The sequence below is a fragment of the Chaetodon trifascialis genome, chromosome 1 (assembly GCF_039877785.1).
Source record: "Chaetodon trifascialis isolate fChaTrf1 chromosome 1, fChaTrf1.hap1, whole genome shotgun sequence".
Taxonomy (NCBI): Eukaryota; Metazoa; Chordata; class Actinopteri; order Chaetodontiformes; family Chaetodontidae; genus Chaetodon; species Chaetodon trifascialis.
In genome coordinates, this window is record NC_092056.1 from 16,435,642 (window position 1) to 16,576,873 (window position 141,232).

The 141,232-nt window shown below is 41.6% G+C and overlaps 11 protein-coding genes across 18 annotated transcripts in view; 10 read left to right on the forward strand and 1 right to left on the reverse strand.

Moving 5' to 3' along the window:
* The first annotated feature begins 458 nt into the window (after positions 1–458).
* On the forward strand, positions 459–36,274 carry LOC139334198 (heterogeneous nuclear ribonucleoprotein C). Of its 2 annotated transcripts, XM_070966960.1 has the most exons (7): positions 459–652; positions 6,193–6,268; positions 27,567–27,617; positions 31,476–31,648; positions 32,988–33,101; positions 34,263–34,420; positions 34,895–36,274. In XM_070966960.1, exons 1-7 carry the CDS (start codon positions 631–633, stop codon positions 34,931–34,933), a joined length of 633 nt encoding a protein of 210 aa, XP_070823061.1. In that variant the 5' UTR covers positions 459–630; the 3' UTR covers positions 34,934–36,274. The 2 variants fall into 2 exon arrangements, with proteins under 2 accessions (XP_070823061.1, XP_070823069.1); XM_070966968.1 differs by lacking the exon at positions 27,567–27,617 and having other exon boundaries at positions 462–652.
* Positions 36,275–39,149: 2,875 nt separating this feature from the next.
* uraha (urate (5-hydroxyiso-) hydrolase a) lies at positions 39,150–41,164 on the forward strand. Of its 3 annotated transcripts, none has more exons than XM_070966978.1 (4): positions 39,150–39,385; positions 39,548–39,690; positions 40,729–40,864; positions 41,020–41,164. In XM_070966978.1, exons 1-4 carry the CDS (start codon positions 39,332–39,334, stop codon positions 41,107–41,109), a joined length of 423 nt encoding a protein of 140 aa, XP_070823079.1. In that variant the 5' UTR covers positions 39,150–39,331; the 3' UTR covers positions 41,110–41,164. The 3 variants fall into 3 exon arrangements, with proteins under 3 accessions (XP_070823079.1, XP_070823088.1, XP_070823096.1); XM_070966987.1 differs by having other exon boundaries at positions 39,551–39,690; XM_070966995.1 differs by having other exon boundaries at positions 39,308–39,385; positions 39,530–39,690.
* A 404-nt stretch (positions 41,165–41,568) lies between these two features.
* pdcd5 (programmed cell death 5) lies at positions 41,569–44,861 on the forward strand. 2 transcript variants are annotated; one of them, XM_070962717.1, is made up of 6 exons: positions 41,569–41,744; positions 42,773–42,813; positions 43,333–43,394; positions 43,678–43,769; positions 43,863–43,934; positions 44,014–44,861. In XM_070962717.1, the coding sequence occupies exons 1-6, from the start codon at positions 41,691–41,693 to the stop codon at positions 44,053–44,055; spliced, it is 363 nt and encodes a 120-aa protein (XP_070818818.1). In that variant the 5' UTR covers positions 41,569–41,690; the 3' UTR covers positions 44,056–44,861. The 2 variants fall into 2 exon arrangements, with proteins under 2 accessions (XP_070818818.1, XP_070818812.1); XM_070962711.1 differs by having other exon boundaries at positions 41,586–41,756.
* A 1,062-nt stretch (positions 44,862–45,923) lies between these two features.
* On the forward strand, positions 45,924–51,035 carry mvda (mevalonate (diphospho) decarboxylase a). Of its 2 annotated transcripts, XM_070962691.1 has the most exons (10): positions 45,924–46,138; positions 46,391–46,461; positions 47,165–47,279; positions 47,389–47,535; positions 47,776–47,975; positions 48,222–48,296; positions 48,419–48,637; positions 49,455–49,570; positions 49,805–49,913; positions 50,385–51,035. In XM_070962691.1, exons 1-10 carry the CDS (start codon positions 46,078–46,080, stop codon positions 50,457–50,459), a joined length of 1,188 nt encoding a protein of 395 aa, XP_070818792.1. In that variant the 5' UTR covers positions 45,924–46,077; the 3' UTR covers positions 50,460–51,035. The 2 variants fall into 2 exon arrangements, with proteins under 2 accessions (XP_070818792.1, XP_070818800.1); XM_070962699.1 differs by lacking the exon at positions 47,389–47,535 and having other exon boundaries at positions 45,964–46,138.
* A 677-nt stretch (positions 51,036–51,712) lies between these two features.
* cyba (cytochrome b-245, alpha polypeptide) lies at positions 51,713–54,259 on the forward strand. The gene is made up of 6 exons (XM_070962914.1): positions 51,713–51,841; positions 52,153–52,222; positions 52,619–52,693; positions 52,819–52,902; positions 53,031–53,112; positions 53,362–54,259. The coding sequence occupies exons 1-6, from the start codon at positions 51,784–51,786 to the stop codon at positions 53,545–53,547; spliced, it is 555 nt and encodes a 184-aa protein (XP_070819015.1). The 5' UTR covers positions 51,713–51,783; the 3' UTR covers positions 53,548–54,259.
* Positions 54,260–55,677: 1,418 nt separating this feature from the next.
* Positions 55,678–78,359, forward strand: tcf25 (TCF25 ribosome quality control complex subunit). The gene is made up of 18 exons (XM_070960582.1): positions 55,678–56,022; positions 57,240–57,386; positions 57,498–57,572; positions 57,847–57,959; positions 59,116–59,181; positions 59,299–59,381; positions 63,217–63,347; positions 63,643–63,742; positions 65,420–65,513; positions 65,636–65,728; positions 67,078–67,183; positions 67,284–67,443; positions 67,930–68,017; positions 68,403–68,561; positions 68,648–68,738; positions 69,563–69,642; positions 69,764–69,839; positions 76,780–78,359. The coding sequence occupies exons 1-18, from the start codon at positions 55,810–55,812 to the stop codon at positions 76,945–76,947; spliced, it is 2,043 nt and encodes a 680-aa protein (XP_070816683.1). The 5' UTR covers positions 55,678–55,809; the 3' UTR covers positions 76,948–78,359.
* Positions 78,360–82,252: 3,893 nt separating this feature from the next.
* Positions 82,253–84,028, forward strand: mc1r (melanocortin 1 receptor). The gene has a single exon (XM_070960593.1). It carries the CDS (start codon positions 82,253–82,255, stop codon positions 83,228–83,230), a length of 978 nt encoding a protein of 325 aa, XP_070816694.1. The 3' UTR covers positions 83,231–84,028.
* Positions 84,029–104,037: 20,009 nt separating this feature from the next.
* Positions 104,038–141,232, forward strand: part of def8 (differentially expressed in FDCP 8 homolog) — a 276,782-nt gene continuing 239,587 nt past the window's right edge. Inside the window, exons 1-12 of one of the 2 annotated variants that reach the window (XR_011602120.1) lie at positions 104,038–104,224; positions 106,578–106,700; positions 108,766–108,860; positions 108,991–109,140; positions 111,135–111,276; positions 111,677–111,841; positions 112,063–112,190; positions 113,103–113,216; positions 113,459–113,539; positions 113,797–113,937; positions 114,167–114,276; positions 114,668–114,939. Coding sequence is in view for 1 of the 2 variants with exons in the window: in XM_070960855.1 (XP_070816956.1) it covers positions 106,592–106,700; positions 108,766–108,860; positions 108,991–109,140; positions 111,135–111,276; positions 111,677–111,841; positions 112,063–112,190; positions 113,103–113,216; positions 113,459–113,539; positions 113,797–113,937; positions 114,167–114,276; positions 114,668–114,755 (1,323 nt within the window). In the remaining variant the exon portion in view is untranslated. Of the gene's footprint in view, positions 104,225–106,577; positions 106,701–108,765; positions 108,861–108,990; positions 109,141–111,134; positions 111,277–111,676; positions 111,842–112,062; positions 112,191–113,102; positions 113,217–113,458; positions 113,540–113,796; positions 113,938–114,166; positions 114,277–114,667; positions 115,627–141,232 lie in introns of those variants that run through there. The other variant, XM_070960855.1, reaches the window with a different exon arrangement.
* On the forward strand, positions 117,968–119,467 carry LOC139329449 (metallothionein B). The gene is made up of 3 exons (XM_070959789.1): positions 117,968–118,118; positions 118,217–118,282; positions 118,685–119,467. Exons 1-3 carry the CDS (start codon positions 118,094–118,096, stop codon positions 118,774–118,776), a joined length of 183 nt encoding a protein of 60 aa, XP_070815890.1. The 5' UTR covers positions 117,968–118,093; the 3' UTR covers positions 118,777–119,467.
* LOC139334336 (mitochondrial inner membrane m-AAA protease component AFG3L1-like) lies at positions 121,850–131,321 on the forward strand. 2 transcript variants are annotated; one of them, XM_070967158.1, is made up of 17 exons: positions 121,850–122,061; positions 123,871–123,961; positions 124,073–124,132; positions 124,209–124,336; positions 124,625–124,774; positions 124,891–124,965; positions 125,264–125,388; positions 125,492–125,765; positions 125,899–126,036; positions 126,221–126,374; positions 126,470–126,577; positions 127,602–127,727; positions 127,862–127,972; positions 128,342–128,457; positions 128,596–128,796; positions 128,917–129,111; positions 129,481–131,321. In XM_070967158.1, the coding sequence occupies exons 1-17, from the start codon at positions 121,942–121,944 to the stop codon at positions 129,706–129,708; spliced, it is 2,400 nt and encodes a 799-aa protein (XP_070823259.1). In that variant the 5' UTR covers positions 121,850–121,941; the 3' UTR covers positions 129,709–131,321. The 2 variants fall into 2 exon arrangements, with proteins under 2 accessions (XP_070823259.1, XP_070823267.1); XM_070967166.1 differs by having other exon boundaries at positions 121,917–122,061; positions 123,874–123,961.
* The window catches only part of dbndd1 (dysbindin domain containing 1), a 17,051-nt gene continuing 7,726 nt past the window's right edge, over positions 131,908–141,232 (reverse strand). Inside the window, exons 3-4 of the mRNA XM_070961736.1 lie at positions 140,197–140,331; positions 131,908–133,432 (exon numbers count right to left, since the gene is read on the reverse strand). Of these exons, the coding sequence (XP_070817837.1) occupies positions 133,278–133,432; positions 140,197–140,331 (290 nt within the window). The 3' untranslated portion in view covers positions 131,908–133,277. The remainder of the gene's footprint in view (positions 133,433–140,196; positions 140,332–141,232) is intronic.

Consider the following 141,232-nt stretch of genomic DNA (forward strand, 5'->3'; position numbering starts at 1 on the left):
TTTTTCCTAGAATGCCTCTCTGTTAGATAATCATTAATTAATATAAATATGATTGTCATGAAACATGTCTGGTCTCTTTTCTCCTCTGAATAAGTAATTGTGCATGTATCATTTAGTTTGTTTGTTTCAGTGCACACAGTCTCTGATATAGTCCTTGTACATTGTCAGTGTGAAGTGGAGCATGTGTACCGCTGCTTCTTCAGGTTCCTGCATGTACATTAAGATCCTCACACACACTTGCACACACTCCAGCAGCTTCCTCTTCGCCTGGCTGGAATTTGTAAGCTCTGAGCTTCAGCCAGGCTCCTGTTGCTGAGGGGAAAGCAGCTGCACACATCCAATCCTCCTGCCAGTTCTCCTGCTAATGGAACAGCCCACTGCACCCCTGTTCACCCCTGCCAAAGGAAAACATTTGGTACATCCCATTGGTGCTTCTCTAGCTGGTTTGTTACTGACTCAGTAGTATCACAGCAGTCAGCCAAACGGCAGCCTGAAAACACACATACACACACATCTACACAGGCACACACAGCAAGAGTGAGGACCAAAAAAGAGTGAGTTGCAAGACAGAAGCAAAGAATCCTTGGCAAGCCTTTCTTCTCTGTCTCTTGGTCATTTGGCATCCCTGATATGACCCTGTTCAGCCCAAGATGTGAGTATACAAGGGTGTATCCCTGTGTATGTGTGTGTGTGCGTGTGTGTGTGTTCATGCATGTGTTAGTGGATGTTTGCATGCAGCACTGGGTTTCTGAAAGACAATATTTTCCACTGTGCCTCTCATTTCTTGCTCCCCCTCCCATTCTCTGCCCTCTACAATCCGTTCTGTTATAGATTCAGCTTATGTTTGCTAGTCTGTACGCTTCATCCTGAATGCCAGCTTCCTTCTCAGGTTTGCCTCATAGCTATTTTTTTCCTGTCTTTCTCCGTACCTACACACTGATCCAAATGCTGGTTTGATAAAAGATCTATGGGACGTTTGAGACTGTGATATAAACATTATGATGCATTAAGAGGTGTTCCTGACAACTTCATGTACAGTTTCATATGATCAAAGCTCAACTCGTCTCCCACACTGACAAGGTCAGCACTGTCCGAAGACTTACTTGTGCTTACACAGTCCCGCTCTCTGGTGATGGACTGAAGCATACATTTTGTTTTCTTTTTCTTAATCTGTAGAATGATTCTCTCGTGCTAACAGTTCCCAATCAGTTTACTGTTACAGGCATGCTGGCAGAGTGGCTACACCTCCTCTCAACTTCCACACTAGTTCAGAAACAGCACCCTACTCATAAAGCTACATGTCTGTTGGTAAAGTGGTAGAGTAGAGTAGAGTAGAGTAGAGTAGAGTAGAGTAGAGTAGAGTAGAGTAGAGTAGAGTAGTAGAATTCAATACCGGCTGAAACACTGTGGTACTGCTGTATTTCCGCTCATTGCAATGCCAGAGCTTTCACTCACCTCCCTTTTTACTGATGTAGCGCTTAAATCCAGTCTTTTTTTATGGCACACACCAGCATCTTTCTGAACATACCATCTAGTCATATTAACCTTCCCTATCCTTTCTATCAGCTTCACTTTTTTATCTGTTAGTATTGTAATCAGTATTCAGTGTTGACAGTGATGAATGTGATTACACTGCATTTAGCCCTGAGAGCGGAAACTAAAGCTGCATGAATGCTGTTTGGCTCCAAGTCTGACCTGAGGTCAGTTGCATTGAGGGAAATGGAGACGACATGCATGACAGATTACAGAGCCTGTCAGCAAGAGTCATGCATGCTGTGCTTCTATATGCACATTTGACAAACTACCTCCTTTTCATATGTAGAGTGCCAGACGGTGGTTTGACTAATTAACTTTGTGGCTAGTGAGGGCTAAAAGGCTGTGCACATCCTACAGTGAAAACAAGCAGAGCAAGGCCGCTTTAAAATGTTTTAAACATCAGCAAAATGCACAACAGGATGTAAACAAAGTGCCACAACAGAGCATACAGATGATCAAATTGATTTGAAGTTTAAGGCAAAACACAAGGGAAATAACCATATTTGAAGAGTGGAACAAACTAGGTGAAGAAATTGTATTTAGTGCAATCAACTAAAAAATATGTCACTTTCCACTTGTCTCTTTCTTCTGCTTTATCTCAAACAGCTTTTTATCTTGACAGCAACTTTGTTCTGAGCTAAGATGATCAAAAAAGTTGTAGCTTTCAGCAAAGTCATTACCAATTAGATTGAAACAAGTAGCGGTGAGGGAAATGTACAATACAGAAAAAGAAAAAAAGCAGAAAAATCACCAAGATATGAAACAGTTTCTGAAATCTGCCAAAGCCAGTTAAAGTGAAATCAATTTTTCAGTCCCGGTTGTCCTACTTAAAACGATTGTTCCAGTGGCGTTCAGTCATAATTGCTTTATATTTTTGTCTTTTTGGGTGGAAGGTTTGAGAAAAGGAAGATGTGTGAGAGGATTACAAAACATTGTTTTCTTTGACACCACTGAAAATATGTGTGTGCATCGTCAGCTCACCCAGCGTTTGTGTTCAGGTATGAAATTAGCTGTTTGATTGAAACATTAATTGAAAATTTCAAAAAATGTATAGATGCACTTCAGCCCATTGAACAATTTAACAATAAGGAAGAAAGAAAATGATGATAGAAGACAGAAGATTTTGGGATGTTTTTATCTGCTCTGATCATGTTATGATCCCATCTCCCACACATCAGCGACTTCAAAGGGCACAGATTAACACATTAACATACAGTGGCAAATTATATTTTCCTATGCACGTTACTGTGTGAGCTGTTTTTAAGGCAAATTATGTTGGCCTTTTTCCAAACAGCAAAAATGAAATTTGGGGGAAAAAAGTCTGCTTGCCAACTGTGAACTTAAAATGCATGCTGTGCACGAACCCCTCTGCAGAGGCCATGACGGTCTTAATGTTTCATTCTTGAGTTTTTATGGTTGCATACGTGAATCATCAGAAGCCTAGTAGTAATATAAAAAAGAATTAATGGAATAGTTAATTGACCCTGGCAGAGCAGTTGTCATTTCATTATAGGCAGGGAGGTGAAAGTGCAGGTTCTGACAGAGCAGCTTTCCTTGAGCTGCTGGAGATTTCAAGGACACTTCAGCAGGCTGGATGCTGCCTGGCTGAGGTCTTCACAGGCTGTCCAGGCAGGTGAAGCATCCGCCCCTCTCCCGCCTCCTGTGGAGAATAATTTAGAATAAGAAAGGCTTTTCCACGTTGTTACTGTGTTGTTTTCTAGGTAGTGTGATTAAGTCAGCTCTCACTTTGGCTCAGTATGAAGTGACAGTCTGGCACTCAGCCTGACATCCGTGGATACAAAGCACAGCGATAGACTGTAGACCGTGGCAGAGGACGAGGCTTTAGACTTCATCATGGCTGATTGGCTTTGACCTTGGTGTGTCCTTTGGTGCCCTTAGCTCCTCTTTTACAAACACTGTTTTTTAGCTGCAGTCTGTCGGACTTTTCTTGATTCAGCTTGTCTGTAATGAAAATCATGACTCACCATTCAATGACACACCACCCATGATAATGATGCTATCACCATACAGGCAATTTTATGGTTCGCAATATAATGTAATATTGTCTTTGATGCATCCAAACATCTGTGTGTGTGTGTTTACTGCAGTAGTGCTGTTGTTTTGTACAGTTCTGTGGACAACGAAGATGAAGCAAGCCTGAGCTGTTTCTTCATACGTTATTATGTAGACATACTATCAATCTGTTAATGATGCATTTCAGTTGGAGTCAAATGTTTTTCTTGCCCTTCTTTCAAATTTTCCCCTCCACAATAGATGCAATCTTTAAAAGAAGGCACAAATGAGAACCAAAAGATCACATGTTGGCATAAGTACCGCTTTACTTTAACATGCCCATGTGTATTTAACATTTTAGAATAAACATTTAACCTTTTTTTAGTTTCTAGCATATTTTAATTTTTATTTTAGCAGTGAGCAAATGTGTTTTTTAATGTATTTGTCAGCAACTAAATCCTCCTGTGGACGCCCGCAAGTGGATGTTGGTGTATAAACAGATAATGGATGACAATGAAATACAGTTGTAATAATATAAAATATTACTTCATAGGAAAAGATGCTTTTTTTAAACAAATGCTGCATTTTAGTAAACACTTAAAAATGCTATTTTATTTGCAGACAAATAGTGCATCATAAACCATTTATTCATTGTTTATATTGTGCTAGAAATGATAGAGGGTTAAAGTAAAGTCTTACTGATATGGATGGCAGTAAGGGAAACATGCTAAATTGCATCCCAAAAACCATCAGTCACCATTATCACTGCACTCATCATCTCCACAGTCAACACAATTACTGGGCATAATGTGGGTTATCACTGAAGACTTGTGTGTGCCTTAACTGGTGATTATACAGACCTTTGTGTTTGAGTAGCCAAGCGGGGGGGGTGAAAAAGCACTCCTGAAATACATTCCTGAATAGCAGTAAAGGAGGGAATTTCAGCACAAACAGCAAATTATCACAAAATGTAAAAGCTGCATCCATACATTTAACTAAAACACTGTGTGTGTGTGTGTGTGTGTGTGTGTGTGTGTGTGTGTGTGTGTGTGTGTGTGTGTGTGTGTGTGTGTGTGTGTGTGTGTGTGTGTGTAGTCTGCACCGGAGAGGTTAATTGTAGTGTATAGGATTTTGTTTACCAAATAGCAGCCTGATTACCTCCTGACGTTTTGCTCCTGTGGAGCGACACAACTGTGCTCAGCAGCGTCCTCCACTCTCTTCCTGTGTAATGGCTCCTTCATGCAGTCAATCATACAGTCATCACACTGCTCACCAAACACATCATAAAACTCTGTTTTACTTCCTTCTGCCATAAAATCACTTCAGTCGCATTTTGCGTTGATGAAGAACTGTCCAGTATGTTTTCAGAGTGGTCCACACATCATTTCTCTCATGAGGTGTCAGTCTTCTGTCATCTTAGTGGAGGAAGATGTAGTTACTGTCACATGAAAATGCCACACAGGCATGTGAAAAGTATGACCTATCCAGTAGAGGTGTTCTCATATGAATTATTTATCAGAGTTTTACACTAATAATTATTATAATAAGATATCCTTTACAATAAGTTAATACATTTTCTGCTCTTAGAGGCTGCAGTACAACTTTCTGGAATAGTTTCAGACTTTTTACCCAAATGAAATTGACAATTAATGCCTCTACTTGTTTTAACATTATATTCAAAACCCATACTTACTACATTTTTATAAAATGTGTTCACTTATTTTTTTTGTCTGTATTCTTGTGTGCATGCACATGTGGCTTCAGGAAAGCAATAGTTAAGGCGTCAGCAGCAGGGGCCAGTGCATCACCAGCAGAAACACCGTTGGCTGCAGAGAAGCCTTCCAGCAGGTCACTGTTTGACTATAAACTGTCAGAAATTATCTCTGCTGTGGGAGGTAAAGGCGCGCACACATGTCTAAATTTCTTTCCACACATTCAAACCCATACTTAATTAATTGTAGCTTCCAGCCATTTGACAGTCACGCTGTGTGAGTGTATGTGCAGCTGGCCCAGTCACACTCCATTCACCACCCATCTGTCCATGTCAGACCAGCCTCCTCTCCTCTCCTCCTCTTTTTACTCCTTCACTTTTTTCCTCTCTTTTATACTCACCTTTGGTAAAACACTGCTGAGCCACGACCAACACGAGCAGCGAGCTGTCGACATATCCTGTAATCAAGATGGCTTGTGGTTAATTGGCCCATTGGACCATGTTTGCAGGAGAGATATACAAGGACACAGAGAGAAGGGGTTTGGCTTTTGAGACAAGTCTAAAGCCTCACCAGGCTTCTAATGTTCGCCTGCAGACAGGAGACAAAAATGGAGGTGAACAGCTGGCTCGGTGTGACAGAAGCAATCAACAGAGAGTGATAGATGCGTGTGAAAAGCAGCCACTGTCAGTCTTACCAAGCCCTTTAGTCATTATCATGTCAAATGATGACAACAGCTCCAGCAGTTGAGGCTAATTTTGCGCAAATTAAGAGCAAACTTGGGTCTGAGACAAACACGAGCAGACATTGAACAAAGTATGCAGGTTAGTTAATCATCTCAACACCCTCCTTTGTGCTTTGTACCCCTGCTGTGTTGTGTTATGATGCTATTTGGTGTATCAGTACAAAATTAATTGGTTGCTCTTCTGTGCAGACATGAGCATGAGTGGAGAGTTGAAGTCCAGCCGCTCCAGGGCAGCCAGTAAGAGGGCCAGCAACACCACTTACGGGTGAGTCTCCCCCCGGCACTCTCACGCACACACACACACACACACACACACACACACACACACACACTCCTGCCCCATGCACACTCAAAGATAATTATGTGATCTGTTCTTTGCTGCAGCCCTTTATCTGCAGCTCAATAGCTACACCTCAGCACTGCAATCAATGCACCATTATTTGTTATTAGCTTCATACCAGCCGTGTATGTAAGCTGCTATTGATTTTGGCCAGAGGTGCTGTCTCCATCAGTCAATGTTTTAATCTGTCTGTTGATGTAGTGCACATATGTGATTGGAGCTGATTACTGTTTATTGCTGGTGGTTCAATATAGCACTGTGGAGCTACATTAACATTAAATGTCTGCATAGATAGCAGGTGAAGGAAATGGAGGGCACTGGGAGGGACGACAGTGTGTGGGCTTGTACAAATTCATTCATGGCTTCATTATTCTTACCTTCAACTCCCTCCTTGAACAGCATCTCTTGCTCTGGCTGCAGCTCTGTAGGTTTGAGCTCTTTTAATGAGAATAAACCACAGAGAGTGATGTGTGAAATTTGAATAGACTCTCGTTTCTTAGCTGTTACCCTACTGACTGTAAAGTCCGTATATGGTCCATACAGCAATGGATGAAAAACAATAAACAAGGTACTTAGAAAATTAATCAGAAAAGAGAAAGGGGATGTCATTATTATAAGAATGTCACTAGTCATTGGATTCTGAAAATGTGTGTTTAGTTCCACTTCCACACATGTAAAAAGAATAATAATGATAATTCTAATAAACAAATAAATAAATAAACAAATGTATAAATAGCTGTGCCAGTGCAGCAATGCAAGGCTTTTTGCTGACAGTGGAGAGAGAGAGGAAAGATACTCACATTAAAGCACCTGGAGTAAACGTAATAAATAATGATGAAATATTTGGCTCCTCCATAGTGCAAAATGTAAAATAGGTAAGGAATACAATCAAGAATAGAAAAATAAAAGCAGATGTAGTAATATTAATGCCAACTTGTTTGTCCTGCGCCTGATCAGCAAATCTCATTATCATTCTTTCTTCTGCATAATTGGGACTCCACATATGCTTCCAGCTCCACAATAAATGCTGATATTTTTCCATTCCTGGCAGGTCCGTTTCCTGTCCCTCTGTCGGTGTCATCATATCAGTAGTATGTGGAGCTATACAGTAAATTTTGCAGTATGGGACATTATATATTATGTCCCCTGCATGTCCTTCAAAACAGTTAATCTGACTTTCTGCCTGTGCTGCCTCCACCACTGCCTCTGACCATCTCTGCCTAAACCTTAAACCCCCAGACATTATTTGCCCATTCCACCATGTAGTTATTCAACAGCGTGCGGCCATGCATTAATGAGGTTAGTCACGTAGCACACACACACACACACACACGCACGCACGCACACACGCACACACACACACACACACACACACACACACACGCACGCAATGACTAACCGCACAAAACACACCTGAGGTATGAATCCTGATATAGCCCGGGCCCGCCTGATTTTTCACAGAGATGACATGAACTTAAAGCACACCAAGTTTTCTGTGGCTGTTTATGGAATAAACTAAGCTGAGAACAAGACCTGCAGCAGTGCTAGCAGCTCTGTGAGACAGTGAACACACGCTAAATGCTAACATCAGCATGCTAACATGCTTACAATGACAACACTAACATGCTGATTTTAGGTATCTGTAATGTTGACCATGATTGCCATCTTAGTTTAGCATGCAAATGCTTGCTATTTATCACAAAACACCAAGTACAGCAGAGGCTGATGGGAAATTATGGCAATCCATCAATAGTTCTTGAGACATTTCAATTAAAACCAAGTTGGACAAGTTGGATATTGTGAATGTTTGTACCAAATTTTGTGCAAATCCATCAAGTATATGTTGTGATGTTTCATAGGATAAGTGAACAGTTCAGTCAGGGGATCACCTGAGTCACCAGGATTCATTCTCTGGACACCATTAATGTCTGTGCAGTGTTTCATGGCAATCCATCCAATAATTTACATTGCTACATAATTTCTCAAGTGCTACTCTGCTTGACTTGACCACCAAAGTGGGCTGACACACCAACAGAGCCACGCATGGCTATAAACATTGATGTGCACATGATGTGAAGCTGCAAACAGAAAATGTTTTTGCTTTCATGTTGTTGGAAGGCAGCATCTAAATATGTTTTTCCTTTATCTGCATAGCACTACATAGATTTTGAGTTTTAGGAAAATTGAGAGAAATTAATTATGAGATAGGCCAAGCCACATGATCATTTTCCAGAAACAAAACTATAACACTCCTAAAGTCACAAATGCAAATTCTAGCCAGACAGCCACCAAATCTCTCTGTCCATACTCCAACAGTCGTGCTCTGTGCTGCTGGCAGCAGTGTGCCCTGTCTCCTCCCTCCTCCCACTGTTCTCACAGAACTGGCCAACAAACACCACTGCCTGTGGCCTAGATTACAAACTTTTCAACTCATGTCTAAGACGCTAAAGCAATGTAATCTGCTCATGCAACAGCATGCGGGTTGCCAGCATTTGTGAATTATTGTTGCTAGAAAGTTGGATTATCAAGCTCTAAAAATTTAATTTTCACCATCTATCTACAGTTAAACCCAAGAGAGGCTTTTTTTCTTAATCTAGCCGAAGTCATTTCATGTCTCATGATAGCTGGTGCATTTTTTTCTCCTCCCACTGCTACTCTCTCATATGTCTCCCCCCAGGCCATTTGCTCTAGAACGACCCTGGCAACATAAGGGTTTTGTCATCATTTATCGTTCATGGCTTCTGACTGTCACAGGTCCCCTCTAGCTCAGCGAGTCCCAGCTGTGGCTGCAGGGATGGGGTAGAGGGAAGGCAAATGTTTCACAGCCCAGACGCTGCCGCTGCAGCTGCAGCCGTGACCTCTGTGTGCTCCAGTGCACTACTACAAAAGCTCGCTGTACTGTGTGGCCTCTATAAGGAGGCTCAGGTGCCAGAGGAAGAGCCCCAGAGGTGCATGTGTGTGAGTCTGTGCTGTGTATATGTATGTATGTAATTGTTTCAGACACTGGACTTCTGAGGGATTCTCATCAATCCTCGAGCACTGATCCTTAGCTCGTGGCGGTGTGGTCGTAGCTTCCTCTGTATACATGCCCAGTCTGTGTTCAGTCATTACAGTGCTCACTTTATTATCTGCTCCATTTTACATGTCAGTGAAGAGATGACTGGCCTGAGCGCAGAGTAATTGAGCATCTGGTCTTTGGTATTTTCATCAGCTTTCTCCATGCGCTTCATTCTTTTAATATTCTCTCATCTGTTTTAATTATCAGAAGGGCTGGTCATAGGGGAATTTGAGTTTGGATGGAAACGATGCAGTGGGCCCATCTGTCACATGAGCTCAAGCAGGACAGGTGGAGGCATCAGGGTATGAACTCTGCAGTTGCCAGTTGAGCAGTGGGTGACGATGTCCTATCTGTATCTGCTGCAACTTTAGGGATAATCTGATGGCAGATAGTGCAAAGATGGATAAGAGAGTGACAAGAAATGGGTCACATAAGTAGGCTACAGCAGCGATAAAGATCATTCCGGTTTATTGTAACTTCAGTCATTTTTTAATCCATTTGTATCGTAATGGTAACACTGCTGAGACCTGGGAATGTTTTAATATCATTTGAAAGGTGTGTGACTGGACAAGAACAAGAAACAGAAGATCATACACTTTAAAAAAACAAGTAAGTCAAACTTATTGGAAGAGAATACAACCTACCATCTTCTCCTTAGCTGTGTATGGCTTACATCTGGCCAAATGACCCTTTGATGGCTGGGTTCTTACCCCTATGACAAAAACTCTAAAAATAAAGACAGAAGTTTCAAGAAACCAGAATTATTCTTTACATTTCTTAAGAGCCATTGTGGCTGTATTGGGAAGAGATCTGTAAAGTGACAGTATGCAGCTTTTCTTCTTCTTTTCTTTTTTACTGAGTGTATTTTTAGTTACATTTTTCCTTCATCTCATTTGTTCCCAAGCAACATTTGTCACAATTTTTTTTAAGATTGTATATGTGTATCTTGCCTGAGGCTCAGCTGGCTGACATCTGTAAAACCACCACAAGCAGAGAAGAAGCAAAGGGCAAATGGAGGCAATCAACAGTCAAGAGAGCAGTGTTGGAGTTCACCCATTTTCATGAAGGACCTCCGTCTGATGACATGTTTCTGTGACATCACTCTCATTGTCACAACACAGCTGTCTGCCAACTGTTATGACACCCACCCAGAGCTAAATCTGTACACATGACATCCTGATCATCTCTCTAAAAAATGTCACTTTTAAACATTATTTAGACAGAGGGTTAAACTGGGGTTGCATAGTGCACAGGGGCCACAGACTGCCAGGTAATTAATCATATTTTTAGTTGGAAAAAGAGCATGCTGTTGTTTGTAAAAACACATGCAATGGTGCTTGATCTGCCCCCCACCCTGCCCCTTGCTAGTGTGGATGTTGGGTTATGTTTACGAACAGTGCAGTGCAGGTTGGTCCATGTAGGAGTGTAGTGTGAGCTCATGACTGGGGCTGTGTGACTCTGTGAAGGCTGCGATAACCATTCTGCAGGCCACCACACTCATTTCCTCAAAGGGTATATGAAGTAGTTGTCCCGTGCTTTGCTGACTTGGCTAGAAGTCATTGCAGCAAGTATTTGATAATTTTTGATATATATTCAGAAAATCAATTATTATAGGAAAACAAGGCAAAATACTAATAGAAAAAATGCAGCGTGACTTTGGTTCGGGTTGTTCATTTATTGTATATTGAAGAGCACTTCAGAGAATACTCCACCTCACAGTAATGAATTTCTCAGCCTTCAGTTTCTCTTCTCTTTCTTCGTTCTGCTTATGTCTGCACCTCAGTAAAATGAAGTTAAATGAAGTGTGGAGAGAGTTCTAGGCCTGCATGGCAGCGTTTTCCTTTAGAGTATCAATGTTGTTCTGGCCATGTTAGTCACCATGTGGCCAATCAGGTCCTCTGATTGACAGGCATGAAAGCTGTTCATCTTCATGTGTAAGACCCGGCTCACTCCCAGCTCAGTGCAGCAAGATTTTGTGTGAGGTGTGAAATAAATCTAATAATCTTTGTCTTATTGTGAATGACAATCAGGCAACGCTGATATATGCAACAGCAGTCAAGAACTGCGGACAATCAATGTCAACCCCAGCAAAACCTTAGAAATCCTGAAACATGAGGGTCTGTGCCACAGTTACCTTTTGCTTTGCAGATCATATTAAACATGCAAACTCATGTTTAAATGTATGTAATTTGGTCTATTGTTGGCCAGCAGTTTTCATTAAGATAACACACAACTGTTTCTTTTGTGTTTTGCTACATATACGCTTGGCTGATGATCTTAATTGTAAAGTCAGCAGCACAAATATACCACTCTTTTTTTTTGTGCTAACACTAGAAACACTGGTGAGAACTCCCCTAAAGGAGGTTCAACAAAGTGAGGCAGCCTGAAGAGTTAAGGCATCAGTATGCTTCGAACAAAGATCTATGAAATCGCCAAACAGCACCTGAACACATCTTTTCACACATCAGACTTGGAGATGCTGCTTACGACGTTTCTGAAACAGATCCAATCAGCAAGTACACTTTACACAGCGACGGATCAGATGTGCGGCTGTGGGAAAGTAGGCAGGTCTTTTTTTATTCTTCACACAACCTTTTCTGCCTCGTTTTGAGTGCCTTTGAGGAGAGACTGCTAGTCAGTGTTCACTCTTATCTCCATTTGTATGATTCATCACATTCTCCCCCCCTCCCCATGATGGCAGGCTTTTCACTCTGCCTTTGACTGTGGAACAGCTATGAACACTTGCCTCTAATCGTGTTTGGACAACACTTCATGTGCACTAGTTAGTCCTCACACACCTTCCCTGAGTGACCCAGAGAGAGCCCACCATTGGCAAGACAGCATATAGCCAAGGTGTCACTTTTTCAACCCACTAACTCTTTATCGACGCTGACTGCACCCCCCTCCCACTCCAGCATCAATTTTTACAATGTAACTGCCATTTTAATTTTTCCATCCCACTTTCCTCCTCTGTCCTTTGTCGGCTTTCTGTCTGCATGGATGCACAGACGATGCGCTGTCTGCAGTCCATACCTGGGAGAGATGACGGGGGCTGTGCTGTAGCTAAAGGTCAGTGCAGTCAGAGGTGGATGTACTGCTGGGGAAAAGGTCACTCTGTGCAGAGGAGGGATGTGAGTGTATCTGCTGGTTTCAGAGCTACTGCTATTGCCTTTGAGACAGCAGAGGCCAACTGAAGATGGAAGACTGGGTGGATTGAGAGAGAGGGCCGGTGACAAAGGTGGGAGAGAGTGATATGGTTCCTGTAGACATGATGTTATGTGGAGAAAGGTCATGAGTCAGTGCTATCATGCCCAATAGCTCAGGGCATGATAGCAAGAATGACCACAATCACATAACTGAGAGAGTAGTAGCATTTCCTTAGAAATGTGTGTATTGTAGTTGTGTGTGTGCATGTGTGTGTGTGTGTGTGTGTGTGTGGGGGGGGGGGGGGTGTTATATCCATATATTCTGTGTGCATTACCAAGCCAGATGAGCTATCTTTCCTGTCCTGCAGGCTTAGCACTCTGCAGGGGTTGGTCCCTCTGCAAATGAAGTCATCTCTATATTTACTGCCTACTCGACGCTGGGAGGAGAAAAGTAAGGCAAGCAGGTGGGAGAGGGAGAAAAGGAGGCATGAGTAAGGATTGATGTAAAAAGATGAAAGCCACGCAGGGTGTGATACAGAGGAACAGCAGCACAGAGGACAAGTGTGAAACAATTGAAAGAGAGAGGATAAAATAGAGAGAAAAATGCAGAGAGAGAAAGAAATAACAACAGTCAGGGAGAGTGAGGGGTGAAGAAAGCAAAGGAGAGAAAGCAAGTGAGCACTGCACTGCGTGTCATTGGCCCCCTGGCGTGAACAATCCATCTCAAATTGATCTTCCAGCTCGGCCCAGCAGGGCATTCTGAATCAATCTCAAATTGATCTCTGTGCCAGAGGTCGGGAAAACTAGCAGTGGAGCTTATCAGAAATATAGTGGTGCTGGGAGGATCTGACAGGGAAACTTATCACACTGCACAACAGGAAATGGGCTCAGAGCCCCCGGGGCAGCAAGAGGACGAGCCTGCTCCCTGTACACACACACACACACACACACACACAACACACACTCACAAGCACACACAGATTCAATGTCTCTGCGTCTACCCAACACAGCCATTCACTGACACATGCTCCCCAGTGTTCAGCACAGTACCCAGAAGGAACACTGTGCATAGACACATTAACAAACACACTCACACAAGCTCACACACAAACACACTGTGCAGGCATCACTACACACCCAGAGGCTTCGTCAAAAAATGAAAAAGTTTGTCAGAGCACAATATGTCAATATATTTTAAGTTAGACAGGTGAGATTTGAGGCCTGGAGCTCTTAATGACTTATAACACATTTAATGTGTCCTCAGCAAGGCTGTGAAAAGCCAGAAGAAGGACGATCAATACCGGCTTGCATTTAGTCGCTCAGTCAGCTTAGGGGAGCAGCCTGCCTCTCTGGGTCCAGTAAAAAATACAACCATATAAACAATTGCTCAAAAGTGACTTTCACCACGCAGTGTCTCTGGAAACACTTAGAAAATGCGATCCAGGAGTGGAGGAACTCTTCACACACATGGCACAGCTTCTGAAGCACAGTGAACGTCTGTACTCAAAGTTATGAGCCAATGAAACATCAACTGGCTGCTGATACTTGATAACTCTTGCAGACTTGAGTGTGATGTTATAACTGTCTAGTGGCCAGTGTTCCCATTTATGTGTCTAAGGGACTGTGGCCTTCGCAGTGCTTTTTCTCACTTTTCATCTCTACTCGGGTCACCAGATTGAAGCTGACAGCAACTTTACAGAGCACCACCAGAGACCGAACACACAGAAAACTAACTCAAAGTTCACATTGATGACAGAGAGAGCTGCACAATTACACAGAGATAGGGTGAGGGGAGCAATATGGGCAATGAGAGACTGAGGGAGTGCAGTGAAAAAAGAGTGAGGAGGGGAGGGGTGTCTTTGAGCATGTCAGCACTTGGGAGGCAGCAGGAGAGCCTTTTCTGTGGCCTGGACTGGAAAAGCTCTCTGTCAGCACAGAGGGGTAATGGGGGTTAGCAGGGTGAATAGGGGGGTGAAGATGAGAGTATGAGTATATAAAAAAATTGAGTGTGTAGGTACAAGTGGCTGCATGCCCCAAGGAGTATTACAATATATCAGTGACCCTGGTGACCCTCAGAACTACAGTGAAATAACCAAGCGTACATACATTTATGTATTTATTTATTTAAAAAATGGAAGTCACTCTCCAGAAACTTACATGTAAGCATTTAGTGAATTTGATCGAAAAGGTTTCTTCCCTTGTGCCTTGTAGGAGGAGGAGGCCAGCAACTCCCCAGACTGAGCTGCCACAATACATTGCTGATTTAAAGACAGATCATTAAGTGGACACCATGTTGTGGCTTGGTCTTCCTGCACCAGAGTGCCAAGTGCATGAGCACCAACTTATGCTAATTAACGCCTCAGCAAAAACAAGCCAGACCTCTTTTTGACCTCTGGCCTCCATGAGGGACACACACATGCGCACACACACACCTCAGAGCACCTCCCTGCAGCTTTACACTCCATTAATTCTTTCAGTCTAACTTGTGATACCGACTAATGAATGCCCTTCAAATACAACACACACACACACGCACACACACCTAACCCACACTGTGGTGTTATTTACGTTACGTAGACCTTCCTCTGTTGACTCAATTCATAGACCTTTTTCACAGCAGACATTTTGACTTCTCATAGCAGGAAAAGCGCAGGTGAAACAAATTCAATATTTTAAAAAAGCTTGGTCTGATAAATGTCCTCAGCTGGGTCTCAAGAATGCAAGTCTGAAAATGCAAACAATCTAGAGGTGTGAATTTAGAAAGGAGTCAGTTTTCCCAGACATCTGTGACCTCTGCTGGAGGCTACATTAGCCACGGCTAGCATAAACACACCTGAATCTCAGAATGAACTGTCAAGTTGTATTGTAGGTCATGTAGTGTGCATCAGGCTTTGAGAAGGAAGAATGCATGGAATAAAAAAGATGATATCTCTGGTTCTGCGGCATGGATTATATACTTAAAAAAAAAACTATTTACAGTGAGGAATATATGTTGTTGATTGGTCCAGCAAATTAAACACCTACAAATAAAAGTCCACTATCACATTGACCCAAAAATCCAATATTGACATCAATCAGTCCAGCTAATTAATTGCCCATAATGACCTCATACAACCAGAGAGGGAGAGACAGCAGGATAAAAATGGAATGAAAAATGACCTGAAATTTGTGATGACACACTGTAAATACCACCATATCACACTGTGCTGGTTCAGACCACCCTGATTTGTTGAATTGTGTTAGTTCTCTGAAAGTCTAAAAATCAAATTGGTCCTCACAAAAATATGAGAAAATAACCACCGTGTGCACATCATCACTACCTGCAAAGGTATGTGATGATCACCACTTTCTATCACATTCTCCAATGTAGGCATTTAGTTCTGCTGCATTACTCTTGGACCTTCTGAAACTTAATAATAATGGCTCATTTGCTGCAGTAGCAGCAGCCCACTTAGCGTTTGCCTGAGTTGAACAAACACAATGTCTTGAAGTCGAACACTTCACGTCATCCTTCCTTGAGCACATCTCTGTCTCCACTTTGGATTTCTTTCAGTCTCTGTCCTAACAGCAGTGAGGCAGATACAGGGAGGCTGATGACTTAGCATAGCTAATGTTAGCTGAGGTTAAAGTTTTGTCCAGTGAGGATCGCAGACTGCAGTCGGAGGTTGACTCGGTAAATGTCACTCCTGTCGATCACAGTTAAAACCACAGACAGCTCTCGTGAGGGTCTTTCTGAATGGCAGCTTGTTATTCCCCCTATATATCCCCCAAATCTTCCGATCCTCGCTCACTGTCCGAGGAGAGAACTGGATTTGTTTGCTCTGTGGCTGGATGACATAGTCTAACTAGACACAGCCACACACACACACACACACACACACACACACACACACACACACACACACACACACACACACACACACACTCAGAGCTTTGCTATCTTTGGGACAGCGTCTTGTCTTTTTTACTTTCCTTTTGGTCGCCAGCAAAGAAGTTAATTTTAGCTCGGTGTATCCATGCTGCTTTGCCCTTCATGCAGTTGAGCTGAAATGACTTTTAGCTTTTAATTCTTCAATAATTTCAGGACAACAGCATAGTTCAGGACACAGAAACGATGCAGGGGCTTGACAGAGTTGAAAAGGCTGGAAGGATTAATTACTGTTGGCAGCCCCGGGTAACCTTTTAACTTTGTGCTTTAAGTCGGTTTTGACAGGGATAGTCACCCCTGTTAGAGGAAGTGTCTTGATATTTTCTCCTCATGCTCTTTATGGGTAATGGGTACAGGGGAGGGGTCTCTGTGAGTGCCCTGGATGTCACTTGTCACCTTACTGCTGTGTAATGCTGCTAATTAGCACTAAATAGCCTGAACTCTGAAATTTCCAATTACTGCTCCCAGCGAGACCCTGAGCTTTTGATGAATGGCACCGAGCTAAAGTAGCCGGCCCTCCTGGAGAGAAGCCACACATATACGAAGAAGGACTTGCACTGCATCACTAACAGACAGATGAAATGCTAAGCAGCCATCATTTCTAGCTACTTTCACTTTTTCATGAGGCAACTTTAACTGAAAAGACCTTTTTGAAGCCAGTTTAAAAAAAAAGAAAAAAAGTGGAGTAGCATTGTTTGCTCATTTTGTTTTGTGTTGTGTGCAGATGGTCTCAAGTCATGCAGAAGAATTGGACTCATCCCACTCCACAAACACTCTGCCTCCAGGAGGATTAGGCCACATTGTCGACTGTTGTTTCTACAGCACATGCACACCGAGCTAAACCCACATCTATCTACATATACACATATTTATGCTCTGCAGACATACCTACACCCATAACCTGTGTGTGTACACTCACATGGTCACAGCAGCACACACACACACACACACACACACACACACACACACACACACACACACACACACACACACACACACACACACAGATATAGATTACATTCTTTATTTTCTGGTGATTTAAATTCATAAGTTGGAGTTTTTAATTCTGTGATCCTTTTTTATGCCTCTGCTCTGTGGATGGAAGTATTATGTTCTCAGGTTGTCCATCAGTCCCATTCCCATGACCAGAATATTTCACTAACACCTGGAATTTCTCTACATCTGGCATAAATGTCCACTTGGACTCAAGGATGAGCCGACTAGAATCTTGGGGCCAAAAATTACTGTGATCTCACTAAACATGTTTTCACATTTGGTCAGATCCTAAATTGGCGACTCTAATCTTGGGTGTCCACCTTCAAACTGTGCTGGTTGTTTAGATCTTCTGTGCTGCTGGGTTGAAGATGTGTGTGAAGAATCTACGTTATACTGTTTTTGCAGCATGATAGCATTGTAGTCCACAACAAGCTCATTGGTTCTGCTGATATTGAGCTTCAGGTGATTGTTGTTGCTCCATGTGATGAAGCTCTCTATGAGTCCTTTTTACTAAAATAGTCTCTAAGTGAAGACAGCATGTTTCTCACTGGAACCATACATGTCAAGATAACTTCCTCTTCACCAAAGAACACACTCAATGCCTTTTATTAGATTCCTTCAATGTCTTCACTGCATATATTATAAGAGTCCAGACAGACATGGATGTAAACTGCAACTTGACTGATTGGTGGAGGCATACAAGGTGGTAAATCTAGTTATTTTTAGCCTTGCTTTGTATTTCTGTGTCAGAGGCCAGCCAAAAATCTGATCAGACTGGATTACATAAAATGTTTCTACTGAGGCAACAAAATGCGTACAGTATTATTCATTTATTCACATCCTGTCCTGCTGAATGAGCAATTTATTTAAAAGCTCTTTGGGCTTTTAATCACAGTAAACACCTGTAACACCGTCTGATTTGAAAGGCAGATTATGTTAATCTTTTATTTAGACAGTCTGGAGCCATTTGTCCTCCTCCATACAATATGCTCACTGTGTTTCCTTGCACTCTCGTCCTCTTCCTTTATGTTTTTAGTGTTGTGGAGAATCTGTCCACACATTTGAACCCCTTCAGCTGCTGTGATAAGGTGTAATGGTAACAGAGTGTAATGACACCTTCTTCTGTCCCTTGTGGGAAAACATTTAAAAACGCGGTCTCTAATGACTTAGCTGTGTCAAACAGCTGTGAGTAACAGTGAAACTGTCAGTTTCTCACCAATGTTTCCTTGTAATGATGCTAAAAGCACAGGCTGATCCATGAGACCTGCTCATTATTTCCAACTGTGTCATTCTTTGGCTGATCGGCTGGTCGAACCATAACCATACCATACGCCGCGCCTCGTCCCTGCCATGGCTGATCCTACTGTATCAGTCAGGAATGTCCCCACCCTGACAGCTGTAGGGGAATCTGACTCATTCCTCTCTCTGTCCCTGTCCTTCTTGTCTCTTTAACAAAAACTCCACCCATCCTTCCTCACTCTACTCCTCTCCACTTTATCTACTCTCTGGCAAGGTGGCACTGCCTCCTCCTGTCAGTCCAGTGTTAGTTTACCTCTGATGAGTACACCTAGAAGGGGACAAGAGTAATGCCTTCTGTTGGACAAAAGAAGGAAAAAAAATCTGTCTCCTGTAGGACACTCTTTCCTGAGTCTGCTGTTCCCTGATCGGTGTCTGTTGTCTGATATGTTCTGTTTGTTGTGCCCCAGCTCCAGTCCTGGCTCTTGTTCAATGCCTTCCTGATGCAGCAGCGCTCCCCAGCTCCTCTCTATCAATGCACTGCTCTTAAACTCCTCTTTAAGCTCCACGGTGTGGCTGCCATCAACCCCAAAGGGCTGTCAGCCAGTCAGGGCTACTTAAACTAAAGTAAGGAAAGATGAGTGCAATCTGATCCATAACCCTTATCTAGCTGTATTGCCCAGACTGAATAAATTGCTCTCACACTATAATTTAACCTTGATGCAAGTAGGATATAGATTTAGGAGCTACTTGAGTTACCATTTCTCTAGTACCTCTCATGTTCTGGGCCTGTAGCTGTATGTCACCATCCTGCAGCACATACTGTACATCCAAATGACGCAGACCAGCCAGCCATGCAGTAATGGATGTCAAGGAGGAGATTACACGGCGATGTTATTGATTGGCTACTATCCTGCACACATCATTGATTAAATCAGGAGAGTGTGTGGTTGCGCCCTGCGATCGGCTGGCGACCGGTCCAGGGTGTACCCCGCCTCCCGCCCGTTGACAGCCGAGATAGGCTCCGGCCCCCCCACGACCCCGAAAGGGATAAGCGGCATAGAAAATGGATGGATGGAGTGTGTGGTTGCTGCATGTATAGGTAGGTTCTGGGGAAATGAGAGAAATGTGGTTCTCCCTCAGGACAAGTTGTAAAAGCTGCCGTGTGTGAGCGTTTCTATGGTTAAGGGATGGAAATACAAATGCAATTATTTCACAATATGATCGATACATATCATGATAATTCATTAGAAAAATTTTTATAGATAAAATAGCTGGAAGGGAAAATGTCAGATCAATCAAGGAGAATCAATGAACTTCATTACAAAAATCCAGTAAATCCCACATTGACATGAAGCAGTCTTGCTAATTGATTTACAATGTTGCCTTCAATGCATGCAGGAATATTCGAGGTACAGTGTAGTCACCACAGTGCAGAAAAGTCTCTGACAGCATTTGATTGACAGCATGTGCATGTGTAAAACTCTGACCAGAGACCTGGTGTAGCTAATATGAGATAATTGGAGATGGTTGTCATCTCTTCTGTTGCATACAAACACTCAATTGATAAGAGCCCATCTAGATAAACAAACAGTTTGACTGTTATTATTATCTGTGTCCATGCACGCATGTATGCATGTGTGTACTGAATGCAGGTACCTGAGGCATCACTCAATATACAGAAAATGACTTGGAGAAAGGAATTGTGAATGTGTGTAAAATGGAGAGAATAGCAGTAACAGTGATTAAATGAAAAGGAAAGAGGGAGTAGATAAGCTTAGTCAGTCCTTAGAGAGCGTCTGAGGGAGAGAACGAGCTGCCAGCTCTCCCTTCATCTCCCCCTCCTCCCCCATCAAAGCTTCTCTGCTCTCATCTTGATCATACCCACCCTTAACATCCCCTGGTCTCTCTTTCTTCTCCTCCTCTCTCTGTCTCTCTGTAATTGTCAGCCCATGAGCACAAATGTAGTTTTCTCATGTTTTTGGCATGGCAAGAAGAATAAGAACTGCAGTTTGTACACACAGTAATCTCATTTCTTCTTGACTGAATGCTGCTGTCAGTCTCTCTGTGTAGGTGTGGGTTGTATTCCAATGTGTTCTCTCTTGATTACCCTGCTTTGTTATGTGTTTTCGTCGTATTTTATGATGACTCAGGACAGGGAGCCATGCCGGCCGGTAAATGCACTCTTTGTCTGTAGCTGAATTTTCAGGTTCTAGTCAGTTTTTCAAATTGCATGACAAGAATCTGTATTTTTTTTTTTTTCATTCTGAAGCCATGTGCTTCAGAATGACACATATAAGTGTTTTCTTATACCGCTGTCAACAAGATGATTTTGTCGTTGTTGAGTTTGTCTCTCTTTGTCATTTTGTTATTTATTAATTTAACTGTATAAATAGTCTGAAATTGTGCAATGGACTCCAAAGTAAACAACTGCCTGGAAGGCGATGAAGGACACATTGCAATTAAGTATTAAGAAAAACAGGATGCCATCATGTGTCGGCATATAAAGCACTTACAGAACACAGTTTCGAAAAGAAAAACGTTTCATTCATCTGGTCAAGCTTTGGTCAGGTTTAGGCACTAAAACATAGAGACAGTGTTTTGAACTGATTATTTTGTGAAGGTTAGAGGACTGCCATTGCCATATTTGTAATAATAACCACTGGCTTACGTTAGGGAACATTCCTAATCATGCTTTAAACCATTTGTTGACCCACTCATCCTCCCCCACCTCCTCTGTCTGCTTACCTCGTGGCTCAATCACCTCTCCTCCTTTGCCCTCAAACTAACAAGAGTCATCATTTCTACAGCCAGTAGAGGACTTTGTCAGCTCAGTTTAATGTAGATTTTTGACACTTGCTGATTTGCTGTTGTCTTTTTGCTTTTCTCCTCTGATTGACTAGCAGGTGTGTGTTAAAGCTGTACCATATATAAATACACACTGTGGTTTAATTAAGAGTAACTGTTAGCTGCCCTCTACACCTTGCGCTCTCCTTTTTTTTTGTAATGTCTGGTTATTTAGTGTGAACTGGTCTTGTCTGGTCCATTTCCTGCTCTCCAGTCTAGCAGTCAGTCTGTCTGTAGGTTTCATCAGATGGATTTTTGTCACGTGTCATTGCACTCCACTGAAGTACCCAGTGCAACAGCTCCGTCTGACCTCTGGGAGTCACTGCTGGGACTTTAAGGGGCAACAACAGCATCTTGGCCTGTTATTAAAATTCTCCTAAATTTTTCTACCTTCCAACCCATGAGCGTCTCTCTCACTTATTCTGCTGTCAGTTTATCTGTTTATGGTATAAAAATACACCACACATTAGGACAAGAGAGACATGTGCAATGAAAAGGGGTCAGACCTTCTTCTTATCTTGGATTACAAATGCCAGTTTGTTGTCTCATCTTTTCTATGTTTGTCAAATGTATAGTTTCAGCGCCAGTATTATTTTTTTTACTTTTGCATCCAGGATTCTGGTATTGTAGGTAAGCAAGAAAGAGAGACTTATTTAAATACTACTTTTCAAAACAAGTGCAGAGCTTCCCTATCAAAACCATGAAGCACAAAGTGAGGGAGGCTGAGTTGCAACAGATACAAAAGACTATAGCACATGCGACAGAAAATGCATCAGTCTGAAAAAGTGAAACAATAAAAATGTGTCATGACATGTTTTTTCTTTTAAATGTCAATTAAATTGGATGAACTCATACCAGAGATAAAATAACTCCAGTACACATGCTACACATTTAATGAGATTTTCTGCCAATTGCACAAATATCTCTTTAGGTTGACAATTGCTACACAGCGTTTTCTGCTTCCCTCTTATGGACAGAGACTCATTATCTGACTTATTCACAGTTAGCAAAACAAAATACCACAAATGCACAAAAATCACCTCTCAAACTCTTTCCAGGTTAATGTTTCATCCATGTTTGTACAAATTCTCTTTGCTAAGCATAACAGCTTACTTCATATAAAATGCTAAAATGAGCGAATTTCTGACGACAATGAACACTTTCTTCCCAGAAACACATAGGAAACATACAAAGAACTGTCTTCACTTCCATTACATCCAAGAATATATTCTGTGTAATAACTTTCATGTGACATATTGTGTCATACGGTCCTATTTGGTAAGATAATTACCAGAGTTTTATATTTCATTTTAAACTCCACTGCTATGTAATGGAGACAGGCCAACACTGGAGTAATGTTCTCCATGTGCCCTCTCTTTGTTAGTAGATGAGCTGCAGTGTTTTGCTGCAGCTCCTTGGCTGAGGCAAGCATATGGAGAATTACAGTAATCTAAGCGTGAAGACACAAAAGCATGGATTAATTTCTCAGCACTTTATAGCAGGGAATATGTCTCATCCTAGAATTATTTCTTAATAGGAGAAAGCATGACTGAACAAGTTCGTTAATATGTGTGAAAGAAATTCTGACAGGAATTAAGGGATGTAAAAGCAAAGGAAAGGGGACAACCCACAAGGTCTGATGTTGATTCATGCTCTTTTTTTCACTGCATGCATTATTTCTGCAGCTGCTCTGTCTTGATGCTCTGTTTATATTGGGAAAAACAGGAAAATACCATTTATTTAGTTTAGACAATAATCTGGCAGGAAACCTCAAAAATGCAGGCATTCACATAACAGAAGACTCACATCTACAAATTACTGCAGTGCATGCTGGGAGGCTTCCCTGCACAAAGATGCCGTCTGGAACGCTGCAGTAAGAAACACTGCGCCTCTCACTTTACTTACTCAGTCAGTGTATGAGGAAGACAGACTGGTTTTCCTGATGTTTGCTCAAGGTGTGCTGCAAGAAGTCATTCTGAGGCTTGTGCTGTTTCATTTATATCCATTATTTTGTCTCTTTTGTGCACAATTTTACAAATGCATCTGTTCGCTGAGGATACCATTTTGTCTTGTGTTGCCAATTCTATTCAATTAACACTCAAGTTTTTCTTGTCAAATTAATGAAATAATCATTTTTTCATGGTGGGTGGTTTAGACTGTGTAACGCTGCAGCAAGTTTTGTGACCATGTGCTTTTTGATTTTACTATAGGCTGCTTATATTCAGATATCGGCTCTTTTATCATTTTATTTCAAGTGATGAATGTGAATGAATGTGATAAGGAACCCTGCAGAACTTGTTTAGGAAAGATGTGTTAGCACAGTGAAATAATGTGAAAAGTCACGTTAAAATGACTCTCCTGTTATTCATTCTCAATAATCTTCCAGTATGTGCTTCTATCATTTTTAACTAAACCTGCATTATGACTTGTCTTAAACTTGTCTGTGTTGTCAAAGGAGCAGAAGACAGTGAGGAAACAGTCTGTCCTTCACCTAAATCTGAATGCAAATGTGAATCAATGGCCATCACAATTTTTGAAGGAGACAGAGTGGATAATAGGTGTTGAAATGAAGTAACTGGAACTAATTCCCTCTTTTCCTGCAATGAGCATGCATTACAAATCTTCCTACTATGCATGACAAATGATAGGAAATTGTTATTCCATTTCATTAATTCCAGGAAATTTTAGCTTATTTCACACATTACTTCCTGGATTGTGTGACTACACTGTGTCTGAGTGAGTGTACATCTAATTTCATACAGTCATGATGTGTTGGAACATAACAGACAACGTACAGATTCATTTGTCATTGGATACTGCAGAGGTGACAAATCATTGCCGTTCAAGAACGTTTAGAGAAGATGAAAAGGTGCTTAAGATTAATGCAGGTGCGACTCTTCATTTGAACCACATTTGAGCTGTTTTTAGCTGCAGTCTATTCAGTAACTTGTTCAGGTTGGGCCTAAACTTAGCTGCTGTTTTAAAGAGCTATATGTTATGCTGTAAGCAGTCATTGTCAACACAACACAACATGATTACTTCAGCTAAATATTTCTAAAACATGTTTATGGCATGTTTACAGATCTTCACATTGCTAGACAGAAGATGTGCTGACTTTCAGGAAACAGCTGAAGTTCTGCCATTATTTGTACTATAATATCTATATATTGTATTAACTTCAATATATGTTAACCGCCCAGACAAAGAACTGTTGACAATATTGTGAACTGGTTGTAAAGAAGTGGAGCACAAAAGACGCCTGCAGTGATTATTTATTACCGAAGACGTGGCCACAATCAACGAAACAGGAATCTCAGATAAAACGTCACTTTGATTCATTGTCAGTGAGATTTAAATTGCATCTGTCAAGGCTCTAAGCCAATTGAACTACATCTCTAATAATTCATCACACACACACACACACACACACACACACACACACACACACACACACACACACACACACACACCTTTGAGGTTCTTCCATAGATTCAGCTGCCATGAAAACTGATGGTTTTCTGCTTTCGGTGGATGTTGAGTGTGCATGTTGGAGGAAATCTTTGGGACGCCTTGTCCACAAATAGTAACTCCTCTTTGCCTAATGCAAAGAGGAGTTACCTGTGTGTGTGTACACACAAACACAGGGGCACACACGGGCACACAAACACACACTCACACACACACACACACACACACACACACACGGGCACGCTGAGGCTGAGATGATTTATAGCCAGCCATGTCTAATGGATTGCTTTGGCACTTGAGAAATTATGAAAAGAAATTAATTAGCCTTTAGTGACCCTGCTGTCCATCTGCCTCTCTCTCCCTCCCTCTCTTTCTCTCTCTCTCTCTCACACACACACACACACACACACAGTGACCCAGGCACTTGGTTGCTCACATTAGATCTAATTACGGCCTCATCGAGTTGTGCTTACCTGTCACATATTTATCGTCGCTAAATCAAATTTGTGTCGTATCATTACTCCACCATGGTGACATTTCTAATGACCAGCTTTACAAAATGAGTAACCAAATATTTATTATTAACGGGCTGAATAATAACTAATTGACTAAACAAAATGACCTATACTGTTTAATATCAACAGTTTTATAATGAATTCTTTATCATGATCAAATGTAGTGTACCATTTTGCATTTATTAGTGCATGACGAAGGACATATACAAAGATGTACTGATTCTAGTTTTAAATGAAATGCAAGAATTAGTCACATATAACAATAGAAGGAATTGTTATATATCAAAGTAAGAATGTTCTTCCCATTACAATGAACAAAAGAGGAAAGCAGATTTTAAATATTAAAAAGTATTAAAAAGATATGCAGCAAAAAAAAACGACTGACAAGCCGACAGTCATAACAATAATTTAAAAAAGCTGAAGATTACACAAAGTCTGTACAAAAACAAGTGATTTAACATATGATAATCACTCTGACAGCCACAGAGCCTTATAAACACTACAGTGACGAAGGTAAACTTCAGTGAACACCAAAGAGAAAGAAACAAACGGAGAGAGAGCAGCAGCTTAGTTCCCCCTCAGCGAGGATTCCAGTGAATAGCTGTTATTTTCTGTCTCTCCTCTGGCTGAATTCACTTGGAGGACAGAAAGCTCAGCTCGGCTGAGGAGTTATTGTTTCTCTTGTCTTCTGTCCTTGTGTCTCTCATGACTGTGTCCTTAACCTCTACGTAAAAGGAGGATTCTCCGTCCTTGCGATTCTGTCCAAGATGTTCCAACTTGTTTGACAGACTGAGCTCGAGCAACATGCAGGCCTCCTCCTTTTCAAACAGGGAGGCAGAAGGCAGTCTTTAAATTGGGTTGAAATTACGCTTTCCGTTCTTGGCAAGTGTCCAGCTCAGACATGAGCACTTGTTATGAATTATTTTGTGCTTTCCTGTCTCCTGAGCTCTGAAAACCAGCTGGTATGAGACAGAGAAGAGTAACGCTGGAGGAGACATGATTACAGTCCACTGCAAAATAAGTCTACTTCTGATCCAGAGACGCACTCACAGGCACAAACAGAGGTTTAGAGCCCTGCGATGGTTGTCTATGTATATTTATTCATGTGTGTAATTCTGACAGAGAAGTGTTCGGTTTAGTCCTCTGCTGTTTGTCCTGACATAGAAAAAAAAAAATCTCTTCTTTGAGATGAGCTGAATGACTACAACCAGGAGAATCACCACCTCCCGGAGTGGCACATAAACAGATGGCAAGGACTGTGGGTGTGTTAGTTTCCCAATATATGTCCTGAAAAATCACTTTTTCAACCAATATTTTGCGTTCACATGGGTTGCTTGTATATAAGTATATGGTTAAATGAGAAAGGAGAAAGCCTGACAGATAAACGAAAGAATGACAAAGACAGATCGAGGGAGTGAGTCAGTGTGAGAGACAAAGAGAGACAGAGGGAGGGTGAGCAACATGGAGGGATTATTAGCGACTCTGTGTGGAGGATTAGAGAGGAATGCTGAGGTCTGACACACCAGAGTGTGATCTCGCTCGGGCTTAGTGTCACATCCCTCTCCTCCACCTCCTCTGGTCTGTTCTGCAGGTACACAGCAGCTACCAGCCCATATAAGTTCACTCCTGTCACATCACTCACCTGCCTCACACATACACACACACACACACACACACACACACACACACACACACACACACACGCCTCAGCGAGCTCACACATGGGGGCGTTCAGTGAGTGGTACAGCTGGAACACGAGACATTTCTATGGATTTTCCACCTTGGATGCTGCAGCAGAACAAATCCTGTGTCTTTTTCTGGCTGGCTGGAGATCATGAACACGACATTCTTTCCAGATGAAGTGATTGTACCATGCAACTCTGTTGAGACTCACATTTCCACACCGAGTCACCAACCACGCTCACTGTTTAAGTGAAATATGTGGTAGCGCCAGCACAAGTGCATCATGTAGTCTTGACAAATCCTTTACTAACCACCTCCTCCATCTCCGTCTCCACCCCTCCTGCAGATCTGAGTTCGACCTGGACTATGACAGCTACCACGAGGACTACTATGACAGGTACTGTCAGAAAGCTACGCATGGCAGCTCACACACCTTATTGCTTGTCTGTGTGTCTCAGGAGGCTAAAGCAAAAGAGGCCAAAGCGGATTCTTCATCCTTGCTGTCCCTGGTAGTCTCCACTCCCTGTCGCTGTCTGCCACACAGCTGCCAGTCATCAGAGAAAGGAGCTCACCCATCACGCTCACACACAGACTCAAACTAAATCTCATATGAGTATGAGATGTATCTCTGATATATCTCGACTTAGCTCAGACTTTGTTATATCATTGTCTTAAGCTGCAGCCACAGAAAAGGTAGTACATTAAGCATTTGTAGCAAGATATACCATAGTATTGTAATATGACATGGGTGTATTAATACAAATGTTCCAGTGATCACTTTCCGTAAACCCTGTTAATTTCACATTAGTGTTCCTCATTAGCATGAAAGCTAATGATGACATATTGGTACATACAGATATTACATTAGTATGTTTGTACCGTGTGGGTCTGTGTCAGTGTTGACAGTGACGGAAAACCTGAGTTGCTGTGCACCCCGTCAACCAAAACTAACAGAAAAGTGGCTCTTCGCAAAACTGATCTTTCTCAGTCTCTGTGAAACAACTGGTCCTGGACCAAAAATAAAAAACGAAATCTTCACTGAAAGACTAACAAAGCTAAAACTTTTTATTTTTCAAGACAGACATTAAAAATGACATGCCGAACTTGACTGTCTCTGTTGTGAGAGCGTCACAGGTTACAGGCCATTGTTGTCACTTCCTGCCAGCCGCCAGATCAGGCTGACAACAACCATACATTAGGCTTACGCAACACCCCTTGAACACACTGAAATAGAGCACATCGTTTGAGACTCACACTGAACTCTTAGCTTGTAGAGGGTGTTTACCTCTTCCGTGTTACTGCAGCATACACTCTTGTGCAGTGTACACTTAAGTGCAGCGGTTAGGTAGAGGAGGCAGTTTGTTAGACGGAGCTCCACTCAGAGTGGCTGTGTGTTATTAGACCTTCACTGAAATTGCGCAGGGACCCTCCTACATCCCCCAGGCCTCACTCATAAACACTCCACTCAGCACATCTGAATAGAAGAAGGCAGTCACATTGTACACACACACGCAGAATATACACCTCATTCCATTGCTTTTCTAGCACATGTCGATGCTCTGTTGCTCTGAGTATTAACTGTCATCTTTTTTTTTTATTCATTTGGTTTTCCTTGCTCTGCATTTTTCTGTCTTTGCTCAGGGGGAAACACTCACCACTGATTTTCAATTTGTTTTTAACACAGTGCATGATTATTCCCCATACTGCTGGGTAGCACTACTGACAGCTGTGTGTGTGTGTGCATGTGTGTGAATGGAAGTGCATGTGTGCATATTTCTATGTGAACACCTCACATGCCTCTGGGTGTGAGTGCGTGGGTGACTGTGTGTTTGTGTATGTGTGTGTGTTTGTTGTTGTGTACATCAGTATGTGGGAAAGAGAGAAATGACTGTTTTGGTGTGCTGTCCTCTTGTGCGAACACGAAAGAAAAGTGTCTTTCAGCACACAGATAACAGCTCAAGCTGACAAAGCTGCTTTCCATGTGGGGTCTAATCCATAGAGACAAACACTCCCTCTCACACACACTCACACACTTTTCTGTAATCCTCACTCGTCTGCAGTCATTCATTGTCTGAGCTTCCATTTTCAGAGATGACACTTCAAAGCTGGTGTAACAACACATTGTCTATATGCCCCTGCAAACTGCTCTAAAGGACTTTAAACTCCCATAAGTCTTCGGTCTCTGTGTCTCCACACATGGACAGTGCTCAAAGCCTCTAATCTCACACACTTATGGTGGCCTAATACACTTCATATGTGGCATAGTGATATGTGTGTGTGTGTGGGGGGGGGGGGCACATCACAGTCTTTGCAGAAATATCAAGCACAGAGGCGTCACACAATATAACAGAATGGAAAACAATGGAGAAAACTTTTCAGGAAGCCGGGCTGCATCTGACCGACTGGCTAACAGCTCAATCAGTTAATCTACATCGCCGTCTGACTCCAAGTCCTTGCAGCTGACAGCTTGCTTCCCCGTTGTTGGCTTGTGATATACAGCAGAGGAGCTTTTCAAAGCTTTTGGCTTTGCAGAAACCTTTTACGCTGTGCCTAGACTGTCCTCGATCCAGATCCAGGTACATCCAGATTGTGACTGCATCCAGCTGAGATGAAGTGCCGTTATCACAGAACATAATGAGTCTAAAATTATTCTGGTTGATCAGAATAATTAAGAATTGAATCTGCAGGTCTTAAAATGAGGAATTCATTCTTCAAAAAGCCCAAAAATGTGTTAAACAGTCTGAAATTGAATTTGCACAGATATTACAGATACAGATATTTTCTCCTCCCTGTTGTAGACATTCACAGTAGTTATATCTTTTTTGTGTGTATGGATGCACACTCTCAGGAGGCGTTGTATCTATAAACTACCAGTGAGACTGGTGCAGCTGGAGGCCATTCATTCCTTTTTTGTGGCATTTTAGTCAGCACGATCAGCCCTAAAGCAGTCACTCTCACTACTGCTAGGTGCATTAGCTAGGAAGTTCATCATCTCATCAGGGGCAAGAGTTGATTTTAGCAAAAACTTACTTTAACTTTTTCTTGAATTGGTTAATTCATCCAACAATTGCCTTATTAAACTTATGTAGATCCAGGCCATGTTAATTGCTTTAATTATACCCAGAATTATTGTTATATACAGCAAGCATAATTGTCCCTACTGTTTTTCCATCCTTCTTTGATGAAAAGGGCCTTTCATTTCATTCTGTGTGCTCTTAAAAGATCCTTAAATGTGAATCTGCACTTACAGCTGCTACAGTTAAATAGAAACAGCAGCTGTGCTCATTGGCCATTGCTTGGTTTTGATCTTATGGCTGTGTTTCACCTGGTCATTGGATCAGTGACTGTTGAGGTCAGATGTGAAGCTAAATCACTTTCTGCCTCTATCACATCACCTCTATTTCTATTGAAACCCACACAAACACACAGTGTCATTTCCGTAAGCACCATAGAGTTTGACTGTTATACACCCCCTGTCACCAGCACTGCTGGCCTGGCGGGGAGCTATTGATTGGCCCTGACAGAACCAATTACATTCAGTGACAGATAGAGACATGCAGCTGTCCAGAGGGAGGAGGCAATACCAGTGCAGGAGCGAGAGAAGCAGAGAGAGAAAGTTTAAGACAAAACAACATTGAACATAAATTTCCATGTTTTTCTATGAGATGCTTGAACAGATGGTTTTTCTTCACTGTCACGTCTTTCCTTCAAGTATCTCTGTTTTCCAGCTTGTCTCACCCCCTTGTCCTCTATGATACCCTTTCAATTAACTTAAGCCAAAAATCTCAAGTGTTAAGTGCTGCTTAAAAACAAGCAACCATACCTGAACAAAATACAGTCTAAAACTGGCAAAATTTCGATTGAAATTCTAGCAAAGAACAAGACTGCGAGAGACTTTTTAATTGCTTAACAGTTGTTTACCAGTGTCTCAATCGCATTTTTGTTGGTACAAAAAAAATGTATTGAGGTTTGATACCAATCCTAGTTTCAGTGTTGTATTATACCTTATATCATCAGATAACAGAGGCTTTGGACAACTCAAACCATCTGCTGTGCATCTATACGCTCGCCTAAGTCATTTTCACCAATATATGGCAAATTCCGTTGTTTCTATCTCCATCCTGATGCGAGTAGGCTCGCTTTCATCATGATTTCAAACACTAACAATAAAATCACACCGCACCCACCCTCACATTCAACAAACTAGCTGCATGAGCTTAAGATGTTTTAAAATTTGTATTTACTGTTTTTGCAGGGTGTATGACTACCAGCGTGTGCCAGCATCCCTGTCTCCCCTGCCTTCCCTGGGACCCAGTCTGGCCAAACGCTCCCGTTCCTCCTCTTACTCCACTGGGCACAGACGCAGCCGAGACAGAACCCACTCCAAAAGCTCCAGAGCCCACTCCACTAGTTCATCCACAGCCAAGTGTGAGTAATATGAATGCACTAAGTCATAAAAAAAGGGTTGATTTATACCCTTTTGCGTCACTGGAAGAAAAATCAAATGCTAAATATAAAGCTGGGATCATCATATCTTTTGCCTCTCATCCTTCTCATATAAGGCAGTCAAAGACAAATTGTCCTCTTTGTAATTTACTGAATCACAGCACGCACTTTTCAGGTATTGAACTTCAACAGTCAACAGTTTTAACCTCTTTTTCTCTGTTGCTCCTGCTCTGATGAGACAAGCAATGCAGTGGAAATATTTGGTGTATTCAAACAGCTGCAGGACCATGCACATGCTGCCCAGTTTCTTCATAACATTAAAGATAACGGCAACATGCACTGTTTTAATATAAAATACTGGAACAAGTTGAATCTGTATGCCTTTTTTCTTTTTTTATTCAAAGTAGTAGGTAGTCATGTTGAGAAACACTCTGGTTTGCTCGACACCACTCTCATATCTGCACTGAATCGTAAAGAAGACACTAAAGCCAACGGCCAGCTAGCTTAGCTTAGCATAAAGACTGGAAGCAGAGGGAAACATGTAGCCTGCCTTTGTCAAAAAGTAAAACCAAATCTCTTCTAAAACACCAGAACAAACGCATTATATCTCATTTGTTTAATCTATTTAAAAGTTTCAGTTTTGTACTAATTAAACAAAATTAAAGTTAACATTTTAATTAGTGACCTTTAGAGGGGGCTGCACGGTGGCGCAGCAGGTAGTGCGGGTGCCTCACAGCAAGAAGGTTGTCGGTTCGATCCCCGGGTCAGGCGGGGCCTTTCTCTGTGAAGTTTGCATGTTCTTCCCGTGCATGCGTGGGCTCTCTCCGGGTACTCCGGCTTCCTCCCACAGACCAGAAACATGCTCATTAGGATAATTGATGACTCTAAATTGTTCGTAGGTGTGAGTGTGAATGTTTGTCTGTCTTTGCATGTGGTCCTGCAATCGGCTGGCGACCGGCTCAGGGTGTACCCCGCCTCTCGCCCATTGTAGCTGGGATAGGCTCCAGCCCCCCGCAACCCCGAAAGGGATAGGCGGTATAGATAATGGATGGATGGACCTTTAGAGGTGCTTGTAGGTGGATTTTGTTCTGTTTAGACAGAGTCAGGCTGCTTCCCCTTGTTTCCAAGTCGGGGGTGTCTCACCAAACTCTCTGCAAGAAAGAATTTCCCTGCATGTCTAACTACTTCTTTAAAGCTCTCGCTTAAGAAGTATTAAAGTTGTGTAATTTCTCAATGTCCATTACGTTCAGCATCTCTCTCTCTCTCTCTCTCTCTCTCTCTCTCTCTCTCTCCCTCTCTCTCTCTGTCTCTCTCTCTGCAGTGGGCATGGAGGAGTTGCAGGTGATTAAAAAGGAGCTGACTCAGATTAAGACACAGATCGATGGGCTGCTTGACAGTCTTGACAGGATGGACACACAGAGGAACGACCACAAAGGTGAGACACTCATTCACAAAGACAGTGGAGGCAGGTAGGTGTGAGATGGAATGATAGATAATCTATTCACACATCAAGAGCATTTTAAGGCGGACTCCAGCGATATGCTACTTTCTGATTTCTGCTTGATTAGCTCCACCAGTCACAACCCCAATCAAAATGATTCAGGATCTGTGCTGTAGGGAAACTGGGGATGGGAAAGCACTGCACCACCAGAGCCTCTCCCATCTTACCTGACAATTACGTCCCTCCAATCAGGATGTTTTTAAAAAGTTGAATCAGGGCTGATCACAACTGGAGAGCGGGTGTCTTGATTTATGGCTGTGAGCCAATTATTGAACATGCTGAACAAACAGTGTGGCTGAAGTAACTGACTGATGAAGCTTCAGAAAACAGACAAATATGAGGCACTGAGACGAACATGTCAGTGCATGTGGAAGGAAGAGCTGCTGCTGCCCTCATGTGGACATTCAAACACAACACAGTGTCTGCGCATGGCAACAAGAGCAGCCCAGTCACTGAACAGGACAAAGCTTTATTTATTAGCCTTCCTAAGGAAATTGGTTTTACTGCAGTCTTCATTAAACTGATCGTAAACTGAAACACTTTAGCCACTCATTTGAACACTATGCTCTCAGTCGCTGCTACACGAGAATGTCCTCGTAAAAAAAGGCTGAGGCTGAACATACAAATAGATGGTGTGCTAAAAGGAGAATGTGTCCTGTGGCTACTGTAGTTTAGCTGTGCAGGTGCACTATCATGAATGTGTGTGTGTGTGTGTGTGTGTGTGTGTGTGTGTGTGTGTGTGTGTGTGTGTGTGTGTGTGTGTGTGTGTGTTTGATCTATTTTGAATGACCTTGGGCGATTGATAGCTCTCATCTTCATTTTAATTTGTCTCCACTTGATTCCCCTGTCCCTCACTATTCAGCTCTGCTGTCTCTCACCTTCCTCTCGCTATCTCCTCATCTGTCCTTCATCCTGTTGCTCCCACTCTGGTTTTCTGCCTGTCATTCTGAACAAAATGTGTTTTTTGTCTTTGACCCACAGTAAACATGTTTTTCTCTTCACATTTCTGTCCGAAACAAAACTTGACCTGAGCTCTGCACCAAACAGTTTGCCCTGAACTCCGTGTGTGTGCATGTGTTCACTCCTGTGTTGTAGGGTCTCCCCTGAGAGAGGACAGTCCAGCTGGCTCACCATACGCTCTGTCTGCCAGCAGCCCCGAGCACTCCCTCTCCTCCCTCTCTCCACCCAGCTCCCGCCATCGAATCCACAGGGAGAGCCCTGACCTGAGGGAGCCCGAGGATGACCACCACACGGTAAATGCACCTGAAGTCTGTGTGCACTTCAGGAGTGACTAAAATGAGCATCACTTGCATTTTCAATACAGCATGATGCTAGTTTCTGGAGAAATTGTTGAGACTTTTGACACTGAATGATGCATTTTTTGTTTATTTGTCTTAAAGCGGTGGTTTTTCGTCTGTTAGGGATCAAAACACATTAATTTGTCTAATGTTAAAACAATGCTACACAGGAGAATGATGACAATTTCTAATTGTATTTACTAAGACTTTAAGAAAAATGTTTTGGCTTTAAAACGAAACAGGCAAGATAACCAGATGTTTCGGTTTTGTTAGACGAGCAGACATAAAACTACTCCTGGGACTCTTCTACTGTGAAATCAGTTTTCAGTTGCACGATAAAATTTCACTTAGTCATTTTGAGCTTGCGGTTTAATGAAATGTCTCTTTGTTTCGTCTGTCGCTGTCTGTTTGTCTGTCTGTTTGTCACAGATGAGCAACCACAGCTCTGACCCTGAGGAGGAAATATGATAAGATGAGACGACGTGAATCAAGTGCCAAACATGGAGGAAGAGAACAACAACCACCAAGCCAACACTCATATCAGAGGTTCAACTGCCCTCCAGCAGGATGTACATATCAGATAACACAATGCATTTAATTGTATCACAGCAGATCGGTTTCTGTAACCATTCTTTCAAGTAAAACAGAAACATGGACACAGGTGACATGCACACACCAAGTGTGTGCACGTGTGATTGAGAAGAATTTTATTATGTTGGACTGAGGGAGGGAGAGGGATTTTATCCACACAGTAATTACAGAGGACACCCAGAAGCAGAGTGGTAAATTAAACTTTCTATAATCCTGCCTTCACCGTGGGTTTGCATGAACGCCAATGTTCCACTATTAATCCAAATGAGACAATAGAGCTCTCTGATTAAAACATGATGGAAACAGCTTGCAGTTTATCATTTTCAAATTAAAAGCCTTCTACTGAAACAGGCAGCATATGTCAGTGTCAGACTGTACAAACAGTAATAATTTATGTGTAGCTGGAGGTGCTACAACGTTTCCACTGCTTCACCAGTTTCTCCAAACAGCGAAGGGACACGACAATTAAAGGACTTTCTGTTTATGAAGGACATTTAATTAGATGATGAACCAACAGTATAGAACCAAGAACATTAATAAAGCCATAAACCCTGTAAACAGACAGCCTACATATTGTTAATGTTTTCAGAATGAGGATATAAGTAGAATATTGTGCATGCACTGTAACATGAAAATCTCCTCTGCAGATCTCAAAGCATTTTAATCTGAAGAAATCTGCACATTCTGTAATTTGATCCCTTTTGCTGACACTCAGCTCACGTTTTCTCTTTATTGTATACTTCTAAGATATCAGAAATTAGCTATTCAAAGTAAATCACGGTAAACCTTGAGAGACCAAATAGTCACAATGATCCAGTAGAGAAATTGCTCCAAAGTATCAGTGCGCTGCTTCCCTGAATGTGACTCTCTCAAAGAAATGTCATACAGATGACCTTGTTATGTTCCATAGTGTTATCTCTACTTCAGATGTATGAGAGGAATGTTACAACTCTCTTCCGCCATGTATTTGGCACTGTGAGACGTGCAAAGGCCCAGGTCAGTGTGTAATATTGTGTATGACTGTAAACTTTACTGTACTTGTTGAACTGTCTGATTTTAATCTTGCTTTAGGACTTCTCATATGTTTTTTAAAGAAAGCAACACTGTTGTTATAATTCCTATGGTGTTACATGTTTTTGTTTGCATTCTTAAGATAAACCAAGTGGAAATGCTCATTGTCACAGTAGTAAAAGTATTTTCATATTGAGTATAAATACAGTACACGGGAGTGTGTTTTTTTCTGGAAGAGCAGGATAGACATGGAGGAAAGGAATGAAAGAGAAACAAACATTTGGGGGAAATAATGTGAAGTGTCATCATTGATAGTTTTAAACACTTTGAGTATGCAACTAATGTGAAGTGTATGAATTATACAATAATGCCATACATACCATAGTCCACACAGAACAGAGGAAACCTGATGAAAATATCTGGAAGTCAGAGTGTGCTGCTACATCATATGATCACTTTGTCTTTGAATCCATAGCATCTCTTTTCCTCTGTGCATTGGACCAAAGGTCAGTCTGACCCTCAGGCACATTTATTATCCACACTGTGTGCTTGTTCAGGAGGAAACCGCTGACACAGACCAGACTGTAGCAGCTTCCACCCAACATGGCAGCCAGATGAAAAAACAAGATCAAGGGAGGCATTTTCTGCAGACAGGTTTTTAAAGACAAAGATTTTAGAACAATCCTCCTAATCTGTTACTCCTGTCAACAGCACACAGCATCCTGCTGGACTCACAACACTGAAACCTGTGTCAGATCACATGCAAATGTCTCGGATTCACATGGAAATGTAGTTTGGAATAATTAATGTTCATTGTTGAGACCAATGTATTTTTCGATGAAAAGCTGCTCTAAGCTGAGCAAGTTTCCTATTTACCACAGAAATGTCCTATTGCGCATATTACAGACTTCTTCAACTGTATCTGAACAGAAAAACGTGAAAATGAAATTTAGTATAAACCAGAGGAGGGGAACCTTCCTCTTATCAAGGGCCATTTCAATTTCTATAACGACCTTCAAGGGTCATACTGCTTCTCTTTGGTAAGGCATCTGATGTCAGACGGTAGTAATGATGATGATGACGATGATGATGCTACTCGCAGCTGGTTTTCCAGGTTGGGGTCAGTCAGTCTTGAGCAGAACTGAGTCTTTGCAAGCATCAGCATCAGAAATAACAGGTCGCTTCTTTGCAGCTCAATGATTTCATGTTGAAGGTTGTCAGTTACATCAGCTGGTTCCACATTAAACCGTGTAGCAAATATGTTCAGTTGATTTTGTTTACTTTTCATGTCCTGAAAGCTCTCACCAAACACCTGAAGGAGTTTTCACACAGCAGCATATTCAGATGTCATAGCGGGCTTTTGTTCTTGGCGAGTAGGAAAATGCTCAGTGTTTCCTCTTTCCAGCTGCACTTGCCACAGCTTTAAATTCACTTCAAATGGTTTCACACTAGAAGCAGTTTTCTGCTTCTAGTGTGAAACCATTTGAAGTGAAGAGAAGCTGTCTGGAGCTTGAAGTTCAACTCAGGGCTGCTTGATAATGTCCACCATGAAGGCCAAATCACAGACACTTGCTATCTCTGAGTTTCTACATCAGGTTTTTCTTCATCTCTATGAATTATTCCAGACAAACTGACACTTTGGAACAGTTTGACTTCGTCTGGTGTGAGCAGCTCCACAGCAACACGGCACTCCTTCACAAATTCTCTTGAATGAGGTTTCAGCTTCTTAGCATTTAGCTTGAACACCACAAAACCTACCTGCACAACACTGCCTTTGTCAGAATGTGGTCTTATGAAAGCTCCACATCTACTTCTATTTTGTCGACAGTGGCCATATTGCACTGCTGTAATATTAACCACTTTGTGCATGCTTCATTCAGGGATCACATAGAACACTGTCAGTCTATTTTCTGTTATTTTTTTTTATCACTGAAAAAGTTCTTGCTTTTTTTTTTTTTTTTTTTTACATGAATTGCAGACCTGAGGTTCACCACCCCTGGAATGAAGTACGGTGTAAAATTAAACACTACTACATTCTCATTTTACCATGAGGTAATGCACCATAGCCTAAATGTACTCTCATCAATTACAACACGGCATATTAATACACCAGGAGAACAACAATCTAACCTGAAGTTGCTTGATTAGGCCATTCTCAGTCAATAGAGCATGATCAAAAGCAGATCATTCTCTGTTACAGTCAAAGACTTTATCATTTTTCATGATATAACAGGTGGTGCACATTAAACTACTTTAGATCAAAAGCCAGCCTGTGCTTTATAGAAGTGGTTCTTAACTGGTCTGGTCTGGAAAAAACAACTGCACTCCACTGCATAAAATATCCCCTTCAAAATAAAGGCACAGGATTTTATTGTCCCTTTTTTGTGCCCAGGCAAAGGCCTGTGACCCACTGAAAACGGGTCCCACCAGTTGAGAATCACTGCTCTATAGCAGTGATTCTCAACTGGTCTGTCTTCGGGACCCACCGCCACCACTTAATGACACGGCCAGACAAGAGTAGACGGCAATCCGCTGCATTTAAAAATCCCCTTCAAAATAAAAGCACAGATTTTATTTTTTTTATTTTTTTTTTATTATGTCTATTTATTTGTTTTGTTTTGTTTTCTGCCCAGGCAAAGGCCCGCGATCCACTGGAAACGGGTCCGCGACCCACGAGTTGAGGAAAAACTGCTTTATATCACAGTTTGGTACATTAGAATTACAAAAAACTCCAGCAGTGAATTGCAGGAAGACATGGAGTCTGTTGTCACGGTCAGTCACCCTGTTTGTCAGCTGAGCTGTGCTTGTCGTCAACATTTCGTTCCAAAACATCCATCAAATATTAGACTGAACGCTCGGGTTTGAATTTCTTTAAAATGAGGGAGGAGGCATCACAGTGTGTCAGTGGATTCATTTATGGAATTCAAACAGGAAGTTGTGGGTTGTGTGTTTCGGGTTGATGAACTAATGTCAGAAAATAAGCAAAACTTCATTTTAACTCCACTAATTGTGCTCCTCTGCCTCCACTTCGATCATCCTTTTCCGCTAAGTTCAAAGTGTGACAAAAAGGGCTCTTGCACAACCAGTTTTCTGTTGACAAAGAGATAAGCGCGCGTGTGTCTCCTGACTGTCATACCGAACAGGACAGCGTGCAGAATTGCTCAAAGACAATGTGACAAAATCCTGATGCCTTTAAATGAACCATAAAATTGCATTTTTGGGTTAAAACTGCTCACCCAGTTTGGATTTTATTCATCAGTACACATGAGTGCGTACAGGCTGCAGCAACTCACGGGTCATATTTTGCCTGAAAATAAGGTAAGCACAAAACTTTAACGCATGTATGCTAAAATAGGTCTTTGAATAAACAGGCTAAATGTGATGTACCATTACGTATTCAGTATGTTGTATTGTTCCGTATATGTCTCGAGTGATTGCTTCAGTAACATTATCAGTTTGAAGTTTTCCTTCCTTGTTTAGCAGATCACGGAAATGGCAGGTACACCGAGTCCTCTGACCACACATGTGCTGAACACTGCAGCGGGCGTCCCTGGCTCGAACATGGCCCTCGGTCTCTTTCGCCAAGACCCCTCCAACAATACCTGGAGTCTGATAACCACTGGGTAAAAAGCTGAAGACTGAGCGCAGTCTGCACGCACATCACTATCAAAGAATTCAGTCGGCACGGTGGCGCAGCAGGTAGTGCGCGTGCCTCGCAGCAAGAAGGTCGCCGGTTCGATCCCCTTGTTGGGAAGGGCCTTTCTGTATGAAGTTTGCATGTTCTTCCCGTGCATGCGTGGGTTCTCCCCGGGCACTTCGACTTCCTCCCACATGCTCATTAGGTTAATTGGTGAATTGAATGGTACTTGTATGTTGCCCGCGATCGGCTGGCGACCCCGCCTCTCGCCCGTTGACAGCTGGGATAGGCTCCAGCCCCCCCGCAACCCCGAAAAGCGATAGTCGGGTATAGACCATAGGCAAATATTCAGTAACTTCTCTCAGACATGGAGTAGTGCTGTCAAGTTCAGTTCAACCACCAGGGGTCTCCTGTTGATTATACTAAGTTTAGAAAAAGATGTCTGAAATATGTCTGAATTTTGATTTGTTTTATAACCAATAAGTGAAGAACTATAGTATCACTTTTAATAGGTGTTGCTCTATTTCCTAAAAAACATTAAAGACCATTAAAAAAGCAAGCGTTGTAGTAAAAAACAACAGGAGATCATTGACGCGTGAAGTGATTGTGACATTGTGTTGTAATAGAGTTATTTAATATTTTTCTCAATAAAAATGCCCAAAATGATGCAAAAGCCTTATCCCAAAGACGTCCTATCGTGTTTCAACATGTCGCTCAAGAGTTAAGGTGGAATCTGTGAATATCTTTTCAACATTACCGAAGTAACCGAAGAGGGCAGGGCTGAGGCGAAAACGTGCAAATCAAGACATAACTAGTAAAGAAATGAACGGGTCGCACACTGCAGGCCTCCAATGGCCACTCATTTATGATATCAAGGTGTTGCTCATCAGACAAAAATACCTGAGGACGACTGCCATATGTAAAATACCATATACAAAATATGATCACAGGAAAATCTCTAATACTAGCTCAACAATGTCTGTGTCTTTGGTTGGTTGTGTTTAATCCTGTTTTGTCTCACCAGGACGACTAATGATGATGGACGTTGTCCAGGACTCATCACAAAACAAATGTTTACATCTGGTGTGTATAAACTTCGTTTTGAGACGGCTCAGTACTGGGAGAGTATGGGAGAGCCCTCTTTTTACCCATATGTTGAGGTGAGGAAATGTTATGTGTGGACGTCCTCAGGGAGTACTGCTGCTTTAGCCGAGGCGTTCACATGTTCTTGAAACTGCATCAGTGAATGAACCTGTCGTGCTGCTAACACTCAGTGTTACTTTTGATCTCTCTCATGTTTGTTGTTTTCCTGCAGATTGTCTTCACTATAACTGACCCTGGCCAAAAGTACCACATCCCCCTGCTCCTGAGTCGTTTCTCTTACAGCACCTACAGAGGGAGTTAGAGGACATTCATCTCAGCACCACATTCAAGACACCATGGTCCATTTGATGATTCCCTCATTTGAATAACGATGCTATGATCAATAAGACTTTTTATTGAAATAAAAATTAGACAGAAAAGTTGTTTTATTGTTTTCTTTTATTAACATGGTTGTGAATCCACAGTAACATTCACATTTTGTATAAATACCATTAAATAAATTATTACATTTACTCTGTTCTCAAAAAGATCCCACAATATAGTTCTCTATCCTTAGTATGATTAATCATATAGCTATATTTGGGTTATACAGCTAAGCTGTATATGCGAAAGTATGTGGCTGCAATATAATGAACATTCATTTTATAAATTTCGACAAATTCATGCATCTTCTGTCCAGTAAGAGTGCGCTCTCAACAACTTCCTGCTATGTGCTCCTTGCCCTGTGCTCGATTGCTTTACCCTTTCGAATCGTTTTTTCGGTGTTGATTACACTCCCCTTACTTCAGCAGGGCCTTGCCTCTGACGGGAGTGTAGAGTGCGTTATATTACGTTTCCTCAGTTTTTTTTTCCATTATTAGATCTATATCACTTTCGTAAACCATGGAAGACGACGAATTGAAGGCAATTAGGGGGCAAAGAATGGCAGAACTACAGGTAAAGCAGGGGGTAAGGACAAAACATGAGCCGGGAAGCGTGTTTGCGCCTGCCTTATAAGGAGATGCTGAGTTCAGTGTCCTGCTAGCTAGTGTCGCTAAACCAGCCACCGCAACTCAACTAAAGTGTCACTCAGGGGATATACATAGTTCAGCTGTGACAGACACGTTCAGTGTAAATGAACTGCAATTCACTCAATATTTAGTGAGATAAATTACAGGATTAATCAACACTATGTCACTGGCACTGCTAGCTTAGTGTTGACTATAGAGCGCACGCCCCTCTGACAACGGCAACGTTAGCTGAGCAAAATCAAAATTCAGCATCGACTTGGCTGGACAGCCATAATTTGCTGTGTGTGTGTGTGTGTGTGTGTGTGTGTGTGTGTGTGTGTGTGTGTGTGTGTGTGTGTGTGTGTGTGTGTGTGTAAATATACATATGTGTGTGCATATATACTTGCACACACACAAATGCAATATATGTATTCATGAATATATAAAATACATGGTTTTAGTACAATCCACCAACCTTTTATCAAGATGGACAGCATCAGCGTTCAGTGTCTCACTTCTAAAATATTAGAAAGTAGGAACTAAAATCTAAAAGATGTAATGATAAACAAACCATCGCTAAAGTTTTCAGGATATAAGGTATCCTTCACACCCAGCTACGTCACGTCATGAAAGTGTATTTTGATGTGCTAATCTAAATGTATTAAAAGGTAAGAGGGGAAAAAAAACTGTATTGTGATATCATCAAGATTAAGATTTAACTTATTCATCTGTACAGACATTAAGTTATTAATATAGCGCTGTAGATTGTGCTCGTTCATCAAATTTGATGTAGCTGGCAGCATAGGGAAACTTATTTTTAACAGTTAATGAGCCCGTCTGTGAGGCCATTACCAAGCAATGAGATATTGGCTGGTATGAAATTCTTTTCTTTATATGAGCTTAAACATCCTCCAGTTCGTTGAATGCAGAAATACAACCTATATGTGATTTTGCTATCTCATATATTTTTTTCAGGATGCTTCAAATAATCAGCAAGCAGAGGAGGCCAAAAAAAGGTAAGATGTGATAATTCATTGAAAAGCATACAGGTCAAATCTGACTTATATACAGCACAGTTTCTTTATTTGAACACTGGATGTAATATTCATTTGTCAGTAGAGCCGTGGAACCAGCTAATGTTATCATCATGGATGCACCGACCACTTTTTTTCAGTTTAAATCCGATGCTGATACATGAATTTGGTACCAATCTAGTTGAGTACCAATCTGATACCAGTGTTTAATCGATAAGATGCATCCCTCACTGTGTTGAAGAGACTGGGATTATTCTTTCATGTGTTAGGCAGCATCAGCCTTGACTTAGACATTGCTTTCCTAACTTTGTAAAACAAAATGTAATAAATAAGAATATATTCGATCTAGCTTTTTGAGTCTGAATCGGACCCATATCAGTATTGAATTGGTGCATCCCTAGTTCTGATAGATAGTTTGACTTTGTGTTGCTCTCAGTCCTTGATCCAGTAGCAACATAACAGTAGCAGGCAGTGCTGACATGGCAATATTTGTATTCACAGAGAAACAGACATGAAGAACTCTATATTGGCCCAAGTTCTCGACCAGTCTGCCCGCGCCAGATGTAAGTGTGCTCTCAGATTCAGTGTTTAACCAGTTGCATGAGATCCCTTTGGAAATCAATCATGCTGTTGTAGAACCAGATATATTATTTAAAATATGTATTTGTGGCATATGAAAAATTCTGTTCAGTCTGGTTAAAGTGTCATACAGGACTTATCTAGGAAGTGTAAGGTTCCTCTCTCTGAGTTTTGAACAAGTGTCCAGTGCTCATTTGGTTGTGTTGTATACATACAAATACCCCTCACATGTGAACACAGGGTGGTAAAATAATGTCCATCTTTCAGTGAGCAGTCTTGCTATGGTGAAGCCGGAGAAGGCCAATATGGTTGAAAAATATCTCATTCAGATGGCTCGTGTTGGACAGATAGGAGGAAAGGTAAGAAAATGTATCCCTGGTGCTTGAAGCACTAACAGTGTTGATGTTCTTCCACGTGGCAGCAGTGCAATGAATGGATTTTCTCTTTGTTAGATTTCTGATTCGGGATTGATTGAGATTCTAGAAAAAGTCAGTCAGCAGACGGAAAAGAAGACAACTGTCACAGTAAGTTCCTCTGACATGTCACCTATGTTTGATCAATTATTGCTCACTTGTCCACCTTACATCATTTGTGCTCTGTCAGTTCAACAGACGGAGGGTGGACTCAGATGATGAGGATGATTAGTCATTTTAAACCCAAGTCCTGGAATGAGCCAAGAAGTTGGGAGACGATATGCTTTACTGGGACTCTGATAGCATCTCTGACTAGCCAAATCATTGGATGCCACACACTTTCTGCTGTGTGTCTCTGGAAACTACATACCAAGGGAGTTGAATCTGCGGCATAAGTGGCAGGGAGGAGAACACACACAGTGTCAACTAAGGTGTTCTTTTGCCACACATGTGCACTGCTTGTGTTGTACCCCTGACTACTCATGGCACTGTTTGACTTCTCTGCTCCTTCTCAGTGGTTACCCTGTTTTTCTTGTTTTCACCATTGATGACTTCAGTTGTTTAAACACAAGAAGTTAGATAAAATACCCCTGGTCCATTTTATCTAGACGGTTTTGTGAATACAATCCATTGGTCTCTGGTAGGGGTCCAGCATCCCATTAGTCTTGGATGTTGCACTTGGATATTTTGTTTTTGGTGACATGTCTCTGAAAGGTTTACATAAAGATTAAAAAAGCCTTAAACTTAAAAGTTTTTCAAGTGAAATCTTTTTAAAAGCATCAGTTATTACATGAAAGTGTGTTCAACCCTTTTGGAAAGGTTTCCATTTTAAGTTTTTCCACAAAATCTGTTTTGAAGCTTTGCAGCATTATCACACAGTATCCTCACTGCCATGCAAAGAGCTGACTTACCTTTATGGATGATTCACTTTTTTTCTGAGCCAACAATCTCACGTTTTGGATTTCATTTCAGAAATGAGTTATCAGCTTCCCAAATGTATCCAGCTACATTTTAAATAAAAAGCATGATGGAGAATAATGATATTAATTTTTATGCCTTCATACTGGTGACAGCCATGGCCAGTACTTACGTACGTCCCATTCCCGACTAATTGGTGGAGGCATACAACTGTGAGATGGTAATTCTAGTTATTCATCAGAAATGCTCTGTGTGAATTGAATAACAATATTGATAATCAGCTGGCTTTGTTTCCACAATCAACATATATTAACGAGCGACAGTCAAATACCAAAGTACATACGGTTGCCTCAAATTAGTTAACTGCAGTCAGCAGGGCTTTACAGCCTGCATTCATGTTTACAAACGCAATAATTTAGTCATACTTTTAACATTTGTCATGTAAACCGTATCACTGTTTGTTCCTGCATCACCCGGTGGAGGAAGAGGGGTTTCTAATTCCACAAGAAGAGGAGCAGCTGCCTGAAACAGTCACCACGGTGCTTCCCTACATACAGTTTATGTGGAAGGAGTTTACAGATCTTAAAGTAAAACTAACAGAACTATAGTGTTAATGTTCCATGACAAAAGTACTTTCAGGCACAGTGGCTCCTGTCACTGCTATTGTATTATTACTACTAATGCGTTAAGCAGCATTTTAATGTTAGATCAGATGTGGTTTGTATAATTAGTATAGCTGTCAAATGAATGCAGTAGAGCAAAAAGTACAATTTGCTCTTGCAGTAGCAATTAGTAGTCTAAAATGGACACACTCGTGTATAATTGCCTCAAAATTGTACTATAGTACAGTACTTGAGCGCCTGCTTTCCAGCACTTTTTGTTATTTGTACCTATCGTACTTCAGCTTTCGAATAACAGTTACATTACCTACAGTCTTTACCGACACTTTTTTCCCTACATTTCACAGTCATCACTTCCTTTCCCCGAGTTGTTGTATGGATTTTCTATCATACGTATACATTTCGTTTGGATTTGGTGTGGGATGGTCTCTGTCCTTGCCCCATTTTCGCACGAGCGTGGTCAGATGATCTCTCATTGGCTATTCGGACTACTTCGTCAAAGCGTCTCGGCTCTGATTGGTGGCGGGGTTAGCCACATGTTCAATACCGGCCAATCGAGAGAGACCTCGGGGAAACGCTACAGAGAGGTAGAGTAGTGTTAGCCGGACAGTGAGTGCTGAACTCAAGAGGCAGCTTGTGCATCGTATTTCAGATTGTTCCGGCAGTTTCATCAATACAAACATTTGTTGCTATATCCAGCAACGTCTGAGGACAGTATGGAGAAGCCAAACGTAGTTACATGCACCGCTCCTGTGAACATAGCTGTCATTAAATACTGTAAGTATCGCCTCGACTTCTGTTTAGCCATGTGGAAGTTAGCGCCAATCACCTGTCAGGTCTGTAGCTTTGGCACTCAAAGAAAGCTAAATCCTGTCTAATCGCCACTTCATGTGTTTCTTGCGTGGTGGCTCATGTGTCGTGTCTCTCTGGCATTAAATGAGTGTATTTACTGTGAGCATATTCATACTGTGTCACTGTATCGACCTGATAATACCTCAGCTATGCACTGTGTGTAAACTTACGTTTCAGGGGGGAAGAGAAATGAAGAATTAATTTTACCCATAAACTCATCTTTGAGCGTCACGTTGCACCAAGACCAGGTATGTAAGTAAACTGTATTTTCACCTGTCAGACTGCAAATGTTTTGTCCGAAGGAGAGCGGTCAGCTTTTCAAAGTGTTGTTGCTCCTGTCTGGAGCTGCTACAGCTGTCCTTTCCTGTCATCATATAAATACTCTATAAATAAAAGTGCTTGTCATGGTGTGTTTGTGTTGGTAGTTTCAGTTTGGATGGTCAGTCTTGAAAGATTTGTATTCGCTTATGCTATTCCATGCATGGTAAACACCGTTTGCAAACCATGCACAAATGGATAGCAAAGCTGTCTTAAGAGCAGGGCTGCCCAAAGTTCATAATCTCAGCACGATGGCCAGACTTACACTTTGCAGAAAGTCTGTCTATTAAGTGAACGTGGGATCCATCTTAAAAACACAATACAGTACAATAGGTGTTTGCTTTTGCCCACCATTAAGTTTCAGTTTTGGCCTTCCAAGTTTGGGCATCCCTTCATTAGAAGATAGTGTGTCTTTGAAAAAAGGGTTTAATTTACAAAGCAAGAGAAAAATTGCGAGGTATCAAATACATGATTGTAATTGTAGAAAATACTGACCTTGCTGTTGAATTGTGTCTGGATGATGGTTAGCATGATCGGTGTCATATATGATGTGCAGATATCTTGAGGCTAAAGTTTTCATTTTGGATATTATATTAATGATAAGATCTGTCTTGTCTTCTTCCCTCTGTGAAGTTGAAAACAACTACAACAGTTGCAACCAGCAGATCATTTCAGGAAGATCGGATATGGCTCAATGGCAAAGAGGAGGACATAACCCATCCAAGACTGCAGTCCTGTCTGAGAGAGAGTGAGTCATGTCTGCCTTGTTTTTCCTCTTGAAAAGGACAGTAAGTGCAAAGACCTGGGAGAGAGTGCAGGCCACTATGTCATTTCTTTTTTCTGTGTTCTGTATTTAGTTCGTCGATTAGCGAGGAAGAGACGTAATGACGGGGACCCTGCTTTGGATTCGACTAGTTTGTCTCACAAAGTCCACATCTGCTCGGTTAACAACTTCCCCACCGCTGCCGGTCTCGCCTCCTCAGCTGCTGGATTCGCTTGTCTAGGTGTGTGTGTGTGTGTGTGTGTGTGTGTGTGTGTGTGTGTGTGAGAGAGAGAGAGTTCTGTTTCTGAGCATGACTGAATTTTTTTATTATTATTGAAACAGCTTCTTTTCAGCATAGAATGCAAACTTCAAACTATGTTATGTTGCCTGTTTGTGCTCATTCTTCTATCACATATTTGATACATCCCTTCTGTATTCAGCTTTCTCTCCTCTTACTCCCTATTTCAACCCTGTGTTGCAGTTTACACTCTGGCCCGGGTGTTTGGTGTAGAGGGGGAGTTGTCCGGCATTGCACGGCAGGGTTCAGGTAGTGCCTGCCGGAGCATGTATGGAGGGTTTGTCCAGTGGATCATGGGACAGAAAGACGATGGCAAGGACAGTCTGGCCCAGCAGGTGGAGCCAGAGACTCACTGGCCTGAGCTCAGAATCCTTGTGCTTGTGGTGGGTCAGTTTGTGTCTCTAAGAGAGAGACTGAGAAAGATGTGATTGTGTCATGTCTTGCCACATTTGTGCACTGTTGTAAAGGTCACATACTTAATTTCTTACTTCTATAAATGATGATTTTTTTTTGTGTGTAACACATAGAGGAAGCAGCATGACACAAAATGCACGCTTTTTGTTTGATTTTGTATTGAAAATACAAAAAAAACCCCTTCTATCAAGTGTAATTAATGCATTTTGTCACAGGTCAGTGCCGAGAGGAAGCCAGTGGGCAGCACCTCTGGAATGCAAACCAGTGTGCAAACAAGCTGTCTGTTAAAGGTACTTTGTACTGTGTACTCATTACTGTTGGAGATTGTTAATTTAGACAACATTTAAAGATAATTTATTACCCACAAGAGGGTCTATGCTAATTTTTCCTGTGTGTATGCGTGTGCATGTAGCACCGGGCTGAGTCTGTGGTCCCAGGCCGGATGAGAGAGATGATTGAAGCGGTCCGAAGAAAAGACTTTGCTGCATTTGCTGAACTCACTATGAAGGACAGCAACCAGTTCCATGCCACCTGCCTTGACACGTACCCTCCCATCTTCTACCTCAACCGTGTGTCTCAACAGGTTATCAGTTTGGTGCATCGGTATAACAAACACTATGGGGAGACAAGGGTGAGCAACATTGCACTTCTGTTTCTGAGAAAGAGCAGAAACATGATCTGTGTAGCAGTAGGACCGAATCATTAACCTGAAATGTTATCCAGATCGGCTGCACGGTGGTGCAGCAGGTAGTGCGCGTGCCTCACAGCAAGAAGGTTGCCAGTTCGATCCCCGGGTCAGGCGGGGCCTTTCTGTGTGAAGTTTGCATGTTTTTCCCGTGCATGCGTGGGTTCTCTCCGGGTACTCCGGCTTCCTCCCACAGACCAAAAACATGCTCATTAGGTTAATTGATGACTCTAAATTGTCCCTAGGTGTGAGTGTGAGTGTGAATGTTTGTCTGTCTTTGCATGTGGTCCTGCAATCGGCTGGCGACCGGTTCAGGGTGTACCCCGCCTCTCGCCCATTGTAGCTGGGATAGGCTCCAGCCCCCCGCAACCCCGAAAGGGATAGGCGGTATAGATAATGAATGGATGGATGTTATCCAGATCACAGGAGCTGCAATCTTTTGATAAAGGTCAAATGTGTCACAACATACCATTAAAAATGAAGCACTGTGGTGCTACAGAGATGCTTGTTTGGTACAGACCCCCGCACAAGTCACATCATCTTCATTTTTATATATTTTTTCAGTGAAAAATGAAATGAAATACTAGAAAATGAATGGAAACATGGCGTCTTCTTCTCCTGTGTTAGACCCTTGCATCAGTTCATGCAGCTGAATTTGTGAGATGGTGTAATGAAGATGTGAAACTGGGCTGGTTTTCAAATAGAGGAAGAGGAAAGCTCTCCCTCTTTCTGCAACGGTCACAGTCTGTTTGTTTCCCTCTAGGTGGCGTACACATTTGATGCAGGACCCAATGCTGTGATCTTCACTCTACAGCAGCATGTTCCTGAGTTTGTTCAGGTGGTTCGTCATTTCTTCCCCCCAGAGACCAATGGAGGACAGTGAGTTGACAGTTATCAGACTTACTTAGCTTTAATGTAAAGTCTTCTGCAAAATAATTCCTATATATAAGCTAATTAATTTATCTCAAAATATAATATATATACAGTACCTGAGTACACAGTGACAGATGGGTGTTTTTTGGCTCCAAATGAGCTGTTCTACAGTGTTGTTTATTGAGGTGTGTGTTTCAGCCTCTTTGAGTGACTCATTTGGTGTTTCTTCATTCTCTGCAGGTTTATTAGGGGTCTTCCAGTCAGCAGTGTTGCTCTTTCTGAGGAACTGAAACAGACTATTGGTCTAGAGTCCACGCCAAAGGGAATAAGCTACATAATTAGTACCAAGGTACACACACACACACACACACACACACACACACACACACACACACACACACACACACACACAGATATAATCACTCTGTAGCTCAGTTGTTTTATCAGTTTAAACAGCAACCGAAAATCAGCGTTATCTGTTTTGGATTTCTATGTATTGGTGTGTCTGTCTTAAGGATGCATAATATACAGTAGAAATTACCAGCTTAACTATATATGACCACATTTCCTGTTATGGAACATTGTGTTGCACGACTTAAGTTGAAAATTGTGGTGCATGTTGTGATGTTGGATACCTCTGCTTTACTGATTAGAGAGTTAATCGAGTATTTGATCTGTGAATGATTTATTCAACAGCACTGTTTATTTAACGTCCGTTTTATTGGAACAAGCTTTAAAATCAGATGCATTTTAAGATGTTAACACAGACACACTCACAGAGGAAGTGTTTGTTCTTAGCCTTTTCTTGTTTGTGTTCAAGGCTGGACCAGGCCCTTGTGTTGTGGAGGATCAGCATCTACTTGGATCTGATGGCTTGCCGAAGAAAACTGTGTGATGCCCTGCAACCCTGAACGGACAAAGTTCCACCACTGAGCAATAATAAAGCTGAGATAAAGCAGAGATCAGATTAGCATTAATCATATGTAACTATGTTTCTACAAATCACATGAGCAGCAGGCATCTTCCTCACCACCATGGAGGCTCACAAGTCTTTAATTATCAGATGTTACTGGGGTGTCTCATCTCTTTATCACTCTTGTATAGCTCTCTACATGTCTCCATATCTGCAGCTAGATACTGTTTGAGAGGTATTGAACAGATAGCTTTGCTTAAGAGTACTGCCAGTGTGCCCTTCAGCAATGCACTCAAACATAAATGCAGTTCACCTCTGCAGCTGACCATGTGCTCTCTGACCTCTCTGAGCTTGTGCCTGCAAGGCCTTGAATTGCCATAATGGTCGACGTGTTTAAGGACGACGGTGTTCTAATTATGGTCGATTGAATGATGTTTTCATTTTCATCTTGTGAAAACATCATTTCAGATCTGGAGTTCACACTTTACTCATGTCCGTTTTATTCTGTGACATTAAATAAAATATATTTTAGTCAATAAAATAGTTTCTTGTTTTGTCTTTTGGCTTTTCTCATTAGAGTTTGTATGTTCAGAGTGATGGTCGGCACAGTGGCGCAGCAGGTAGTGCGCGTGCCTCACAGCAAGAAGGTCGCTGGTTTGATTCCCGGGTCGGGCGGGGTCTTTCTGTGTGAAGTTTGTATGTTCTTCCCGTGCATGCGTGGGTTCTCTCTGGGCACTCTGGCTTCCTCCCACAGACCAAAAACATGCTCATTAGGTTAATTGGTGACTTAGTTGTGAGTGTCCTTAGGTGTGAGTGTGACTTGATGTGTGAGTGTATGTTGACTGGTGACTGGTTCAGGGTCCCCCCCGCAACCCCGAAAGGGATAGTCGGTATAGAAAATGGATGGATGGATGTTCAGAGTGGCATATTTAGCATAGCAAGCACTAAAAAAAGTGGTATAAAAAAAATCACCTGAGCAGCTTTGAAAGCATAAAAAAATAAAAACAAGTCATGACTTTATGGAAATAAGTAGACGTGTTTGCAGAGGCTGGTTCATGGAGTCCACACAGAGTGACTTCCTTATGAGGAAAAACGATCCAGGCATGGAATGTGAACGTGTTTCACAGTACCTGTCTTGAGAGTTTGGGTGCCCTGCCCCACCGGAAATGACGATAGAATAAGCCCCGCCCCTGAGCCTGCTCATCGCTCGTAAATACATTCGCTTCCTTGTGGGGAGCATCGGAAGGTGTGAGTCTCAGAGCGGAGCGTCGCAGCCGTGCGCAGAGGGCCTGTCCAGGTGAACGCGATGGGGAAAATAGAGTGGGCAATGTGGGCCAACGAGCAGGCTCTGGCCTCAGGACTCAGTGAGTATGCATAGTTTTTCTCAAGGGACTGTTCGTTGAGTTTCATTAATTAATCAGAACTGATTGCCTGATTGACGTACAGGAGCAGGTTAATACAGCTGAGATGTTTTCACAGGAAATTATGTTTTTTGTTTGTTTCTTTGTTTTTTACCTGCCTTATCATTTCAATCAACTGCCTGCTTTAATGAGAAACACACCAAAAACAATCAATAAGTAAGAAACTGAATTTCAGAGTCAAGTCCTATGTCTTTGAGTGTAGTCGTAAAAGGTATTTTGTCTAAGTTTAAAATCTTCCTGTTTCCTCATTTCAGTTCTGCTCACTGGAGGCATTGTGGGGGTGGCGGGACAGTTCAGGGGCTGGCAGTTTGCTGCTTATGCAGTGTATCCTTTATACTCGCCATACGCCGAAACAAGATGTCACCCTTAAGTTGTCTCTTTCTGAAAATGTTCAATATCTAGTTATGTAGAGTTCCTCTTCTACCATGAATATGAAATTTACCAGAGCTGAAATCTGTGCAGTAGAAAATTCAAGTCAATTTCAGCCACTACCCATAGTTACTTTTGGCAGGTTCCAACCTTTTGCATTCTTTCTTGCCTTATTGTTCATATATTCTCCTTCATATCAGAAGTAACCAGTCCAGCCATCATTTTCTTCACCTGCTGGACCTGCTCATCGTTACAGATGTTTGTTTTGATTTGCTTTGAATGTCCCTCCATAGTTATCATGTAACTTAAACATGAAACTTTTAAAATGAAACAGCCTTGACAGATAGCCAGTGCTGCTGGGGTGTTTGTGTGTCTGCTTGAATATCCCAGAGGCAAGAGATCCAAGGGCACAGGTGTGGAGAGAACGTAAGTGATGCCATACATACATACATACATACATACATACATACATACATAAATACGTACTTTGATGAACAGGCTCTGTGATGATTACCAGTGAGGCTCACTCCCATCTCTTGCTTTTTCCTCAGGGGCCAACACTGCTTCACTGTGTGTGTAAAAGCCTTTGGGCCGCTGACAAGGAACTACTATGTCAGAGCTTTTTTACATGCTGCGTGAGTCCATTATACTGTGTGATCCACTCTCCTTTGCTGGACAGCATTCTTCTCATTCACAGTCAGACTTCTCAACAAAGGCTTGTCATTAGTCTTATGTGCTCAGAATCCCTGTTTGTCTTCCATAGAATCTGTGTACCTGGAGGTTTTATGCTTGCCACTGTCCTTGGATGTGTCTGCCTCGGTATTGCCAGCCTCATTTACCTTGTGGTAAGTTGGTAGCGCATGAATGACAAGTACAGCAGGTTAAATACCGTCAACTTTGACCAGGTGAAGGAGGAAGTGGCCAGTTCAAGGAAACAAGGAAATGGTGACAAGGAAGAGATTGTTTCATTACTGGTACCTCTGTTGTGACATGACCTTGCAGTTATGAAATCTGGCCAGACAGGGGTGGGGCGTGACAATCACACTAGCCAGCCATTACTGACATGTTGACTTTGCCATCGTCTTGGGTTCTAGGCAGCTATCCGAGGTGAGCAGTGGGAGCCCATTCTTCCAGTGAAGGAGATCCGAAAGCCAGTTGGAGAAAGCATTAAGAATCCTCCTCAGAATCCACCACCAAGACCACCTGGAGAGGGGCGCAGGAAACAGGCAGATCTGGAGAGCGCAGCCTATGATAACCCCTTACCTGTCACTGACAACTAGTAATCAGTTCAGTGCCCCATCCTCTGTCTGCCTGAAATGCCTGATCAATTAAACCCATCAGACCACTCACAGCGGAGCGGCACCAGATTCTGGGATTCCAAACAAATGAATAGTTTTCTGAAGTTTAATGAAGCTTGTGACTGGACCACATGTTGGGTCTGCATCTTCATACCTCAACCTGCAGAGAAATATCTTGAAAACAGAGAAAATGTTTGTTTTTTTTCGCAAGACCTGAGAGTTTAAGGAGGCAGGCTAAATGAGTGTCATATTTTACTTTTGAACATAAAAACTTGCTAGAGGGGTTTCATGTAAATGCTGTAGCTGCTAAGTGGAAATCACAAACAGATATTTAAGTCAAATGACTGTAGGTGATGTTGGTATTTTTACTGCTGTTATAAATGTAAAAGTGTTAAAAAATATATAAAACCAGTACCTGTCTTCTGCTCCAACCACTGTATATTTTCAGCTGTGTTGCATCCACTGCATCGTCTTGCCGTGCGTAGCTCTTACCAAAAATTGTATTGTGTACTTATATTTTGTTCTTAACCCCTGTGTGTTTGTGTATCTCTTTAAGTCAACTGATCAAAATAGTGTAGGAGTACATAGCACAGTTTACTCGCATTCAATTGACATGTTGGCACATTTGTATGCAGCTGAATTTATCCATTTCTGTACTTTGATGTCTTGTAAATAAATCCCCTGTGCCCCTGAATCATGATCTGTTTAGGGTTTATACTTTCATATGTCTTACAAGCTTCCTCTGCAAAATTATTTTAGGTGATGACATTTGCAACTTCCTTCTTTTGCAAACACTAAATTTCAAGACATCAGAATTTCCCTTTCTCCCCTCCAGTATTTCTCACCCTCTTGTTTTGCAGTCCTTTGTTTTTTTTATGAAGGAAACAAATAATAAGTAGTACATCTGACTGAACTGCTGGTTGTCAGACAAGTTCTACAAGTTGGTGCCATTTCTTTTCTCACGTCTCAAGGTTTTCTTTTTGTTATTAAGCAGCTGGAGTCTGTGGAAACAGAGGTACAGTGATACTTCCTCATTTTAGTTAGTGGGGCATGTAAGACGCACCACCAATGTACAGTTCCTAATAGATTTACAGTAGTGAATACAGTCAAACAAAATACAATTGTTAAATTATTATTGAATCGATAGACAGTACTTAAATTCTTACATTTAATGTAATCTAATGAATGGTTCTAAGTTAAATTCCTGCAGTGTCTTTGTTTTTTACCACTAATATTGAAAGATTTCCGGTTTTATTCAGGCAGCCTTACTCAGGTTAATGCTGCCACCTCCTGCAGGATGAGAGAACCACAAATTGGATTGTCTATTGCATTAACTTTTTAGGCAGGGTGACGCAACACAGCACATTCATACATTGAGGCTGTTAGAACTGAAAAGCAATACATTCATAAAAGAATTTCCCTATTTTATAATACCAAAGTGAATGAAAGAAATAGCATATTTAGAATAACTCAAAACATTAACATTAACAAACATTATCCTGCTGTGTCCAAATAACTTGGACACAGCAGCTTCTTCATTGTCACTGAAATCTAAAAGGAATTTATTACATTCCCAGAACTTAAAGAAAGGAGCTGTGGATATAGATATTGTGCCCCTATGGCAGAATAGCACTAAGAAGTAAAGACAAAGAGGGAATTGAGGAGGAAACAATGGAAAAGTGGAAAAAATAGATGTAAGGAAGACTTTACTTTTCATTCAGACTTTGGTTCATGTCTCAAATCTGTGCGTCATGGCATCAGAGGGATATGGCTGAATCAATAAGACAGAGGCTGGGAGTCTGTAGGTCTGTACAGTTTACAAAATCAAACAAAAGGACACTGCAAATCCTGCAGTCCTGAGACCATTGGATGCTTTGTTTAAAAGATTGTCAAATGCCTGTGATTTGTTCTTCTACTTCTCCTCCTGTTTCTCGGTCTTGTCTCTTATTCTGATGGATGATCTAATATTTGGATCCAGAGAAAATAGTTAAAAATTAGACACTTCGCCAATATCGGCATACTTGTAGTAAAGTTCATCAATGTTAGAAGTCGTCATTGATTCAATTCTTCTTCTCACCTGTGGAGGGCAGTAACACACTCAGAGGCGTAGACACATGTAGAAGAAGAAGAAAAACAAACCAATGGAATTGATCCTCATCGCAGTGGTTTGTTGTGCCTGTCAGCTCAATAGAAATTATTTTAATAGCGGATATTCAAGTGTATGTCCCCCACAAGCAGTGGACAATGTCTACCCGGGCTCTGCGAAGGCTCCGAGGGAAACAGCGGGGCCAGGAGGCCTTGGACGTCGGGGATCTAACTTTAGGTGACAGCCCGGAGGAGCAGGCTGCGGGTGAGGAGGAGCAGCTGGACGTTTCTCCCCCGTCCACCACGAAAGGCAACAACCGAAAGGCAAAGAAAAACAAGGCTCAGAAAAACTTCAGCAACATTTACGAACTGGTAAGGTGACGGTGTAATGTCCCAACTTGTATATTACTCTTAACGCAACGTTTGTATGTGTTTCCTCCTCGTAAATGTGCTGTTAGAGCGAGCTCTCTGTTGATAAGCCTTGCTAACACAGACTAGCCGTGTGACGTTAGCTCATTTCTTGGCTTACTTCACTAAACTCAGGTACATTATATTTGAGGGTGAAGTTAGCTGACATTGTGTCTATCGCTTTGGAAAATCGCTGGGAAGTAGTCTAAATCACCAGCCTTAAGAGAACACCCATTAAGGTCCAGTGAACTGGAGGCTACAACAGACACGTTGACTTTAAATTGTATTCTTAAGATGGCCCAAAACGGAGACACATAGATGAATATTACCCATGATGCAACTTACCCCTCCAGCTACATTTGCTTGAGGTTGAGACAAGTGTCCATGAGTTATTGTTTAAATGTTGGACAAATGTGGATGTGAATGTTAAAAACTAATTAAGTCAGATTGGTTGTGGATTTGTACAGGCCTTGCCTTTGATAAAGGTGGTGTCAGGAATGCAGTAATACATGAATGTGAAGTGTACAGAAGACTTGTGATAACGTTTTAAGATATAAAAATGATCTGAACAGTCATGAAATGAGATTTTTTCTTTGTGTCATGAAGCAAAAGATCAGCTTAGAGCAAGACGTCATATCATTATGTTAGGCTAACATCTGCTTTATGACTTGACTTTAGATCATAATGCTTGACTGAATGAATGATTGCATGACTTGTGTTAAATACGTTTTGTGCTCAGGTTAAAATATTAATAGTTATGGCATGGTGTCTTTGGCATCTTAAGATCATTTAATGCAGGATTTGTTTACACCAACCAGTTAAAAGGTCAGATAAATAACGACCTTAAATCTGAGCGCTAGTTTATTCATGGCACAAACCATCCACAAGCTGATCCTCGGGTTCATGTTGTTGGCTCACAACTTCCAGTTTGTACAAACTTTTTCTTGTCATCTTGAACACACACACCTCTTGTCCATGAGTAGTGGTTTGTGTTGAATTATTGCCATGATAGGATTTCAGACTACGCAAATATGTGTAGTTGTATTATGTAGTTATCTTTATCTTGGACAAAGTCTTTGTGTTGTGTTTTGCTTGCGTTGTGTTGTGTTGTGTTTTGTTTTTTGCTCACTTTCAGCACCGCTTTACCCAACAGTTTCTTGCCAATTTCACATTGTCACTAGATAGGTGATGCAGACAATGAGGCAGAGAAAATCTCTCCTGATGAAGAGGCAGACAAACCAGGTGGAAATAAAACAAGTGGCGAGGAAAAGAATGATAATAGAGATGTTGAGAAACCAGAACAGAAGGATGAGGAGGCATCTACAAAGGTACTAAATATAAAACAATGTGAGAAGAGAGTCTTTCTGTGATCATTTGATTTGACCTGCTCTGCTGATCTGACTTCTTTACATATGATAAACTGTCATCTCTCTTAACAGTCTTTGACTGGAGACAGAGTCAGAAAAAAGAAGAAGAAGAAGAAGAAGACAAAAGTAGCATCAGAGGGTGGACAGGTAAATGTGTAGAGAGGACAGTGTGTGTCGGCCCTGACAAGACAGTTGACAAATGATAATCCACTGTATAGTCTAAGAATTAATGACTAATATTTATTATTTGTATTTTTTCATTCATAATATATAATGCAATTAATTTGACTGATAATTAATGTCTTGAAATCATTGCAACTACACACACACACAATGTACAAAAGTGCACAACAATTAACTGTTGTCTCACTTACATCAGGTTTTTTTTTCTTATTTATAATCTTTTTTGAACAACTTTCAGGATGATAACATTGATTTATTGCTGGAGAACCTGGAGCAGTCCAACGGTCTGAGTTTGCAAAATGAGGATTGTGGAGGCTCTGACAGAAGATCTGTGCTACATGTGGAGCACAGGTGAGAAGACCAGCGTCACTCATGTAGACTAAATGAATCGTCTTTTTTGTTGGTTGCTTCACCACCAAAAACCTGACTCAGGTGGGGACAGAAGTATTAATCTCTACATTTACATGCACACAACACTCGTTTCTAGTTTACTGTATTATTCCAATTAGTTATATATAATATATCTAATTAGTTATACATGACTATCTTTAAAGAAGTCATATCATTAAAAGCTCTTCAACAGTGCACAGATGACCTGACTTGACTTGAACAACTGCTGGCCATAGTACAGTAAGCAAGTGACCTCACTTACCATGGTCATACACATGTGTGTAATTCCAAATTCCCAACACATGGTGGCGCTTGGCTCATACAAGAAAGGCAAACTATTTGGAGGCCGTGTATCTGAGAGGGATCACTACAGTGAAGAAACACTGGTTCAAAGCTGTTGAAACACACTGCACGTCTGACCACGCAACCGGCGATGCCGGACCAGGCCATTTCAATTCACTATCAAAGGCAAAGCACGTGATTTCATGTGGGCTGCTGTTTTCAACAATGCTGCCACACTGATGCATGGGAAGCAGTTCACTCACCTGCTGGTAAGACGAATGGCCCCATTTATATGTGCAAACTCTGAGCCTCCATTATGTCATTGATGGAGTGTTTATAACATGCGCTCGATTAACAACCACTAAGATGTTTATGTACTATTCATGTAACCTCCATGTTAACCTTATCTGCTACTGTTTTTGTTCATTGACTGAAGACACAGTTGAACATGTAAAAGTTGACTTTGCTAACTTCAAAACAGGCAAGACATCATTCAGTTATATCGTTTCGTTTTGGCTCTGTACACAACAATCATAAACTGTGAGGTTTAGATTGGGTGTCTCACTTGTGCGATTACTTACTTAACTACTTCAACTGGCCTTCCATATTGTTCAGTACGATTATTACTTGTCAATATTTCCCCTTGAAAATCACAGGAAAATAATTATCAGGTTATTATCAATTACGCCTTGTTTGTTTGTTTGCTTAACATTTACGTTGTTGAGACTTTATCTAAATCAAACAGTCCCCATGTTTCCCTTTGAATCTATTTCCTCAGCTGTCCCACATGTAGCCTGTCATGAGTTGAAAGGCTTTTTCTTTGTCAATTCATTAGGAATCTCAACCCAGAGACGGAGCTGAAAAGATATTTTGGTGCTCGAGCTGTTCAAGGGGATCAAAGGTAAAAAGGAGAGGAAGATGTTTGTGGTGAAGTTTGGGTTTAAATGGCTCATGCTCTCTGGTGTACACAGTATATTCTTGTGCTGATTTTTTTTTTTTGTTGTCGTTGTTTTGGCAGACCTCGTCAGAGAAACAGACAGTTTCATCGTAGCACCTGGATGACCAATCCTAAGGAGAGCTGGCCTCGCTTTAGCCGCCCAGGTAGGCTTTTCCTTACAGTCATCTGAATTATAGCTTGTACACAGTGATGGAAAGTACACATTCAAGGTGTCTGTACTTTACTGGAGTGTTTCGATTGCATGCAGCAATCAAATTATATAGTAGGTCTGAAGGTCACTGACAGGCTTTAATGTGTCACTTGAACAGAGCTGCTATAGAAAAATGTAGTATGCATCATGGGGGGGCCCTGGCTCACTTATTGATCATTTCCTTTTTTTTCGGGCCATCATCAGTTTGCACTCATGGCCTTTCTGCACACACAGTGGCCTGCCCTGCCCCACCTTATTCTGTCTCTCTCGTCTTGTTTGTCTGCTCTGTTGGTTTTCTTCATTAGCAGAATATTTTATAAAATTGCCCATAAAGCCCAACCGAGATTCAGTTTTCACATCATCATGACGTAGCCTGTCAAATTATTAGAGGATGGCCAAAAGCCACATACTGAAGGACAAATGCAGCAATCAGGTACACTGGCAAAACTTTCACAAACCAGTTTTAATCACTGCTTTTTATTGATATTATAGCAACAAAGAGTTGAATAATACAGTTAAAAATATGTCCAATATGAATTACTTTGACCCCATTGATATGTTGATTAAAAATTAGTGCTGTCAGGCGATTAAAAAAATTAATCTAATTAATTACAGGATTTGTAATTAATTAAGCTAATTAATCGCATTTTAATCTCATATCTGCTAAAGGTCCCCAAATAAAGAATTTGAATGCTAGGACATTACAATTCACTGATATTCACATTACAGCTGGTGAATTCTTTTCATCACTGTAATTCTCGACGGTAGCTGGAAATTAGAGTCAGATGACGCTATCTGAAACGCCTCTTTTAGGCCCTCGTCTTCCACGATTGAAATCGGCCTGCAATCAGCAGCAACCCACTTTGTGATTGAGTTTGTCAGTTTTTCTGTCGTGGCTTTGCTCATTCGTTTTCCTAACTCAGCAAGTGTGGGTTGGCGGAGTGAGCTCACGGTGCTACCGTGAGGCAGCTAGCGGCACTAGCAGCAACTACATGTTTAGCGTTCAAATGATCATTCAGGCTGGAGCTGCTACGGTGATAGGAAAATTCTTTTTTACACAAGGTACAAATCACTGCGTTCTTGTTAATAGTCTCGTCTTTGTTCTTTTTATAAATAAACTTGCCGTTCAAAGGTCCAAGTAGGCTTGCCTCGCTCTCCGGTGTCGCATCCATGTCTGTTGTCACCCTGCTTTTGACCAGTGGCGCAGGTAGGATGCGACCTGCCACTGCAGCCTACGGGTCACTCAAAGGGCCAAATTTAAAATGCTCGCGCATTGACTTGCCACTCATGATTAATTGCGTTAATTTTTATAGCGTGTTAATTTGCAGCGTAATTAATTAATCTTATTAACGCGTTAAACTGACAGCCCTATTAAAAATGAAAACATTATGGGCGTCAGGGTCAAGATTCATGCACCGAAAACAGACACAAGGTAGTTTTGTCACATTTTCTCTTCTATCTACTTCTGTGTCTCTACAGGCTTTTTTCCATCTCACTATGACATTTTCTGGACGTATTTAGTTATCTTGAGTTATTATATTGGAGTTAAGCTTCTCACAAAGCAAGCTATTTAGAGGTCTTCATTTTTCTGATTTTATTAAACATAATTAAAATAGACAGGCACATAAACAGCCTTTGGCACTCTTAGATCATTTTGCACCTTAGAGTCAGAAGCATGACTTATCAATGGTGAGAGCCTCAAACTACCTCAGTAACAATATATATTCTTATGTTTGGCCAGAATTTAATCATGTGAATGTTGCTATTTGTTATACTGACGTCATCAGAAAGACTGCCTCATTGTGTTCAGACTGAAAGTCACCATTGATATATTGTGTAACCCCTCCATTCATGCAGCGGGTTGGATTTCATTTTTCCCCACAAACATCAAGCTAAGTAGCTGTTAAGGTGACAAACGCATCCTCGCTACAACCCTGATTCCAAAAAAGTTGGGACGCTGTCCAAAACACCTGTTTGGAAGATTCCACAGGTAAACAGGCTCATTGGTAACAGGTGATGGTATCATGATGGGGTATGAAAGGGACATCTTAGAAAGGCTCAGTTGTTCACAAGTGCGGATGGAGCGAGGTTCACCACTTTGTGAACACATGATTGTATAGAGCGGAGCTTCTTAAAGTCCTTCAGCTAGCGACATGTGGGTCACATCCGGGCCACAGAAGCTTCTGATACTGATACGCAGTTTTGAGTCTCAAACTGAGTATGGTTGCTCCTTGCTTCTCGACAAGGAGTTTTTAGCTGAGACAAGGACTCATTCATGATTAGTTGAAATGCAGGTCTTGTCTTGAGCACTGACTATCTGACTGGTGGAGGTGCGAGAGCATTTTCTAGTTATGCATTTAGTTATTATTATTTTGTCTGGTCACGCTAATATTGCCCCCTAAAAACATTAACATTTTAATAATAGGCTAATTAGAATCATTTGAATTATTAGTAGTTTTAATTTTATTTGAAAATCTGGCCCCCACTGTGTCTGCTTAGAAAAATTCTGGCCCTTGGACAGATGTAATGGAGGACCTCTGCCGGACCTGGTGAATAGACTACAATACATTATGAAGTGGAAAATTTTCTTCTTCTTTTTTAAATATAAATTCTAAATTCTCAGTGATTGTTCTTCACGTTTCTTGTGGCGGGCAATGTGATGTGATTTATCAGACTTTTACAGTAAGATCAGACATGACATGTAAGTCAGTGTCCAATATAACATTTTTTCCTTCACTGTCCCATTTGGCCAGTGGACCAGTTTTCCTGGACCCTTGTATGTTTTCACTGGTCCAGTAACCAAAAAATGAAAATGACTTTTTTTCCCCCATAATACTATATTTACGTTAACATTTCAGTGAATATAAATTGATAAAACCTTGAGAGAGAGATCATAATGCCTTTGTATTGCAGCATTTATTCTCTTACAATACTCTTACAATATAAGACATTAGGTAAATATGAACATTTTAATCCAATCAAAGAGTACTGCACAGTACATTGTGGGGATGCCATCATCATCATCATCATCGTCCGTCTTTGCCTGATTCAAACGTCATCTCTAACAGTGAGATAATAGTGAGTCTGCAAATTTGGTCTTCCAGGCTCTCTGTGTGTTCAGGAAGCGGCAAACAACATCATCATCATCATCTGATGATAGTCACAGCCCATGGAGCTCACACTGTCCGTGTTGTGTGAATAAAACTGAACAATATGAAGCATCATGACTTATTTTATCTCTACTTGGAAAATTTGTGCAAGAAAGGAGTGCTTGCCAAAAACCCACAGCACTTGACATTAGACAGTCTGCCACAGTAAAAGTTGACATAAGGTAGCGTTAGTGTTAGCTCAGTGCAGTCAGCAGCTGCAGCTGAGAAGTCTGTGCTGGACACAGACACATTGAAACATGTGAAGAGCCATTTATACAGTAAGCAGCCTGTCTGTGTTGACCTGAAATTAATGAAAGCAGATGTGTTTTCTTGCTGAAAACAAATCTCCACCACACAGTAACAATGGCTACAGGTACAAGGGATGAATGTATGATCATGTCAGGATTTTCAGATTTTGATGTTAGTACAGGAAACTAAACTTAAGACAGTCTCAGAAGTAATATAGTTGTTTCACTCAACGCAGGTGACTAGGTGGCCAGCTAGCCACAAATATCTCTTCTCTCAACTACTACCTGCTTGTTCACTTTTATGAATGCAAATTAAATATATCTTCACCTTGTAACGGCCCATTGTGTCTTTCTTTATCTGTTCTTGTTCTTAACCCTGAAATCTCCACAGGAATCTCAATGACCTTACTGCAGTCAAAGGATGGCATTCAGTACTTCACCTTTGAGCACAGCCGGGACTATCAACAAGTACAGTTCAAGTTCCTGGATGCCGTCGAATCCATGGATCCCAATAACATTGTGGTAAAAAAAAAAAAAAAGTTAATCTAGCACTTTGTTGTCAACTGCAATCAACGTATCCTCATTCAAGCTGTACAAGACTGTGCACGAAAACCGAGAGAAGTCAGGGTTTAGTCTGAGGTCAAAGAGCAGAAAATATCCACTCATCAGCTCATGCTTGAAGTCATGGTGCAGTCTTTTGTTAGAAACAATATGCTGAAACTTAACGCATGTTTTAACACATTAACCAACCTAAATTATCAGTCCAGCATTTTCTGTATTCTGCCTTTAAGTCTTTGTCCGTCTTTGTCCTCTCCAGGCCCTGTTACAGCTTAACCCCTACCACATTGATTCCTTGCTGCAACTCTCTGATGTCTGCCGCATACAGGAGGATCAGGAGATGGCCAGGGACCTCATTGGTGAGGATCAAGAACTCCCTCCATAAGTTGCAACAAATCTAAACCAAAGACATGACTGTACATGTGTTTAGGGCTCCGTCATGACCCACTTGCCTCATCAGTATTTTTAGAATCACACTCACAGAGATCTGCTATGTTTTACCAGGTGTGTAGGATTTAGTGGCATCTAGCAGTGAGGTTGCAGATGGCAGCTGAAAACCTCTTACCTCACACTGCCCTTCCAAGCGTGTAGGTGAACCTACGGTAGATATAAAGAGTTCATTCTAAGGTAACAAAACACAGCAAGTCTTATTATCAGGTGATTTCACACAAATGAAAACACGCTTATGAATATTACGTTCCATTTCATTTCACTAGATCCCCCTAAATCCTACACACTGGACCTTTAAGAGCATTGTTCGATATTATTAGCATTCCTCATTAATGAAGCTTAAAGGCATACCAACCATTATCTGTATGACAATTTCTTCCTATATCTTTTAATTATTATCAAATATTACACCTAGAAGTTACTGTTCTGAGCTGAGTTTTTCCCTTTCCTCAAAAGGAGTGTACACACTTCCTCTGTTTTCTACTGTTCTCCACATCAGATTTTGGCACAGATATGAAATAAGACAGTCCGTCCTCAGACATTATTAAGCTTTTTCAGTCCAAGTCTGTTTTCCATCATGGCTAAGAGGACCAGGCATATACTGTGCATTTGTTAATATTAATTCATCACTTAATTTGCTCCCAACAGGGATGCAGCTTCGCCCTTTTTTGAATGCGTGAAAAATAATTCTCTTTGCCTTTACAATTTTAGGCATTTTATGTTACACAGCATGATTTGTTATTCCTATATATATGTGTGTGTATATATATCAGTATTTTATTTAGCTACATACATACAAAATATCAGGCACGTACAAAAATCTTTTAATTAAAATTTTTTCTTGATTGTTGGTAAACAATACACTAGCATCCAAACTCCTCTCGTAATAATGATCTCAGATATTGGTTATATGCACTTTGCATAGATTAGTGTGCAGAAGCATCTTTAATATTAACAGAGAAATTCTTAGAAATATAAATGAAAATAAGTCAATTTATTATTTTAGAGGAAAACATCCAAAACAGATCTCAAAGTAGATTGTGGACATGGTGGTGTGTGGTTGAGCATTTATAGTGTCAAGATATTACTCTAAGATACAAAAAGAGCTGTAGTCAAATCGCTGATGATTTCAAATTTTTTTCACATTATTAAGATGAGTAATTGTGGTTGTTATAACACTGTATCAATTTGCTTTTGTCAACAAAACAGCCATTGTTAAACCATCAAAGTTCATGCTCCATGCAAAGTACAATAATAGGTTTATGATCACACGCCGGCTCCTCAGCTGGATAGCAAAGTTTGTGTAAAAGACCAGAGGAATCGTTTTCTAAAGAGCATTTGTCTTATTCCCTGAAAGTGTAATAACTCGCCATCAGTTGAACTCTGACATAAGACTGAGAAGTAAGAGTGCTTTTCAGCTCTGGCCCTATTGATGTTACTGACACAGCCCAGCGCTCGCCACATATTAATAGCTGTATTTGTGACTGCTCTCCGTACATTGTGAGATACCCAGTTTGCTCATGCTTTAGTGAAAATGTAATGAAATACATATGTGGGGGTTTTTTTTGTTTGTTTTTATTTTCCAGAGAGGGCCTTGTACAGCTTTGAGTGCGCTTTTCACCCTTTGTTCAGTCTGACCTCAGGTACCAGCAGACTTGATTATCTGAGACCAGAGAACAGGTTGGTTGTTTCTTTTTCCTCTTTTTTGCTTTTGTCAGTCTTCGATCCTAAATGATCATTTGTAACTTAATGCATGTTTGAAGGACTCAGCAGTTCAATGGTTCAATGACCTCTGTTTACAGGGCATTTTATCTGGCTCTTTATAAGCACATGATGTTCCTGGAGAAGAGAGGATGCCCACGGACGGCTTTGGAGTACTGCAAACTGATCCTGAGGTACGAAGGGAAAGGCTCGAAAGACCAGCTATAGAGTGAAAGGGAAGCAGTTATGTTTATAGAGACATGCTGTAGAGACACACACTTCACCATTTAAAGGTTGACCAATAACTTAGCTTTTACCTCTGTTCCAGTCATCACAGCCCTGCTCTCTTTACGACTAACATATCCACTCTGGACCTGTTATCTCAGACCTGAAAGAAGGAAAGTAGCAGTTTAATTGCCATTCTTTATTTTACATCACACTGAAAAGTATTGCATATGATCACATGGCTTGCAAGCTAAACAAAAAGAACTCTTATTTCCCTGAACAAAGTAACCACTAACAGCAGTCATCAGACTCAGAAGATATTCCTCAAAGAATATTAACTCAGCAATTAGGTTTGTAATCCGCCTTTAGTAATCCTGTCCAAAAGTAATATTTTGTGATGGTTATATCGTCTTTTATTCCGTGCAGAGTGATGATGTACACCTCAAAGTTATTTGTAACTTTGAGGTGGGGAAACAACCAAACGTGCTTCAGGCGAGGTCATATATGCTATTATTGATAATAGAGGTTTCTTTTGTGCTGGGATCTCAATGTTGTCCTCCAGCTTATTAAAATATGGCAGGAACATACAGGCTTGAGTTGACAAACACATGATTTTAAAAAAACAAACAAAAAAAACATTTGTAATAAAATCCAAAAACAGTCAATCCAATTGTTAAAACCTCATTACATAACATAAAACCACCCGTATCATGCTCATACCAAGACCACTTAAAGAGGGCTTTATGCACAGTAAGAGGACTGTTCCCACACACTGCTACCACCAGCCTGCCATAACTTAATCTTTACAGTTTACCCATATAATGGTCAATTTCTTATCTCCCATTTTCATCAAACTCTGGCTTCCTGACTTCATGACAGCTACTGTATGTTCTGTTCCTTTTGCAAAGCAGCAGTGTGGGAATAAAAGCTGACGGCTGCCTTGCTCCAACCACCAGTGATTAAATCACTGTTAGTTTAAAATGCCAACATGATTGATACAAACAGTACTTCCTCATGCACGCTTAGATATCATTAAATGCATTGAGGTGGGTTTTGAAGGTATTTGATAATGCTGTTTGTGTCTTATTTATTTCACACCAAAGTGGAAACATTTGAATTTCAGCTAAATGTCAGCTGAGACTGCATTTTATGAGCAAAACAGTGTTTCCCCCAGGTTGAGAGTTTGTTTCTCATTTCCCACCCTGCAGTGTGGGATGACTTTTAAGTGTACTTGGGTTCAGATATTGGGTTCTCTTGTTTTGTTCAAGTGCTTGTAATAATCATTTGCTTGTGGTCTTGTCTGCCCCCCTTGTATCAGTTTGGACCCAGACTCTGACCCTCTTTGCATGCTGCTGCTCATTGATTTCCTGATGCTGCGTTCCAGAGAGTACCAGCCTCTCCTCCAGTTATACCAGGACTGGGAGGTAAAGTATGCTTTCATATGCAAATGCCTCCAAACATGTTTGTGTTTTTTCGTGTTAACGTTTTTGTCTGATGCAGAAATGGTTTGTTTTTGCATTTCAGGAGCACAGAAATCTGTCCCAGCTGCCAAACTTTGCGTTCTCCACTGCACTTTGCCATTTCCATCTCAGCCAGCAGGAAGATATGGATCCTGAGGAAAGTGACAAACAAAGACACAAAGCTGATCTGATGTTGCAGAACGCTCTCATCATGTTCCCTGGAGGTTAGAAATGAACCGCTACCACTAAATGAATATTTAGATATGCTTGCCCCTCAGTCACTTCTTCACATTGTTTATGTCATGACTACAGAAGGGATTAATTGCCTTTCACATCAAAGAAGTTGTCAATGTAAGCTTCAGGGCATTCAATCGATCGCAACTGGACTTTGTCAGTTTGTCTTGGAAGACGTTTCGCCTCTCATCCGAGCAGGCTTCATCAGTTCATGCGCACCGGACTAGATAGGACAGCTAGATAGGACAGCTCTAGTCCGTAGGAACTGATGAAGCCTGCTCGGCCTGCTCGGCCTGCTCGGCCGAGCCTGCTCAGATGAGAGGCGAAACGTCTTCCAAGACAAACTGACAAAGTCCAGTTGCGATCGATTGAATGCCCTGAAGCTTACAATGACCTGGATGAATGAGAATATTCACAGGCAAGTTGTCAATGTGTATTTTCACATACTTATATTGCTGTAAATATGTTTTCTGCAGTTTTGATGCCTCTACTGGATCTGTGTACTGTCCAGCCAGACGCCACAGTCACTGCACATGCCTTCTTTGGCCCAAAGAGTCAGATAGGGTAATGTATGCTCCCTTTTAGGGCTGGGCAATATGGCGGTCTGTACTATGTGACAGTAGAAATGTGTCAACGAGTAGAGATTTGGCAATACCGTTTCCACAGCTATTGCTTAAGCTCTATTTACACAGTGTCATTCACAGTGTATGCGCTGCTACACAGCGAATGAGTGGGCGTGTTGATGATATCACACACTTTTCTGCATGGCAGTTGATGAGATCAAACATTAAATATATCGAGTATTGAGTAAATGTCAAAAAGGGTTATCAAATTATCACATTCTGTTTCAGCTGTTTTACACAACCCAACTTTTTTAGAATCAGGGTTGTAGTTTATACTACTTCTGTAAATCTCTCTGTCTTAAACTCAAGCTCCCTTGTGGCTTTAGGCAGCCCCCAGCCCTGGCTGAACTGACTGCACTGTTTGTTGGGAGGACTTGCATCATGTGGAGAGAGGCAGCAGTAATGCTGTGGTTGGAAGAGTCTGTGAAAGAGGTGCTGCGTCGAGTTGATGAGAAGGACCCTGTGGTGGAGGACTGCCAAAACAAGTAAGATCTCAGCAAGCTGCTCTGCTGCCCATGTTCCTGTGCAGTTATGCTCCATACATAAACATCCTTTCCTCACTGTGTTTCAGGAGAAAGCAGAGGTACCAGAGTGCACCAAGGAACATCCATCGTCACGTCCTCCTCTCGGAGATCAAAGACGCCACCTCAAGTCTGCCTCTAGTGAGAAACGACTGCACTTTAACACAGTTCACTGTATCCACAACATGCCCTCAGTCCACTCACCAACAGGCATGAGATGTGTAACAAAATATCTTCACAAGCCAGAGGAGTTAAATGAATTAATCATCCTACAAGAAGCATGTGGCCTCTCAGTCCCTGAGGTCCCACACAGAAATTAACATGATACAATGCACATATTTTAACTCAGATTTCACACTATTAATCTGTGGCTCGAATTTAAGATGACAGTGTTGCCAATGTAGTCCATTCACAGTCCTCCGTAAGTGTAAGCACATGTGGTTTGTCTTAGTTTTTTGTATATTTATACAAAAAAATCCAGAACCAAATCCAGTTTGAAAAAAGCCAGTTTTGTTGTCAGTTTTTTTCCACAAAAACATTGCCAATATATTTTTTAACCGTAACGGACTCCTGCTGTGCTCCACCTCACATAGGTCACCAGCCCTGGATCAGCCTCCTACACTGTCATTAGGAACACGTCTCTTGTAATGTGATTAACTGTCTGGCTTGTGTGCTTAGTCACCCATCATTCGCAGGCAAATTTTGTCTTTTATGATAATGGTGTAATTTACTACCAGTATATAACTGATACTGAATCACAGACCTTCAGACAATCATATGATCTGTGTCATTCAGAAGATCCTCTCAGAGCCTCTTTTTTGTGATTGTTGGGACAATGAAGTTGATGAAACTTGGTAACTTGATTCCACGTCTGGCTTCATCAGTAGAATGCTGATCACCTCTGGAGTATTCATATGTCTCTCAGCATGTGACTCTATTCTTGCTTATTTGTTGGATTCCCTCAGGAGGTGACCAGTCTTCCTGTGATGGGCTTTGACCCTCTGCCTCCACTGGACTCGGTGATATCGTATACCCGACCAGAGAGGTAATGGAGGACTCCTACACCTGTGCACATGAAATCCCGTCATACGGGCTTTATATCATCAATTTGCTTTTACATTTTGATGTGTGTATTTCTGTGTGTATGTGTTTGTGTCTTCTCATAGGCAGCACGTTGGTGCATCCAATGAGAGTACGTTGTCGCTGTTTTTCCGATCATTGCTGCCAAACTTCAACCTCCAGGTGAGATGCTGATGCTGGCAAGATAGGTCTGGAATAATGAATTGATCAGGGGTTGTAAGGCAAGGCAAGGCAAGGCAAATATTTGTATAGCACAATTCATACACTAAGCAATTCAAAGTGCTTTACAGAAGCAAAAATACAATAAAATCATACATTTCGAAGAAAGAAAGAGATTAGAAGAGAATTGAGAAATAAAAATAAAATACAATAAAAGGAAAATTCAAAACAGAAGCCAGTATGAGACAGTAATTTAGCATTTAGAATGATTAAAATCATTGAGCAAATATATTTACTTAAAGTAAAAGCTGTAGCAAATAATAATGTTTTTCACCCTGATTTAAGTGAACTGACAGTTGGTGCAGACCTCAGGTGTGCAGGGAGAATGTTCCACAGGTGAAGAGCATAATAACTGAAAGCTGCTTCACTTTGTTTGGTTCTCATTCTGGGAACACACAATAGACCTGTCCCTGATGACCTGAGAGGTCTGGATACTTCATATGGAGTTAATAAATCTAGAATATATTTTGGTCCTAGACCATTTAATGCTTTGTAGACCAACAGTAAGATTTTAAAGTCTATTCTTTGATTCACAGGAAGCCAATGTAGTGATCTGAGGACTGGTGTGATATGGTCCATTTTTCTGGTGTTTGCAAGGACTCGTGCAGCAGCATTTTGGATCAGCTGTAGTTGCCTAATTGATTTTTTGTTAAGGCCAGTAAAGAGTCCATTGCAATAGTCCAACCTACGGAAAATGAATGCATGAACAAGTTTTTCCATGTCTTCTTTGGACAGACATCCCTTAATTCTGGTTATATTTTTGAGGTGGTAGTAGGCTGCTTTGGTAATCAGCTTTAAATGGTTGTTAAAATTCAGGTCAGAATCAATAATTACACCAAGATTTCTGGCTTTATCTGTTGTTGTCAGTAACATGGAGTTAAGGTGAGCGCTGATCTTTGACCTTTCATTTTTGGGGCCAAATACAATCACTTCTGTCTTATCTGCATTAAGCTGAAGAAAATTCTGGCACATCCACTCATTGATTTGATGAATACACTCACCCAGTGAAAGTAAGTGTCTGTAGTCATGTGATGACACAGAAATATAGAGTTGTGTATCATCTGCGTAAGTATGATAAGAAATATTATGATGCTCCATAATCTGAGCTAGGGGCAACATGTAGATTTTGAAAAGAAGTGGTCCGAGAATGGACCCTTGTGGCACCCCACACATCATTTTTTTTCGTTCAGACACATGCTGTAAATAGGATTTGAACCAGTGTAGTACACTGCCAGTAAGTCCCACCCACTTTTCCAGTCTGTCAAGAAGTATGTCATGATCAACTGTATCAAAGGCATCACTGAGATCGAAAAATACTAAGACTGAGGTTTTGGAAGCATCATTATTCAGATGTATGTCATTTAAAACTTTGATAAGTACAGTCTCAGTGCTGTGGTGTGGACGAAATCCAGACTGAAATGCATTAAAAAGATTGTTCTCCATCATGAAAGCATGCATTTGTTGAAAAACAACCCTTTCAGTAATTTTTCCTAGAAAGAGAAGATTTGATATTGGCCTTTAGTTACTTATTACTGAAGCATCCAGATTAGTCTTTTTTAGTAGAGGTTTTATTACTGCAGTTTTCAAGGACTGGGGAAACTGACCAGACTGTAGAGAATTATTTATTATCTGCAACACATCTGGAGCTATGCAATTAAAAACATTTTTAAAAAACTTTGTTGGCAGAGTATCAAGGCAGCATGTTGTGGATTTTAACTGTGATACAGTTTCTGTCAGCCTTGTATCTAGAAGGTTGAAATGTGCTAGATTAATTGGAGAACAAGAAGACACAGATGGACTTATCATTTTGCCTGAGCTGAAGCTACACACTGTTTGTCTTATCCTTAAAAAATTTATCTGTAAAAAAGGCTGCAAAATCATTGAATGACTTGTTGGATAGCAGCTCAGGAGGGACTGATGCTGTGGGGTTTGTCAGTCTATCCACAACAGAAAACAAAGTGCGGGCATTATTACAGTTTCTGTTGATAATCTCTGAGAAGAATGCTTGCCTTGTTTAGTTCATGGTTATAGGTGTGTTATAACTGAAATTTGGAGGGGCTGACTCATTGAGAACTGCTGTGCTGTTATCTTGTCCTAACCAAGTTTCAGTTAAAAACATAAAATCAAGCTTGTGCTTGATGGTAAAGTCATTGATGAAGAATGATTTGCCTGCCAAAGACCTAACATTTAAAAGAGCTAACTTAAATGTGCTAAAAAGTCCAACATCCCCATGTTTTAGAACATACTCTGGCTGACATGGAATTCATGTTAAATTCAATGATGTGATGTTTCTGGAGAGATGGACCGATCTTCTCCTCCTACCTATTGAGACGTGAATCAATGAAGCTTCCGGCACAATGGGCCCTGGTTTTTCCTTGGAAAAGTCAGGCATAACATTTGCCTTAAAAGCTGGACCCAGAACACATCAGTTACCAGCACAAATAGGTGGCTGTGCTGGGCTCTTACAAGGGGACTGGAGTAGGTTCAGATCAAGCCATGGAGGGGGTGGAGGTGGTGCCCATTGGCGCTGTGGTGGTGGAGGGTGACAGGGTGGTTGTAGGGGGTGGGGTGTAATTTGGGGGGACAGGATCCCAGATGGGCGAGGAGTAAGCCTGATACCAGCGCTGACAAGTTTGTTCATTTGGTCAGTAAACTCCAGTAGGGTGGAGGAGGGTGATGGGATACCCAGTGAAGATGATGAGCTAGATGGAGTTTGGGCAGTTAGAGATGGTGACCTAGGTGGAGTTTTAGTGGTTGGAGATGGTGACCTAGGTGGAGTTTTAGTGGTTGGAGTCAGTGAATCCTCACGAGCAGTGGCCCCTGGTGAAGGACATGAGGCATCCCCTTTTCAGCTCTGGTATCCCTCATGGTTAGAGCATACAGGCAGGGGAGAGTTGGTTCTCCTTCATGTTTTGGTGTTTGATGCTTTTGTTTGGATTCCTCTTGTCTCTTGTCCTTGGGAGTGGGATGCAGGAAGAAAGATAGGTTGGAAAATTTTACTCCTGACTTGTTTAGGGAAAGTCTGTCTCCTTTGAAAAAATGTCTGCGGTCCCAGAAAAAGTTGAAATTATCAATAAAATGCATCAGTGGACATCACATGCAGTTGAAAGGCATCTGTTTACTGCTAACAATCTGCTGAATCTCTCTCCTCCTCCTCTGACTGGTGGTAAAGGCCCACTGAAGAAGACTTCAGCATCACTGCATTTAGCAGTTTACCTAAATCTCGTTTGAGCACTTCAGATTGTCGTTTCGCAATATCATTTGCCCCTGTGTGCAGTACAAGGTATTTCGGAGTTGGAATTTCTGCAACAATACTGAGGATTTTGTCGGTGATGTTGGAGACTGTATCATCAGGAAAGCACAACACTTTTGTGTTTCTCCTGTACATTCTTCCCACATCTTTAATAGCAGAATTACCAACAACCAGAGTCTCAGGACCAGTCAGTAGCTTTCCTTGTAGCTTTCTAGCTTCTGACTTCCTGTCAGGCCTTACCCTTCCCTGTGAGTCCGAGAAGTTATCCAGGTTTTCAGTTGGAGATCCAGGGTCCTGCAGTAGTGGAGCAAACTGATTTTGTAACTGCACACTAGCTGGTTTTGGATCTTTGTTGCTCATCTTCCCTTTAGCTTTTATCCACGGCTGTGTCTTACTCTGCGCAGGTGTTGAGGAGGATGATAACGCAGGCCAGCCTGTTGCATCACAGATCTCTGGGCGCTGGGTTCTACCCGTTGGACGTCTCCCCATATCAGCTGATTTACTCTTGAGCTTTGCCCCAAGAGCATTCCAGGGAGGACTAATACTGGCAGATTGATTACCCCAGTTTCGAGGGAGCTGTATCACAGCTAATTAGCTGAATGTTAGCATTCTCCAGTCCGCTGTTTTGAGTCAGTGGCAAAGTGCTGTCATTTCCACAAAGTCCGTTCACTTTCGCGTTTTTTTCCAGACGCTGAGCTTGAGTTTCCAATACTGCAACCTGCTGCAGAAATTTGTAGAGGTCATCTGTGGACTTAGCTTTAGCTGCCAGCAGGCTTTTTCTGTTGGTAGGCCGAAGCAGGCTTTTTTTGTCAGTAGGCCAGTGCAGAGTGTATCCGTGAAATATCACAAGGGTCATCCACAACTTTTAAATATTTGTCCATAAAATATGTCTTTAGACGTCCAATTTAGCCAAAAATTAAAACTTTCAAGTTTAAGGAAAATTAAAAGAAATACAGAAAACAAGATGGGAAATCACGAGCCCAGACAGAAACCAGCTACCAGAGGAGGAGTTGAGAGGAGTTGTACAGTGCTTAGGGAAAAAAAATTGTTGTGAGATTGTTTTGTTGTTGTCTCCGATTTCACAGCTGGACCCTCCAGGGCCATTCAAAAAATCTGAGCTGATAAAATATCCGAGAAGCCATGTTAACCACATCCTTGACTGATGGAATATTTCCTCCAAAGAGTCATGGCTAGCCTAAGGGGGTGACAACTGAATAGTAAAGAAAGCATATGACCGTATTACAGATGATACTGGTCACCATTTTCCTGTGTGTCACTGAAGAACAACAAAACAGTAACAACATTCATGAAGATGTTTGTGGCCTTGGCTTTGCAGTGTCTTTCCCAATAGCCATATCTTGGAACTTTCCCTTTTTCTGGTAACACTTAATCATTTCAAAAATTCATTCCAACTCATGTGACCTGAATTTTACAATCCAAAACCAACACCCTGTGCAGCGAGTCCCACAGCCTGAATTTCAGTTGGGAATGTTTTTTTGAAAATGAAACTGACAGACACAGACTTCAGAGGCTGTTGCTTCCAGTGACCACCCTCATGGACTCTTGACTCTCAGGAAATTGTTTGAGGCTTTTTGTTAAAGACGTGCATGTTACCATGAAGCTACCTCATGTTTTATTTTTAATAGTAGAAATTCACTCAATTAAACAAAGTAAGAATTAGATTTGAAATTCTTTTAAATATCAGCAATATATTGGTCAGTTTAAGTTGGAGGTGATTTTACTACAAGTGAAAATGTCAGTGTGATGATCTTGTCAAGCAGCCCCAGTTGTAAAAATCTGATCTACAGTCACTTTTACATATCCCAGTATTGATTGATGGGGTTGGTTCATCCAGTCCTGAGAACTCTAAATGGGAGTCCATGTCCCGGATTCCCATTTAGAGTAGTAGTAGTAGTATACATCCTTAGTCCATATTGTCCTCAGCAACAAACAACAAACAAAGATTGTTTGCTCATTCCACTCAATTTACTCCACATTATTTGCTTAGCCGTTGTTCCTTTAGAATGGACTTTTGTTTGGCTGAGATTGTGTAAAATTTACAGAAAAACCATATGGCAGCACTCACAGAGGAGGACAGTGAAATGTAGGATTATCATTTTCAGTCCTCTAATGGAACCTGATGTGTTCATTTCAATGACAGAAATTATAGGCCTCTGTGCAGATGAAAGGATTTGAAGTCAAATGAGTGTAAATGTGTGGCGGCTACAGAAAGGTGATCTTTCCCTGGCTTAAACTGAGTGGTTTTAGATGCTAAAACCGAAACAACCTAAACATACCTGAATTATAGAGGTGGCACGTCAGAAAACCCTCATATGAGACAAGACACTCAAAGGCAACACATTAATTATGTTTGTTCAACCGCAAGCAAGCAGATGATGAGTTGAGTAACTCTGAATGTAATCAGAAATTGTTTATGTACAAGAAATCTCCACCTTTTAATGTGTGTCATAAAAGCCGCTACATGTAGTATTTGAAAGTTATTTTCACAGGACATTATGACCAGAGAGATATAAATATGTTGGACTTCAGCAGATTTTCCTCCAGTATAAAAACATATTAGAATGTTTGCTATTATATATTTTATTTTAGAATGTGTTGTTTTACATATCATATTGTTACATTGTTTATTGTTTCACTGATAGTGTTTATTTATGTATCCTCTTTTTCTTTTTTCCACTGATGCTTCTTACTATTGCACAATCCTCTTTGCTGCTGTAACACTACAAATTTCCCACTGTGGGATTAATAGAGGATTATCTTAGTGAATTGTATAAGGATCCAAAGGCTACGAGGTGCTGTTAAAGTATGTTACTGGTGCCAGAACAAGCACAGAAAAAGTCTGGTTTTTGATCAAAGTTAACAAGGTGGCATCTACAATTTTACGAAGGTATGACTGTTCAACATGGAACAGTGTTTGTGCCCAGGTCATCAGAAATGTGACACAAAGAAAGCATATGCTTATCTCTCCACATATTTATCTTCAATGTTGGCAGTTACATCGTTAGTATTTTAGTCTGATGTCAGTGTGCTGAACAAACCAACTGCAGTCACTTTAAGACACATATATCAGGTACACCCACACACTGGACAGCTTGTGGCTCAGCCATATACATGATTATTGTTAACAGATGGGCCCAAGGCATGTTTCCATCAGAACAGTTCTATCCATCCCGACCATGTTATCCACTTATGGAGAGGAAGAGATCCGATACAGAGAAAAGAAATATAGTTAAGATTGGGAAAGTTATGCGGCCATGTTCTTTTTTAGTGTTGAAATGGAGTTACATATCTGAAAACAGCATAATGTTGTGTTATGCGACACAACCCTCGACACAACCCTAAAAGTACTTTGTGTTAATTATCTGTGGTTTCTTATGCACCCATCAAATAGAATCATTAATAAAAACATAATCATAATCCGGGTCCAGAGCTGATTTAGTATTAATACGTTCAAATCAAGTGTTTCCAGCAAGCTGAGACGGTCAAACTATTGGTAACTATGGCAGGATTTTCTTAAATACATTTAACATGAAAACAAGATACAAGAAGAACATAGAAAATACTGTGCAGATATTTGTAAATTAACTAAACTGTCTTCTCTTTTTTAAGGGTGGACTGAGGCAGGAGGATGACATGGAAGTGGCTCGAGCTGGTCAGGAGCTGAACCAGGAAGTGAATCGTCTCATGGTGGCAATGAGGGACATGCTAGCAAACATCAGGTTTCAAGAGCCGCCAAGAGATGACAACCCCTACAGAGACGAGGAGGAATGGGACTGAGAGAGGGGGAAGACACAGCGGTGGAATTTTACGTGTGAGGATGAAGAGGAATCAAACAAAGAAACATAATAAATGTAATGACGTCAAGAAAAATGAAAATATTTAATGGTGTTTATAATAAGTAGATGGAGTGAGACAACTGAATAGTTTTTTTGTCACAGTTTTAGAGTACTAAAGTGAAAGGAGGAGCCTGAGTGGCATTGATTAAAAAAATAAACACACTCTGGGCCAATCATGGAGAACCTCACTCCAGAGTCAGAGCACAAATTGGTCAGTTGAGCCTCCTGTCTGTAAAGTAGAGTGTTATTTATAATACTTTCCAATGTCTCCAGTTACTTTTCACCAGTGGAGCAGCACTAACACATAACAGGGGCTGCCTTCGACATTCATCCTCTGGTGTCCTCTGAGAGTTTTTCACGTTCACAGACAGCGGGCTGCTGCTTTATTTACATGTGGAGTGAAAGTTCCGGACCACAAATTCAAAACTTAGTTTGGCAGTGTTAATGCAGAATGCCACAGAAATGCATTGTTAATATCTGGAACGGATGGGCGCTTCTAATCCGTTAAATCCTTTTTTGCAAAGGGAATATTAACCTCTTTTTTTTGTTTGGATTGTGTGTTGGAAATTTTCAGATCGCCCCATTTCGATTTTCAAGCATCTTCAAAGAAACAGACTTTTGTTTGTGTTTGACCAGCAGCAGAGATACACCCAGCCAACCAGTGAAAGGATCTTGTATTGAGTTTCTCAGTGAAGCGTTTTTGAAGGGATGCTGTCACGATAATCATCTTGCACAGAGTTTACTCTGATGTACAAATAAAATATTAAATAAAAGCAGAGATTAGCAAAGCTCTTTCATAAATTGCAGCTCTGTTTATGTACTTCTCAGACCTTTCTACCACAGTTTGCTAAAAGTTGAAAAATATGGCAAGATACTCCAAAAAGGGGACAAACAGACACATAAAACATGAATTAGTTTGGGTATAAAAACAGTGACGCACATTGCATCACGCTATTTTCAGAAAGTTGCTGCAGATCCTGTTGGGACTGGCATCTTGTTTTTGTGACCTGTTGTGGATACATTCATTCGTTCAGTTCCTGTTAATTTCAGCATTTACTAAATCAAAACTACCACTTTGCTGAGAATCTGTTCGTCATTCTTATCCAAAAAGAAATAATTTGGTTATGATTTTTGTTTTGTTTTTCCTGACGTTTGTCATGTTTTCACTGGAAAACTGCAGTCTGAGAACCTGTTTTTTGGTTTGTGTGTGTCTGTTACCACTACTGCAGCGCTTCTGCTGGTTTCCTGCTCTGTTTTCTTTGATGTGCAGATACTTAGATTTCAGTTCAGACTGGATTTATGTACTTCCAATCACCCAATAAAACAATACGGATGGATGGCCCAAATTTTTCCAGTAGTCTGCTGCTGTCCATCAGTTTATATTCAGTGCAAGAAAATGCCAGATATTTTATTTAGCCTAAATTCACTTTAATGCTGCACTCAGATACTCATGACCTCACTCAATGATGCTGTTTCACTGCACTTAGAATCTTAAAATCTGAGGCTGTAACTGTACAAAAAAAATATTCATCACTTCGACATCACTTGTGTTTCACCATTTCCCGGCGCTTCACTCCCCGTGTTGCTGTTTTTTGTCATAATTAGATGCTGAGATGTTTCAGCCTGACAGTCTGCATGGTTTCCATCTGGCAGAAGGAAGAATCTGTCTCCTCATGTGCTTTTTTGTCTTCCTGTCAAACCTCTCACAGAAATCACATAAGCATACCAGTTGGCGCTCTTGTTTGTGTTGTCTGTCTCTTTTTGCTCTGCAGTCACAATTAGCACAGGAGATTGTCATTAATGATATATTCAACCTTAAGGCCTTTCAGTCACAACCACGTGCGGAGAAACTGAACAAATCACCCTTTAAACTGCACATACAACAGCTGTCCATACACTTAAGTCTGTGACTCGATGAGATGCATGACAACGCAGCGTGACTGCGTTCCTGGTCAACTGATCTCATTGCTCCGAGTTCACCTGGAGCTATGGCTGAGGCGGTGAGAACTTTTCATGTGATCCATCGCCAGTGTGGAAAGGCTTTCATATCAGTGGCTCAGAGTGAGCTGTGTGCGGCGCCCGGGGGCTGTCCGACGTAACTGCCACTACCACTAGCGGAACATATCAGTGCCGGGCCGGGACACATGACCGGGCCCTTTAAACCTAATAAAGCTCATGATAACATCGCTGTACAACATACACAAGCCCGTAACAGCTGGGCTTACAAGCACACATAGTACATTTTTGACACAAGGCTCAAAGCCTTCAGTAAGGCCGGGACCACATAGCACGCCTGCGCAGAGCGTGAGCGTGGCGTTACGGCGTGGTTTTTATTTCGGCGTCCATACAAACAGGTTACAGTGTCCACATTGCCGACATGAGCAGCGTGAGAGTCGCGCCAGTCCTGCGTGGCTGCTGCGGCGCATCAACTAGAGATTCCAAGGCTCGCCGCAGTCAAATCAGTATCATGTGAGTATTTCACAGACATTACAGTGTCTGTATCTGCATATGTGACACACATGACGAGAAAATACACAATATGAGAGGGACAGAAGTTCTCCATCATCTCTACTCCTTTCCCTCTCTCCTCCTGTAGCTCAGTCCCTGTTCCAGCGCATATAAAGTAAAATTACGTCATCATTTTTGTTGTCGATAATTATCAAACGCAAACTCCATGTAAACAGATGGAGCCGGCAGTTGCTGTGCTGCTGCAGACACGCAGATGAGACGCCAAAATAAAAACAAAATACACTTGGAGACAATATTGGCGATCTACTTGTAAATTTGTACGTAATGAAGTTAAATGTGAGAGAGAAAAGTCATGCAGCACGTTATTTTATTCATATTTTACACCTAACTACATCACTAAAGTCAGTCTTGTAAAGTTTTTACCAACCATGACTCATCCTGACTGGGTCAACATATATAAGCCCACACATACCGCACGTTAAAAAATTACGTAGGGAAAGGGCCCGGTGCCCCCTGCTCGGAACAGACATCTCTCTTATCCGCCCCACCCCGGGCCAAGGGCGTGTCGCCCCCCCAGCCCCCCCGGAAGCTCCGCCCCTGGCCACTGCTGCACAAGCAATTTTTCCAGTACAGTGTAATTAGTGAAAAACACAGTAACAATAATTACTTTTAACCTAGCCTAGCTATCCTCTGTAAAAATACACTGTGATAAAGGAGTTTGAAGTGAACGGGTGCAAATGTGTGGGGGGCTTCAGATAATAAGATGTGTTATTGATTGATTTGCAGATTATTAATCTATCGCTCATCTGGTTATAAAAAAAATAGAGAATGTTTGGTCTCTATATTTTAATGGTTAATTGATTTTGAAAATATTTGTAGATTAACTGTCTGTCATCGGCTGATTGAGCAGTCATTTCAGGTCTAAATGTGTGTTTACAGAAAAGCACCTATGCACCGCTGTCCAGTCGTGTCAGGTCAGCACACTGAGCTTATCTTCAGCAGCACAAAAAAAAAAGAAAAGAAAAAAACAAAAACAAAACAGGTTTTATTGGGCTGCTCAGATTCAGCTATGATTGTCGGGGTAATTTCTGACACTGTAAATATTCTGGAATACATTTCTATATCTGAGAAGTGAAAAATGTATTTTTTCTTGTAGCCTTAAAAATTGTTCCATGTCTATGTTCTCTGTGGTTCAATGACACGGCATCCCTCACACATTTCGAAAGATGTCTCATGTATGATTTGTTCAGCTGGGGATGTCTTTCTAACAACAGTGCTTAATGCAGAATTTGGCCCCATTAACCTCTCAGATCTATTTTCAGTTGTTTAAATCAAACAATGTTACAGTAAAGAACTGAAGGTCTGCAGGGTCAAGAAACCTGAAGGCGTCAAAATCAAATCTGGCTGTGCAGATGGGCTTTATATTTTTTCATGCCCATATGCACAGTGGAAGAATTTTTCTTTGCTGTACTTGTTTCTCCTGTTGGAGCAGGAGCTCCAGGAGCAGGCCACAAAGAGATTCTTTAAGCAATGCCAGTGTAAGTGAGAACACGTAAGCCAAAATGCATTCCAGAAATCAAATCAGCTCAATATGATCAGTCTAGGCTGCATGGTGGCGCGCGTGCCTCACAGCAAGAAGGTTGCCGGTTCGATCCCCGGGCGGGGCCTTTCTGTTTGAAGTTTGCATGTTCTTCCCGTGCATGCGTGGGTTCTCTCCGGGCACTCCAGCTTCCTCCCACAGACCAAAAACATGCTCATTGGGTTAATTGGTGACTCTAAATTGTCCTTAGGTGTGAGTGTGAGCTTGAATGGTTGCCAGGGTTGTTCCAGGGTGTACCCCGCCTCTCGCCCGTTGACAGCTGGGATAGGCTCACTTATGAACCTAAATATTTTAATTGTGATTTAACTTCTAGACTGGATTCAACGGATTCTAACTGCAGATACAAGTGCTTTTTAAACCTCACGCACAGAACAAAGTTTGTAGTGCGTCGATTCCCAAAGTTTCAGGATGGAGGTGGCGCTGTTACGCATGTTGCGCCTCTGAGAGGGCCGAATCAATTACTGGCATCATTATTACTAAAATAAAGGGACATTGATAAAGATAATAAACGGTCTAGCATTTAGTCGATGTAATATGTCAAATGGGTGAAAGATGAAATATTAGGCTGAACAATGACCGGGCCCAGCCAAGCTGACGTTTGCTTGAGAGGAGGAGTGGCCTGAAGTGCTTCAGAGTCCATCACTTCAGAGAGATGTTCAAGCAAGTTACAGTCTCCAACTCCAGAGGTACCGAAGACACTTCGCTCTCATCATGTTAGTCACGACAGCCTGAACTGACACGTTTTGCGAATGGCAGAATCAGGAACCCCGTGAGAGTGAAGCGAAGCATGAAGTGTGAGCGCGATGTTTTGATGGAGAAGGACATTTTATGGACCTCCATGCTGGACAAATTGCATCCATAGGACAGAAGACGACTTGTGGCGAAGAGACGCACTTTTCACACGGACAAACGTGCCAACACTTCAGACTGCTGCGGTGCTTTCTTTTGACTGTTCCCCCAGCAGCCAGCCGAAGTGTTTATTTAATGGCTGAAATAAATAATAGTAACACTTCAGTAAACTGTTGTTCGGGGGGCTTTGGATATTTGACAGTCTTTGGATCCGCTGATGGGTTCAAGAACTGAACAACTGCGCGGACGAGTCGCTTGATTTTTGTTTTTCCGTTTTTTCCATTTTTATAAACAGAACAGAAAACCAGTCAGTCATCAGAGGTGAGACATGGAAATCAGCAACAGGTCCCTGCATAACCCCTCCATCCTCCACATGGAGTTCAACCCGTTCAGTGACTTTATGTATGAGAATGACACGAATCTCACCATTGGAGAGCAAAGCTCCCTGGGCTGCGTGCAGATCCGCATCCCCCAGGAGCTCTTCCTAGCTCTGGGGCTCATCAGCCTGGTGGAGAACATCCTGGTCATTCTAGCCATCATCAAGAACCGCAACCTGCACTCGCCCATGTACTACTTCATCTGCTGCCTGGCCGTATCCGACATGCTGGTCAGTGTCAGCAACGTGGTTGAGACCATCTTCATGCTTCTCAACGACCACGGACTGATGGACGTGCACCCCGGCATGCTGCGCCACCTGGACAACGTAATAGACGTGATGATCTGCAGCTCCGTGGTGTCCTCGCTCTCCTTTCTGTGCACCATCGCCGCTGATCGCTACATCACCATCTTTTACGCGCTGCGCTATCACAGCATCATGACCACGCAGCGCGCAGTCACCATTATCACTGTGGTATGGCTCGCCAGCATCACCTCCAGCATCCTATTCATCGTGTACCACACCGACAACGCCGTCATCGTGTGCCTCGTGACCTTCTTCTGCACTACTCTGGTGTTTAACGCAGTGCTGTACCTGCACATGTTCCTCCTGGCGCACGTGCATTCCCGGCGCATCATGGCTTTCCACAAAAGCAGGCGCCAATCCACGAGCATGAAGGGAGCGATCACCCTCACCATCCTGCTCGGGGTCTTCATTTTATGCTGGGGTCCCTTCTTCCTCCACCTCATCCTCATCCTCACCTGCCCCACCAGCCCCTTCTGCAACTGTTTCTTCAGAAACTTTAACCTTTTCCTCATCCTCATCATCTGTAATTCGATCATTGATCCGCTCATCTACGCCTACCGGAGCCAGGAGCTGCGTAAGACCCTGCAGGAGCTGGTCCTGTGTTCTTGGCGCTTCGGCGTGTGAGACCACGTACATTTAGGATGCCAACTAGAGCATCAGCTTATCATCAGTGTCGGCTATCCTTCCTTACTTAATCGACATTGCATCAAAAGCTGTAGAAGCTGCCATGGCTGACATATGCGACACTGTACATTACAAAGGCTGCATGTCTGATCATTGTTTTTGTACATCTCGCCTTGGATTTTACGCTAATTTCCACACATGGCTTCAATTTTATTTATTGTTGCGCTGTGCCATCCACAGGTTCCTGCACTGCGAGACATCTGGACGTTGACTCTCTGAGCTAAGAGAGGTCATAAAACTGTAAAAGTACAAATCTTAAAAAAAAGTCTTCTCCACTGTAAATCAAAGTGGCTCTTTTTGTTGCTCCAAATGTGTGATCTGTTGTAACTCTGCTTTTAAAAGCTACCTTGTATGAAGTCAACATAAGAAGCTTAAGAACTGCGCTAGAACAAAATGAATTTCTTCCTTCATTAAATGAAACCTGAATGTTGGCGTAGTGACGTGGAGCAGTTAGTGCACATTAGACACACAGTCAGTGAGACAGAATTTCGGCCTGGTGAGGTTGCTTATTAACGGAATATTTCGCTCCGAAATGAAGTTAGATATTTTTCTTCCGGAGCTGATATTTAATGTCAACTATGCTCAGCGCCTGACATTAGAGGCTTTGTCATGCAGCGCTTTGAAGACACTGTGTGCATGTGAACTCTGATGTTGACTGCTTTTAATGTGCCGGCGCACTTCCTCCTTTGCGTTATTTTAACGAAGTCCATTTCTTACTGTGTTATAGTAATATTTGCATCATCCAAAAAAGAAAAGAAAAGAAAAGAAAAGAAAAGAAAAGAAAAGAAAAGAAAAGAAAAGAAAAGAAAAGAAAAGAAAAGAAATTCTAGCAATTTATTTCAATTGTTCAAGCGTGTTCCAAGTAGATTAAATATAGGCCGAGAATATGAAGCATCAGAGAAACGCTTGTTGCAGTTTGTTTGTTGGCGTTGCATGTAATTACTCCACCCAAAAATAAATGTCCGGATGACTGGAGAAAGAAACGGGTGGGCTATCCTCACATGAACGGCCTCGTTTGGCGGCGGGCCTGATGCCCAAGGCATAAAAAGATTTATAAAAGACAGCATATTCAAGTTATCTGTGGGAGTTTGTGTGGTTCTCTGAAGTGTGTAAACGCTTTGGAGCCTGATTTCAATTATGTAGGCCATGGTTCAAATAGGCGAGACATTGATGGCCTGTGGGGAAGTTCCTTTTTTTTTTTAACAAAAAATACTTCATACTTTTTTTTGTCTGTCTGTCTCTCTTTTCGGCATAATATATGTATGGAACTGCCAAGTGACAGCTTTAAGACTTTATCAACATCTTAAACAGATGGAATTTGTCATGAACTGTATGGCTTTTAGCATTTAGTTTTTATTCTGTTTATCCTATGCTATCCTATTCTCTATTGATCCTAAGGATTTGTTGTAAATAGGACTGACATTTTAGACTCTGACAGTTTTTCCTTTAGAAAAACTGAAATGTAATATGTCTTTATTTGAGCCATAAGCTGTTTCTTCCACCCAATATACTGTATAACACTGTATGTTTTATGTTTTGGCGCAGTTATTTCCAAATTGAGGGAAAAAAGACTCACACATCCCAATATCAGACAGCCAATACAAAAATAATAAAACTTTACTGGTTAGATGATGGCTGCCATATAAATTTGAAATGTGCATGTTAATATTGACAATAATGTAGACTGCTGTATACTGTCATACTTGAATAATCCTGCCAGAGTATTTGCTGCTGCTGTAATATACAATTTACACAGTCCCGACTGTTATCATTGAATTCAGTCCTCAATATTTTTCAGTGTAATTTTTCTATTGATTTTGAATTATAACTGACGTTTCTTTTTCTTTTATGTTTCATAGCATCTGTGATATGTTTTTGTTTCAGGACTTTATTATCTGTATTTTCTTTTCTTTGGTGTGGGAGTTGTTACGGAGGATTGTGTATGTGCAGTATGGTTGTCTGGTATCTGCTATATATATCTTTAAAAATAACCTCTGTTTAAAGGTAATGATCACTCAGTGCTTTGTTGTATCTCCTAAGCTGGTTTAATACATATTGTAAATGCTGTGGATATAAAAATTGTAGCATGCATCCCATGTTAATTTGAACAGTTGTACATTTATTTTATAGAAGCAACATGTGTAATATGTACTCTTTGAAATGTTATCTATTTGTCTCAAATAAAGAGGCTAAAACAACAAGAGCTTGTGGTAAATGAATAACTGTGGCATTATTACACTTTCAATACACTAAACATGCTAAACTGGGTGAGCTGCGAGGACAAATGCGTTTGGGTAAAGTTAATGGTCTTCAGTGGATTTTGGCTCCAAAATCATTGCATCTGCAATGCAATCACCTGCTGGCAGTTCTGTTCAAAACTGACTCTTACAAAGACTCAGTTCTGCTCAAGACTGACCCAAACCAGGAAGACCAGCTGTGCGTGGCATCATCATCATCACTACCATCTGACACCAGACACCTGAGCAAAGAGAAGCAGTTTCTGCCTTCACAGAGGTCAGAGTGATATATGTGTTCAGTAATTTAGCATGATCCTCAAATAAAAATTGAAATGGCCCTTGATAGAAAAAAGGTTCCCCACCCTTGCTGTAAATCCTTGAACTTTTGAACGTAGTTATATACAACATTAGTAATTTTTTTTCTCCTTCAAAGAAAAATGTACAATACAACATTTGCTCTCAGCAGACAACGGGGCCATTGATATTTACACAACAGAGACGTTTTAGAAATGCTCCATTTTTAAACTCATGATCAAGTTCAGTTACTGTGCTGTAGGCCTAAATAACATCATTAAATGAAGGGGGATTTCCAACAAATATAAATCTTCATCCTGTCCTCAAGAAGGAAATTCTGAAATGAATTGTTTTAGATAGTAGCATTAATAGGTTTATTATGTGGCCATCATTCAGAAAAATGAAGTAAAATAAAATCTCACAGTCTTACCATTTTAATAAAGTAAAGCATGACAGCAAAAAAATCAAATCAAACACACACACACACACACACACACACACACACACACACACACACACACATTTCTTTTGAGTTTTGCACGAGAGGACTGTGCACTCAGGGACCTCCAGGGACCTTAAAAATGAGTGGGCACTGACAAGAAATGTGACTTGTTCAGCAAGGACAGTTCGAAACTGACTTCTTGAAGCTGGTCTGAAGTCACACAGGGCATGGAAGAAACCTTGAAAACAGTCTTCTTCCATCAGCTGATAAACTCTTTCCTGAGTTTCCTGAGTATCCTGCCGAAAGAGGACAAAATGAAAAGACAAGCCCCACACAACTACACAGGAAACTAAAAAACACATTTGTCGCACCAATCATAACAGTACCCCCCTCTAACGAATGTCTCCTGACATTCTCCCAGGCTTGTCCGGATACTCATCATAAAACTACGGGAGGAGGTCGGGATCCAGAATAAGTCTCCTGCCGATCCATGACCTCTCCTTCGGACCGTATCCTTCCCAGTCCACCAGGTACTGAAACGCACACCCATGCGGGCGGAGGGGTTCGGCCAGAGGGCACAGTGTACTGGAGGAGACAGGCTTCAGTAAAGACACGTGAAAGGTGGGGTGTATATTCATAGACTTAGGCAGTCTTAAGCGGACAGCAGAGGGATTGATGACTTAAATAATCTCAAACGGACCAATGTAATGTGGTGCCAATTTACGTGAGTCCACCATGAGAGGGAGGTCGTGGGAAGAGAGCCAGACCTGCTGTCCCAGTTGATACAGAGGAAAAAGGGTCCTGTGCTTATCCACCAGGTGCTGATTCCTCTTCCACAAGCGAGTTTAGGCCGCCCTCGCCGCTCTCCACACACTGTCGATTCGTTGAAGATGAGCCTGTACTGAAGGAACCGCGGCTTGTCTTTCCTGTGTGGGAAACAGAGGAGGCTGAAAACCTGGCAACCAAGCTGGTGAGGGAGTTGTGAGCATATTCAATCCACGGCAGGTGTGTGCTCCAGGATGCTGGGTGATGGGCCGTGACGCAGCAAAGTGTGGATTCCAGGTGTGTTGGCTTTTAAACAGGATGCCTAGGCACAGTCTCATACGCGTTCTAATGCGCTTTCAAACATTTTCTTGGGTTACTTACGGGGGATGAATTGTTGGTTGAAGGTCCAGGTTGGTTTGCAGCAGGTCGAGTGAATGAATGAATGTACGAGTGAATGTGTGCGAGTGGCGTTCATATAAACAATGAGACAAATAAACTTCACATGCATGTATCAAAAATGGCGCTGCTCAAAATGCAAAGTAACTCGTTCAAAAACATCAAACAAAAAATAAGGATTAAACGCATTAAACTCATGCGAGTGTCGAGCAAGCGTTTGAAAACTATTTCTGCTTGGCGTCCTTCAGCACCCCGCACCTGTCCCTGCTTTCCTTAATGAGGCGTGCGTCGATGACGTCAGCTTAACTCAAAATGCAACGCTTTGTCGTTTTTTACAACAAAACACAAAAATGGCTCCTACACCAGGTCTTGTTTTGCTCTCTCCATTTGGCCATTTGACTGTGGGTGATAGCCAGAGGTGAGACTAGATGATGCACCGAGAGCCTTACCAAAAGCTTGCCACACTTGTGATGAAAACTGGGGACCTCAGTCGGACACAATGTCCACTGGGATGCCGTGCACCCGGAAAATCTCGGCCACCAAGATGTTGGCGGTCTCCAAGGCAGAAGGGAGTTTAGGCAGTGGCACAAAATGTACCGATTTGGAGAATCTGTCAGCTATGGTCAAGATAACGGTGTGGCCCTCGGAGGGGGGTAACCCAGTCACAAAATCCACGGCTATATGGGACCAAGGTCTGCTAGGGATGGGTAATGGGAGTAACAACCTCGCTGGAGGGCGATGAGCAGCTTTACTGTGGGCACACACCATGCAAGCTGTGACAAATTCCTTCGTGTCCTGTGTGATAGTGGGCAACCAGAAGGATTGCTGATGAAATCTCAGAGTGCAATAAATACCAGGATGGCATGTTAATTTGGAGGAACGTCCCTACTGAAGAACCTGTGAGCGAACAGAATTAGGAACAAACATGTGGCCAACAGGCCCATTACCAGGATCTGGTTCACTCTTCTGTGCCTCTCTGACCACCCTCTCAATCTCCCATGAAGCTGCCCTGATGAGGCAGGACGGAGGTAAGATAGGTTCAGGCTCTGTGTCAGAACAGTCAGAAGAAAACTGACGGGAAAGAGCATCTGGTTTGACATTGCATGAGCCTGAGCGGTAAGACAGAAGAGAAGTCAACTCTGCTAAGAAATAAAGCCCACCGTGCTTGACAGCAATTTAATCTCCTTGCTGTCCACAGATAAGCTAAATTCTTATGGTCTGTCCATACCAGAAATGGGTGAACTGTGCCATCCAGCCAATGCCACCATTCCTGGAGTGCCAACACCACCTCCAGAAGCTCACGGTTTCCAACATCGTAGTTCCTCTCCGCCGTGGAGAATTGCCTGGAAAAGAAAGCACATGGATGGATCTTGGTGGTTTCAGCACCCCATTGAGAGAGGACAGCTCCCACGCCCGACTCAGAAGTATCCACCTCCACCACGAATTGCCGCTCAGGATCAGGGTGGAGGACCACCGGAGCGTGGGTGAACAGGTCTTTCAGCATGCGAAACGCACTTTTGGCCTCAGGAGTCCAGCAGTAGGGGTCTTTTACAGAGGTGAGTCTAGTGAGAGGGGCTGCTACTTTACTGTAGTCTCGAATTAATCTCCTGTAAAAGTTAGCAAAACCTAAGAAACACTGAAGTTGCTTATGGGAAGTTGGAGTGGGGCACTCTGCCACAGCTCTTATTTTGGCAGGATCCGGTTGAAGCTGTCCCTGTGCAATCACATAACCCAGCAAGTTGACAGACTTTACATGGAACTCACATTTCTCAGGCTTAACATACAGACGATTTTCCAGGAGATGCTGTAGGACTTGTTGAACCTGTCGTGTGTGCTCCTCCTGTGACTGAGAAAAAAAGAGAATATCGTCTAGGTAGATGAACACGAATCAGTTGAACATATCCCATAACACATCGTTAATAAGCGTTTGGAAAACAGTGGGGGTGTTGTGTGAGCGTGGTCATTTTTGCAGAAAGAGGTCAGGAGATATTGTATCTTCAGTTAAGGATATTTATTAACACACAGATAAAATAGAGAACGTGTACATGGATCTGTCTTTTGGGAAATCACAGTCTGCAAGCAGTTAGCTGCAACCACCTGCCAGAATGAGAATGCCTGACTTACGATTATACAGAGTTTTAAATAGAAATGTGAAGCTATCTGATTGGTCAGGTGGTGATCATTGTGGTTTAAACTTAAGTGCTCCCTCCTTGGTCCACAGGCTGGTCCCAGCCTCTTGGCACACAGCCCATCCAATCCATAGGAGACAGTGCCCTGAAAGAGAAGATGGCTAGACCCCCCTCTATATGTAAATTATGTGTTACCTGATACGAGATATGTTGTTTCGTTTCTGTGTTTTCTGAGGTTACTAAAGGTCATATTGCCTGTGTGGCTATGTATGTGTAGCTTAAGGTTATTGGAGGGCATGTTGGTTGTGTGACCATGTGTATGTAGCTTATAAGGAGATGAGAGTAAATTATGTAACTCTAACAGTTGGTCAGACCAAAAGGCATCACAAGATATTTAAAGTGGCCGAGAGGTCTTCTATTCGTCTCCCTTTCTTATTCGGATGAGGTGATATGCAGAGATCCAGCTTCATGAACACTGTAGCTTTGCATAATGGCTCAAAGGAGGGATCTATGAGAGGCAAGGGGTATTTGTTTTTGATGGTGATTTCATTTAGACCAAGGGAATCAATGCATGGGCGTGAGATATTAAACATTATACTGGCGGGAAGCTTAGCCCCTGGAAGGAGGTCTATGGCCATATGGTATGGTCTGTGGGGTGGCAGGGAGAGGACTAAATCTTTGCTAAGGACTTGGGACAGATGGTGATACTCAGGCACAGATCCGGTGACTCGTGGGAGACCACAGGCAGTGAATCTGGGGATCGGTAAGGCAGACCTAAGACAATGGGTGTGACAGAACAAGCTCCAACTGGTAATACTGGCAGCTTGCAAGTAGGGATGGGAATTGATAAGAATTTAATGATTCAGATTCCATTATCGATTTTGCTTATCAATCCTATTCCTTATCGATTTTGCTTATCGATCCGATTCCTTATCGCTTCTCTTATCGATTCTCATTGGGTGAGGAAATAAAAGAGTATAAATGGGTTTGTTTGCGTTAACTGTCTTTTATATTTTCATCTCTGCACAGAAAATATAACATATACAGTATGCACAAATGATGTGTGATGTAACCTAACAAACCTAAAAATTAGGTGAGCTACTTCTCAGAGTAGGGAATGAATGAAGCAGAACTACACTGGTGAAAATAACAACATGCAACTCTGACAGAACTCAAATTTCAGATTTTAATTTTTAACAGATATGCCAGATAAAATGCAACGAATGAACCTACCGAAATTCAGGGGCATCTACTGTGGCAAAAGGGTGCAAACATTTCACCACAAATCTAGCGAACGCTCTGTGACATTCCTGTATCCTTGTCTCGGTCATTTTACTCTTCCCTGCCTCAGTGAAAGGAGTGGATAGAGGTGCGCGAGACCTGCCAGTGCCCGCTGCAGCCTCTGAACCAGCCTGACTCTGGCAGTCATCGTCATCTAAATTTGATGTAAGGACATGGAGATGATTCATATGGCAAAAGCAGTTTACACAGTGAAATGGCGCTAACAACACAACAGATACGGTTTGTAAGAGTTCAACATTACCATCGGCACTAATCACGGATGACACCCTGGTGTTTGCTCTGCCGCTAGATTCACAAGCGTCGCTAAGTAGCATATCAAACATGTGACATTACTGCAAATGAATTGTATGCTGTGTGGACAAATGTTTTAGCATGTTGGAGGTATTTCCCCCCTTTGAAGAAATGGAAACTTTTTCGCATGAAATATAGCCATACTTTGGAGCGTTTCTGCCTCGACGCCATATTGGCTACGTTCTAAACCAAAACAATGCAGCATGCGTGACGTTATCGCGCATGTGCAAGACAGACATCGATAAGCAGAATTGTTAACCAGGCAGGCAAACGATTCCAAGGAATTGAACTACTGGGAGCCAGTTCTCAAAAAGAACCGGTTCTCGATTCCCATCCCTATTTGCGAGTCAATATTTGGGTTGTGGACATGTAGCCAGGGAAGCCCAAGAACCACAGGTGAAGTGGGGGTGGGGATCACGCAAAACTGAATCTGCTTTCTATGGTTACCTGACAAGATAAGGGTTACGGAAATGGTGCGGTGGGTTCCAGTGGTGATTAACCTACCATCAAGAGCACTAGCATCCCTAGGGACTAGAGATTCTGTCTCAATCCCGAGTTGGTCCACCAAATCCCTGTCCATAAAATTATCATTGGCCCCTGAATCTACTAATGCCATGAGCGGCGCTTGACTATGATGACCATGTACGATGGCCGGTAAACTTACTCAAGGAGGAAGGCCCCTTTCACTGGTGAGCCCCGTCTTATGGCATGAGAGAGCAGGAGGAGATGTAGTGTCCAGCTTGTCCACAGTAGAGGCAGAGTCTCATCCGTACCTGCCGTTGTCTCTCATTAGGGGATAACCGTGCTCAACCCAGTTGCATAGGCTCCCCCTCTCTTGCCGGGGGCACTCCAGTCTGTCTGGGCAGAGCGGTTCTGGGAAGGGAAGGTGACTGAAGAACTGACTTCGGTTGAGCAGTGGGGGTGGTCTTAGACTTGCCCAACTTCTCCCTGACTCTCTCCCTCAATCGGTTATCTAACTTAATGACTTTAAGGAAACAAGTTCCTCAAACGAGTCTGGCTCATCCCGAGTGGCAAGCTCATCCTTTAACTCCTCGGAAAACCCATTTACAAATAATGTCACAAGGCCCTTCTCATTTAAGCCGCTCTCAGCGGCTAGGATACGGAAATCCTGTGAGTACGTGGCGGCCGGAGTAGCGCCCTGCCAGATCGACAGCAGTCGCCCTGCCGAGTTCAGGACTAAAACTATCAAATTAATCCAGCACCCATGACTTGCTCTCCCACAGAGCTGTTGCCCACTGTCCCTCGTAATAAATTGATAATATAAGCTATCTTAGCTTGGTCACTGGGATAGCTGGTTGGCTGTTGGTCAAGACATAAGACAGACATAAAAACAGATAAAAGAAATGAATGTAAAATAAGACAGAGATAAGGATCAAAATAAAAACAAAGACAACAGAAAACCACACAATGAAATATTAAAATCTAGGTAAAGATAAAGTAGAATAAGGATAAAAATCTGATCTGAAAGAAGTCTTTGCCTTGTGTTTCGACACAACAGAATCTTTTTCCTTCTTTGCAGATGCCGATTTGCTGCACAGAGATTCTGTCTGAACATTTCTCGTGGATGTGATCTCACTGTGGGTCTTATCTGCCAATAGGGCACAACCCAGCATTGCCCCAGAGACCACTGTCTAAGTCGATTAGGACGAAGCTCTAAAAGAACTCTTCATCTGATGTCTCAGCTTTCTGTGGTTCATAGACACAACAGAATCTTTTTCCTTCTGTACGGATATTGATTCACCACAGGTCTGGAGGCCCCAGAGAGCACCGTATTCAAAGCACAAAAGTTTCAGACCAATCAGGAAGTCACAGTTAGTCAAAGGCTGAAATGAAGAGATACGTTTTTAATTTTCTTCTGAAAATACTTAGCGAGCTGGCTTCCCTGATATCTGTAGGTAGTGTGCTCCAGAGCTTTGGAGTGTAATGGACAGAGGCCGCATCCCTGGTTGTGGGAGCTATTTGTTTGTTAATCTTTAGTTTTTGTTTGCTAATTCTAAGTAATATTTTTGTTTGATTATTTTAGAGGTTTGTTTTGTTAGATTGGAGTTCTTTAGTATTTTCTTTAGTTGTTTGTATAGTTTAATTATTTCCCAGTTTAGTGTTTAGTCTACTTTCTATTTTGTTCATTTGTTTTGTTTCAGAATTTGGTTATGGGCATCAGAGGGCATATGGGTAGAAGGGTAGGTGTAGGACCAGAATGGACCTGGGTGGGCCTATGGTTTTTTACCAGAGCAGCAGAGGCAGGATCCCTTTGTTCTTTGTTCGCTTGCTTCTGAAAAAAAATTAAAAAATTAAAAAAATAAATATTCATGAAAACCCATTAACTTTGGAATGGACATTGAATTTCTTCTGCCTGCGTAAGTTACAAGCCCATGGTGCAAAGTGGCTCTTTTGATTTACATTTTTGAAGTTTAGTTAAAGGTTATAGCTTATATTTTGACAAATGGACACTACATAAAGCAAAAAACCCAGCCCTTGGATCTATGAAGGCTTACTCAACATTGGAATTGTCGGATCCTCTTGGATATTGAATGGATAATCGGGACGGACTATTACATTCATCACCCTTTGTTCTCAGCGTCCGCGTGAAAACTGCTACTCGTCCGGATTGACAAAATGCTCAGCCTTCTCATCAGAAACTGGTATGTGATATAAATGCAAAAGCTGTATTGGAAGACGGCAAAACGAGTGGAGTTTGAACGTCAGTGTGTCACAATATAAGTTTGATGAAGTTTGGGTCGGACAATGAATGAACTGTTGTGCGCAATCATTGGGCAATAGTCCACCTTTACGCACAACTGCCTGGTTGGCTTTCACTCATAAAAAAGGACTTGAATGTGTGTTTGTTTGATGATGAAGTGGATCGATGTGTGCAGTAATCACACTGGATGCCGTTGCTACCTTTAATCTGCATTATCATAAGATTGTGGATTTGGCTGGTCTGCAGCAAGCAGTTTAAAGAAACGCAAAAATGGCAGTTGTTGCGGCAGAGGATGTTGAAGCACCGCCAGAGAAGAGAAGCATTAGATTAACTTCTAAAGGATTGTATTTCTAAAGGACTTCTATGTGGAAATGGAAAAACAAAGTGCAAAGTTTAAACAAGCAAAAAAGTGTACAGAAAATATCCATGAGTTAATGACATCAAAGGAAAACTTTGATACAGTGACTTCTGAGCTTACTAAGCTTATTAACTTTTACGAAGAGGCACGTGACCTGCATGAATCTCTCATTAAGTTACCTTTACCACATGATGAACTGACAAGACAAAGTAAATACTTTGAATAAAAGAGAACAATGTACTGTGGTTTCATTAAAAAGGTAAAGGGCTGGCTGTCTGAAATGGATCATCCCTATGTGCCACTAAACAAAGATTTGCCCGACCAAAATGTCGCAGATGAAATAAATCCAGAGGACAGTCCCTTTAATGTGTTAAGTGTAAAAGCTAACTCTGTCAAGTCACACTCCCAGCTATCCTCAACATCGTTGCACGCATTAAAGCTCAAGCTGACAAGGCGGCTCTGATGGAGCGTGTTGCTGCATTAAAAAGGGAACATCTAATTGAAGCCCAAGAGGAAAAGCTGAGGAAAGAAAAAGAACAACTAAAGTTCGAAATGGAGTTGGCCGTAAGAAATGCAAAGCTTCAGATCTTGGAACTCAACTCATTACAGTGTGGCTCTAAACTCTCAGATGGCATGAACTCTTATTTTAAGAGAAACAAAGGATTGAGTAAATTAAATTCCAATGCCAACATTTTTGTTTCAGAGAAAATGGATAAAGAGGATAATGCTCTTGGTGCACCTGCTCTTGTACTGTAGCCACCAGTTGTTCAGCCCAAACAAAGGCCAAAGACACAAATGAATGAAATGCTATTAAAGGCTGATGCTCCAGCTCAAGTGACAATGGCTATTAACGAAAATCAAGCAGGACGTGCATCCTCAAACTCAAGCTCCAACTGGTGACATTGTAAATATTATGCAAAGACAAAATGATATCACTGCCCTCCTGGTTCAGCAAAATTTGTGCTCTGTCCTTCCTTCAAGAAACATCCCTGTGTTTGATGGGGACCCTCTTCAATACAAGTCATCAGGGCTTTTGAAAATGGAGTGGAGGACAAGAGTGACTGTTGCATTTTCTGGAACAGTACACTAGGAGGCCACCAAGAGACCTAGTGCGCAGTTGTCAACGTTTACCTGCAGAGCAGGGTTACCACAGAGCCAAGAGCCTTTTAGCAGAGCATTTTGGAAATGAACATAAAATTGCATCTGCCTATATGGAAACAGTACTCACCTGGATGCCTGTTAAAAGTGAGGATATTAAAGCACTACAGGCATTCTCCCTCTTTTTTCGAGGATGCTCCAATTTAACAGAGCAGATGATGCAAATGAAGGAACTTGACTTACCATGAAACATGAGGAACATCATCATGAAACTGAGGGAAAAATGGAAGGCCTTTGCTTGTGATCTACAAGAGTTTACACAGTTTAAAGCAAAGGTACACCGGGATAAGATCAATTTTATTAAGGCAAAAGGAATTTGTTTTGGTTGTCTGAAAGTAGGCCACACAAGCAAAGACTGCAGGAGTTGATTGGATTGCAATTTGTGTCACCAAAAGCACCCGGGAGTCCTTCATATTGAGTGGCAGGATAAAGGCACATCTTCAGAACAGGCTCAACAGTCTGTGAGTCCACCAAGTGTATTAACTACAATGTCTCAGACCTGTGGCCATATTGGGGCCGGTTGTGAAGATGATTCCATCTTTTCTATTGTTGCAGTAAAAGTCAAAGGTCAGAGGAGTAACAAAACTGTGGTGACCTACGCATTTTTGGATCCAGGGAGCTCAGGCACATTCTATACAGAGAACTTGGCAAGAAAATTGAACTTGAGTGGTAAAAGGACAAGTATTCTGCTGAGAACCATGAGCCAAAAGAAGATTGTAAATGCTCATATTGTTTCTGGTCTCAATGTGTCTGCTATGCTATTTCATTGATCTGCCTGATGTTTTAACTCAAAAGGACATGCCTGTCTCCAAGCTCAATTTTCCTCGACAAGAGGATGTTAATCAGTGGCCTTATCTAAGGGATGTTAAGCTCCATGACATTGATACAGATGTTGATTTGCTCATTGGAACCGATGCCCCAAAAGTGATGGAGCCTTGGGAGCTCTACTCTGAGTCCCTCACGGATGACTGAGCTTCTCACCCTATCTCTAAGGGAGACGCCAGCCACCCTCCTGAGGAAACCCATTTCAGCCACTTGCAATCTAGTTCTTTTGGTCATGATCCAGCCCTCATGACCATAGGTGAGAGTCGGAACGAAGATTTGCCGGTAGATCAAGAGCTTTGCCTTCTGGCTCAGCTCTCTTTTCATCACAACGGTGCGGTAGAGCGAATGCAATACCGCCCCCGCTGCTCCAATTCTCTGCACAATCTCATGTTCCATTGTCCCCTCACTCGTGAACAAGACCCCGAGGTACTTGAACTCCTTCACTTGGGGCAAGGACTCATTCCCTACCCGGAGTAGGCAGTCCATCAGTTTCCTGCTGAGAACCATGGCCTCAGATTTAGAGGTGCTGATCCTCATCCCAGCCTCTTCACACTCGGCTGCAAACCTATCCAGTGAGTGCTGGAGGTCACAGACCAATGATGCCAGCAGGACCACATCATCTGCAAAAAGCAGTGATGAGACCCTCAGCATACCGAACTGCAGACACTCCTCCCCCCGACTATGCCTTGATATCCTGTCCATGAATATCACGAACAGGATTGGTGACAAGGCACAGCCCTGACGGAGGCCATTCCCCACCAGAAACAAGTCCGACTTACTGCCGAGTACCCGAACACAGCTCTTGCTTTGGACATATAAAGATTGGATGGCCCTGAGTAGGGACCCCCTCACCCCATACGCTCGCAGTACCTCCCACAATATCTCCCGGGGTCCCGGTCATATGCCTTCTCGAAGTCCAAAAAACACATGTAGACCGGATGGGCATACTCCCAGGCCGCCTCCAGGATCCTTGCGAAAGTAAAGAGCTGGTCCGTTGTTCAATGGCCAGGACGGAATCCGCATTGTTCCTCTTCAATCTGAGGTTTGACTATCGGCCAAACCCTCCTTTCCAACACCTTGGAGTAGACTTTACCAGGGAGGCTGAGTACTGTGATACCCCTATAATTGGCACACACTCTCCGGTCCCCTTTTTTAAACAAGGGGACCACCACTCCAGTTTGCCACTCCCTCGGCACTGTCCGAGACTTCCACGCAATGTTGAAGAGACGTGCCACCCAAGACAGCCCCTCAGCAGTCAGAGCCTTCAGCATTTCTGGGCAGATCTCATCAATCCCCGGGGCTTTGCCACTGTGGAGTTGTTTAACTACCTCAGTGACTCCCACCAGGGTAATTGATGATGATCCCCCATCAGCTTCCAGCTCTGCCTCTACAATATAGGGCGTATCAGTCTGATGCAGGAGTTCCTCAAAGTGCTCCTTCCACCACCTGACTACCTCCTCTGTAGAGGTCAACAGTGTCCCATCCTTACTGTACACAGCTTGGATGGTTACCCCATGTCCCCCTCCTGAGGTTCTGGACGGTTTTCCAGAAACACCTTGGTGCCCGTCGGGTCTGTCGGTACCTTGCAACTGCCTCTGGAGTCCTCCGAGATAACATATCCCGGAAGGACTCCTTCAGTCAGACGGCTTCCCTGACCACCGGTGTCCACCACGGTGCTTCGAGGGTTACCGCCCCTTGAGGCACCCAAGACCTTTAGACCACAACTCTCCGCCGCAGCTTTAGCAATGGAAGCTCTGAACATCGCCCACTCGGGTTCGATGCCCCCAACCTCCACAGGGATGCCAGAAAAGTTCTGCCGGAGGCATGAGTTGAAGATCTCTCAGACAGGGGCCTCCTCCAAATGTTCCCAGTTCACCCACACCACACGCTTGGGTTTACCAGGTCTGTCTTCCCCCACCCTCGGACCCAACTCACCACCAGATGGTGATCAGTTCACAGCTCCACCCCTCTCTTCACCCGAGTGTCCAAAACATGCAGCCTCAGGTCAGATGATATGATAATGAAATCAATCATCGACCTTCGACCTAGGGCACTCTGGTACCATGCACACTTATGAGTGTCCTTATGTTCAAACATGGTGTTCATTATGGACAGTACATGACTAGCACAGAAGTCCAGTAACAAACAACAGCTCGGGTTCAGATCAGGGGGGCCATTCCTCCCAATCACGCCTCTCCAGGTGTCTCCATCGTTGCCCATGTGTGCATTGAAGTCCCCCAGAAGGACTATGGAGTCCCCATACCGGAGCCACATACAGGACTCCACTCAGAGTCTCCAAGAAGGCTGAATACTCTGAACTGCTGTTCGGGGCGTATGCACAGACAACAGTCAGAGTTCCCCCTCCATAACCCGAAGGTGTACAGAGGCGACCCTCTTGTCCACTGGGGTGAACTCCAACATAGCGGCACTCAGCCGAGGATTTGTGAGTATCCCCACACCCACCCAGCTGTTCGGGCAGTGCCTGGCCGGGCTCCGTGGCAAGCCCGACCACTAGGCGCTCGCTGACAGGCCCTCCGTCCAGGCCTGGCTCCAGATGGGGGCCCCGGGCTTCCTCCGGGCCAGGTATCACCTCCTCTTCCACGTTTTTTTCTCCTCTTCCATGTTTGAAGTTATTCCCCCTTTATTTTCCAGGCAGTGGTCTGATGGACTGGAGGACCTACAAAGAATTGCTGAGTTCAGAGTGGATCGCTGTATAAAGCCCAGAGACTTTGGAGAGCCGGTTAAAGCACAAGTCAAACCTCAAAAGGATCATAAAGTTCATGTTGCACTTCTCTTGGGAAAGTCAAGAGTTGCTCCTCTAAAGCAGACAACAATCCATCCATCCATCCATTTTCTATGCCGCTTATCCCTTTCGGGGTCGCGGGGGGCCGGAGCCTATCTCAGGCGAGAGGCGGGCGAGAGGCGGGGTCTGGACCGGTCACCAGCCGATCACAGGGCACATACACACATACACGACCCGGGAATCGAACCTGCGACCTTCTTGCTGTGCCACCGTGCAGCCCCCAGACAACAATCCCTTGTCTGGAACTCACAGCTACAGTTCTGGCTGTTCAAGTTGACAGAGTGCTTCAGAAGGAGTTACAACTTAAGCTGGAGAAGTCCTTTTTCTGGACAGATAGCATAACCGTCCTTAAATATATTTGTAATGAAACCAGACAATTCCATACCTTTGTGGCGAACAGAACCTCTATTATCAGAGAAGCTACAGATGTTGATCAGTGGAGATATATCTGTTCAAAGAAGAATCCAGCAGATGAAGCCTCAAGAGGAATGAGAGCTGAGGACTTTCTGAAAAACAGGAGATGGATTAATGGACCAGAGTTTCTCTGTAAATCAAAGGAAGAATGGCCTAAACTGGATGTGGAGCTTGGCGTGATTTCTGTGGATGACCCAGAGATAGAAAGGGATTTAAAGGTGAATGCTATTGTAAAGGATTTGGAGAATGCCACCAACCATCTTATCCATTATTTTTCATCCTGGATGAGGCTAAAAATATCTGTGGCTTGGTTCCTGAAGGTTAAGAAAACTCTTGTGTTACTGGGACTGAAGAGGAAGGAGTTTTGTGTTTTTGCAGGCCTTGATAAGGAAAAGTATGTGACTCAAGAACACGAAGTGGTGAAAAAAATTCAGAGCTTTAAAGCCACATTCAAAGGACAACGCCTAACTCCTGAAGCTCTTGCTGAGGCAGAACAGTCAATCATTCAGTATGTGCAGAGAGACAAGTTTAAAGCCAAAATTGCTTCACTAAAGAGTGGCTTTAAAAACATCACCAAAGAGAGTCTGCTGTACAACCTGGACCCAGTAATGAATGGTGATGTCCTTAGATTCGGTGGTTGGCTAAGCAAAGCAGCACTGCCAGCAGAATCCAAACATCCAGTCATTTTGTCCAAAGACCTCCATGTATCCACATTAATTACACGTCATATCCATTTTAAACTGGGACATGCAGGCAGAAAATCACATGTTGTCCAATTTACAACAGAAGTTTTGGATTATTAATGTAAACTCTGCTGCCAGAAAGGTCATAGGTGAATGTGTTGTTTGTAGACGCAACAGAGCAAAGCTTCTTCAACAGAAGATGGCAGATTTGCCTTAGGAGAGAGTGTTGCTGATTATTTCGGCCCTGTTGAACTCAAAAGAGGAAGAAGTCTTCTTAAAAGATATGGAGTGCTTTTCACTTGTCTGACCATTCAAGCCGTGCACTTGGAGGTGACGTATACACTGGATACAGACTCCTGCATAAACACAGTTCGAAGGGTCATTTGCAGAAGAGGCCCAGCCTTAACTGTCAGGTCTGATAACAGCACAAATTTTGTTGGAGCCAGCAGAGAGCTGAAAGAAAGTCTGGTCGTTTTGAATCATTGCAAAATTGAAAAGGGCTTTTCTCCAGGACGGCATACACAACACCAGCAGCTTCCCATCAAGGTGGAATCTGGGAGCGCCTGATTCGCTCATTGAAAAGTGTTCTCACCTCTGTTCTCAAACAGCAAATTCTGGATGATGAAGGGCTCCAAACCATCTTCTGCGAGGTTGAGGCAATATTAAATGACAAACCAATCACAAGAGTCTCAGACGACCCGGACGACCTAGAAGCCCTCACCCCAAATCACATTCTGATGTTAAAGAGCAAACCAATCATGCCACCAGGACTGTTTGACAAAAATTACCTCTATATCAGGAAAAGGTGGAAGCAAATACAATATATGGCTGAACTCTTTTGGAAAAGGTGGATTTCTGAGTACCTACCTATGATTCAGGAAAGACAAAAGTGGACACGGCCACGAAGAAATCTAGTTCCTGGAGATGTTGTGCTTGTTGCTGATGCCATGGCTCCAAGAGGACGTTGGATAATAGGAAAGGTTTTGGAAGTCAGATCAGACGCAAAAGGCCTGGTGTGTTCTGCGCACCTTCAAACAAGAACCAGCATCCTGGAGAGGCCTGTGGCTAAACTCTGCCTGCTGCTGGAAGCAGCAGTGTAGCATTATGGACTGACTTTCTCTTTATCTTGCTCTACCTCTTATTTTTCTCTCCATCTTCTACTTTTTGTTGTGAGTTCATGAAGAATAGGAGATTCATGTAAGGCTTATGCATGACACATAGAATATTCCTGAGTTTATAGTTTGTGTCGAGGCAATAGCTCCTTTAGAAAATATAGGTAATTGTGATTTAATGCACAACTAGGGACCGGAGTGTGGGAGCTATTTGTTTGTTAATCTTTAGTTTTTGTTTGCTAATTCTAAGTAATATTTTTGTTGGATTAATTTAGAGGTTTGTTTTGTTAGATTAGAGTTCTTTAGTATTTTCTTTAGTTGTTTGTTTAGTTTAATTATTTGCTTGGTCCTAGTCCATTTAGGGCTTTGTATAGGAAGAGGAGGAGGACCTTATAATCAGTCCTGAATGTTACAGGAAGCCAGTGCAGAGCAGCTAAAACTGAACTGACATGCCCTCTCCTCTTGGTTCTGGTCAATAGCTGAGCTGCAGCATTTTGAATGAGCTGAAGTCTCTTCATGTTTTTTTGTTCTCCAGGAAGCCAGTAAAAAGTGAGGTACTGTAAACAAGTCGACTTGAAATAAAGGCATGAATCAGTTTTTTGGCATTTATTTTATTTAAAAATAGTTGTCCTCTAGCTGTTTCTAAAGTGAAAAAAATGATGTTCAGCCCAAGGATGGCCAAAGTGTAACTGTATTATTTGCAAGCAGCAGCATGTTTGCAGTTAGGGTACTTCCTTCATTTAGCTGGACAAAGCCGCTCTGTTCATAGTAATGAAAAAACATCCAAACAAACACACACAAGCTATAATTATTCAAAGATATCCATATGACCAGAAGCCAAGGGCCTGACCCTCAGGGATGGAGACAAATTAAATAAATAAATAAATAAATCTATCTATCTATCTATCTATCTATCTATCTATCTATCTATCTATCTATCTATCTATCTATCTATCTATCTATCTATCTATCTATCTATCTATCTATCTATCTATCTATCTATCTAAAAAAAACTTAGATTTAATTTGACACATACCACGAAAACAAACAAACAAACATAAAAATGTAGCCTATGAAATCATTATAAATACTGAATACTGAAATGAGAAAATAAACTTGAAAGACACCAAGAGTGGCAGTGATTGATTTCATGATCCAGATTTGGATGAGGCTGCTGTCAGTTTACAACAGAAGACAAATGTCTTCACTTAGTGCCACTCTCGACTTATCTACATGCAACAAGTTGATGGCTTTGTTCTCTTTGACCTCCTTTTAAAGTTCATTGCACATAACTGCCTCTTCATCTGTGCACATGTTGCCTCAAAGGTTGCCCTCAAGCAGAATACATTCCTCTTGAATTGCTTTACATTGAACTGTTGATCATCAAACTGATTAATCTGGTTTGGAGACCTGTCTTGACCATGTACTTTAGATGTACGACAGAGTGGTAATCCCCACTTTACTCTGTGTGAGGTGTTGAATGTGAGCTCCACTGCGACTCAACGTGATCACAACTTCCAGAAACAGCCAAACTGTTGTAAATGATAAATGTTTGTCACTATTTTTTGAAATAAGCATCGAGCACATTGCTGTGACTTGAATACTGTCATACACTGTCTTTTATTTTACTTTATTATTTTAGTTATTTACCCATATTCCACTGAATTATTGCTTACATTTTTAACTATTTTCATTGGTAAAGCTGTGTATTAGTGGAGAGGTAATGGAGCCATTGGTCAATCCCTGGTCGTTACACAGTAATTCACACAAGCAAGAGCTGTTCCATAAACATCTAAATCATAGATAAAAACCAGAACTAATCAAAATCAAATCAAATCAAATCAAACTTTATTTATATAGCACTTTTCATACATAATAAAATGTAACACAAAGTGCTAATACAAATACATGCAGTGAGTTGTCACTTTATGTCAAGTCATCATCATAGTCACAGTGTGTTTAAACCGAAGACACAACATGATGATGATCTATCATACGGTTTAGTTCTGTGACATGGCAGATGGCACTGTTGTTTCCTCACACCTACCTGCTCCAAAGCTTGACAAGGCAAATACACCTTTTATAGGACACCCTTCCTTGTGGAAGTTTAATGTTGACACTCTATCACGGTAAATATTTTCTGAGAATGAGAGGAACAGAATAAATGCTTTGTTGTGCTTAAAGTGGCTTACATTCAGTAGAAGTAATCATTTGATAAATCTAATAGTAATATGTGGTCATATTTCCATATTGAAGCCAAGTAGTGTGGTTATTCCTGCTTAAACACAAGGAAGCTCAACAGCTTATGAGGTCCAACTATATTCACCCTGTTTGTGAGACAAAAAGTCCAGACATTCATCTGTTTCTTGATTGATTTCCTTGATACACCATGCCTGAAAACATGATAAAAACCTCTGAATACCCTGATATGAAACACTGATTTATTTATTTATTTATTTGCTATCTCTGATTAAATGGACAGTGAGTAGATAGATGTTCTGAGAACCAGTTGTAATGCATTAAAGAAAAGAAAATGTTGCCCTCAGGTAGTCCACCTTTACATCTCTTACTTGGAAGCAAACTAATATTTAACAGAAATACAAAGAAAGCGAATGTAAGGTAAGTTTATTTTCAAAGTAAAAGCATCAAACATTACTTCCATAAAAGCCAATGTAGCCCAATGTGCATTTTTAGACATGAAACGGAAGCGTTATGTTTTTATCTGATAGTTTTATTAAGTACTTAACACGTACAGATAAGTAAATTCCCTCGTATTAATCACACATTGTTACCGCACAGGAGTCATGGAAAGTTTTATTTTGAAAAACCTAACAGAAAATCAACATTTAACAATGGGTGACTTGACGATATTAGCCTTATGATGTTGCTGATGGCAGAGATAAAACAACACGGGGGGAACTGTTTAAGTTAACTACAACCGTCAACCAGTCAGTATACTTCGCACCTGACGATTCCTTGGTGTCAAGTACGGTCATCAACGGGGTGAGCTTCTGGCCAAACGACCTGCTAACTGAGCTAATATTAGCATCAAAACAGATGATTGGTTTGTCTTCAAGGCTAGTTAGCTAGCTGATGTTAGCAGGCTGTTGACATCTGCGTCTTGTCGATATGTCTTTTTTTACTAGTACCATAGCTGTAATTACTTTCAATATCTGACATGTTTCGCCGTAATATTGGGAGCATAACAGCTTATCAAAGTGGCCGTTTTGTAGAGGAGGACTGTCAGCAGCAGCCCTGATTGTTTACAAATGGAGAGGTGAGGCTGCAGCCTGTGTTGACAACGTTTGTCAGGCTTCGCAGGTTTTTCTTGCTTGGTCCCATGTGCTGAGCTCCAAGATAAAATCAATGGCTAACAGTTCGGCAAATAGTGCATTAAATATCTGTGTTTTGGGTCATTATTTGGCAATGACTTCCTGTTTACCGGCGTTACTGCTAAGTGACAATGGCGTTACATGTCTTTCTAAATAGGAACATGGACTTCATAGGAGTGATGTGGTTATAATTTCTGTGCCGACATACATCCTTGAAACAATCCCATAATCTATCATAAATCAGCTCTATTTATTTGATGTATCTTTGCCTTATTGGCACTTTATGAAAAGCCAAAGGTGAGGTGATCACTTGCTAACATTTAGCTGCTTCAGGGGGGTAAGGTAACCCTGAGATGAGGGAAACTGAGTTATCCGTTCCAGAAAGAGAGGTAACTGAAACTCTGAGTCAGTCACCATGGTAACAGACTCTGTGAACATAACCCGCTCGCTGGCAGGTTTACTATAAGAAACCCTGATTTTCTACCTGTCTCCTCCCACACGAAGAAAGCTGTTAGACATGGATTGCCCATTCATTCCCAATCGGATTGATATCGAAGCCCAATTGACTCGAAATGCTTTACGTCGCGACAGAATCTTCCGACCCAGATTAGATGTCCTGTCATTTCCAGAGGAATATCGGTTCGAACGCTACCGCTTTTCATCAAACGGTATAATTTATTAGGATCATAAGGATTAGTTAGGATTTGTAATATAGTTCCAACCATTAACATATTTCACCTGTGAAGTGCACCCACCACAACTCTCGTTCCAGGGTGACAGGCTCAGATGAGCTTCCCCCGGGGATGCCTTTAGCCATCGGTCCGTCACGGTTTGGGCTGAGGGCCAGCTCCTCAGCCTCTGTCAGAGGTGGTGGACGTGGCCCTCCACCCGTTTTTCGGGCCTCTGCCTTCTTTCTGCTGGCTGAACAGAACTCAAATGTTATGTTAATCTTTTTTAATTTAGTATTTTATTGAGTGTTCCTGTACAAATCGTCACATTTTAAATGACTTCAATATATAAAAACTAAAAATGTGTAAACATTGTATGAAGTGTTAATCTACTAAGTGGGGTTTTAAGTGAGATGACGTCTTAAAACAACATTTTGTTAGGGGTTGAAATTACTACTTGAAGTAGCCACTGAATAGCTACTTTGTTTAATAGCCTAAGTCAATTTAAAAAAATAAAATTTAAATCAAATTGAGGTACAATCATAGCCTAGCAAAATATGCCTTACCTTTTTGAATGATGTTTTTATATTTCATTTTTAGCTGCTTCCAAGTTCGTATCCCCTGTTGGATTGCTCCTAAATGAAAATCAGATTTTGTTCCTACTTATATTCATAACTGTATGCTACAATCTTAAGTACTGTTAAATGTTAAGTCAGTGGAATAGTACATTCAAACTTACGTGTTGTCTCGGGTAGCAATTATCTCCCATGCCATTTCTCCCTTCTTTGCTGCTGCAGTGGTGATACATTTATGCCAAAATATGTGCTCATAGTCCCCATAGGCCTGCAATAAGACTTCCAACTCCATTGAGGTAAAATAACTTGATCTTTTATTTTTCAGTTGTCATGGTGACTCGGTGGTATCAGGGCTCCATTGATGATGGCTTTTTATAGTGGTTGTGCACATGCGCAACTGAAGGTGAACATACTCAGAGATGATTGAACTAACTCAGATCAGCTGTTCTGGAACCAGATACTCAGTTTCCCATCTCAGAGTAAGTCAACTCAGAGTTCAGGGATAGACTCAGAGTTTGTTGAACCTCCTATCTGAAATACCCCCCGATCTTCAGGTCACTTGCCATTGATAACTCTAGAAACCTCCATTCCTGGTTGTGGTTAGAAAACAGTCTATGTTTTTGGCCATCCTGTTTTTGTTTTTATAAGAGCTATGGATCCCTTTCTAAACATCTTCACAAACAGTATAATGTTGTCTGTGGCTGTGTGGTGGCTTTGTACAGTCTGAGGAAATTACTGTGATGTGAACCAGTGTGACTTTAATATCTTCTGTCTTCCTTAGATGTAGCTGATGAAATGGAGTATGATGAGAGACTTGCACTTTTCCGCCAAACTCGGCTCAATCCCTTTGATCGTGGAGAGGACGAAGATGGACCTCAAGGAGGGAAGACGCCCCCGCAGCGCGGTAAAGTTTAGTGAAAGTCCCTCACAGGCAAATCATGATGCAGCCAACGAAGGTGTACCTTCCCACTTGTAGTTCAGTTCAAGGAAAGAAAGTATTCTCACCTTAAGGTTCAAGTCTGTGCCATGTACTCCCAATTTTTGCTAACCAAGACGTAAACGTGAAATCATCATTTGTTGGACAATTTTGTGACTGTCAGCCTGCATCATTCTCTGACCCACATGGAGAAACTCAAACAAAGTTTACTGTGGTGACTGACTTCACCAAGCTTTTTGATGTGATTCATTTTCTTCATGTCCTGAAGGAAAATCTGCTTAAGATCATTATTAGTCAAGACTGCAACTGGACCTGATGTGTCATCTGCTACATTTAAATACATGGAGTAGCATTCAGTCACAAGGCAACGCTGGTTTACCTGTTTCACTTTCTCATGTATTCAGGAAAATCTCCCATGTAATGATGACATGTCTAAGTGTAGCTGATAAAATTGGGAAGATGAGGAATTGATGGCTTTCAGCTCCGATCTTGTTGATGCAAATTCTAACCTTGGCTTGGAAGTGTGTCTTGCTTACTTTGGGAGACATCTTGCAATTCTTTCAGTATTCTATTATAGGTTGAAAAGGCCAATTAAACTGGGATTTTATTATCTTAGGTTTTTATTTAAGGGCCTGTGGTCTGCCATTGGAAGGATAAAAATACTCAGCTCTCTTTGTGTTGTTGAGCTGTGAAAACATCATGGTAAAGCAAGATATTTTATTGATCTATGGGTGGAAAGGGGATGTAGAAATCTGTCTAATAGATTTCCTTGACATTTCCCCTGCTAAACAGATTGGTGCTGCAGTGGAAGGTGTTTTCTGAGAACATATTTTCTGTTTTTCTACGTGTCACTTACGTGCTAATGAGGTTGACTTTCTCCCCTTACACTGATCCTACTAGGTGCTTGGAGCATCTTGCTGTGGCTCCCTTGTGACACTGATTGTGACAAATTATTAAATTATTCGCACAGACTTAAGCATTTTCATGAAGTCTGGAACAGATCCTAAAACATTAAGAACAAGCACACTGGACTGTTGTGGTTAACTCTAAGCTTAAGGAAAAGGAAGTTGGGATCTGTGTCTGAATCAGAGGAAACAAAAAGCTCAAGTGTAAGCAGTACTTTAGTAACATTGAGAGACACGCTGTTGGCTGGGCTGATTTCACTGCTGTCATCTGTGTTTTTCTGCTTCACCGTCACTTCTGTGTGCCACTGATACACTTAACATGTTTTGTGCTAACGTGTATGCAGGTAACAAATACATTTGTCATTTTCAGTGAGATGGAGAGTAAGTTATATGTGATTATCGTTGTTTACTATGCATTATTTGACAGATTATGAATCTAAAGCATAGTTTTCTTTTCAAATTTAGTTTCATTTCTTTGCTTCAATTTTCCAGATTTGTTGCAGTTTTTTTTATTTTCCAAACCAAATGTCATCATACTTTATAATTTCAGTACACAGTGTTGATAAATAGTTGGTATGTGTTTAAGTGTTAATCTGGCACAGATTTGAATGGACAGACAAATTTGGGTTGACTATACGGTCATAATCTACATGCACTATTCCACATATGAAACAGTAGTTGATAGTAGCAGCAGTAGTTGCTCATGTACAGAAGAAGAATGTGGAGAAGCACCGTGGTATTATTGATTTAGAAGCACACCATGTGAATGATTACAGACAGATTGATAGAAAACATGCAGCTGTGAAAGTGATCAGCACTTCAAAGTTCATTCTGCTTGGTGAGCAGCGGTTTTAATGACACAGTAGGAGTATGTTTGCCAGCTGACTCAGTTACACATTACCAGAACTGATAAGATGTTACCTGTGATTCCTGCAGTTTTCCATTTTGGCTTTTGATCTTCAAGACCTGTTGAGTAGTGACTCATAGTGTAGATATTGTCTTGAGAGGCCACAGTCATGAGTGTGAAATTAGCATGCGTGACTGTGCACTGTGAGTGCACTTACCAGACCACAGTGTGCATGCTTGCAAGAAGAACAGTGCTTTACTCCACACTGCTCTCTTTTCAGAAGCAAGGCCTGAGCTGTTCTCTGGGACCAGAACCCACAGTTCAGATCGGACCATGGACCTCGGTCTAGCTGAGGACCACTTCTCAAGGCCTATGGTAAGTAAAACTCTGTTCATCCTTTTCACACATAATGAAATGTTGTAAAACTCAGAGCACATTCTTATAGAACTTCCTTTTCTGTTCAGTGTATGTGGAGACACGCTTTTGCTCTTGTTTACCCTTACAGGGTTCTTTTGTGGCGTCCGACATTGAACAGCTGAAACTGGCCATAGAGGAGTGTAAGAAGCTGATCTTGGAGCTGCCAGAACACTCAGAGAGACAGAAGGACACTGTGGTCAAACTTATCCACCTTCGTCTCAAACTGCAGGAGCTTAAGGTTGGAACTGAGGAGCGAATGGAGAAGTGCATAGCATTCTGTTGTAGCTGTTGGTGCTTGCTCAGTGGGACAGTTGAGATGAATTCATAATTGACTAATTTGACCTGCATGCTTTCGGTTTTGCAGCATGCACTGCTGTACACAAATATTTGCAGATTTTTACTGTATTCCTGGACAGGCATTTCCTTTAACTAATGCTGCGTTCAAGTGTATTTGGAAAACATACAATTTAGGGATTAGAATAACCTAATGGGTGCAGTAGTTTTGGAGGTAAATTTAAATAGTATTTTATTTGGTCTTTGCTGCGAAATGATACTTATGGGTGGAGATCGGTGTCAGAGAAGTTTGTGAGAAATCCTGCTGAGGCTACCGAGTGTTCAAATGAAGCCTTTCTTCAGCTTCTATTGTATCACTTATGGCCCTGTATGAGATAACTGAGAGGAAGCATTGCAGATGTTCTTGGAGACTGATAAGGAGTCAAAGGAGTGTGTGGAGATCAGCAACTCCCTACAGAAGATCCTCATGTAAATATCACGGCTTCAGCTTCTTGAGAGTTTGGAGCTTATCCCAGCTGTCAACGGGCGAGAGGCGGGGTACACCCTGAACCGGTCGCCAGCCGATTGCAGGGCAACATACAAAGACAGACAACCGTTCACGCTCACACTCACACCTAAGGACAATTTAGAGTCACCAATTAACCTAATGAGCATGTTTTTGGTCTGTGGGAGGAAGCCGGAGTGCCCGGAGAGAACCCACGCAAGTACGGGAAGAACATGCAAACTTCACACAGAATGGCCCCACCTGACCTTATGCAAGTTGAACAGACTAATGTTTTGTCTTTGAGGCTTCAGGGAGGATCACATGGCAAGAATAGAAGAGCTATGAAAACACGGCTTGAAAAAAATGTTTGCCAAGATAATCTTTCAAAGTACCTCAATTGCTTTTAATCTGTGAAACTGGTTGAAATAATTGCCAGATTAACTGCCAAAATAATTTTTCAGGCAAGGCTCAAAACCACAGAATACAATAATAAAATATACGTGCGACAGATTTCATAGAATGCATGAAAACAAGTAGAATACAATAATTTAGAAGAAGTGCAGCAATGCGTAAGTGGAGGTTAAGTATTGTATGTTGTTGTAATGCTCATTTCGGCCACAAGAGGTGGAAGTGCACCACACATTGGAGAAGTTTGCTTCTGCCAGAAAGCCTAAACCTATCCAAGTAGCGTTGTTGCCTAACTTTTAGAAATAGTTTTCTTTCCTAGACCTGACCAAACTGAAAATCATGATAGCAATTTAAAAAAAGAAAAAATAAAACAAAAAAAACAAAACAAAACAAAACTGAAAATAATAGGTCAACCAAGTCTAAAAATAACAAGTCGACCATGACTTACGGTTTCACGCAGGACGTGAACCCCAGGACTCCTGAATGAAAATCCCGTGTTTGATCCCTTCATCAATCTCCTCCACACATGTCCTGTCACTCTTTATTCTGTGTCACCTGACTTCCTGCCCAGAAGGCAAACTTCTCCCATGTGTGGTGCACTACAGCCTCTAGTTGCTGAATGAGTATTACAACATGCACAAAATAATCCTGACAAAAAAAAATTCACCTGCTAAAACCGATTTGTCACCGAGCAACACTGGTTTTGTACGTGTTTCACAGATGAAAAAAATAAAGGAACTTAAAATAATATCCTGGCAAAACCTTTAAACCTATTAAAACCCATTAAGATAGTAGAAAACTATTTAGATCATAAATGTATATTTTTTTCCTCACTTTCCTCTTAGGGTTTCTGTAGATGTTCTGGCAAAAAACACGTGGTGTATCCCCCATTGAATAATATTTAGTTATGCACTTGTGCGGAAGTCTGTGAAAGTACTGTGTACATATTTTGCATTAATCAATATGTTTTACAAGCCTACGTAAACTGTGTTGTGTCTCTGCTGGTGGTCTTAGTGATTTTTGTTTTTAATTTTGCCCCTTGAAAGGACCCTGAAGAGGATGAGCCTAATCTGAGAATCCTATTGGAGCACCGCTTTTCCAAGGAAAAGAGCAAAAGTGTGAAACAGACCTGTGACAAGTGTAGCACTATCATCTGGGGCCTTATCCAGACTTGGTACACCTGCACAGGTGAGACACACCGTACAATGTATCCATGTCATACAGCAGTGTGGAGATATTTTAGGAACAAACTTGTAAAACATGCCATTGTGCATGGATTGGGAGGTTTTAGGAGCTTAAAGACAAAAAAATCAGACTTCCAAACAAGATCATACTAAGTCTATCTGATTGTCCTTTTGTGTGCTCTGAAACCTTCATGCACAGGGTCACAATATGGTACCTCCTCAAACATTCATTTATTCATTTTATATTGTTATATTTCCATCTAATTTTCTCAGAGTTATTTCCTGAATGGTGGAAGGAGTGGGAACATCCTTTTACAGCTCACTATAACCCACTGGGTAAAGTGATAATGCCATTGCACAAAAACAAGTTGTCATGCCAAGTGATTATCCCTTTCTTGTTTCAGGTTGCTATTATCGTTGCCATAGTAAGTGTATGAACATGATCACCAAGCCCTGTGTCAGGTCAAAGGTCAGCCACCAGTCGGAGTATGAGCTCAGCATCTGCCCGGAGATCGGACTAGACCGGCAAGACTACCGGTGTGCAGAATGTCGCACTCCTATTTCACTGAGTGAGTAGAAGGGTACTGTTTTGGTTTATGTTTGCCAAGTTGAAATAGAGAAATGGAGGATTTAAAAGCAACATGTTGCATGATTGGAACTCACTGAAGTGACATGCACACTGTTGTATGTAACATGGAACATTATTTTGAGGAAATCTTTATTCTCACCTACATATTTCAATACTGTATATTCATAGTTTTGATTGTACTGTGCCACATTTATCTTGTAGGGGGCGTGCCAAGTGAGGCCAGACAGTGTGACTACACAGGCCAGTATTACTGTAGCACATGCCACTGGAATGACACAGCCATCGTCCCAGCTCGTGTCATCCACAACTGGGAGTTTGAGCCACGCAAGGTACCCTTAACAGAACAGCCACAGCACAACTTCAACTTTTATATCAATCTATGAGACTTTCTGTCAAGTTATCCCCCTTTAAAACAGGAGGCGCAACTGCACTGGTCATAATTCAGTTACAGAAGCACCAAATTAACTTAAGCAAGCTCTCCACCAGTTTCACATGTCAAAGTTAATTTCATTATTTGACACGAAGGGTGCTTCTGTTTTTGTAGTTTTTGCAGCTCAAAAGTGGACCCAAATACAGGACATCAGGCAAGCTGGTGGAAGAAACAAAAGGCGAGCTTTAATAAACATTAAACCAATTCCAGTTGACAAAGCAGACAAGCAACAAAGTCTGAGGGAGCAGGTTGAGGAAAATCCCAGAGCTCAGAGGAAATACAAAAACTGAGCTAAGAACAGACTGGGATGGAACACAGGCGAGGGATGCTCGTCAGAATGCAGAACTAAGAAACAGATGCAGACCACCTGACAACTGAAAGAGGGAAAACACACCAACTAAATTCACAATACAATACACAGCTCACAATACACAAAGAAATAAGTAAGTAATGAAACAGGTGACACAGAAAACAGGTGGGAAAAAGACACAGGCAGGAATCAAAGCAAAATATGACACATGAGGAGAATGAACTTTCAAAATAAAACAGGAGTCAGATGAAGCACACCCCAGGACCATGATCGCAACACAACCTGTGAAAAGTCTTATGGCTCAAGGAGAAAACTTTCACAGGGGCGTCAGCTAAATGTGTCAGTGTTATTGAATTATACTCAGGTCAGCCCAGGTCAGGACGCCTGACCTGTTCAGGCTGTCTGTCAGTGCAGGCCTATCTGCTGTCATTGTGTTGGTATGAAAGCGGTATGAGTGTGTTTATATGCCGTCTGTACTCTGACAGTGTGTTTCTTTTTCAGGTTTGCCGCTCCTCAATGCGCTACCTGGCCCTGATGATGTCACGGCCTGTGCTGAAGCTCAAAGAAATCAACCCGCTGCTGTTCAACTTTGTGGAGGAACTGGTTGAGATCAGGGTGGGTAGCTTCACTTTTTTGGAGGTCCTGCAAGAAGTTGTAAGAAGTTTGAAGTGAAGATAACAGAAAGTTCACAGTTCTGATTATCATTGACTGTCATGTTCTCAGTTTTAACCTGGAATTCCTCCTAAAATAATTTAACCTTGACACCTTTATTTTAGTTGCTGTTGTTTGGTCACCCTCACAATGTGTGTGTGCGTGCGCGCGCATTCATGCGTGTCTATGTGGGTTTTCCTTCACAGAAACTCCGTCAAGATATTCTGTTGATGAAACCATATTTTATTACCTGTAAAGAGGCCATGGAGGCTCGGCTATTACTACAGGTCAGCATCTATCTATTCACCACAAACTGACCAGTGATCAGTAAGTAATGTTACAACGGCACCACCATGTGGTGAAAGTGGATAGTTTGTGCTGCATTAGGAAAGAACACTTCTTTAATCTCGGGCTCCTTCCATGTCATGAAAGTATTTATACATTTACGCTCAGTAAGGTTGGATCTTCCAGTATGCAGGTTGCATAATGTTTCATGATGCTATAACACATTTTCATAGTTTTGCTTTGCATTTGTTGTCCCCAGCTACAAGACCGGCAGCACTTTGTGGAGAATGATGACATGTACTCACTACAGGATTTGATTGACATCTCCAGTGGCAGACTCAGCTGCTCCCTCACAGAGATCCACACCACATTTGCGAAGCACATCAAACTGGACTGCGATGTGAGCTCATACATGAAGCACAGAGAACAATACCCATGTCTTCTCTTTGTTAGTTAGCTTATTGCCTCTGTATGCATCACACACAATCTAGTCTTGTAGCAGCTCTATCATGCGACGCAAACTGGCAATTATATAAATTAAGGGAATGTAACCTTACTCAAACCCTGGCTTTCTGTCTTTGTGTGTGTGCGTGCCTGTGCGTGCTGTGTATGTGTGCATGTATGTATAGCGCTGTCAAGCCAAAGGATTTGTGTGTGAGCTGTGTAAGGAAGGAGACATCCTGTTCCCGTTTGACAGTCACACCTCAGTCTGCCATGAGTGCTCTGCTGTCTTCCACAGGTCAGTCGCCACCAACCAGTCAGACTAAAAAATACAGCAAGTGGTGTGATTGTTCAGAGTTTATTGACCTTACACATACACACAGATAAATAGAACTTTGACAGAACAGGTACTAATTACTAAGGTAATTACTGAGGTGTTTTGCCCTCTTTTTGAGGGGAGCTGTTAGTATCCCCAAAGATGTCAAGTTATTGGGCTAATTTAGTCTCACCAGTTAACATATCTCCAAGTTGCATGCAGAGAAATAAGAAAGGCAGCTTGTCCCACTTGGCACACTGTAGGTAGCAACATTACAACTGAACTAGAATGAAAAACACCACTTAATGCAAATGGCCATCACTAATACGATTACGTAACAGAAAATGCTGATGTTTGTTATACATCCCTTTAGAGATTGTTACTATGACAACTCCACAACTTGTCCACGGTGTGCCAGAATGACTGAGCGCAAACAGGACGACGATGTGAAAGATGCTTAACTCTGCAGAGGACCACCCGATGTCACTGGATGTTGTACTTTGCCTCATATGGCGCTCTATTCGATCAAGACAGTCCGATAGAAGACTAGCTTTTCATCTTTGTCCTTGTTTTGCTTTGTGCTTATGTTTATATGTTTATACTGGAGTGTCTTTATCTTCCTGTGCACTACATAATGAGCAGGGTGTGTGTGTGCTTGTATAAATGTACAAAATAAATGCCCTATAGACAAAAGCCACCTTACCAGTAGGTGCGTTTGCATGCAGGAGTTGTATATTAACTTGTTACAAGCCTCGACTGCATTAACCTACACTGCCAACTTCTCTGAACACTTATCTTTAAAGTTGCCATATATGGAAAATGGTTTTGAATTTTAAGGACTGTAACTCCAGCTCCCAGCCAAAATCACAAAAATTAGATTAACCAGAAATTTGCCTTTCAACCAGTGAACATGCTCAAAAGTTGTGAGCCACCTCATTTCTAAGCATCAGTTTATTTGGCCACATAACTTAGTATGGTGCAGAGTGTTTAATTAGTAGACAATAATAAATACATTTGTTAGATTATATGATCATAACATCACTTTGTTTTTCCCCCTTTTTACACACATTCCATCACCTGCTCCAACACTTTTTAGCTCATGTATTGTCACTAAAGCAGGTCATACTTGCCCTCCACTCATGTTACATGCCTATATTTTTCCTTCCTGGATACTGGAAAAAATGATATGGCTTACAGTTGTTTGTCAAGAAAGGTTGTGTATGTACAATCATTAAAGCCATGATTTAAAATAAAAATATCTATATTGGCAAAAAGCTACATATCAAAGGATGCATTTCCCGTACATTTTATCGTAAGGAGAATTGTTTATCTGGGGGGAAAAAAAAGGAATACGGGAGTTAAGTGTGTTTTCCTTTTATTCAAAACTGTGAACTCATTGTAGACTGTTTGATTTGTGTTTAATCTGTTTCAGTCTAGTGCAACGTGTTGCAAATGGATACTCATGAACATTGTGTGCCTAAGATTGTCAGGTTGTACAGCTGTTATCCAAACATCTTAATACACTTAACCATCATGTTAATGGTTTCAGTCTTAAAGTACATATAGCACATTTTGTCCAGAGATTGCAAAGATGTTATGTGACACCTTTGGTAATGTGGAAATGTTGATCCCAAGTATTTGTTTTAAAATAATGAGTTTAGGCTGTGTTATCTTTCAGCATGATGTACTGTATTTTCTTTTTCAAACTAATGGACATACATGGTATAAAAATCATGCCCTGTTGGAAAACATGTTGGAGTAGTGCATGAATAAAGTGATGAAATGCATTAAAGCTGTATTGTGTTCAATTCGAGTTCACCTGTTCTATGACATGGTGTGTAAAGCTCTGCCTTTTTCTAACTAAAAACAATGAAATGGTGATAAAAATAAACATTGATCACACTCAGTATTGGCAGACACTCAGCAGACACTTCAAACACAGGCTCTGCCTCAGGGGCATCCTAACCCCCTGACCTGACCCCTGAAGCCTCTGCATCTCAGCCTGTTAATCCATTCATGTTCTATTGTGTTACATAGTAATGCCAACGAAAGAGCACCAAAATGCAAGATTGGCCCATGCTACTTCAAAACTGTATGGTACTTCAGTAAATGTACTTACTATCCCCACTGGTTTGTAACCAAGTCTTGTGTTGTGGCGACATTGTGGATCAGTCACGCCTACTTGGTCGCTTCAAATAGGAAGCTGATGCCAAGTGTACTGGAGCATCACGAAAGAAAAAGCCCCAGCTGTCACATGCGCTCGACTCGTGAATCTGATATTTCCTACAGCACACGGTACTTAAATGCAGCATATTACAATTGCCTGTTTACTTTGGTTTGCTCACGAGCGCCGGACGAAGCGGCCGGGTGCAAAGCAGCGGGAGGGAGCGGAGAGACGACAGCGCGCACAAGTTTGTACCGTGTGCACAAATACGAAGTCACAGAAACGTTAGTCAGTCATGACTGCTGTTGGAAAATAAAGCTGGCCCTGAGCTGAAACCACAATGTTTAGCTCAAACTACTTAACTCCATCAGAACATTGCCTTTTTGTACTATTAACATAAAATAACAAAACCTTAAAACTATTACTTTTCTGTGCCCCTACAGCTCACAAAGAAATACAAAAGTAGAATAAAAGAATAAAATGAGGGATTTTTAATTGATGAGTGAAAAAAGTATAAGTGAGTATTGGACTGTTACACTAGTTAAATGAAAGCACACACTAATAAGTGGTGGCACACTGGACATGTGTAATGTAAAAATAGACCTCTATAATGTCCTGCTGCATGTAATACACAGCCAGTGAGGCAGACAGAGCAGTGTATAGATTATCAACTGTACAACTCCTCTTTGATTGTGATGAATTACGGAGAAGTCGGTCTATGTGATAATAAATCTACCAAAATCAAAAACGAAAACAAGCATGACTTGAACATCTGATTTTGACATGGTTTCACTGTCACTGGCCGATTATCTATTATTTGGATATATATATATTTTTTTCTTGTTAGAGCTTTCATTAAGTGAATAAAGATACTTCATTCCAGTATTTTAAATATGCCCCACAGACCTTTTATTTCGAGGGCGTCCATATATCGAAAGTCTCTATCGTACCTGAACGCATCTTGACTACACTCCACACTCTTACTGTGGTTTGTAAATACGGGCGCAAACTGAGCGCATGACTCATGACTGCGCACGGCAATTTATGCTTACGGATTTCCACATTAAAAAGGGTTGGTTTGCAGCATATAATCGCGATGGTTACTCGCTGACCTCACACATGTTAAAAAAACAAAACAAAACTATAATAATAATAATTATTATTATAATATACAAATATTTGAAAACTATATTGTTCTAATGACAAATGGTGGTATTTCGAGTCCCTGTAAATAACTTAAAAAGAAATAATGCAGGCTATTTGGTGAATTTTCTTAACCTGCGTTCTCTCTTATGTCATATAAAGTCATGTAAACACGTTAATTACTCGAGGTTTAGAGTCCCCAGACGAACCAATGGGCCCCCTCACAACTTTGTTTTCAGTCTGCATATGAATTGACCTGAGAGTACCTCTGCTCCCACTCCTGGATGGTTAACTAAGCCGTGTGCACAAACCTCTTTGTAATCATTTACTGCGTGCCTGCGTGCAACGTGACATGGCGCATTTTGCACCCGGTCCTGTTATTCCCAGGAAACTATAAAATAGCCGCCCCTTCACTGACAATCATAACACGAGCATTTCTGAGTCTGACGACGCTGAAACTCCGCACGAAGACACCTCGACATCAACAGAAACATGGACCCTTGTGATTGCTCAAAGAGTAAGTATTCTCCTCTCTCTTCGCTCATAGTTGTGGTGTTTTATTTAACCATTAGCGGACAGCATGAAACTGATCTGGCGGGATGTTTTGTTTTCTAGGTGGATCCTGCAAATGCGGAGCATCCTGCTCCTGCACAAACTGTTCCTGCACCACCTGCAAGAAGAGTAAGTCAGATAACATCCTCACTTCGTGAGGAGTCCTGGGTTGACCCACTCCGAGCGGCTGTTTGATGCACTACATCTTATTGGCTGACTCTTTATCTTTCTCCCAGTTCATTAATGGTTTTATTTCCTTAGTATTCTGTGAAGGTAGTGTAATGATCATATCTCTGAAACATCTTTATGCTTCTAGTCTATAGCTGAAATCACCTTTTTCCATAAAACATAAGCGACTGCCCAGGTGGCTCAAATTGACTTTATCGGCTACAACGTAAAGGTGTAAATAATATCCCACTGCACCATGTTGACCGTGTTTAGCCTTTAAACGTGCTCTGAAAGGGTGGCATCAGCTGTCCATCTTTCTAGCAGATTACATGACTGCTGCTGTGTCACTGTTTCTCACTGCAGGCTGCTGCTCATGCTGCCCGTCCGGCTGCAGCAAGTGCGCCTCTGGCTGCGTGTGCAAAGGGAAGACATGCGACTCAAGCTGCTGCCCGTGAAGCCCAGTGAAGCCTCCGCCAGCCTCCTACTGCCCACGTGATGGCGCCAGTGGGAACCCTTGTGAATCTGTTGCTGTTGCACATGTCTACGGAGATTTTCTTGCCTTTTTCTTTTTTTCTTTCTTCTCTATTTGTATTAAAATAATTGCGTTTACTTAACGTGGATGTGTTTTTGTTCAAAGGTCTTACTTCAACATGGGAGGGTGACTAAGAAATCTGAGCATCAAACCCTAACTTACTGCATTCTGATGAGGGTTTTTGTTTTGTATCAATTTAAGGTGAATGCCTTTTGTGGGCACACAACTACTTTAAATAAGCATGTGGCATCAAGTCAATGACATCATTCTGGTAAAAGGGGGAGCAAAATGCTCTGGTTTGTATTTCTTTAGCCCCATCACAATCATCTGGGTAGCACTAACAATGAATGCAGTGAGGGCACCTTCAAAATGGTGTCAGGGAGAGCTTGTTTTGGTGGTGGAACACTTGCATGTGGGAGTCAAGCCCTAAATAAACTTATCTGGACCCACTATTTAGAACATGTGCATGTATTTAGAGGCTTTAACAAGGTCTCGGTCTCTGATAAATGAGATCATTTCAATCCATTATGACCAGAAAGTGCTGTATTCTTGTTTTCAGCCAGCTTCAGTCACATAGTTGAGATGTACAGGACACAATTTATAAAAATTATTCCAAAAACACAGATGTGTGGGATATGTTTTGAATGTGCAGAAAGTATAAACATGAGCCATTAAAGCGCAGAGGTTTATAAATTCAAGTTAGGATAGACTGTTTTGGCATTACTGGTGAAAAAGTCCAGAATAGCCTTTCAGCATATTGTAATTCAAGTGATCTGAGAGAAAACCAGACTTTTGCAACTCCTCTTTGGTTATTTTCAGGCGTTAGAAAATCTGTGAAGAGAGACTTTGGCCAATCACAGGTCATGTCAGAGAGAGGGTGTTCCTATTGGCTGTTCTACAAACGCAGACATGTACACATCCCTTCAGATGGTGAAAGCCTGATTCAATGGCAGAAAACCTGAAACTTTTGATAAGTTGGTAGCCTGTATCAATGTAGAGTCCAAAACACACAAACTGCTAACAGCGGGTCCTACGAGATATGAGGTTACACAGTGCAAGTCTGCCACTGGCAAGTTCAGTCGGCAGTGTCTGCCTTCTGCATGTTACTGTTTTCAAAGTCCCCACAGCCTCCCAGCAACTAATCTACACTCTGAAAATGGTCAGTTTTGATGATATTATCAAGGTGTTTCAATGCCACACTGTAAATTGTAATAAGTTCACTTTACTTAAAAAAAGTCAGGAAACCGATTGACTCAAAATTCACAAGTAAAGTAGATAATTCATTTTAAGTTGTTAAAGCTGAAAATAACGGTGTTTAGACAACTCAGATAATGGCAGTAAACTTGAGTGAAGTTAACTCAAAATCATTAATTAAGTTAACTATAAAATATAAATTGAGAAAACTCATACAATGGCAGTAAACGGGTAAAGTTAACTCAAAATCATTAGCTAGATTGACTATAAAATGTCAATCTTGACTACTTAAATTTCTGAGTAATGTTAATTAAGCACTAAAATAAAAATAAGTTATCCTTACAAGTTTAAGCATTCACATTACTGGCAAAATATCAGGAAACCGATATGTTCAAGTAAGCTTGATATGTTCAAGTAAGCTGAACTTAAAGTGATAAGCTATTGAAACAAAGAAAGACAACAGTTTGAATGGAAAACAAAGTTTAATAATGTAACTTTTTTTTGTTCAGAACACATGGAAAAATAGGGTCCAGGCTGAAAACTACTGAAGCTTACTTTACATGCAGGGGATCTTAAAGTGCAGTCCGTGGGCCAATGGTGGCCCTCAGAGACATTTCTGGCGACCCACTGAGTAAAGGTGACATGAAATGCATGCATTATATTTGTTCTGGTTCTGGTACAGTTTTTAACAGTTAAAACAGTTAAAACAACTTTATTTGGCTTGTGACCCCACTATATGTCACAAGTCACATGGGACACTTTTTAGAGAAAAAGTCTGTGCAAAAGTTGCTCTTTATATTACATACAAAGGGGGGAAAAGGCCAAATCACACCATAACATCAATAAAGTCAACAGCAGATATAGCTCAACTCTTTTTCCAGTCCACCTATTGCATGACTGCAAAATAAAATCACTATTTCAACTGAATGTGCAACTGTAAGTCTTATGTTTGAGACAGCTCCTGCTAAAAACTGCTCAGGGCTTTCTGATTTAAATTCTTAGTGGATGAGTTAAGAACTGCACTAGAGATTGACTTTCAACAGATATTAAGTCAGAGATAACTGGCTAAAGAACCTGATGCTGGTAATCAATATCACCACAATCATGTCAGCATCAACACAAAAGGAAAAACAAAAGCTAAAAGGAAAGTAGGTGTTCATGTTTCTCCTCATGAACATAAAACAATTCAGTAGTCTGAAAGGGCGATGAGGCTCCCTCCCACAAAAAAGGATCAAACAAGAAAAAAATATCACTTTTCCAATAAGGGTAAAGGTATCAATGTGACCCAAGATGTCACGTCACATTCACATTATGATTACATTCACTCATTGCATCAGAAGTTTTTTGAGTGATTGTATTTTTGGTTTTAGGGATTTATGTCCAAGTGAGAGAAGCACCCTTTGAATTAAGTCAAAGGTGTACTTCAGTTGTTGAGGGTACAATGATTGCGGTACCTGAAGACTGAAGGTGCAGTGAGTCAAGGGAGATCTGGCCATGCTGATGGTCAGGATTCCAATGGGGATGTGAGACATGCCTGGGTCATTGCAGTCCTAACAACAATAGCAGCAATATAGCCACAATAACATATCAGATGTCACCTTGAATTTCTATGGCAGAAAACACAGCCAGACCCCCCCCCCCCAACAAAAACATGGGCTTCAAAAAAAGCTGAATTACCTTCCTAAGCCTTGTAGTTGTTGCGCTAACACATTCTTTATGTTACATGTTCGATCTAAACCAAAATTGAGACAAATGTTCCACACTCGAAATCGCACGCTGCTCTTTTGTAACCGAAATCTCGCGAGACGCCGCGTGGTTGTTGACATCGGGTGCGCTGTCCGTCTTGGTGGCTTGTGGTCCAGTTGAGTGAAACCCAGAGAAAGTATCTGACGCGATGGGGCTGCTCACTGCGAGTGTCGCCCCTCTTCGGAACCGGGTCCGGTCGGTTGGGACGTGGAGCCGAGACTTATCCGCTATTTCAGCAACTTTTCTCCCCAGCGGCGCAGTGGCGTCGGTAGGCGACGTTGTTTGTGTTCCTCTTGTTGGTGTTTTCGTCTCTGGCCATGCAGACTCACACTGGATGCAGACTTCTTGTGTTTTAACAGCCACTCGCATATGTGTTTGACATGTGTGGTAACAAAGCTGCACGGGTTTTTGAGGTCCGTCGTGGGAAAGAACACAGTGTTCCAGTGCAGCCTGCAGACCCCCACCCTGTAAACCTCTAAACAAACAAACTGCCCCACTGTTTGTGTATCATTGCACTGTTGTTTGGTAGATGTCCGCTTCATTATGATTAGTTTAGAGGGGAAATTCCTCGGTTTCCCGAAGTTTAGTGCGGAGGGGGTGTGTGTCTCGGTTACTGTGGTTCCTTCAGTTCACTTTGTTAAACAGGTTGAAGCATGCAAATAAGTTGTTGAGTAGAAATAAAAGTCGCTTGTGTGCGCGGGCTGGCACCTTTAAGTTTTTGAATATTTTTTTTAAAGTCTCTTTCACTTTGCTCACTTGCTTTAGTGGAACAGAAACTTAAAGCTCAGGCTGTGTTTTCTTTTTTTTTTTTATACCAGATGAAGAGCTGCACTTCAACCCTGGTCTGAATGAAAGTGTGTTTGAGCTGCTGTGTGTTGTTGTTGTTGTACATGATGAATATTTTCCATCACTGGATGAGAAAAATATGTAATACATTGAGTTTTGTCCCTGAAATGTGCGTTTCTTGTGGGATTTCTTTCTTTCTTTTTTTAAGCAGGCTGGCACTGTGTGATTACAGTTGTTACAGGTGTTGGTGTGTATGTGGGCAGAGACTGCAAAGCACTAACCTGCAACATTACATGTTTTATTGCCAGCATACATTTACTGTATTTGACTTACTGTTTTCCCAATTTGAGTTTGATTTAAATGTGCTACATGTATAAAAGTTTACATTTACATACTACTATGACTACTACTACTAATAATATTCAATTTTCAATTCAATTCAATTTTATTTGTATAGCGCCAAATCACAACAGAAGTTGTCTCAGGACACTTTCCATATAGAGCTGGTACAGACCAAGCTCTTTTATCTACAAAGAAACCAACAATTGTTTCTATCATAATAGAAATGATAATACCAATAATATATTATTGTTGTATTATTATTTTATTGATGTGAATTTAGTATTCTAAAATATCTCAAAAGAACAACAAAATGACAGTTTTATTTAGTATAAATGGCTTTGACCATATAACATCTTTACTCAAATATATCTTGATATGTTAACTAGTTGTTTATGTAAAAAATTCAGCAAACATGATATCATCAGATTTTTATTGTTGTCAAGTATCAATAATAGTATTGGCCTCAAAAAATCTATTTGCATTTGTCTGTGAGAAGCCTTTAACAATAATTAATTCTGTGTTTTTTAAGCCCAGGTGACAGATATGTAAGTAAACACCATGCGAGATGTATAGCTACAGTTCAGTGTACAGTATTAGTGTAAGTGGGTTACCTGGACCGGCGTTGTATATAAGTAAATCAACTGGGGACGCAGACCAGCATCACAGGTCATAATCAGATTGTTGTAATCCTGTAAACAATGTTGTTTGAGGTTGCTTTGAAAAAAAAAAAAAATGCAGCAGGCAGATTTCTCATATTTCCATGAGTCATGACAGCTGCAGGCAGGACAGGACTGTGGCTTCTCATGTTTGTGTCTGTGTTGCCTGTCCAGCAGTCTGCATTAGCTGAACATCAATGACATATAACATGTCCGTTCTGTATATATCTTTTCCACAGGTCTTTCTGTGTCTTTTAACTACTGACATTCATCAAACAGTCTGTTTATTTCAGAAGAGGTCACTGATCCAAAGGAGATGTGGAGGATTATATCAGCACAGTTTCCCACTCGCTCGATTACTAAGCTCAAACAAACCACCAAGAGGTATGTTATGTTATGCAACATAGTTAAATGAGCACAAAAGGACCTGCATCTTTGATCAGTGTGAGCCATTTGCACTTAATTCTTTTGTTGTTGTGTGTTGAATTGGTTTAGGTTTTGAAAAGTTTTTCCCAAAGAACGAAGAAAGCACAGGTGTTAACAAATCAGAGGAAGGTGAGGAAGCAGCATTTGTACATCCTCAGCTCTCAATTCTTTTGCAGGATGTGATTGATTTTCTGTTGCTTTTCAGATGAAAACACTGAAGGGCAAGAACCTCTTGTGAAGGAAGGGCAAGATGATGAGGATGAGGATGAGGATGAGGATGAACGACGAAGAGGAGGAAAAAAGGAAGAATCTCACTGGTGGACACGCTTTCAGGTGCAAAATCAGAGACATTCTGGCATCTGAGAAAGATTCTACTTCTTTCACTTATTAGTGCAGGAGTGGGTGTGTTCTCCTGGTTTATATTCAGGACAGTAATGCCCTTATAATATTATTTTTATAGAACGATAGAGAAATGTTGGTTCAGGTTAAGTGTTTATGCTACTAATGAATAAAAGCTTTCAAATTTTGACATTTTGCTTTAAACATAAAGGATCATACTAGTCACATGCTACTGTTGAAACAAACAAACAAACTTCCTCTCACATTTCTTTTATCTAACAGGAGGATTTTCCCTGGGATGAAAGGGCAGTTCTGAACTTTGCAATTGGTGCTGCAGGCATGACCTCAGCTTTTTTATACTTTTACTTCAGAGAGACGGGGGTCCAGATCTCCTGGAAGGACTTTGTGCATCACTACTTGAGCAGAGGCTTGGTAAGAGGCTGAGCGTGCTTCAGTTTTGGCTTCTTCTGCATGTGGAGGTTCTTTATGTGCACTTTTTTTTTTTTTACAATGGTGTGAACAAACTGGTTACTGTGCTCTCTACACAGGTGGGTCACCTGGAGGTTGTCAATAAGCAATATGTCAAAGTAATTCCTGCCCATGGAGTGAACTCATCAGAAGTGGTTAGTTGCATGAAGATCCTTTCTTGGCCTTTGCTTTTTGTATACTGCAGATCACTCTGTTAGTCAGTCCTAGTTTAACCATGATTTAGTTTTACTGTGTTCATAGGCTCCCCAAAAACTGGTTTTCTGTATCTCTCTCTCAAAATCACATAGTTTTATGAGCTTATACTATAGATTCGGTGAGCTTGTCTAACTGTTGCTGAACAGACCACTGTGACAACAAGTGGTCTCTCTTGCTTTGAAGTTTAAAGAATATGTGCATATATTCTGCATGTTTTCTGTTGTCTGTATGTTTCAGAGCTATTTGTGGTTCAACATTGGCAGTGTTGAGTCATTTGAGCACAACCTGGAGATGGCCCAGCAAGAAATGGGTCTGGACTCCACACAGAAAGTGCCCGTATTCTACAGCAGTGACAACAATGGGTGGGAATTTCACCTGATAAGCACCTGGATCTTTCATCCTGAAGTGACTTCTATGCACATTGGATTTGTTCATGTTGATGCTCATTGTTCTCTCTTCCCACAGGACACTCCTTTTGAGCGTCCTCCCATCCTTACTTCTGGTTGGCTTGTTCCTTCTTGCCACGCGGCAGGGACCATTGGCAGGAGGTCGTGGAGGCAGAGGGCGAGTAAACCCCTTTAGCATGAGTGAATCCAAAGCCAAGATAATAAAAGACGGCATCAGTGTTCGATTCAAGGACGTTGCAGGCTGTGAGGAGGCCAAACTGGAGATATTGGAGTTTATTAACTTCTTGAAGAACCCGCAGAAGTACCAGGACTTAGGAGCCAAGATCCCAAAGGTGTGCCATACTGTATATCATAAAGGATCATGAGGGTGTCAGTTTCAGTTAGTGGAATTTCTCCACCTGGTGAAGCATTTGCTGAGTCACTTGTATTAATAGTTACGGACCACCTTACCACCTTTGTTTTCAGGGTGCAGTATTATCAGGTCCTCCTGGAACTGGAAAAACATTGCTCGCCAAAGCCACTGCTGGAGAGGCCAACGTCCCTTTCATCACCGTCAACGGCTCAGAGTTCCAGGAAATGTTTGTCGGTGTGGGCCCAGCAAGGGTCAGTACTGGGCTGAATACCTCCCGACTGTGCCAAGAGTGTAGAGGCTGAACGATGGGTCACACGGAGTTCATGCTCATCTGTAAACCCAATGATTAATTATGTATTGCTCTCTGTGCTTGAATGGTAAAGATGTAGGAAATTATGCTAAAATGGGATTTCTCTTTGCTCTGTCCTATGTTAGATAAGGGATATGTTTGCCACAGCTCGGAAAAATGCCCCCTGCATCCTTTTCATTGATGAGATTGATGCTGTGGGCAAGAAGAGAGGCAGAGGTAACTTTGGCAACCAGAGCGAGCAGGAAAACACCCTCAACCAATTGCTTGTGGAAATGGACGGTATGCAGTTATGTCGTCTCTTTTCGTGTTCAAGCCTTCGTCCTGGTGCTATACTTCACGAGACCTTTGTGTGCTGTGTGTTTTTGTCATCGCAGGGTTTAACAGCAGCACCAATGTGGTCGTTTTGGCTGGCACCAATCGAGCTGATATCCTGGACCCTGCTTTGATGAGGCCTGGACGCTTTGATCGACATATATACATAGGTAAGGTACAGCACTTGTCTGCCTCTCCAGATGTACAAGTTCCTGCTCTCACCTGGATGCCTGAAAACTGGTTTCCATTCATGACGTCTACCTTTCATGCACACAATTTAATTTCAGTTCATCATTTGATGGTTTTCTTTAACAGCTCACCTCTGTGTCAAGAGTGAAGAGAGATAAGCAGGTTTTGATTTACACTTTGCCCCTGAAATCACGCCAAATAACCAGGCTTTTCCGTATTCTTTTTTCTCTTCTGTTTTTCCTCTCTCATTATAATTGTATCGATGCATGTATATGTTGCCTTGCAAAAAATGCAGTTCAGTGGCACTAATGTGCGAGCAGACTTAGCCTTGTTAGTGTTTTGTGCCCGCTTCAGACGAGGTGCCAAGCTTGGCCGTATTTACTCCCATATTTTGTACTTACTGTATGATTTCCATGCCAATTAGTTTCAAGCCTATTAGATCTGCTTCTGTAATTTTTTGCACCTATTCATGTGGCATTAAAAGTGTATTGTGCGCTTTCATCTCTGTGGTTAAAATGGTTGATCTTTTTCTGCCTGCTAAGATCTAATTTGCTTGACGCCAGCAGTGCTGGACAATAGCGGACAGGGCAGTTTTCTCTCTGACAAAGAATAGTGGGTCAAAATGAGAGAGCTGGCTTTCTATAAAAGCAGGATTAGACAACTGGAGGCCGATGTGAGGGATGGGCCACAGCAATCCCCTCTGTGTTGTTGGGTTGCTCTGTTCCCTTTCCTTTAGTCGGTCTGTTGTTACATGTAAACAGTACTGTCAGATAAAGCTGTCACATTACTGATTAGTGTTTGATCAGTATTATGTCCTTCATATTTAAACAGAAATAAGTATGGGTTTATGACGCATGAAGGTTGGATGAGTTATCTCTATCACTTATGTTACCTGTAGCAGTTTATAAGAGCAGCCTCACTTCTGCGATGTGTGATGATGTTACTTCTGCAGCATCATCTGTTATAATATTATAAAATTCATAATATTTTTTCTTTTTTCTGCAGGCCCTCCAGATATTAAAGGCAGGGCATCCATCTTTAAGGTGCATTTAAGACCTCTGAAGTTGGACTCCAATATAGACATGCAGGCTTTGGCCAGGAAGCTAGCGGCACTAACCCCAGGTTTTACTGGTAAGAACAATAGCACTCATGCACTCGGCTTAGCTGATCTAAAAGGATCATACAGCTTGTCTTCTGTATCTGTTGTTGTGTTTCTCATCACACCAGAGTCTCACTTGGTTGTTGCGTGTCCTTGTGTGTCTCAGGGGCTGATATTGCTAATGTGTGTAATGAGGCCGCCCTCATAGCTGCACGTCACCTCAACCAACATATCAGCACGAAGCACTTCGAGCAGGCAGTCGAGAGAGTTGTTGGAGGTAAGTTAACAACCACATTCATGCACTTAATATTATAATAATACTCATAGAATGACAGATTGTTGGATTTGGATTATACGCCTTAATAAAGTTAGTTATTAGTAAAAGCAGTGGTTGGATTAATTTCTGTAATATGTTGATCCGTTAATAAACTGTTAGTCTAAATCATATGCTAATGTATCTCTCTGTATGGATTTGATTCCACTGTTCCATTTTATGCATTACGTCTTTGACTCGGGCACTAACCCAAAGACACCATCCCCCCAACTCTGTCTCATGTATGCTTCAAGAACACATCAACCCTGATAACCTATTGCTTGTACAAAACACACAGTGTGTGCACTTTGTTTGGATGCTCCTTGTTTTCAGGTCTGGAGAAAAAGACTCAGGTACTGCAGCTTCCAGAGAAAACTACTGTGGCTTATCATGAGGCTGGACATGCTGTGGTGGGCTGGTTCCTAGAACATGCAGACCCCCTACTTAAGGTAGTCAGACCATTTCCCCCCCTATCTGAGTTCATCTGCAGTCTTTACATCATTTTATTTGTTTTTACCTTCCACAGTCACATAAAGACGTCACCAGATGATTACGTTGATAAGATTGATGAAAGTGTTCTCCCACAGGTGTCCATTGTTCCCAGAGGGAAAGGTTTGGGTTATGCCCAGTATCTGCCAAAGGAACAGTATCTGTTCACCCGGGAGCAGCTGTTTGACAGAATGTGCATGATGCTGGGGGGTCGAGTGGCTGAGCAGGTTTTCTTTCATCGAATCACCACCGGGGCGCAGGATGACCTCAGGAAAGTCACACAGTCTGCCTACGCACAGGTAATCACCACATTTAACACAATTAGAAGTCACTTTGAGCAAGTTTTTGAAGCAGCTGCTTTGAAGTGGAGCAACACAGCACTTTCATTTGACTTACAGTCAGTTCTCTTCATATTTTAGGTCGTACAGTTCGGAATGAATGAGGCAGTGGGTCAGCTGTCCTTTGACCTCCCTCAGCAGGGTAACATGGTGACTGAGAAACCCTTCAGTGAACCGACAGCCCAGCTGATAGATCAGGAGGTGCGCTTGCTTATAGACGCAGCCTTCCAGCGGACACTTCAGCTCATCACCGATAAGAAAGAAATAGTGGAGAAGGTGAGAACGATCAGAGGAAAAGGATGTAGAGGAGTCAAGATGAAGAGACTCGTACTCCAAAGCAGATGACTGAACAGTGTGATGCAGCAACTGTAGCTCATATGTGGTTTGCTTAAATTAGCATTTTCAAAAACTGGTTGAAAAGATTGTGAGGGAGCTGCTACCTTAAATTAAAGAGCTAATTGTGATAAATGCTACTTTAAAATGTAACTACTGTTGCTCCACAGCCTGTTCTGTGTTTTGAGTGCTAATGCAGATCTGTTGTTGAAGTCTGTGATCAGTAATACCATTTGTGTATTTATTGATGATACATTCAGCCATCGTCATTAAAATGCTTAAAATCCGTACGTTGCTGGTCATGTGTTGCAGGTGGCAAACCGTCTTCTAGAAAAGGAGATTCTAGACAAGGCCGACATGCTGGAGCTGCTTGGAGCTCGTCCCTTTCAAGAGAAGTCATCATACGAGGAGTTTGTTGAAGGGCTGGGGGACTTTGAGGAGGACACTTCTCTGCCTGCAGGGCTGAAGCACTGGAACAAGAACAAAGGGGATGAACAACACCTGCAGAATAGGAAAAACAAATCAGCCTTCTACCTGTAGGTGCACACACAACCTCAAGGCAGATATTCCAATGGATTCAGGTGAATATTTCTCAAAAAATCCTCTCACAGACAACTGCAAATGGAAGGAAGGCGATGTGTTGCACTGGTCTGAAATGGCCGAGATTATGTGTTTTTTTGTTGTATTTTTTTTATATTCCAGCTGGAATCCAAAAAAAGGTACAAGTACATTAGTTGTGGTGTGTTTTGGTGAGTTACACTCTGCACTGGTATCATATGAATTACATGTTATTCTGAGGCTCATTACCTTTATACAACCTCACTCACTTTGAGCAGAAAGATGCTGATTCTTTAGTCTGTGGTCGAGATTTAACAATGCTTCCGGTCTCAGCCACCACTGCATTATGTTGATAGCTAAATATTTAAAGTGTGTTTTCCATGAGTGGGACACCAGCTTTCTTCTCTTGTTTCAGACATGTCGAAGATTTCTAAGGTACTTTGACCGTACTTTTGCCTTTTTTAAATCCTGGCATTCAAATGAAGACATTCTTGTATTTCAGGGACATTGTGTCCCATCTTAAATACATTAATCCTATTACAGTCTTCCAACAGACTTCAACCTTTCTCAGCTTGGTTTTCAGTAATATATCAGTGAAGGCAGATGGTAGAAGCCAGTGTGTACATTTTCTTTGTACACATATGAAATGTTAGAGGTTCACATGTACTGTAGTTTGTTTTCTTCACAGTAATACGAGTCAGCATTGATGAAGACATCCATTACTTTAAGCTGATGGTTACCTTGGAGCTACTGACAAATCAACTGAGTGAGAATGAAATATAAGCTATCAGACATAAGTGCTGACATGTCTGCCCTAAATGAGATTTTTAACTCACATACACACTACCTCACAGTCTCTGTATTCATAACTCCCTTTTTAAATAACATTAACCACTGAACAATTCAGTGTTCACAGTACTCACACTTCTCACACTGCATAGTTGTTCTATCCTGTTATTAATTATATGAAGTGACTTCCAGGCTGATGCTTTCTGTGCTCGACTGTCGTTCATGTGACTGGCTTCTCTAAACACTCCTCCGGCCTTTATTAACATGACAACAATGTGCTGCCATTCAGGAAATCGCCAGTTGTGTCTTATGTGTGGATGTTTTCCCAAATTGAGCCAAGCAAGTTCAGCTGGATAAGTATTCATGTAGCGTCTCATTTCATTTGTTTGAGAACCAGCCCCGGACAGGGTTGGTGACATACTGTAATCCTAATGTGAATCGTGTCTTTAGACAGTCACTCCTGAGCTGAACTAGCAGGTTTAATATAAAGATTTACTTGAACTAATGCATTGCAGTATCAGCAGTGTGGGCCCTTTTTAAGATTTTCATCCTGTTTTCTAATAGATGGGTAAAAGACAGACCAGCATGACACTGGAACATTTGTCCACTATTGAAATCCACATTTTAAAAAGGTCTGAGTGATGAGCAGCTGTATGTTGACATATTGTATGTCTTGTGGCTTGATGAATATTTCTTTTTACGTGTCAGTGAGGATTATTGATTTTATGTTAGATGTCAAGACAAATGAAACATCCAAAATGTGAGGCTGCTGAGGCTCACACCAATATTAAACATTTTCTATACCCACTGGTCTGATTTTTCATTTCCACTCCTCTTATTTGTGTTTTAGCAGCCCAGTTTTTCTTTCAGGAAAATAGTTGTTAGTCTTATCTCTGTTTTAATAACATTTTAATTGCAGCATTAGTAAGCATGTGTGTGGTGCTGTCAAATAACACAGAGTACAATCTAATGCAAGCAGATTTTTGCATGATTTGTTTGGGCAGCTGATTTTGATGATTTATAAGTTGAATTATGCAAAGCATTTTGTCAGAGATCTAAGCAGTTGCTGTATTATACTAATAAAAATCTAGTATTTTACATCAAGTTAAAATTCAAATAAATGAAAAATTACTTATGCAAAAGTAAATAGTGTGATCAAGCCAGAATTGCATCAGAACTATTTTAAGGACATTTCAGATTCCGCTTGGAGGTTCAGCAACCAACAGTGTCCGCAAATGTTTGATTCTGCACCAGTGAATTTTCTACATGGTGGACCACAGATCTGTCTACAGTGGCATCAAAGATACAGCGGTGCTTAAACCATATATACTCCCCAGACAGTTCAGAATGAGGCGTCTTTCTGAAGTGTAGTTAATGAATGACACAGTAAAACATTCTTGACTCAAGACTTTAATTTGTTCTTCCATCGTCCTTCGTGATCCATCGTGTCACAGCATTCAGAATTATTGGCACTCCTGGTAAAGATGAGCCAAACAGAGATAAATAAATCAAGTAATCAGCTATAACCTTTGTGTAAAAGATGTGAAGTATTGCATCCTAAGTTAAGTCCATCTTTTAATAGATGATTACAAAAATGTTGGCACTTTGTTGTATTTTTGGCATTTGTGCTAAGCTTATTGAAATCCACCTGACTATGGTGCAATTCTCCCATCACTTCTAACTGCTTCAAGTATTCCCCATTAAGTAATTTATTCCTGTCTTTGAATCTGACTTCCAGCTTTGAGGGACCAACACCAATCAGTTTAGCAGCAGCAATTCTGGCAGCCATCATTTTTAAAAACCAAAATCAGAAACAAATAGAAAACAACAATGAATTTGACAATGGAAAAATGTGTTGCATGTAGCTTGGTACTTGGTCTGTTTATCTTTCATGTCATCTGCACCATATGCCAATAATTCTGGGGGGCACTGTAAATACAAGTCAGTGAGAGAAGTGCAAAATATTCATTTAGGCAATGACAACACACATTCTTCATTAAGATGGAGAAGGTGTGATGGATAGAAAGAGCGTGGCCTCACATCCACTTCCACTGATCAAGTCACCTTTATTGCAGGCAACAGAAAAGAAAAAACCCTGTTATATGTTCAAGCCAACACATTAAGTAACAGCCTCAGCGTGATATTTTATTTCAGCTTTATGAACACATTTATGTGTCAGATCATATCCTGGTAATTCAATGTGAATCCCAGTGTTTGAGCTTCACAGGGAAGCTCTGGTCACACGCTGTGGACACAATTTAGAAACCAAATCCAGCCGTCCAGGCTGCTCCCCACCCTGAGAGGCTGCAAGGATGGAGGTGCTGTTATTATTCTGCTGACCTCACACCCTGTCTGCTATTCAGAAACTAACCTTAAATGGCAGCCCATTAAAAAAATCCTTGCTTGAAAAACACAATGATTGCGTGTGTTTTCTGTGTGTGTGTGTGTGTGTGAGAGAGAGAGAGAGAGAGAGAGAGTGTGTGTGTGTGTGTGTGTGTGTGTGTGTGTGTGTGTGTGTGTGTGTGTGTGTGTGTGTGTGTGTGTGTATTGCACATCTCATCATCTTTAGTTAGAACACAGAGCACATTGTCCAGAGTTCAGCCTGGACTCGTCTGTTCAGCACCATGAAACGTTTCAGTATGTGAGTGCACAGTGGCAGATGGGGGGGCCTCTTGGTCCGCATTGTGTTCCCGCTCTGGCTTCGTTTGCCTGCCTCCTCTGGGTCTTCTCTCTCTATGATCCGGCTGTTTCACATCTACATATCACGGCTGCTTCGGTCTCTCCAGCTTCATTAAGGGCTCTGGGGTGTCTGAGTCACTGTGGTGCTTTCTCTCTCGTGGAGGCTCAACTTTGCTGCAGCGTGTCCACGAGGGGGAGCGCATGTACCCACCTCTGGGCAGCACAGGCTGGTGGGAACCTGGGGATCAAACACACAACGACTTGTTGCCAACAGGAACCCAAAGTCTTGGCAAATATAAATACAGATGCATACTGAAACAGACACAAGGCTCTGCATGCCTGTCATGCTTCACACAGCTTGACCTTGAAAATACAACTATCTTGTTTTTTATTGACACCAGTAGAGATAACTGTGCGAAACCCTAACCCTAAGCCTAAGCCTAAGCCTAAGCCTAAGCCTAAGCCTAAGCCTAAGCCTAACCCTAAGCTCATTTAAGGCATCTAAAAAGAGTATTTCACACACATAAATGCTGCTTAATCTCTCTATAAACCAGTAAATCTATAATTATCATCAATAATGTCTCTGCTGGAAGTCACAACAACTTGTTCATCTCATACCAACTTATTGTATTTTAGTATAGTTTAGCACACAAAGAATGTGCTTTACAGTTCCACTTTACACCACACGGTGGCGATGGTCAACCTCCCAGGAGGACAACAAAGCAACAGAGGGAATGGCTGATGGAGAGCTGGCAACTCGCTCTGCCTGATGCTGCCTATATCAGTCCATTGTTAGGTATCTTAGGTGAAGGTCATACTCAGAACCTGGCTTATACATCTCCCTAAAGCCACATCCATATCCTGACCATCATTAGGGACTGACAGACAAAGACAGAGAGAGAAAGAGGGAGGCGGAAAAGACATATTGATCTCAGAAGATTGATGGTGTCTCCACTGGATTTTAATGAGAAGGACAACAACCTCCTCAGCAGCATGAAGGAGTCTGCTGCAGCAAGCGCCATGGACACCTGCTGATGACTGCCTGCTGTGTGTATGCAGTTATTTAAATGTGTGTCTGCATTGTGCATGTGTGTGTGTGTGTGTGTGTGTGTGTGTGTGTGTGTGTGTGTGTGTGTGTGTGTGTGTGTGTGTGTGTGTGTGTATGTGTGTGTGTGTGAGGCATGTCATTTTTCCATTCTTTGTGTGCATTGTTCAGATTTCTGTTGACCTGTTTTTGCCCTGACAATTACAATTTAAACACACACAGATCAAGGAATGTTTGCACACCTGAGAGGTAAAGTCAGTCTACGCCTCCCAAACATACAGATTTTCCTTCTTTCCCTCCTCTCTCTCACTCTCTTGCTGTCACAGACACAGAGTACCCTGAGCTATGGGGTACTGTTCTATATTCCCTCTGTGCTGCTGGCTCGCAGCCATTAGATTCTTCACTCAGCGTGTTGCCACACTGAATGTGTCTGAAACACTCGACTCTTCTAGGAGAAAACCTGGAAAGGTGCAGGCAAAACAACTCTTGTGTAACACCAAATTTGTGTTTGTATGTGCACATGCGCAGTGTGGGACAACACCGTTCTCTTTCAGCCCATTTAAGGTAAACAACACTCTTTTCATTTGTGCATGTTGAGCCTAAGACTGCCCGGTCAGTGTTTGGGAACTGGGGCAAGTATTTCAATGATAGGAAAAAAATAATGGTAATGTCTGTAAAAACCTGGAGTGACCCCAAAGGCAACGAGGTGAACTGGAGTCTGACCTTTTACTTTCAAAGGAGCTTCTATAGAGGGTCTGAAAAATGTGGTCTCATGCTCTGGAAGGATAAAATGGCACAAAACAGAAAGCTGTGCTGCCTCTCTATGGGCTAAAACTTCGCAACATGCTTGACTTCTGGCTACATCCCAACCAACAACATCGCTGTGGGTACATTTGACAGCAGATCGGAAACAAAGATTCAACAAGCCACACCTGAATCACTGATTAGGGTGTGTACCTCTGTGTTTTTGCTTGTTTAGTGTAGTGTTGTGTTGTGCAGTGAGATCTTTCTGTCCTTCACTGCAAACATCAAACATCTGTCAAAGATGGGACGCCCTTGGGAGACACTGTCTCACTGTCGATATAATGCAGTCAAACAATATCATCAAAGGGTCTGAGAATGATACAGGATATGCTATGTGTGTGCAGTAAACAAACTCAATGAATTTCTCTTTTTGCTCCCTATTTTCTGCATCAGTTCATGCTCAGAAATTTTTGGTCAAATCCTTAAATCAAATACCCGCTCTATAAACAGCTCATACGACTTGAATGTGAAAAAATCAACCAGACAGAAGCACAATGGGTTGCAGTCTGCAATGTCATCAGTTAAAACCCTGTTACTGCTCCAACCACAAAGAATAGGAGGCCAAAGTTATGCCTGTGGTAGTTTTTCCGGGATGTGGGTAAACTTCATGGTTCATCAAGCTCATTTGAGTGTGAAACAAAGAGCAAACCTAGTGGACAGAGTTAGCCTTTTGTTCTGGGCCTCTGGAGCTGCTCTGAAAAGAGACTCTTGATGAAACACTAATTGCTGCGTGAGTTCAGCTCTCGTGCAGTACGTCTGATCTCTAATTTTGGCTGCACCGTCCATGAAATAGGCTTTACGCTGGCAAATAGCTGAAAGTGAAAGAGAGGAACATGGGATTGGAAAAAGGACACGTGGAAAAGAAAGACAGCAGAGTAAACAAAACAGACAAGATATGAGCATCTATAAATCATGTGGTGGTGTAGTTACTTATGATAACTATTTAAATGGCTTTGAAGGCCTGCTTGTTTCCAGCAGGGAACAGTGAATTATTCAGAAACCTACATTTAGCATGAACTTGCTCACCCAGCATCACCCTCTCTTCTCCTCTTCTCCCTCAACTCCTACATGCCAACCACACACACTCAGCAGTTTCCCATATTGTCTAATGCTCACACAGCACAGCACAGCACAGCTCAGTACTACCACATCAGCTATGCAAACTTTGACAGAAATTAATTAAATTTACATTTAAATTAAATTAAATTTAAAAAGCCCTTCTCTTTCTCCTCCACACTGAACTCACTGATAACTTTATGGGCCAATAAATGCACTCACTGTCATTATACTGCCTTCGCCACAATTCAGTTTGCAATATGTTACTATTATGGTTTGAACAAGGTTGTTCAAGACTTGTCAAAAATCATCTTGCGTGAGATTGCAGGGCTGAGTAATGAAGGAGGTTTTAGAGAATCCAGATGAAACAGATCAGCTGGTGCTTACAGCTGAGATTTGTGCTGTAAGTCGCTGTTTGGATAAATCCTTCCTCTTTGTCTCTCTCTCTCACATACACACCACAGGCATTGTCTGCACAGCACAACATCTGCATGCAACAATAGGACATCTTTGTTCACGTATGAAATGTAGAATTTTGCTGTTTTAGATTATCTAAATACTATTGCACAATTTAAAAAACATGCATTTTTATAATGAGAATGGGAAAAACTGTCCGATGGAAAGCAAATGAGCAAATCAAGCATCAGCATCCTCCTGTATCTCCTGCACAATCTTAGTGGCTGCATCTATCTGGCATGGTCATCCTTCCTCTATACAAGGCATATCTGAGGCAGACACGGAGAGAGAGCCTGGGAATGATGGATGAAGGTAAGCTCAGAGAAAGAGGGTGGAGGAAAGGAGGACTGTGGTGAGCGTGAGACAAAAACAGCACACAGGCAGAAGTGAGAGTTGAAGCAAGGCGTAGCACAAAATGATGCATCTTATGCCAAAAGGTTTAAGACTTTCAACGAGGAGGAAACGTTTGCCATGCTCTCAGATGGCTGGTCTATTTCTATTCATGACTGATGCAGGTAAAAAAACAAGAGTGAATGACACACACTGCTCACTGTGGGGTTGTCATCTGCATCAATCGACAATAAAAACAATATCAATCACCTAAGTGTGTCATTCTGAGTGTGCAAACATTCAGTCATTGCTGGGATTTATTTTTTCTCACAGATCTGAGGCTGTGTAAATCCGTTGACATCATAACACTGGTACACAGCTGTATGTCCTGACAGCAGGGACTTCATCTTGATTAGCAGAAAGCAGAGCAGCGGGTGTGAGGCCTTGGACTGGAGGCCTCTTGGCTCTTGTATCTCCTGCACCTGGCTACTGACGAGCAGCTGTGGCCTGTTACTAACAAGAGGCTGAGGAAACTTGGTGTGGTGGTGTTGGGAGAGAATAGCTGAAAAGGGTGGACAAGCTACAACTGTTTAGTCTGCGTGGCTGTGGGAGGACAGGAAGGTAAATATATATATGTCATATTCTTGAATAATTTCCTGACTTCTTGTGGTTTGAGGCTTATGTTTGGCTGTGGACATAATTCTGATTCTTTGCATTGGTATACATGTTTTTAATTGTCATCTTCACACACACCTTCAACCCAGCAGCACAGAAGATCTGTACAATCAGCACAGTTTGAAGGTGGACAACCAAAAGAGTCTCCCCCTCTGCTCCTGAGTTATGGCTTTGAACAATGGCTAGAAAAGTGTTTTTGCAGAACATTATGATGCCACAGTGAAGTTGACAGTTGACCTTTCTGATATAAAAAGCCATCACTTCATCAATTTATCCTATGAGACATTTGTGTGAAATTTTGTCATAATTCGTGTATGAATTCTTGAGTTATGAGCAAAAACATGTTGTAGTCACAGTGACCTTTAACAACCAAATTCTCATCAGTTCATCCTCCAGTCCAAGTGGACGTTTGTGCCAAATCTGAAGAAACTCCAACAAGATGTGATTCCTGTGTTATCATGTTCACCCGAATGGAACAGACAGCAAACCCAAAGACACTTAGTGACTAACTGTTGAACATAGTGGAGCATTTAACAGCAAGAGAGCCAGATATTTACATCAGGAACTGGTAGAGACCAAAAACAGAGCTAAAAAAATATCTATATTATATAGAATCAAGACTCCAGGTGAATGCTAATGTTGCTCTGTAACTCCTGGATGTGTTAATGAGTAAATGTTTGCTAACAAGTTCAGTAATGATGATGATAATGCAGTATGTCAATGTTGTGTTCTCAGCCCCCATGTGGCCAAAGAAATCTGCTACAGCAGGTTTAAATAAATCTTTTGCTACAGTCTAGTGTTGCTCAGTTGGTATAATAGCAACATCACCTGGGAAACCACAATCTTGTCATATGCTACAGTTATTTTAGCATTACATTGTATATGATAAACTGCATTACTGTTTGATGTTTCTGTGAAGTGTTCTACATGAACACAGAACCTCCTGAATAATTGGCTGCGGTGTTGCAGACAGCATCTTATAGCAGAGATGGTCCACCGGGACCATAACTCACATTTAACAAGCTGTGCCACGATATGGAACATTAGTAATAAACTGAAAAGAGAAGGAAGGAAGAGACGGATGTTGTTGAAAAAGGAAATGCCATGATAAGAACTTTAAGAGGAAATTACCAGTGGCCAGTGAGAGCAGAGTATAAAACTCTGATTCCAAGAAAGCTGGGACTCAGAGGAAAACGTAAATAAAAACAGAATATAGTAATTTCCGAATTAATTGGGTTTAGTGACAACAGTTTTATGGAGCCTTCCTGAGTCCATGTAGTCATATCCTTTATAATATCATGTGTTCACAAAGTGATGAACCTCGCTCCATCCTTGCTTATGAACAAAGATGCCCCTTTCCAATCAATTACAATTACAATTAGTTTTTGGCAGACGCTTTCATGATACTATCACCTGTTACCAATGAACCTGTTTACCTGTGGAATGTTCCACACAGGTGTTTTTGGAGCACTCCACAACTTTCCCAGTCTTTTACTGCTCCTGTTCCAATTAGTTTGAAACATGCTGCTGCCATCAAATAAAGAATAATAGAAAAGAATAACTTATTTGATACAGTACCATGTTTTAAACTTTGTGACGAGCACAGTCATTGCACAGAACATACAATAAGGCATTGCCTAAACTGTGTGAGTGGCCCTTTGAATCTTGAGCTGCCATGAAATCCTGTGTGCATGCTGAGAAGCAGGAGAGCTGGAGGTGGAGAAAGTTCACTTTCCGCATGCAGGATGAGGCACACAGGTCTTAAATAAAACATAGGAAAGACGTGTTAGCCTTTATCCTGTACCTGCTGCTGTGACACACATGCAGGGTGAACTCTCTCCTCTCCTCTTTAATATGCGTATGTGCATGAGGTCCATCCACTGCTTTTAATTAATTTGGCTCTTATGTGACTGGTGTAATGCCGTCCCAGCTCAACACAACATCTTTCCTTTCAATCCCTAGTTGTGATTGTTAATGTTATTATTTGATAGAATCTAAATATAATTGTTTTGCTATGACAATCAGAGTGAGACAATGTAAAAAAGGCAGCTCTTTTCACTTTATAGACAGTTTATCTATGATACTGGGAGATCTGTTTTTGATGAGTCTTCGAAGGAGTCACGTTACATTTCAAATCATTGTGGCTCAGCAGGTTCCTGCTGGGTCAGACTGATGTGAAACTCTCCTCAAGATGTGAATATTCTGCAGGACTGCAGGGAGGAAATTTAATTTGGGAAATGCTTCCCTCAACAATCAAATTTTATGAGTAACACACTGACCCAACTAAGCTTTCTTAAATGAAGCTACAGGGCATAAGGGTGCAATAAAGATATCTTGATAGAGCAGGAAGTTGTTTGTTAGAATTTGAGCATGGCTTGTGGGTCAGCAGATATGTCCGCACACTGTAACAACACACTCTAAGTGTAAATGCATGTTTTAGTCTACTGCTTACAGTATGTGCAGTATGCACACATAGTTTACATCTTTGTGACTGACAGCATGAAGTCACTGTATTGTCAAAATTCAGCGAGAATGCTATGATACACAACTATTTTCGGCACAAACCCCCATGTGTTGTTTTTGCAACGAAAGTGATTCCCCTTCCGTGTTACTCAACAATTTTTAGCAGGCCTTACCTGCTGGGGATTCGTGGATCTCCTCATCAGAGTCAGCGAAAACTTCAGCCAGTTCCTGGTCAGACATGTCAGTCAGCTCAGTCAGATCCAGGAGGTCAAAGTGCACCTCCAAAGAAGACACACTGCTCAGTGGTTCTACGAGGCAGAGAGAGAAAACACGGGTGGTTGAGAGATTCAAATGATCCACGCGTTTTGCTGACAGCGCAGAAGAAAAGCAGCTCTTTAAAGAGAAGCTGGGGAAGTGGAACTGTGTATATTCTGAACACAAAGACCGTCATGTACAGTAATGCCGCTCTTGAATCTCCACATAATCAGATCAATAGCTGCCTCTTGCAGTACTATTGTAAAATCGATTTCTACAAAGAGCATTTTCAGTCTTTTATCCACTTTCATCTGTACATCCCTTGTAAAGTTAAGCCCTCTCTGCTCCTGAAATATTTCAGACACAGCAGTTTTTGGATTTTGCCTCTGAGCTTGACACAGTAGTCAGTGAGTGTCTCGGTGTCAGCACGACACCTGTGCGTTAACACAGGCAGAATGGAAATAAGAGGTAAGGTCAGTGGAGATGAAAATAGCCAGTCCTTCAACGCGCTGTGATCTCCATCTTTCTCCTGGGTGTGTTGCACCTGTTCATTTCTGCACACGCCTCTGATTCCTCGACAGAGAGGAGTCACTGCTGCTGCACACCACAGGGTCATATTCACATGTGGTGTGCAGCGACGTGCCGGGCTCAGCATTCCAATCAGGCTGCTCCTCAAGTTTAAATTTAATGTATGTAAAGTTTGATTCATTCAAAGCTTCTGTAATATATACATAAAGCCACAAACATCAGCTTATGTCAGCATCACTCGATCTAGGAACCAGTTCTGTGTAGCAGAGGTGAACTAATCTGCGGTCAAAGTGAGAAAGATGTTTGGAGACTGCACCGAGGCAGATGGAGGTGTGTTTGTATTTGGATGCCTGCCTGCCAAGCAATGTCAAATCTGGATGAAACACTTGACTGGTTGTTTGTGGGTGTGACTTTGTGGAGAAAACG

Excerpts from the sequence above, each read along its gene's own strand:
- LOC139334198 (XM_070966960.1), top strand. The coding sequence starts at position 631 with ATGACCCTGTTCAGCCCAAGAT. Across the intron at positions 653-6,192 it reads GACCCTGTTCAGCCCAAGAT|ACATGAGCATGAGTGGAGAG; the intron begins GTGAGTATACAA and ends TCTTCTGTGCAG. Across the intron at positions 6,269-27,566 it reads GCCAGCAACACCACTTACGG|ATCTGAGTTCGACCTGGACT; the intron begins GTGAGTCTCCCC and ends CCCCTCCTGCAG.
- uraha (XM_070966978.1), top strand. The coding sequence starts at position 39,332 with ATGAGTGCGTACAGGCTGCAGCAACTCACGGGTCATATTTTGCCTGAA. Across the intron at positions 39,691-40,728 it reads TGGAGTCTGATAACCACTGG|GACGACTAATGATGATGGAC; the intron begins GTAAAAAGCTGA and ends TTGTCTCACCAG. Across the intron at positions 40,865-41,019 it reads CTTTTTACCCATATGTTGAG|ATTGTCTTCACTATAACTGA; the intron begins GTGAGGAAATGT and ends GTTTTCCTGCAG.
- pdcd5 (XM_070962711.1), top strand. The coding sequence starts at position 41,691 with ATGGAAGACGACGAATTGAAGGCAATTAGGGGGCAAAGAATGGCAGAA. Across the intron at positions 42,814-43,332 it reads GCAGAGGAGGCCAAAAAAAG|AGAAACAGACATGAAGAACT; the intron begins GTAAGATGTGAT and ends TTGTATTCACAG. Across the intron at positions 43,395-43,677 it reads CCAGTCTGCCCGCGCCAGAT|TGAGCAGTCTTGCTATGGTG; the intron begins GTAAGTGTGCTC and ends TCCATCTTTCAG.
- mvda (XM_070962691.1), top strand. The coding sequence starts at position 46,078 with ATGGAGAAGCCAAACGTAGTTACATGCACCGCTCCTGTGAACATAGCT. Across the intron at positions 47,536-47,775 it reads TGCTGGATTCGCTTGTCTAG|TTTACACTCTGGCCCGGGTG; the intron begins GTGTGTGTGTGT and ends CCTGTGTTGCAG. Across the intron at positions 48,638-49,454 it reads AACACTATGGGGAGACAAGG|GTGGCGTACACATTTGATGC; the intron begins GTGAGCAACATT and ends GTTTCCCTCTAG.
- cyba (XM_070962914.1), top strand. The coding sequence starts at position 51,784 with ATGGGGAAAATAGAGTGGGCAATGTGGGCCAACGAGCAGGCTCTGGCC. Across the intron at positions 51,842-52,152 it reads GGCTCTGGCCTCAGGACTCA|TTCTGCTCACTGGAGGCATT; the intron begins GTGAGTATGCAT and ends TCCTCATTTCAG. Across the intron at positions 52,694-52,818 it reads GGCACAGGTGTGGAGAGAAC|GGGCCAACACTGCTTCACTG; the intron begins GTAAGTGATGCC and ends CTTTTTCCTCAG.
- tcf25 (XM_070960582.1), top strand. The coding sequence starts at position 55,810 with ATGTCTACCCGGGCTCTGCGAAGGCTCCGAGGGAAACAGCGGGGCCAG. Across the intron at positions 63,348-63,642 it reads TGGATCCCAATAACATTGTG|GCCCTGTTACAGCTTAACCC; the intron begins GTAAAAAAAAAA and ends TGTCCTCTCCAG. Across the intron at positions 68,018-68,402 it reads GGCCCAAAGAGTCAGATAGG|GCAGCCCCCAGCCCTGGCTG; the intron begins GTAATGTATGCT and ends TTGTGGCTTTAG.
- mc1r (XM_070960593.1), top strand. The coding sequence starts at position 82,253 with ATGGAAATCAGCAACAGGTCCCTGCATAACCCCTCCATCCTCCACATG.
- LOC139329449 (XM_070959789.1), top strand. The coding sequence starts at position 118,094 with ATGGACCCTTGTGATTGCTCAAAGA. Across the intron at positions 118,119-118,216 it reads CCCTTGTGATTGCTCAAAGA|GTGGATCCTGCAAATGCGGA; the intron begins GTAAGTATTCTC and ends TTTGTTTTCTAG. Across the intron at positions 118,283-118,684 it reads CTGCACCACCTGCAAGAAGA|GCTGCTGCTCATGCTGCCCG; the intron begins GTAAGTCAGATA and ends TTCTCACTGCAG.
- LOC139334336 (XM_070967158.1), top strand. The coding sequence starts at position 121,942 with ATGGGGCTGCTCACTGCGAGTGTCGCCCCTCTTCGGAACCGGGTCCGG. Across the intron at positions 122,062-123,870 it reads CCAGCGGCGCAGTGGCGTCG|AAGAGGTCACTGATCCAAAG; the intron begins GTAGGCGACGTT and ends TGTTTATTTCAG. Across the intron at positions 124,133-124,208 it reads TGTTAACAAATCAGAGGAAG|ATGAAAACACTGAAGGGCAA; the intron begins GTGAGGAAGCAG and ends GTTGCTTTTCAG.